The sequence below is a fragment of the Chelon labrosus genome (assembly GCF_963514085.1).
Source record: "Chelon labrosus genome assembly, chromosome: 7".
In the NCBI taxonomy this organism is placed as follows: Eukaryota; Metazoa; Chordata; class Actinopteri; order Mugiliformes; family Mugilidae; genus Chelon; species Chelon labrosus.
In genome coordinates, this window is record NC_140343.1 from 14,035,746 (window position 1) to 14,162,916 (window position 127,171).

Consider the following 127,171-nt stretch of genomic DNA (forward strand, 5'->3'; position numbering starts at 1 on the left):
AATTGGTTTCGGGCAGCACAACAAAAATTAAACAAGGAGCTGATCCTTGAATGTTTTCCTTTTGACAGCAATTACTGTGTGCACACTCAACACAGCATCTAGAATGTCGCGTGCCTGGTATAACCTTATTGTTCCGGCCGTTGTTGTTGCACTGACGCCGCTGATTACACTGTGAAATGTGGGTGCAACATGTTTAAGACCGTAAATCCATAGAGGGCAGAGCGGCAGTAGTTTTTTTGGCCTCGCAGTATGTGATTCATTGTTGATCCATGACCACACCTTGGACATATTGTTCAAAAGTAAATACCAAGTCACAAGTCTTATAGCTGGCTCCACGTGTGACGTTAACAATTATGATTGAATCACCTTGTAAATGTTGTCAAAATCTCTGCGTGCAGTAATCCATGCGCAAGGCTGAGGCCTGGTTAATGCTGTTTGTAGTTTTTAATGAAACGATGAAGACACACAAAAATAATACTACGGTTATTTTTAAATTATAACATTTAGTCAACACTTTGACACTATTTTTTTCCTTATGTGTTGTGCGAGGCTGGTCCAAAAACGTTGGCCCTCATCTGAAAACCATATTATTTTGAAAATAATAAACCGGAAATTGATATTATTTGGTCGTGTGTGGCTTGACGGTGGTGTGAATGAGTGCGCTGCGCCTGTGGATAAAGTTTCAGCTAATGCACAAGCTCTCTCCTGCATCATGTTTTAAGTGAGCTCGAGTGAAATCAGGCACTCACGTTTTATTGAATTATTATTTTATATATAAAGACAAGTTATCATGATTTTATTAATGTGATATTTATGTCCATGAAGACTGAAACGTGGTTTATTGTTATTTATATTAAAAAATCTATTCCAAAACATTCAACTTGAATCAGATCACTAAAAAAAAAAAAAAAAAAAAAATCAAGTTCAAGTAAGTATATAAGTAATAAAATAATAAATATACTGACAGTTTATTATACAAACACATTTAATATGATAAATATAGTAATGACAAATCACAAATCCCTGCAGCTTTCACTGATATCAGAGTAATTATTCACACTGCGGTCGGTTTACCAAGCAGGGACAAAGTATACGGCAATTTTGTCCCTCCTTCTCCTTGGCTGCTGTTTGGATGTCAATCTTTTGTCTCGCCCAGCAGGACCGGTTTGTCCAGGCTTTCCTAGTTTCAGATATTGAGATCACCTGAGACCTGCAGTGAAAGAGCAAGAGAGGTGTGGGATCTCCCATAAAGTGTTTCACTATATGAATAAAGGTTCAATGCACATTTCTTTCTTTTTTTTTCTTTTTTATAGAGCTATTATTCATCTAAACAATACCTCTTGAGACATATTTTGTGGTCTTTTATTCAAATTTTCATTCATCTAATTAAAGATGTATTCAATGACAATGCGTCCAAATGAAAGCGGAGCTGAGAAAAAAAAAAAGGACGGGTGGGTGCCAGAAAAATAATCCTGTGCAGCAAGTGGGCGTGAACTGACAGTAACAGGAAAGTAACTGCTTCTAGTTGCGGGAAACCAGACATCTGTGGCATTCACCTGCTGTCAGATGTGAATCCAAATCTCTAGGAATGACACACACACACACACACACTGGGTAGTTAGAGAGGTCTTGAAGGTGCTGATGCAGCAGCAGAGACTTTGTCACCCTGTCACTTGCTGCTATGGGAAACAGAAGATGATCAATGATTAATCTGACGACACTGTGACACATCCAGAGATGATGGAGCACCGCAGGCAGCTTCCTTTCATCTTAACATCGCTCCTAACAGTTTACTCATGTACGCAAACTGTTGTTCAAGCGAGAGGAATCGTTTCAATACTTCTGTTCAAGCACAGTTTTCAATTGTTTGTGGTTTTTTTTGTTAGGTAGAATATATTTAAAAATGGTGTTTGTTTAGTTCCACCTGAAGCAAATGAACTGTAAACTTCGCATTTACTTCCCATTTAAAGTCAGATTAAAACAACTATCTGTAACAGACCTTCATTATTCCTCATAAGAGAAGATATTCCTATGGTAAATCTTTCAGGAAAGACAAAAAGTTGGAAAAAAACTTTTTTTAAGCACTAAAAAAGTGTGTTTTCCACTAAAAACAAAATGAATGAAGTCACCTGTCACTTCAACAAACGGAGGTTGTTGGACATGTACTTGGCAGACAGGTTGTGTCTGCAGATTCTTCTGATCATACCGACCATGACTTCCCTTCTTTCCGGTGACCTTTGTGAGTGTCTTTGGAATTTGAGCTTCAGATCAGATCTCACACCTGCAAAAAAACCATCAGACACTTTCCATCATCTTTAACCTTTAACCTACTGCACGTAATCTAATCAAAATACATTTTATTGCCTGCATATTTTATTTTGCTAATGTGGATGAAGACTGTGATTGTGATTTATTTTTGATTTGATCCTTCCCTTATAACTTAGATTACAGACAGTACGTTTAGAAATTCCTCATAAAGATAAAAGCAGGCATGTCCAAAGTCCGGCTCACGGGCCAATCACGGCCTTAGGTAAGATTTTATCTAAAAATATATGTTATTTTTGATCCATTAGCATGCAGTTCCTTTTGTCAACTCGTGGGGGGCAGCGTCGAGAGATGTCTGTCAACTTCCATTAAAGTTAAAGAAGAAGAAGATGATGGACCAATTACAGCCCATGATGCGTGATGCCTGTTCTCTTGATTGGGAGGTGTTGATTGCAATTGTACGCAGATGACACTTAAATGTCCGAATAAAATTTGCGTTGACCCTTCATCTGTCATGGCTACATCAAGTAGAAAAAGAAAAGTTGACAACGAAGGTTGCCGCTTCCAGGAAAGGTGAAAATTACAATATTCTTTTACTGAAAGCTAAAATAAATATGTCTGCCTAATTTGCCATGAGAGTGTTGCCTTGTTTAACGAATATAATGTAGAGGTGGGTGATACTGAAAATGTTGGTATCGATGCAATACCAAGTAAATACAGGGCCAGTATTGCCGATACAGATACCGATACCTCACCTGCAGCTGGAGCTGGTTGAGCTTCAGTGTGCCTTTTAACCTGCAGCTTAATAAGTTTCCAGTTTGTTTGGTTCCACATGTTTGTGTGAGTAGACTTTCTCAGTTATGAACTTGAACAAGAACCGCTTGAGATCAAGACATACACTATATTACCAAAAGTATTCGCTCACCCATTCAAATGATCAGAATCAGGTGTTCTAATCACTTGGCCTGGCCCCAGGTGTATAAATTCAAGCACTCAGGCATGCAGACTGTGAAACAAGACATTTGTGAAAGAATGGGCCGCTCTCAGGAGCTCAGTGAATTCCAGCGTGGAACTGTCATAGGATGCCACTTGTGCAACAAATCCAGTCGTGAAATTTCCTCGCTCCTAAATATTCCACAGTCAACTGTCAGCTCTATTATAACAAAATGGAAGCGTTTGGGAAAAACAGCAACTCAGCCACGAAGTGGTAGGCCACGTAAAGTGACGGAGAGGGGTCAGCGGATGCTGAAGCGCATAGTGCAAAGAGGTCGCCGACTTTCTGCACAGTCAATTGCTACAGAGCTACAAACTTCATGTGACCTTCAGATTAGCCCAAGTACAGTACGCAGAGAGCTTCATGGAATGGGTTTCCATGGCCGAGCAGCTGCAGCCAAGCCACACATCACCAAGTGCAATGCAAGGCGTCGGATGCAATGGTGTAAAGCACGCCGCCACTGGCCTCTAGAGCAGTGGAGACGCGTTCTCTGGAGTGATGAATCACGCTTTACCATCTGGCAATCTGATGGACGAGTCTGGGTTTGGAGGTTGCCAGGAGAACGGTACATTTCAGATTGCATTGTGCCAACTGTGAAATTTGGTGGAGGAGGAATTATGGTATGGGGTTGTTTTTCAGGAGCTGGGCTTGGCCCCTTAGTTCCAGTGAAAGGAACATTGAATGCTTCAGGATACCAAAACATTTTGGACAATTCCATGCTCCCAACCTTGTGGGAACAGTTTGGAGCGGGCCCCTTCCTCTTCCAACATGACTGTGCACCAGTGCACAAAGCAAGGTCCATAAAGACGTGGATGACAGAGTCTGGTGTGGATGAACTTGACTGGCCTGCACAGAGTCCTGACCTGAACCCGATAGAACACCTTTGGGATGAATTAGAGCGGAGACTGAGAGCCAGGCCTTCTCGACCAACATCAGTGTGTGACCTCACCAATGCGCTTTTGGAAGAATGGTCAAAAATTCCTATAAACACTCTCCTCAACCTTGTGGACAGTCTTCCCAGAAGAGTTGAAGCTGTAATAGCTGCAAAAGGTGGACCGACATCATATTGAATTCTATGAGTTAGGAATGGGATGGCACTTCAGTTCATAGAATGAGTAAAGGCAGGTGAGCGAATACTTTTGGTAATATAGTGTATGTCAACCACTGCTCTGGAACCAGACCTGCCTTATGATCTAGAGCTCAGTTTCACTCTTCACATTAACATCAGTGGCTTACCTGCTGCTTTCTTATCACACAGAGTTGTATTTGACAGAGGTTCTGTTTGATAATTTGTGTGCCCTGATGTGTTTATCTGAATTCTTACATTTGGTAGCTTCATTGTCTGTTGCATGTAAAAGAAAATATTAAAAAACAGAACATTAATATGCGTTTTGTTTTGTTTTTTATTGTTGTCAGGGACTGTTAGCCCTTGACTCTTTTCACAGTCTCCTCTTTTCACATTATCAAATCTGGCCCCTCCTTACAAAAGGTTTAGACGGATCTGGATAAAAGGAAAAAATGAAAGAAAGAAAACCCACAGAGAGATTTGTTTTTGTTACCAAATATATCTTGCAACTAAACCACATGTCCACAAGATGTCTCTTTGCTCAACAACATAACCTGTCAGCTCATTCACAGTGAAGAATCCAGACACAGTTGTAATTTTATCCTTGCCACTAGGGCAGTAAGGACAGTGACAATCTTCACCATTCCTCTCCTCCTCCTCCTCCTCCTCATCCCTGGTCAGAGACAAATGTCAGCACAAGAACAACAAACCTTTTAAATGAAGCCTAAAAAAGATGCAGAAGTCTTTGCTCTGCACTCACTGCAAAGTTTCAACTTTAATAATAACTCAGCTCAAATGATTAATGAGCTTTACAATAGTTAGGCTTTATTTATTTATCTCCATTCCTCCACTCCTACATCGCCGTATTCCAGGGGAAAATATTATAACGTAACATCACCTGTTACACAGGTTCACCTGTGCAATATGAAGCAACCATAAAGCCACAGCAGTAGTTAAAATTAGATTCACCTTCACCAGCAGTGGAAGCGTATACGATTCTTAAAATGGGTTACACCGATCAGCCATAACATTACAACCACTGACAGGAGAAGTAGCTAATATTGACCATCTTGTGGGAAATGTTTGGACCTGGCATTCATGTGGATGTTACTTAGATATGTACCACCCACCTAGACCAGACCAGCACCCCCACCCCATAGCAATGACACTCCTTGATGGCAGCAGTCATCCCCAAGAGGATGCAGCCTGACACAGACACACACACAAAAATGGTTTAGGAACAACTAAAAAAAAATATATATATATATATGAAAAACAGCACAAAGTGTTGACCTGGCCTCCAAATTCACTAGATCAAGTATCTGCTGAGGCCCCTCCCCTCAACCCATAGGACCCCCACTAACATAATTTTTTTGTTGTTGCTGTTTTAGATGTTATGGAAAATTGAATTGTTTAGGGTTAGGCAGCCAGGCTTTAGTTGTTGTTTAGCTGCTGTTTTCTGTAATAGCTCTGAAATATCTACACAAAGACAAGTGTAAGAACAGCTTCCTTGATCCCTGCATCCAGACCATGCAGAGGTAGCATCTGGAAAAAAACAATTTCCGGATCAGACCACACTGCGCCAATATTATAATAATGATAATAAAAGTAACTTTATTTATGTAGACACTTTCAAAATGAAGTGCTTTGTATTACAATAAATTCATTTTTACAAGTGCGCCTAATGAACTGTCAAGTAAGCTCATAGTTTTACTGCACCACATTTCAGGAAAAATAGAGGAAACATTTGACTACTTTTAGTTGACTGTAGAACCTTTCAAATGAAGGTTTTTAACTTTAACTTTTAGCTTATTTTTACAGAGTTGAATGAGATATTTTGTGAAAGGATTTGTACTGCTACTAACACTTCTTCCACCTAACACTTTACATATAAAACTTAAAGTGGCAATCTCAAAGATTTTGCTTTCAATACATGTACGTATGTTGTGTCAATATTTACTGCCAAATGCGAACCACAGTAATAAAAAAAAATTGGTGTCTGTGGAGACATTCAAAATCACAAAAATGGTTAGTGATACCTGGCAGTTATATTCCTGCCCGATGCAGAGCTAACACAACACACAGACTCTGGACACTATATAGTATCTCAACAACCGCCCAATCAGAACATACATGTCTCATGTAGTCGTCTCATATGGGACAGTCTGGCCTAATAGAATGAATTTTCTATCAGATTTGTTTGGCCCACATAGGGTAAACATTAGGTGGGACAGGAAGGACAGAAACATGGCAGTAGCAAAACAACGATATTCATAATTTTCTGTAACTGCTTGTCCTCTGGAGGATCATTATTTCAAGCATCCATAAAATTTAATGAAAAAAAAAAAGAATCGGAATCTCCAATGAGAATTATTTCATTTCGGTTCTCTTATATCATATCATATCGTCCATGTAAAGGTAGCCTATGTCTGCCTATGAAGACCACAGCTGTAATTACCACTTATTACCATAGGGGCCGCCAAAGAGAACAAAACTATACGTTCCTGATGTAATTAAATTACTGCTTTAAAATGTTAATATTCTAGATAGCTGAGAAGCAATCAACGAGATGCACCCAGAAAAAGACAAGCAGACATGCATGTTCAAAATGATGAATGAATTCACTCAGCTGGCCTCTGATGAGTCACGGTCATCATGACCTACTGTGATGAAAGGAAAGGACGGAAAAGAAATTGTTCTTTTAATTTGTAATTGATATACGGTGTATTTGACTTGGGTCCTGCAAGATGTGTATCACGTTACAAAGTACATAACGAGACTTTCTGTTCCGTACCAGGCTTGCGGAAACACAAGACACTTTACTCATCCTTTCATGCATATCCAAAGGAAAGACGGGGACTTCAAATATTGACAGTATCCGCGATGCTTCTTGTTTTGTTTGGGGACTGCGTGTTCTTTTGGAAGAAGGTCTGGTCTGATAGTTAAAGACAATACTTATTTTCCTTTCTTTTTAATTTTGGTGCCTTTTGAGCATCAAATGTTGCATCACTGTATTTTAGACAATGACTGAAGAAAGAATGATTTTAGTGTCCTACTTCAGTTAAAGTAAAGACATATTAAGACGTGAATATGACTAAGGTGTGAAATGTTACACATATTTTATTTATTATTAGATTGATTGAGTAGCTTTAAAAAAAAGTAAAACACGAGCACAAGTAGTCTGTTTGAAAATGCACGCTATTCAAGTAGATTACGTGAGTAAATACACACAGCTTGCAGCCAGATGTTAAAATATTTCCATAAATGAACCAGTGAAACGCTTGTAGGCAACTGTGCAGATCAACAGGAGCTAACACAGCTCTGGTCTGTGGGTGTGCTGCTCTGTGACAGGAGATGGGCGTTGCCCGTCCAGTCAAATGTCAGTCGCCGTCGCCGACACGCCTCCAAAAAGGTTGACTCCCTCTCAAGCAAACTTGGGAAGCAAAAAACCATCCGGGAACGCCCCGCCCCTAAATGCTCACATACGCTGTTGTGATTGGCTTCCCCGGGCTGTCAATCACTCGTATCCCGGGTGACGTCGGCAGCAGCGCCACACCGGGGCTGAGGAGTGGGTGACGAGGAGCGATCACCACCACCAGGAAAAAAAAAAAAAAAAAAAAATACCAGGAGCGATAAAATGCACGGAAGACAAGGCTCCGCTTGACTTGTCGGTAGGACGTTTTTCGCGCTTTGAGGGTTTGGTGTCGGCGGCGGTTTTTTTTGGCGAACGTTAGGCGAAAGCAATGAAGTTGCTCTGTCAGTTGGAGCTGTCTGGTTTTTAGCCAGTTGGCTGCAATTCCAGGGATGGCTCTCTGAGCTAACCTAGCTAGCTAACAATTAGCCTGCCCATTTAGCTACACTGGTCACTGGGTGCCTCCGTCTGAAGAGATACCTGCCCGGAGCGCCTGCTTTCTTTACACACCGCGGGGTTCGTCGAGGACTTGAGACAGCGGGGACAGCCTCTCTGGATGGACAGTTTGACAGGGGTTCATTGTCACTGCGCGGGCGTAACTTCCAGTGTTGGTTTCGGGGCGGCTAGGTTTGTGCTCGGCCGGGCAACCAGCAGAGGGATTGTACAAATGTGGCCGTGGCAGCTAACTGTGTCCCACTCTCTCTGGGACCGAAGTTGGTAGTTGGATTTTTATGTATTTTTATTTTTTTCCTCGAGTCCAAGCGAGAAAGTGATTTAAAAAAAAAAAAACAAGTGTTTGGCACATTGGAAATTCATCAAGTTGTCACGTTAGCTTGGTTGTAACGTTAGCTGCACGTTAGCTCACAGGTTAGTTACTGAGTTACACAAACTAATACCAGCAATTCTGGAAAGTGCATTAAATAAAATGGTTATTTGCGCACAGGACAGTCGTCTTAAGACATGTTTGCTGACATGTTGCGTTGCAAATTGCCTGCGATGAGCTCACGGTCCCTGTAGCCTGAGGATTTGCTTTAAGATTTCTGACTAACGTTGATCTGTCAAATATTTAACAATTGACAGCAGCTCTAGCATCAGCAAAGGAGGCCGGGCTCTGCATGCGAGACTCTCAAGCTCCTGTTTTCAGTGTCTGGATATATAACTTGTTGAAAAGAGACTTGTTGTTGCGCAGGGGGGTTGGGGTGGGGGTTATTTATTTGATACTTTGTGTGAGGTACAGCCCGGGCGCCCCTTGTCAGACGGGCTTGTTCGGCTCATGCGGTGATGACTTTAGACTCCATGATGGCTTGTTGCCTGAGTGAGGAGGCGAAGGAGTCCAAACGGATCAACGCTGAGATCGAGAAGCAACTCCGGCGAGACAAGAGAGATGCAAGGAGGGAGCTGAAGCTGCTCCTGCTGGGTAAGTCCGAGCTGAGTTACATGGGCTGTCACTGGCTGGATGCTTGCACTGCATCTGCACCTCACACACACACACACACACACACACACACACACACACAGCCCAGATAATGCAAAAGCTACTGCTGTGATTATACTCCACGCGTTTTCTCATGCAAAACACTGAAGCCACAACTGCTCAAGCCTCATTGCCAGATCACCACAGCATTTGCCTGTGATACGATATGCAGATCTAAATTTACATGTGGTTCAGATGGTGTGTCCAGTCTAATTGGGGGATATCCAATAGTAGCCGCTGTCCCGGTAATTTGATATTTCATTCTGTCTCTTTCGACTTTCATTAGAAGGGTTGACAACAGGAAACAAATCTACAGAAAAAAAAACATGACCTGGATGGGTCTGTTGCTGATAACTGGATCACATCTTTGTGTCTTCTTCTTTGTCTAAAAAAAAAACCTTAAAATAAATGTCCTTTGGCATCGACTGTGGGATTGATGATAAGCTTGTTAGCAAGTTAGACGACCACTCGTGAGATAACGGAGGAATGAGTTTGGCTTCACTGCCTGCGTTCATTCATTTACCTGCAGCTCGGTGGCTTCGATGGTTTGATGGTGACAATTATTCAGACTTTGTTTTGACTATGATATACATTTGCTATACATGTAAGCCAGGCATTAGTAGCATCTTGTTCTTACTCTAAAATTTGAGTAAAGTTGTAGAAATCTATTAACATTCATTCTGAATTACACAGATATTAAGTGAGACTTTGGCTGTGCAAACCTTTTCACAGCCGGCCGTCAGCAGTTCTCTCTTATTAATATCCCTCCTTAAGTCACCTTCCACATTACCACAGTTTTATCTGCCTGTAAAACGTGGCTTAAATGATGAACAAGAGTTGGTTTTTAATTAAGTCGGCTACAAGTGAGACGGCGCTCTCTTGGCGAAAGGCTTTCACTGAGGTGGCCCTACTCTGGGAAATCACTTTCCTCCAGAGAGTTGGCAGTGCCATTCACAGGCTAATTTTCGCGTTTAAGGAAGACTAACAGAGCCACTGTGTCTGCTGATGTAATATTTCATTGACATAAAACACGGTTTGTTTGCTCCACAGTACACGAAGTAAGTCAGAGTTTAGGTTGAGAAAAACAGAAGATTCAGTGTCGTGATAGAGGATAGTTCACAGACTCGCTGGCCTGTTATCTCAGGTGACTGAGTGTACACTTCCTGGTTTTAAGGGTGCTCTCAGTCATAGCTGTGTCAACATCCAACACTCAAATGCACAGAACCTCACAAGACAAAACTGTTTTCTCGCCTCACTTCTCAAAAGAGTCCTATTGAAGAGTTGTTGTTGTTTCTCATCAGAACCTCAGGTTATTAATAATTTGCTGAAATTTGTGCACAATTACGGTTTCAGCTGTGACTCTCCTCTTTCTAAAGTGAAAGGAGGAAAGTGGCTGCAGCCGTTTCCGAACAGCATCGTCATACAATGAGCTGCTTTCATGTTTATCTGATCCTTAGTCAGATCATTGATCTTCATGAGTGAGGAAGTGGTGTCAGCGAGAGCCTGAGCAAAACTTGCGCCTTGTAAATAACTCAATAATGTGATTCTTTCACATGTGTTTTGTGTTAGTTTATGGATAGTTACTTGCTATCTTATTTGACCTGTCATTGGTGTGACCTGTCAAAGTGCACAAAGCGTTCACATGCTTATTATATTGTCTTGATTAATCATTTGGTTTATAAGACGTCAGAAAAGACTGAATAGTTGTTGTTTTTGTGTAATATGCCTCGATCTGGCTGAATGAGGCCTATTGATGCACTACTTGTCCACTTATAAAATAAAAGTTGGCCTTGGTGACGTGGTTATGGTTGGCAACGCGCAAAACGTGTCGCTGGTTTATTTGACCCACATGTTGCCAGATACTGATTAGTAATACAAAAATGTTGCTGGCAGAGAAACGTTGTTATGGTCAAGCTTTTCTTGCTCACGGATAAGATGGTGGGATGGTGACTCACTGGGAGATAATGATTCGGAAGACGACCTCTCTGTCTTTAGAACAGAAAATGTAAGAGAGAATTTGCTTCGGTTTCTGCTGGAAGTCTGCCGTCATTTCACTTAAGCCTGCGTGAAAAGGATCTAAGCACTATCTAGCTCACAGCTCAGTCAGTTTTAGTGTTGTCTCTGGTTGTCTCACTTCATTTGGAACCTATTATGAACCTCTTTCATCCGTTTTATAGACCTTTTTATTATGTTTTTGGCTGCATGAGTAGGGCTTGAATCTTTTATCTCCGGTTGTTTGTAACTTTTTGAATCTACTATTAAAGTTTGGATTTGTGTGACCGATTCGGGGGAAAAAAACCCATAAACAATGTTATAGTTATTGCTTACCAGTGTTGCTGGTGGAGAAGACACACGCATATGTCACTTTTGAGCTGGAAACATCAGGATAACACTCACATGTTCTGAGCACTCAAAGCCTTCTACTTAAACGCTGTACTAGTTTGGTTTGATGTGGCGTTAAATGCTTATCTGCTACCTTTAAGAAGCATTTTTCTGACATTTTAAGCGACGGGCGTCAAATTTTTCCAGCTGTTTATCAGCGGCAGGCCGGCCTTTCCTCTGTGGTGTGGTTAGCTAGTCCATGGTGGAAGAGCCTTTGTCAGAGGAGTGCTCTGCTGCCTGTTCTGTAGCTAATGAAAGTCACAAGTAATTAATTGTGTACAGGCTGAGCTCCAAGAACTGCTGCAATAACACCCATTTGTGCTTTCTTCATAAAATAGCCTTTTTTTTTTTTTCCAATGTGGGCTTGACTGTAATCGCAGCAGCGTTAAAAATGCTAACGATGGATCATTTTTCATACGGTTAAGTTGTCCGAAGTATAACTCTGAAGTATAAACTGACTCTGAGTGTGAGCAGTGGAGGTAGGTCTGACAGTTATCGGCGTTCGTTTCCTGTTCATCTCAAATTTGATCAAGATATGTTTTTTTTCTAGTTATCACAGTGTATTTTAATGTTCATGTGATGCACTTTTCTCAGAATTATGCCCAATTATTACTTTAAAACCAGGAACCTGACTGCAAGACTATGTTAGGTTTTTGAGCTGATATGTTGTGCTGACTAGACAAATAAGTCAGGACAGAGGTGTGGCACATTATAATAAGTTTAGGGGGAAAAGAAAGTGTTAGAAAAAGAGAACTCCATGCAGTGTTGCAGTGTGCAAACATTGACTGGAGACACTTGTGTGGATCCACTGTTGACTGAAAGTTAAGTCAGTCGTATGGTTTAAAAAAAAAAAAAAATACCCGTAAGATGTCATGCAGTGCATTTTTCTTTGTTCAAAATGTGTAATTCCTTTTCAAAGACGTTAATACGTACATGTCATTAGCCTCTTAAGCTGAGCTCTTGCATCAGTTTTTGTGTTAAATAACAGGAAATTGTTTTAGATAGTTCAAAGTCTTTAAACACCAGTGTCTGACATATTGGTTGTTACACCTGAATCTTTTAGGAAATACTTAAATTTAAAAATAAAAAATAAAAGCCACCACACACCAGATGTGGGTCATCAATCCTGAAGAAATGGAAGAAATACAACATAAAGAACAGAGGCACAGTATTACACAAGGAAAGCTGTATGTTTTATGAGTGAGATATTTGCGAAAGTCAGTCATTTTATGTGTGACAATGTAGTCTCCCCTCTGATAAAATCGGGACATGTCCTTCATCTCCATCATATACAGTATATTAATAATATTGGACTTTTAATGTCGTTCTTTGTCTTAATCCTATCCGAGGTCTAATCATGCCCAAGCTTTGTAACTACAGTTCCCCTGAAACATTGGGGGATGTAAACAGGACATGCTGGACCCAGGTGCCCTGTGGGGGACAATATTTGTTGATATTTTGGAAATTATAAAAAATTAAGTATAAAAAAAATGGTCTACTCATAATCAAGGTAAGCAAGTATAACTAAAAATGTTTTTTTTAATATATATATATAAATATATATATATATATATACACTATATTACCAAAAGTATTCGCTCACCCATTCAAATGATCAGAATCAGGTGTTCTAATCACTTGGCCTGGCCCCAGGTGTATAAATTCAAGCACTCAGGCATGCAGACTGTGAAACAAGACATTTGTGAAAGAATGGGCCGCTCTCAGGAGCTCAGTGAATTCCAGCGTGGAACTGTCATAGGATGCCACTTGTGCAACAAATCCAGTCGTGAAATTTCCTCGCTCCTAAATATTCCACAGTCAACTGTCAGCTCTATTATAACAAAATGGAAGCGTTTGGGAAAAACAGCAACTCAGCCACGAAGTGGTAGGCCACGTAAAGTGACGGAGAGGGGTCAGCGGATGCTGAAGCGCATAGTGCAAAGAGGTCGCCGACTTTCTGCACAGTCAATTGCTACAGAGCTACAAACTTCATGTGACCTTCAGATTAGCCCAAGTACAGTACGCAGAGAGCTTCATGGAATGGGTTTCCATGGCCGAGCAGCTGCAGCCAAGCCACACATCACCAAGTGCAATGCAAGGCGTCGGATGCAATGGTGTAAAGCACGCCGCCACTGGCCTCTAGAGCAGTGGAGACGCGTTCTCTGGAGTGATGAATCACGCTTTACCATCTGGCAATCTGATGGACGAGTCTGGGTTTGGAGGTTGCCAGGAGAACGGTACATTTCAGATTGCATTGTGCCAACTGTGAAATTTGGTGGAGGAGGAATTATGGTATGGGGTTGTTTTTCAGGAGCTGGGCTTGGCCCCTTAGTTCCAGTGAAAGGAACATTGAATGCTTCAGGATACCAAAACATTTTGGACAATTCCATGCTCCCAACCTTGTGGGAACAGTTTGGAGCAGGCCCCTTCCTCTTCCAACATGACTGTGCACCAGTGCACAAAGCAAGGTCCATAAAGACGTGGATGACAGAGTCTGGTGTGGATGAACTTGACTGGCCTGCACAGAGTCCTGACCTGAACCCGATAGAACACCTTTGGGATGAATTAGAGCGGAGACTGAGAGCCAGGCCTTCTCGACCAACATCAGTGTGTGACCTCACCAATGCGCTTTTGGAAGAATGGTCAAAAATTCCTATAAACACTCTCCTCAACCTTGTGGACAGTCTTCCCAGAAGAGTTGAAGCTGTAATAGCTGCAAAAGGTGGACCGACATCATATTGAATTCTATGAGTTAGGAATGGGATGGCACTTCAGTTCATAGAATGAGTAAAGGCAGGTGAGCGAATACTTTTGGTAATATAGTGTATATCTCCGTGTGTTCAGTATCCAAAGCACTTGGCTGAAGCAACACTTACGTTTCCACATCCAGCACATTTTGGCTGGCACCTTTTATGAAACAGACAAGTCTGAATTAATGAATAATAAGTATTTTATTTAATAAATATGAACGCCTCCCACGTTACATAATTCCTATCCACACTGTAGACTGGAGATATACTAATACCACTTCTTGTTAGTCCTACTGCGAGTACAAGCACTTGCATTTGGATACAGAGGTACCAGTAAGCTCTTTGGTAGTTTGAGAAAAAAATAATCACTTTATAACCAAACGTGTAAAACCTATATACTAAAACATACTACACTGTCTGGCCAAAAAAAAAAACACCTGGATTTAACTAAGCAAATAGGTACCAGCCTCCTGTTGGATAATTACTGCATGGGTGATTATCTTTCAGCTGGCAACAAGTTATTTAACCCCAACTGATGCAATGAGTAGTTTCTCATTTCCTAAACAACCACATTGAAAGACACATCCTGTGGTGGTGGAAAAGATGTTAGTCTGTGTGAGAAGGGTCAAATCATTAGCATGCATCAAGCAGAGAAAACATGTAAGGAGATTGAAGAAACTACTAAAATTTGGTTAAGAACTGTCCAACGCATTATTAAAAACTGGAAGGATAGTGGGGAACCATCGTCTTCGAGGAAGAGACGTGGTCGGCTGACCGGAAGAAAGGGTTCAGTTTGCTATGGAGCATAAAAATTGGACTCTGGAGCAAAGGAAGAAGGTCATGTGGTCTGATGAGTCCAGATTTACCCTGTTCCAGAGGGATGGGGGCATCAGGGTAAGAAGAGAGACAGATGAAGTGATGCACCCATCATGCCTAGTGTCTACTGTACAAGCCTGTGGGGGCAGTGCTATGATCTGGGGTTGCTGCAGTTGCTCAGGTCTAGGTTCAGCAACATTATGTGGCCCAAAGAATGAGGTCAGCTGACTACCTGAATATACTGAATGACCAGGTTATTACATCAATGGGTTTTTTATTTTTTTTTCTTCCCTGATGGCATGGGCATATTCCAAGATGACAATGCCAGGATTCATGGGCTCAAATTGTGAAAGAGTGGTTCAGGGAGCATGAGACATCATTTTCACACATGGATTGGCCACAACAGAGTCCAGACCTTAACCCCATTGAGAATCTTTGGGATGTGCTGGAGAAGGCTTTGCTCAGTGGTCAGATTCTCCGATCATCAATACAAGAGCTTGGTGAAAAATGAATGCAACACTGGATGGAAATAAATCTTGTGACATTGCAGAAGCTTATCAAAACAATGCCACTGTAATCAAAGTCAAAGGCGGTCCAAGGAAATATTAGTGTGTGGTTCTTGTCTGTTTCTTTGGGTAGATGAATCTGACCCCCAGAAACACTCAAATGTGATGCCAAAGCATGAGAGATGCTCTGGTTAACTCCTCATGAAGCGTCTTGTGCAGATGCGTCCACTGCTGAGCACTGAGGCATCGTCTCACAATCTGACCAAAGTATTCCCACAGTCCGCTTCTTATTTATGACAGATAGAAGCATCATGGTACATGGATGTAGTACGTGCTGTTCCAGCTGGTTCTCTTTTTATTGGCAAGTTGAGCTGCCACCTGAATGTCATCCAGGAAGTAGGCTGTGGCAGAATATTTTAAGTTGTCCAATTATTTTACATCCAACTCCTGTTGCATCAGAAACACCCGTGTCAACAGCCAGCTAACAGCTAAGTGCCTACCCCGCCTATCTGCACAGCTAATAAGAGGTTAATGTTGCGTTGCTGTTGAGTGGCATCCCTTGTGGTTGTATCCGAGCCGTTAGACATATGGAAATAAGTACCTGAGTCTGTAATGAAACTGTTGATTGGTTTGCTGAACTGTGTTTTATTTGTTAATGGCATATTTTATCCATAATATCCAGTATTGTGTTTTTGGTCTCCATCACCTCCTGATGTAAATATGTGGATGTTTAACTGTTAAATGTTCTGTTACGTCACCATCAGTTTCAGTCTGCCATTTGGTGCCGAGGAGTTTGTGTTCAGCAGAGCTCAGATTCAAATCCAGGAGCACATTCTGTACACCTGAACGAACTGAGGCCCCCAGGCAGCACAGGATATTTACCTGAACTCATAATTGAAATGGGAGTCAGGACGCTGTATATATATACACACACACACTGAGCACACACTTCATCTGTCAATGCGCACACCGCTCAAACAGGTTGGTAGTATCTGGGTTAATGAGTATTTGTTTTTTGGCAACACCCAAGGATGTCTCATGCATGGAGCCTACCTACGCCTATTATGGTTTCTCTTAGTAAGTCTTACAGTAAGCCAAGCAGATAAGCCTTGTGTTGGCCATATTTATTTGGATCCCTGTTAGCTGCTGCCAAGGTAACGACAGGCATGGCTGTGTTTAGTAGAAATAACAAAATTGCAGACAGTACAGATGAACAACCCACACACACACACACACACACAGAGGATGAAATAACCCAGAGACTTGTGAGAGTGTGTGTGCGAACAGGAACATTGTGGGCCATCACGGGGATGCCCTCTGGTATCCCAACTATCCTGATAGGCTTAATAGCACCGCTGAAGGCAGATTTGGCAGATACCTTCCTACATCCTCACTCCCACAGCTGTATGTCTAACGGTACTGACAGCCAAGGTTGATCGTTTCTAATAATCACACACGTGAGCTTATGTCCTGGAATATCAAATTGCTAGACTCTTACAACCTGACCTGGTATACCGGTGTGAATGTGCCAGCTAACTGTCAGTAGCTCTGTTCCTACTCGTTTATACTGAAGTGGTTTTCTGTCAAGCGTTGGAAGTATGTTGAGTTCCATTACAGTAAAAATGTAGCTAGTATTTAAACAGATCAAACCCTTTTGAAGCAGTTTTCCTGTCTGGACATCTCAACTATTGGTGAATAATCTTTGTCTTTACATTGCTCGGTACACTAGAAATCTATGTATGTCTCCAGCCAAGTTTTTTCATTCCACTCCTATTTTGAGTCATTGGAAATTTCCATATAGTTTGGCTGAATTTGTTGCTCAGTTAATCTATTACTTTATTACAGAAATAGTTTTGGTGTGCGATAAGTCACGTTCATGTGCTGGCTTTGAACAGTAGTCAGTATTTAGGCATGGCTGTCTTTCATTGCGTCATATTCAAAAAGTTTAAAGTAAATGCTTTGGCTGTGCAGAATCAACATGATGAATCACAGCTTATACATTAATTCAATGAATCAAGGCTGGAACAAATGATTATTTAATTTTTTTGATCAGTTAGTCAGTCCCAAGCAAATATATTATTACATGACCTGTCATTTACAGTACGACAAGAAAAGTCGGCAAATTCCCACATCTTATAAGCTAGAACTAGAGAGTACTTTTGCTGCGAAGAATATCAAGTTACTTACCATTTATAGAAAAGAGTGCATCTATTTTTAGATGCTAGGAATATTTGACACATACAATAGGCCACTGCTTCCATAGCTATAAGGCAGTAGTTTATCGTGACGGTGTAGCTGGCTTTCACAAAGAAACTCCAGTATATGATTTTGTCTGGTTTGTTCAAATGTGACATTACTTCTTTGTGCTACTTTAGATAAATTAATATCTCTGTCTATCTTTCTCTGCCTTGCGTGTTCAAACTTACATTCATAAGAATATTAAGCATGTGTTTTGTTTTTGTTTTTTGTTTTTTTTTATCCTAAAGACCTTTACAGTACATTCAGTTATCAGTTTATTAGGTACATCTAAGCTGATTAAGTACTAGTCTCACAAGAAAATGTTCATTCATGAAGCTTATGGCACCCAAGTTTTAAGTTTTAAGTCTTTGTTGTATTTTGTGTTGCTCTTGAACTGTATAGCATTTTAACAAGAAGTGCTCTGAAACGTTCTGATAAGTATGAGTGAAATTTGACATTTGACTGCAGACACTTTTATCTAAGGAAGACTTCACACAACCAGAATAGAGCTCATGATCCATTTGTTTTCTGGTGTAAAAGAAGGACATTTAAGTCCATGTTGTATAACTATGCCTGTAGTGCTGCAGCCATCCCAACCATTTTTTTCAGAGGTGTGTACACACACACACACAATCCTGAGCTTGTGTACCTGGCAAATGAAAAATTGAGTTTCGCAGTGAGGTACGAAGGCAGGACAGGTAGGTGTTTGTAGTTCTGCACTGTTTGTCTGACGGCTCTGTTGGTTGAGCAAACTGATGTTGACACACCCTGAGTTTCGGCAGTTATGTGGCAGTCAGTCCCGTGAAAGACTGCCCCAGTCCTTCTCATGTCACCGCCTGTCTGCCTTGTTTTATTACTAACACACATTGCTCCATTAAAAGCTTCTTGTGTTGATATATGTGATTTATCTCTGAGATATTTGACCCAGAAATTAGGAATTATTTTTCAAAAGAACACAGGAGACAGTTGTTACGGAAAGGGTTAAAAAAATTCCCACCTACATTAGGAGTTAGTTTCAGTCTATAAACTATCTATGAAACGTACTGTACTTGTGACCTGAAATTAATAGCATATGAAGCTAATAGCATTTGTTTTATTAATTGGGCACCCTTGCGTATTTTTGTGTGCGTGCAAAAATGCACTTGGCGATGAATCTATAATAGATAAAAAGACACAAAGCTTCAAAGTTCTTTTTCATGTTTGCACACATCAGCGGTGGGCAAGTTCCCAACAAAGTCTTGGACTAGGAAGAAGGAAGTGAAGTTGAAGACTGATCAGTTACTTGAGGGAGTGCAAACTTACAAAACCTCCGTCCAGTGGGAAATACGTCTGTTCCAGTACAACAAGCATTTTGATTAAATGGGAACCAAAATAGGCGGAATGATTAAATTGACATCTAAGTCCTTTAGAAGGAAAAGTATGCCTGGAATTTTCTCAAAACTGGAATCGAGATCCTGTGCCTGCTGCCCCCCTCCCTCGCTGTCTCTTTCTCATTCTTTTTCTCAGCAGAGACCTAGATGGGCTCTTGCAAGCAACTTGTTCCACGCAGACACATTTCAAACATCCAAATGCAGCACAGGAGACACTTGGGTTCTTAGCCTTCCCACCTATTCCTTTCCAGTCGCCCTCTTATTAAGCAGGCATGTTTAAAAATGACTGTTGTTGAGACCATCTTTGAAGTGAGAAGGTGAAGATGTAGCGGTGAATGCTGTAACGTGGACATTAGTCAGAGGAATGTGGCATAGTATGTGCCTGGCGACATCATTTTATAGAGGTAACCTAGAGATTGGTGTGTTTTTAAAGTTTAATGTACATTAAAGATGTAAAAAAAAAATTATAAGAGGCAAAATACGGTGCAGTTGTACAGTAGGTTTATCATTTTTGAGTGACTCACGCATTGGCTCAGCTGTGTTATTTTGTACTTATAGATTGAGAACGGCTAAAAATGAGGAGCTCGCACGACCACAGATGAGCAGCGCAATATATTGCTGCTTGGGAAGAGCTTTTGTACAATCAAGTTTTAATCTCTTCTTAATATTGAGTTTCATTAGGATATCACGAAACTTGCACAGCTGGGACAGAACTGCAGGTGCACCTTACGCTGCAATGCGAGACAACCGAACCACGAGCTACAGATTGTCATTGTGCTGAAAAAGAAATGCTCTTAAAATATCAGATATCAAATTGGACATATGTTTAATCTTAGAACTGAAATGGATCGGTTAATCTGTCAGTGACTGCGTTTACATGGTCTTTAGTTTCCCGATTTTGAGGCTTATCCCGGCTTTGAGCATATTCGGGATATGGTGTTTACATGGAACACAGAGAAACCCGGTTATTCATATCCCCGTATACATGATAAATAACAGTATCCCGTTTTCCGATCGCTGCATCCTATCTGCGCATGCGTGTTTTACGTCTTTTTCAATGTTTTCCAACGCGACCTAACTTGTTCAACGGAGCGAGGTGGAAAACCACGTAGCTTTTCCGCAACAGATTTGAATACATAAGCATGTCGGTGTTTTCTGCCATCTAAGCACGTCGTTATGTTTAGTTCTTTCATTACTTAAAATTCTGTCTCTTCGTCGCTCCAAAAGTGAGACGTTCTCGTTGCCGCCATGTTGTTTGTATATCTAGTGCGTCACTTGGCGTCACTCGCACCTGCGCAGACAGTGGGCAGCCGTCAGAAATCGGGATAAGGTGTATACATGCTTCAGTATCCCGGCTTCTATCGGAGTACTCCAGGTAGCAAAGCCGGGTTTCTTGAAATCGGGAAATGGGCATATCCCGATTTCTGAATTCGGGATATGGTGTTTACATGGACAAACACGAAAACAGGATACTTCAATATCCCGATCAAATTCGGGATACTAAAGACCATGTAAACGCAGTCAGTGAGAAAATGAATCATAGATATTGGTTTATGTCATGTCCTCAAGCAAAAATTCTCAATTTCCAAATTTCATTTTTTACACCAAATAATCAAGTAAATAACTGAATATTAACCAATAATAATGATTAGTTACAGATAGCTATACATGTATATAGTGGAAGGAGTTGAGTGGTTCCATCTTGTGAACAGTAACATGGGAAAACAATATGAAACCATTTCTTTCCCAGAATCAGCTTTATTGGCCAAGTATTTGTGCACATACAAGGAATTTGAGTCCGCTAACTTTTGCTCTCTTGTTCAAAAAACACAGAACTTAAACAAGTGTAAAAAAATCTAGATCTAGATCTGTACACGTAAAATAAATTTTTTAAAAATAAAGGATAAGAGCAGATGTATACAACGATCCAGGAGTTTGTAGAGTGAGTGTATGCAACACAGAACACACATGTTTTTAATCTCTTTCTCATACACCCGCTCCTAAACAGGCTTGAGTTACTGTATCCACAGCGGCTGAACATTGTAATCAGGCAATACGGCAATACAAGCGCTATAGTGACGCCTCCAGTCATCCACCTAGTCCATGCGCCGACTGTGAAGTTAGGCAAATATGTGTTTATTCTGCAAATACTTCAACAGTCAGCCAGTAAGAAAGTAGCCTCAGGAACAGGCAAATTAGGCACACAATGAATTAGCGGTGTCATACAGTACGTTATGTTGTGCTAGTGTAATGTGTGTGAATTATTCGATATTGTTGACATACCTTCTATATTTGCGAACCTAACTGCAGTTAGTTAAAACAAGTCTGTGAAGAAATAAAAAAAATTAAATCTAAATTCAAATCATTTAAAAGCTGGTGTGTGGCAGCATTTTGGATATAGAAAGTATGACGACAAAGAAGAGCTGGACAAAAGCAAAGCTACATTCACGATGTGCCAACTGGGAGTAAAAGATTGTGGAAATGCCATAAAATCTCAAAGTCCACCACTGTGCCAACACAAGGCCAAACAACCGAAAATGTCTTTGGACTGTGGGAGGAAGTCAGAGCACCTGAATAAAATCCATGCACAGTCCACACAGACGGGCCTTCAGCAGATTTAAACCCACTGCTGCACCCACTGCCTGTTAGATTTCCTGGAGAATGAAAAGAAATAGTTTGTTTTTGGCTTTAGGAGTCACCAGATCTCAGTCCATAATCAGTATGTTTGGTCCATTTTCTATTTTATCAGCCATATTAGAAAGACATTTCTTCACAGAAAGATGTTCAAATTAATGTATAGTAATGATTGTTAAAATACTACTCACTCACTATTAAGCAGAACGGAGCTTGATTATTATGACTTTATAAGTAGTTCATTCATGGTGTAGATAGTAATAGTAATCCCAATATGTATATTAACAGGTAACAGTGGCTATCATGTCATCATTTTTAAGTAAAGCATTGTTATTTTCCATCACTGTCCTTAATAAATCCAGTTAATGCTTATTTGGTGTCTGAATAAGCACTATAGTTTCATCTTATATCTCTCGTCAGCAGTTCCTTAAGAGACTGCAGAAAGTTCCTAAAAATGTTCCTGGAAAAATTCCTGCAGACAAAAAGGGCCACTAGACAGTCATTCAGTCATTCAGTTCCTGTGCAGTCAGACAGCTTTCTAGCTTTTCAGTCTTTCCCAACACTGAGCTGAAGTGGACAGAGCTTCCTGTTTGATGTGCTTGGAGAAGTTTTAAGGAATCATTTACTCAGAGCACTCTTCTCTCCTCCACTCTGTCACTTTGCACCTCCTTCCTTTCCCTCTTGCCGTTTCGACTCTTTGTTCTTTCCCTCACAGTGTGGACGCCAGACTCTGTGTTTCTTCACCTTTCCCTCATTGCCTTTGCTCTATCGGTGGTTTCAAAGACTATGGTCGCTGTAAAACCTTGATCTGGCCACCCTATTATTGTTGGAGTCTTAGATTAGATTAGATTCAGCTTTATTGTCATTACACATGTACAGGTACAGAGCAACGAAATGCAGTTTAGCATCTAACCAGAAATGGTGTGGTGTATAAACAGTATGGTACAGGTTGTTTTTACAGATCAAAACCTATGTACAGGTGAGACCATATATACAGGTGAGTGAGCGAGATATACGCAATGATTGAATGAAGTACTATACGCATATTATACAGATGGATTTGTGCGTTAAAGGTGAGTAGACTATAAACAGGAACTATAACAACATATTTTACAATAAAGGAGATGGGCAGTTGATAAATTAGGCAATACAAAGTACAGATAAAGTGAGCATAAGCAGTGCATAAACAATAAGTAGACACTACCTAATGTTACTAAACTAATGCAACATAGTACTGTGCAAACAGAATTGTTTAAAGTGTGCGTGTGAAGAACAGTCCAGTAGTGCAGTGGTGATGGTGTTAAAGTCTTCAGCCAGTCAAACTTTGCATTAGGCTGACAGAGCAGAAGGTCACAATTGGCCAGACAGCAGCCTCTTATAGAAACCCAGAGCCATTAACTCTGGAGGAGTCACATGAGCTTTTCTGCAAAAGTCTCCTCCTCATCTAACTTACAAAATGTGAGCCTGCCGTCTTCTCCTGCGCCTTACCTTGTTGAATGAGATCCCAGAAACTGTCATCTTGCATGTTTGTCATGTTTGTTAGCAGGTACACCAATCTGGGCCTCACTCTTCAACAAGTAGACTGCACGACATGTAGGATACAGCACAAGTTAATTTACAGTGTGGACTACCAGCTGTCGCCTGAGATGAGTGAGATAATAGGAGCATTTTGGACATCATATGTGATCTCCATTGGCATTAAATATTTAAAATGTGCCATGGGGGTTGCAACTTCCTTTTTTCATATTGGAAAAACAGAAATCGCCATACCATATTTTGTATTGGACTGATTAAAGTAGTAGATTGTTTTCCACTTGTTAAAACTTCAGTGTTAGAAGGAAGGTTTTTGGAGATGGTTGGCTTATGCTAGGGCTTAAAAAACAGGACACGATGTCCTTTTTTGCTTTGATTTTGACCACTAATCTAACAGTTCTCTAATGGAGTTAAATGAAATGGTGCAAAGCTAGTCGATTTTTTTTAACGTACTTCTCATGGTGGCGTAATGCGTTTTGAAAAACTAGTTTTATGTACATAATTGTTCAAATATTTTCCACTGTGACATTTCTGTTTGAAAATATATGTGTGTTACATTCAAAGAAGGTCAGGAACCAAAAACCAAACATTATAGCCTTCATGAATATTTACTCCGTGACTGTTTGAGTAGGCTCTGTACTGGTCCTTAGCAATGGGTGTATATGATATGTGTACAGTGGTAGTTAGTATAGTACATATGCAGTAGTTTCTACAAAGTTAATGTAACATTTTACAACTTAAAGGTTTCTTTCAAGCGATTTTCCTTAATGAAAAACTTGGTTTCTAGTGCTTTTATTGACAACAGATCATGGGCAACAAAAAAAATGTCATTGACAAGTTAGTAATAGGGTTTTTATTTTTCCTTTGTGACAAAACTGAAACCAAAAGCAATTTAAAAGTTGCCTTTGAGAATTTTGTTAAAATGTATTCCATGTTTTTTGCATAAAACAAAATTTAAACGATTGTGGAAAGTTTGCACCAGTGACCAGGAAATTTGACAAAATAGTTATATATCTTAAGCAGCTACGCAATGGCTTATGTCAGTTTCATGTTTTGTGCCTTCAGAAACTTATTTGCAGCATAACCACAAATTCACATAGAAAATTCCTAATTTTGGATTCAGAATAAGATGCTTGGTATAAGTGACAGATCTAAATAGCTTCCATAAATTTTGAATTCCCATAGGCTGAGTGGGGAGTCCTGGCTGAGGGTGTTGTAAAAAGTTGCGTATTTCGCCGTGCTCTGCGGTTAAACACTGAAGCCTATCAGCTGGTGTTTTCTGCCATGGTGTTAGAAATCCATTGCCGGAGTTGCCATGGGAACTAGCATTACCCCTCAGGAGTTGCTCCAGCGAGTGTACAGTTGCTTGTCCGTGAGAAATGCTTCTGCTGGGTTTTCCACTTAGCCAGAAGAACAGTGGGATCTGTTGAATTAAGCCGATCGTGGTTGCAAGACGTGCCCTTTTCCTCTGGTTGTCTGTATTCGGGGAAAATTCAAACGTACATGAATGCACGCACACAGTTACTTAGCCGGCACACACACAGCTCATATATCTATCCCATATCCGCACCCAATACTTCTCTGCTTATCAGTTTTAAACTTGCCTTTATCTTTCCAGCAAGACTGAGTAAGGAAAGGGAAAGCAGAGAAACTGAACACTCAGTATTTTTTGCTGTCCCTCACAACCCAGTAACAGCCCTCCCTTCTGTTCAGCTCTTTAGTCAATGAGAAAGTGAACTCTCCACTGCTGTGTCTTGACAATTGCTATTTATGTCCCTCTCTCAAAGACATACTCTGTCTGAAGGGGAAACTCCAATGTTGCCTGACCTGCTTTCCGCAGTGAAAGATCCTGTCTGGTTAGAGGGCAGTCAGCGCTCAGGGCACTCCTCCACTGTACACTCAACTGTGCTCTTCAGTCAGCGAGAGTCAAACTTGTCTCTCGTCATCCTTGGAAGACATTTCAGCTTCTTCACTTTGGGAACAGCGGTTGTATTTTATAACACGAAGTGCGTCCAATTATCTAATCAGCCACTGCAGCCGTGCTTCGACAGTGTAACTGTGAACGTTATCAGGGCCACAGTGGTTTTGTTGTCATGTTTTCTTTCTTTTTTTTTTGTCTTTATAATTTTGTAGTGCTATTTTAGTGTTAATTCATGTTAGTTGACACTAGAGGCTGAGGACTACCGTGTGGTTCTTCAGTACACACAGTGGTTTTCCTCATTCTTGCAACATGGTGCTGTGAATGGCAGTCCTCTATCCTTCCACCATTTTGGCACACAACGCTGACTTAGGTGAAAATATCTATGTTGAATGTATTGCAGTTTCGTTCGTCTATTCCTGGTCCCTAGAAAGATGAATCCATCTAGCGTTAGTGTCCAATTTAAACTGATCAAAGATATTTCCATGAAAGGGAAGTTTTACGCTCTCTTGCGGTGTCTTTCCCAGTAACCTCTGATGTAGCGTACATTAAACTTGTATGACTTACCAGCTGTTTTACTGTCTAGAGAAAGAGAAGTCTAAACTACATATTACTGTGCCTGTTGTCATTGTATGGTTCTTGCTGCACTGGACTCATTGCATTTTTTTGTCTTCGTCCTTGTGTCCTTGAGGCTCTTAAATTGACTTGTTTGAAGGAAATGTGTTAAAAGAAGATTCAAATCAATCCTTTGAAAGATCTGATAACGATTCAAAAAATCCTTCAGTGTTTTTTTTGTAATATATATATATATATAGCATTTCCTGCATCTTCTCATTAGAAATCTCTCTACAGTCTTGGAAGACTTGTTTTTATCATGACTAGTCTTGCGAGACTGTGCAGCAAGATTAGTGCACATGTTAGGGAGATTGAAAACATGACAGAGGCTACAACTCTGAGACAGCATCAGGCCTGAAAGATGATGTGTGACAGCGTTTTAGATTTGAAAAGTATGACGACAGAGAAGAGCAAAGCCTGATGCAAGATGTCTATACTTGAAGTCAAATATTGTGGAAATACCACAAATCTCTGAACTGAATCGAATCAGGAAATGGGTAGCAGTACCCCGCCCTACCATCTAAAATATCTTCAAACTGAAGACCTTTGACCTGTGGAAAAGACAGCGAGATTAAAGCAGCATTACCATCCTAAAAGGTCCTTTAGCCCTTTGCATATCAATCAGCAACTTAACATGAAATTGTACTGGAGTTATTTGATTAAAAGAAATTGTCACCTGTAGATTAATTCATAACGAAAGCGGTTGTCAGTTGCAGCCCTAGTTGAGATAAGTAGAGCAAAAACAAGCATGAAATGTAGAGACCAGAGAGAATATGTGTAGCTGAAACTGCAGTGACTCAGACCAGAGTGCTAGGAGAAGTGAGATGGAGAGATGAGTGGTGGAGCGCTTGAGCAGGGTTGTAGAGGAAGAAAATAGGTGGTGGAATGGGGGTGGAAGAGAGGAGAACTGCTCTGGAGAGACCTGCTTTGGAAACCAGAGGTTGAGTACGGGTTATGGGTTATTCAATGACCACAGTGTACAAAGCTCTGATACTTTCTTCCTGACTTCAGTGTCTCCCAAGCCTTTGAGTGGCAGTTTGTTCACAGAATATGTCCATATAAAGAAACAGAACCTGCTGTGGACGGTCTCGTGGAGAAGGTGAAGTGTGTGTGAGAGCGGGGATCTTTGGCGTTATGTGCAGTTCTTTCCCTGCATGTGCAAGCAAGTTTTCCTCTCTGTGACTCGGTCTTTCTCTGTGTTTATGCACGTGTGCATATGCATGATGACTGATACAAAATTGGAGAAGTGAACTCTGTGTACCCGACTCTTTGTTGAGCTGAGGTGAGCCATGCAGTCCTCATGTGGTCACTGGGGCCTCTGCGGTAACCACTGCCAAAACAATCATTACATTGCATTGTTGCGTTATACATCTGAGGACGCAAGAAACGAGAACTGTTAATGGCTAGACCATAATTAAGCCCAGAAACATCTGTCAATATATTTTAGGCTTATTGTTTAGATCCCTATCGAGGTCTTGATCGCCAGAATTGGAAACCGCCTGTATTGGTGAATCAAAAACTTGGGTCTGGATCATTGCCTGGGAGCACGATGGTACAGATTTTTTTCACAGCTCTGTGCATCAACACTACAGTGTAGGTGGACAGACGAGGTCAGCTTGGTGTAAAGACAGACCAATTTATTACCACATGCATAAGAGTTATATAAGAGAGGTCTGTTTTGTTGTAGTTGCTGGTATGCTTGGTTGACCAGTTGAGAGCAATGTGGCCTTCTTTCTGGCCTTTTTTTTTTTTTATAGTTTGTTCTCAGAGCAGCAGAAATATCTTTGCTTGTCATTGTGAAATGGGTACGTGCAGAATAGATGCATGATATATTGTTATTTTTAACTGATTTGTTAGACAGGGCTGGCTAGATGACCGCTTGTGTTGGGGCATTAATGCTTTGACCAGTTTTTCAAATAACTCTTTGCACCCATTACTCGTACTATTGCTCAGTTAATGTTTGCTTCATTTTGCAGCTTTCATATGAGACTATATTTTCACTCATAGTTATACATAATAACTTTCTAACTACATCTCATTTGAGTGATTTCCTTTTTATATAGTTGTAATACTATAACTTTCATTTGTGTTTGTGGGTCACAGCAAGCCAAAATAATGAACCAAAGGAACTTTAACGTCAACAGTTCCATATATCTGTAAGCTATTTGTGATTCTCATTTCAGGGGTCAGCTGAACGACAGTTTCTTGTCTTTTTTTCAGGTACTGGAGAGAGTGGCAAGAGCACTTTCATCAAGCAGATGAGAATAATCCACGGGTCGGGCTACACAGATGAGGATAAGAAGGGCTTCACCAAACTGGTCTACCAGAACATCTTCACCTCAATGCAGGCCATGATACGTGCAACTGAGACCCTCAAGATCCCCTTCAAGTATGAACAGAACAAGGTGTGTACTGTTGAGGATAGAAAATTACTAACTAGCCAAGTACTAGCTAGCCATTTAGGTACATACGCAACTGTGCCACTGGGTAAAGACCCTAAAATAGATGATGTCACATACTTCTGTTGACCAGTCGGTCTTTAGCAATGCTTAGTTTCAAATCTAATGAATCAGGTTGGAGTTATTGACCTACTCTGGGTATCATTTGGATTTTGGGCTAGGCTAACCTGCATTAATCGCACTGAAAGTATCTCAAGCCGCATTCGTCTATGAACCATAAACAAAATTGGATCTAGGATTTCTTTGGGACTGGTTTTCGGTTCCCAACCCTCCATTCATTTGTTCCTTATTAATCACAAAAAATATTAAATCACAAACAAGAAACAATACTCAAGTGCTGTGTCTTGAGTCAACATTGGCTGAGTGGTCACTCAGTCCCCTTTGAAAGACATTGCTAGTAATCTCATCAAGCCACATTCAAATAGATAGACAAAAGCCTGATAATAAAACAAGGTGTAAAGTAAACTGAGTAAAGCTCGTTACATACTCCACAAGAACTGATAAATGTGTTAATTTTCTTGAGGTAACAAGAACAAAGTTTGTTTTGGCCAGGTCAGTTATACTTCTCGAGAAACTCAAGTGTAGTACTCCTTGGAAGTCCTCATAGGCTCCTCCCACCGAAGCATACGTCACACGCACTAAGCATTGTGGGAATCGAGAGGCACTTCTCTTATTTTAGGATGTCGGCCAGTCGTTTTGATGACCTTGTCCGTTGGATCGCGACGTTCATTCAGCATGCACCCACGCACAGTACGCCGATCGACAACTGTGTCTTCAGTTGTCTCCGCCAGCTGATCCTCCAAATGATCCATTGCACAACCGCTTTTCAGCATCAATCATGCCCACTTCCAATGTCTGACCAGTTACAGAATAGTTCTCGGTTGTTCTGCCCATATGATGTGTCAAGAACAAGCTGCGAGAAGAGAGAACAAATTTCTCGGTTCTTGCAGAATATGTACCAAACATTGTTCTCTTCTTGTGAGCCGTGGTCTACGATATCACTATAAATGTTCATAGGCCACAGTTTGTCTCTGAAAAGGCAGTCAGTGGGTATGTACTACATGTAGTACAAACGCTATAAATGATAAATAAGTTGTAGTAGTGCTAAAGTACTACAGAGGTGGAAAATGCAATACTCCACCTGTTGTAATTCACTTTAAGATTTGGATTTACAGACCATTGTTTAATAAAACGTATCTATTTTTCTCAGAATAATGCCCTGGTGGTGCGCGAGGTGGACGTGGAGAAGGTTTCATCATTCGATCAGCCGTACATCGGCGCGATAAAGATGCTGTGGGCCGACCCTGGCATCCAGGAGGCATATGATCGCCGGAGAGAGTACCAGCTTTCTGACTCAACCAAATAGTATGTCTGCAATGTATTAATCGACTAGAAACACTCATTTTTTTTTGGTTTATTTGTAGAAGTAGTGGAACAATCTCAAACATTTTTCAGCAGTTTTCTGTCTGGGCTAAAATACACTCAACTGGAGGAAGGGAAGAAGGCTCAGACAGATGGAAAGAGACGGGGAAAACGGAAATGTTGGCAGGTTTATAAACGACTGCTAATTATATCACTGCTAATTCCAACATGCATTAATCCATTTCAGACTAATATGGCTCCTTAGGAAGTTGAGGATTGGAAAGAAATCTGAGCTAATAGATGTATATGACGTATGTAAGTGTTATTTATCAGTTACTGCAGGAAATATATTGATCATTTTTAAGCAGCTGGTTTTCTGTTATTCTTTCTTACTTTTGTGCGTAAGGTCTTGTACAGTTGGTTTGCCTACATGTGCGTCTCTGTCATATGTTCCTTCCCCCTTCGCAGTTACCTTAGCGATTTAGAGCGAATAGCATCACCAGGCTTCGTGCCCACTCAGCAGGATGTGCTGCGGGTCCGAGTGCCTACCACCGGCATCATTGAGTACCCGTTTGACCTAGAGAATATTATCTTCAGGTACTTGTGTCACGTGCTGCCCATGATGTCGCTGGTTGACTAGCTGTGCCACAGTTGGTCAGCCAGTCGGAAACCGTCGATGCCGCTATCTCCATCTACCCTGTGCTGTATTGCAGGGCTTGACACTTTAACATATCCCTGATGGTACGCTCTCAAAAACTGGCCTCGAGAACAGCCCCTAAACTGACTGTCAACACTAAATACAAAGGTAGTAAGTTTTATTATCGCTCAGGCAGTCTTCTCCTTGAGTGCTAAATCAACTTTTTGGTGTCAAGTCAAAAGTTAAACTTACAAACCGTCACATGGAGCATTTTGACAGGCGCAGAAGTTAAACCTGAGGACAGATTTATATTTGGGAGCTGCCATCAAGGATGAAGCTGAATTTCTAAGAGGACGCTGGGGAATAGTGGTATGAAATGTCACGTAATCCCCTCATAACTCTTGGAAATGGTCTTCTTGGGTTACATCTGGACTGGTGCACTTGCTTTTGGAGGGGGTGGGCTTTATCTGCTGTTATGCTTCACTTTCTCTTCCCTCCCTCTCTGTCTTTTGTTGTCCTACCTCTCTCTAGCTATCTAAGTGATCTGGATCGTATTGCTGAACCGTCCTATCTACCAACCCAACAGGATGTGCTTAGGGTTCGAATCCCAACCACTGGGATCATAGAATACCCTTTCGACTTGCAAAGCATCATTTTCAGGTAGAAGAAGACCTACACTACTTTGACTAACCCCAAGTTTGTTCCCCATTCCCTCTGAAACCTGTCAACAAACTTAACAACTTGTTTTATGTCACCATTTGTGAGTTTAAACTCCCAATCAATTATGTTATTTTACTGTATATTCAATGTGAAATACCACAGTAATTTCAATAAGTCCAATGAAATGATCATTCCACGAATCTATAAATCAATTAACAAAAAAATCTGCTTTTCTTTTTAAATTACTGATTATTGATTTAAAGCTTTAGTCCTCAAGATTTCAACACTGGTTCGTTTGGGTACACCTGTTCTTACTGTGACAAAATCACCACTCCCTGAGCTGTGACTGTCTCTTCCCAAACAAACTCATTGTTTTGGTGAAGAATTTGGTCTTACGGGGTCAAATAGTTTTCCACACAATTACAGGACACGGCCACAGGAAGTTTTGACCGTACTATCCCCACAGCTCTGAATCTCATCATAAAGCCAGTGATGAGTCAACCATGAAGGCGTTTTTCAAACAGATGGATATTCAGTATCAGAACATTTCTCGTGTTAGGTCATTACAGAATGGCAACGGAAATAACAACTTATACCACTTCAATATTTTTGGGGCTTTTGTCTTCATTTAAATAAAAAGCAACCGAGATAGAAAATGCAGCATGCAGCAAAGGTCCTGAAACCCCAAAGTCACACTGGGAACTTGGCTAATGACCATGTTAGCCAAGCAGCATCCTGTGTGGCTGGAAAAACTAAACCAAACGTGGAAGTGCCAAGTTCAAATGACCACTTGAGGCTTACTCATTTCCCATAGACACCCATGTTGAAATTCCCAAATAAACTGTTTCATAAAATGGACTCCTTTCAAAATATAACTCTAAAAAAGCTCACCATCCCATGTTGAAGCTAGAAATATTTCATAAAGATGTCAAAAACAAATGAGGAAAGGCTTAAGGCGCTTGAGTGACAGTCTGCTGCTGTCTCAGGTTGCTAGCTGTCTGCCTGGGCAGCCTCACCTCCACCGCTCATTGAATTAGCCAGGATTTAGATGGAGTCAGGCACTGCCAAGATGGCGACAGACAGACAGAGCCACCACATCTCTTTTGAGATATCTTCTTTTAGAAACGTGCGACGCGTTCATCCTTAATTTTAGCCATGCAGTATGCTTCCTTTCCACTTATTACTTTTGAATAACTGATGTCACTTAAATGCAGTCTAATTAAGTATAACAAAAGCAAGTCTACATGAATAATTCAATGTAAAATAAACTTATCCATATATAGATGCTCTGTTCTTAGAAAGGCTCATAACAGCAGTCGTTTTACGTCATAGTCCCTCTCAAAGATGCAGGACATGGCGCAGAGACTGTAGGGCCAGCCACCAATACATAGAGCAGCTTCCCTTCCTCCTAGAGATAGAGATGGACTTAGGGAACAAGAGCGATTACAGAAGAGTGCAAATCGATAGGAAGCCATCATGTCAGCCCCCTCCTACGCTTGGCAAGGCTAGAAATAACTCTGCTTGCAATGAGGCTGTGTTGAAGAGGTTCCCAGCAGCTCTGCTACAGCTAGCCGATAGGCTCTGCTCTGCTTGGCTGTGCTGCTGATGGTGAATTACTGCATGCTCTCACTGACATCAGTTTTGTGCTATGAAACTGAAAACATAAATATGAAGAGGCGATGAATGCGAGGTGCGGTTTTAATGGAAGAAGATTGTCATAATTGCGCTAATAATTGAGGAGAATTTGTTGCCACATTCATGTAATGAAAGACTGAGCACACTTGATGCAAAATGAGAAGTAATCCAGCCCAATATATGGATATTAACAATCATGTGTCACTATACAGCTGCTGTCTGCAGTTGACGGGGTCATAGCTGGAACAAGGAAGCCTTTCATAGACAAATATCTCCATTAGACTGGCTTCCTTCCCTTTTTAATTGGCTTTTTTGTCACAGAAAATGTCATTTCACTTGGTTTATTCAGCATAGAAGAGCTTATGGACCTAAGTAGGTCACTCATCCTTGCTAGAGGGGAAAAAAATGGAGGTTGTCTGATAAGAAGGAGTTTTATTTTAGGCTAGCTTCTGGAGGACTCCATTAATCAATGCTGTCCCTTCTTCTGGCAGACTCACGGAGTTCACCTTTGCCTGATCAAAGTTTCACTGTGTAGCTGTCAGATGGGACTGAGTATTATCTGAAATCTTCCATGCAATTCAGACTTAAACTTGCATAACTGCCAAGGACAGTCATAGTCAGAGAGGGTGTTTGGTCTTCTTTGGAAGTAAAATGGACAGATCAAACTACTAATTCTTTCAAATTAATTAATTTTAGGTAAAACCAGCATGTTAAATAAATAAATAAATAACACTTTAACCACGATCCAGGTCTCCTGCCCAGAATCAAAACCAACACACAGCAGCAAGTCCTTTGTTTTGATTTTCCTAAACATCTTCCCCGTTTCTTTTTTTTTTCCCCTTGTACGTTCTTCTTGCTGTCCTCGTGTTGATCTTCTTACACCCCTGACATTTCGCCTCTTTATAATTACTTCTAAACAACGACATACTCACTTAACAGTTCCTGCATGGGCTCTCCTGCATCTGTTCTGCAGAAATGGATGATATTGTTTGTATGTATGCACACATACACTTCCTTGTAGTTATTTTAGTTCACCTTAGGGAAGGTTTGCTCTGTCCTCTCTGTGATTCACGCTGCACATTCTCATTTCATGTTTCTTCTGTTTATATTCACGGTGCAAATGGGGTGTTTGTCTTGAAAAATGATCTTCTGTTGTAATCATCCTACAAGACTGTCCTTGAAATATATTAAGCGCCCTTCAATGGGACGCAGAGCGCAATGTAACTGGAAATGAAAAATTTAGGTGACATTTTCAAGCCGAATGCCTGTTTGCACTGATACTTTTCATTCTTGAAAGTCATATTCCTATCCTGAATTGACCCAGATCCTTGTCTTGATCTTGGCTCAGTCACTTCAGTGTTTCATCTCTGGTTGTTCCATTTTGATTCACTTTCTGTGGTTGAAATTCCCCTTGATTGACGTTTCCAGAGATTTAACGCAAGTTAAATCTTTGAGGTTGTGATTGGAAAAACATGCTTATCGTAGCCATTAATTAATTAGCAGTAAAAAAGATTGTTGAGTGGTCAGTTTAAAGCTAATTGTGATTCTCTCATCCCGCCATGCCCCTATCAGGATGGTGGATGTAGGGGGTCAGAGGTCAGAGAGGAGGAAGTGGATCCACTGCTTTGAGAACGTCACCTCCATCATGTTCTTGGTGGCGCTCAGTGAGTACGACCAGGTCCTGGTGGAGTCAGACAATGAGGTAAGACTGCGTACACATCATTTTGACTGCGTGTATCATAGTGAGCCTTCACGTTTCGTTGTATTTTGCAGGTTTGTACTTTAGTTCATGAGTTTTTTTCCCCCTCCATAATCTGAATTTAAATGAAGTGGCTTAAACATAGTGTTGTCTGTCCTACAGTCGGAAAGTAAAACTTAAACTCCATCTACAATTGTTAATAATTTAATTTGATTCAATTAAACTGTATGTAACGCCAAATCATGTGTCATGTTAAGACGCTGCACATAGAATGTATTTTAGAGATAAACGCAAAACCTTTTGAGAAAGCCACAAGTGTTCTGGTTTACCTCAAAACATACACCAAGAAAATGTTTATAATAGATCATATGATTATGTGTAATGTAAACGGTATGGCTCACATTACACGTAAATGACAGAGAGTTACCATGAAACTCTACATAACCCTTCACCTCTGCACAGCTTTGACTTCCTTATTTTGGTTTCATAGCCTGAAGCTTCTCTCTCACTGCTCTTATCAACACTGGTTTTAGCTGCAGATTAATAAAAAAAAGCTGTGTGTTACCTCTCCACGCCATATGTCAGGCAGACTAAACTGGCAAGTAGCTGCAAATAAGCAGTGAAAATGCCTCTTAGCAACAAAAACAGCTGTTTCAGAACGGCATACCGTGTTCTCTGGGCTACCCCGAATGTAGACGCACACTAATGGTTATAGTAATTATTTGAAAATCCCTCACAACTAACTGAACGCAGGTCTCCTATATGTTTACTTCACTGATATGTTGTCCATGTTGCCGGCTTTGCCTCCTCTGACTGCTCAGATAGAATTAAGTCTAATAAAGCTAATGTGATCAGCCCCTGCATGCCCTCTGCTCTGCTACCTGGTCATATGACGACCAGTCGTCAGAAGCCAGGCCAGCTGCCGTCCTGACTCACTGGATCTGCGGTACATCTGAGCAGTTTACCAGGGTCCGCTTTGTCTAGTTTAGCTGCACACACCTACTGTAAGCTGCGCCTGCCTGGGTGTGGCGCCCCATTAACCAGATGAGCATGGGAATATGTTTTTATTTTTGCAAATGTGTGTTTAGAGCTGATTACATCGACGACTTAAATACGTCGATTTGCATGAAATACGCATTGCAGTGTTTCTTTAAAAAAAGCGCTTATCCAAACTTCAAAAGTGAGGAAATTCATAAAACAGAAAGTCAGGCACTCGAAAGACGTTTTTCATTGTTAATACTTTCATCCATTAGAAAGCTGTAACATGACCATTAGCTCAAAACTTACTTACTTACTTGCTAAAAGAGTCAAATGTAGGCTGATTGTTAGTTGGTGTTCAGAGAAAACTAAACGGGCTCAAGAGCGGATGCTAATCAATCATTTCAGCGCTGTTTTCCAGTGCATTCACAAGTTGTAAGCAGATTGTTTCCGTACATATAGACCTATAAAACTAAACAACATTAATTTTCATGAAGGTTCCGCTCCATGTGGGTGGAAGCAACCTTTAGCTGAGATTGTCATCACAGCATGAAGGTTTTTCTATGTGGAGTTTCCATGTTGTCCCTGTGTCTGCTATGTAGCATGTTGGGTTAATGTGAGTATATGGGGGTGGCCCTCTACAGGATAATATAGATGCATTTCCAGATACAATCAGCACAAGTCATTAAAGTTCAAACATACTCTGTGTATGCTAATTAATGACAGAATATAGGTAAAAGTGGGGTCTTCATTTATAGATATTGTGTTCAAACATTTATTAGGAATGGTTCGGTTATATTTTAGTTCCACAATCAACTAGTCAGAAAACAGTCAATACATTCATTTAATAATAATAATCAATAGATTAGTCGACTAATCGATCAGATCAATCAGCAGCCCTGTCTGTTTATTTGCTTTCCCTGCTTATAATGTGCACACAGTTAACAGGTGGAAGGTCACAGGACAAAGCGAGTCCGAATGCAGGCTTCACAGTGTGCACGGATTATCCTGTAGTGATGACAGGCTCAAGACCCAGACTTTGACCTTTCAGACCAGTCAGAGCCTCACAAGATTGTTTTCAAACGTCTTAGATTTCATCGGGTCCAGTCCAGCCAGGACCGGGTTGTGACCGGCTCAAAGTAACCCGGGGGAGTGATGCAGGCAGTGATTTCTGATTACCAAGAGGAAGAAGACATTTGATAGGATATTTCTAACTTAAGTTGTTTATACGAGTAATTTTCCAACTTAATTCGTCCCACATTTTAATGTTTGCCACACAGTTTCGTCTCGAGGGCTAAATCTAGTCTGTGTCTGTGTCAGTTAATGTTAACAGGGAGAGCTTAATGTAATTTTTGTGGTTATTTTGACAGTCGTGAGTGTTCCCTGCGTGTTTCTCCTCCATTACTTCAGTATCGGTGCCATTCATCTGCAGCCCGCCACTATTAGCAGGCTGATATCAACATCATAGCATCTGTGATAATAAGAATGTAGTAGAAGTAATACATTTATTAAAATCAACATAGTATTGGTGATTTAGCTCAACAAACGTTCTATAACCCTGTGTTTTTTTCTCTCTCTCTCTCTCTCTCTGTCCATCTGTCCTCCTCCTTGGTCCTTAGAATCGTATGGAGGAGAGTAAAGCTCTTTTCAGGACCATCATCACATATCCCTGGTTCCAAAACTCCTCCGTCATCCTGTTCCTGAACAAGAAGGACCTGCTGGAGGAGAAGATTATGTACTCTCACCTGGTTGACTACTTCCCAGAGTTTGACGGTAATCTGATTACTAGTTTCTAAGAATTATTGCACATTATAAGAATTTAGTCTGCTCATCCCTGAGTGGTTGACTGAATTTAATCAACCACTTGAGCCACTGTTTAACCTCCACCATTAATTATTTTAGGAACCTTGTAACTGCATATTTTTTATTGTAGAGTGACACCTTATGGTTAAAGCCCTGCACTACAGTGCAAACTGTAAAGCTAACCGATATCCATTCACCCCAAACATTCATTCATTGTCAGAGGAGTTTCAGAGAACTACTGCCATAAACTGACCCTGTGTACTTCAACCTGATGCTGCCACTAAATCATGATCAAATGAAATAAAGAGCATACTTTCAAATAAAAGGGTCCCTCTTTCTCCCAGGGCCCCAACGGGACGCCCAGGCAGGCCGGGAGTTCATCTTGAAGATGTTTGTGGACTTGAACCCAGACAGTGACAAGATAATCTACTCCCATTTCACGTGCGCCACCGACACGGAGAACATCCGGTTCGTCTTCGCGGCCGTCAAAGACACCATCCTGCAGCTCAACCTCAAAGAATACAACCTGGTGTGAAGGAAAGAGAGAAAGAGGGAGACGGAGCCAGCAAGACACCTGCAGCAACCACACCCACCCACACACCCACAACGCAATGAGTCCAGTTGTAGAAAATGCGCATCTGCATGAAATGCACTGCTCCTCGCGGAGATGAGCATTTAGTTCACCAGACAAACACTCGCAATGTTCTGCCCCTTCTGTCCCCTCAGATCCTCGGGTCACATCTACTCCCCTCCTTTCACAATCACACGCAAAACTCCTGAAATATATAACACTCCCTCTGTTTGTCCTCCCCTCTGGTGGTGTTTTGGTCTGCTCCTGGGCTCCTTTTTGCTCCTCTTCTGGCCCTCGATTGCGGCTCACAGTTTTCTTTCTTTACACTACATTATCACTCGTGCTTGTGTGTTTGAGGTGTGTAGAGGGCCTTCTCTGGGTAGCCTATGCTTTTAAGGACAAAGGGCTCTCTCCCGTTCTTATTTAACCCATGCATGCTAAACACTACAGCATGAGGACATGAGCCCAGGCTGCAGTATCTGGACTCATCTGCAAAGGGTAACTAACTATGATAGAAACATATAATCAGGCAGTGCTGGGGTGCAGCGAGGTACTTGGTTCCCCTGGGTCTTTAAGTTTCTTTGATTCTTTTTTTTTTTTCTTCTCCCCCAAAATCAGAGCACAGGAGCTCTGTTGAATGTAAATAAAGTTTTCACGCTGCTCACACAGAGTGAGGGCTACACAGAGAGACGTCTTCTCTGTTGACTTCTATTTCCAGTTACCGTCTTGGTTATATTATTACTGCTATTATCCACCAATTAAAATCGAAGATGACTACTCAGAGGAGCGCAGCCCTTAGGAAAAGAGTCGCATTATGTTTCCAACGCACGGTTTGAAGTGCATTAGGAAACAGAAACACACTGTACATCAACTCGCCTGTAATTTTGTATCACATTGCCAAATTAAAGCCACCTGTTTCTTTTTTTTTTCTTGTAAATATAATTACGTAGCCAGTATCATATTCAGAAGTAAAACATGTTTGGGAACTGATATTACCAAAATGAAGTGTTGGACGGTTTTCCTCTCCTCTCAGATCGTTCAGATGTCGACGGCTCTTTGCGGTGGCATCTTTCACGTCGACGGTCGTCTGAATCACACATGTAACAGTACCGTGGTTCATTTTGTTTCCGTTGGCGGTGAGAATGATTTTCCTGTGCACGACGTGTGAATGACACCAGATCAGTACGGTGCAATAGTCAGCTGTAGATCGAAAAATAAAGCTTCTTGCGTTGCCGCTTGGCTTCAGTCGGTTGGCTTTTGTTTTGCCATATTGTTCGGCCAACATTTGATAACCTGTCACATAAAGCGAGAGAGTAAATAGTTCTTTTTTTTTTTTTTGTGTATGTCTAATTTATCAATCAGATATGTGCGTTGTTGATACAGTAAATGAGACTTCCTCCCTAGTTTCAGCTCAAAGATTTTTCCAACCTTGTAGATTGGGGGGCGGGCGGGGGGGGGGGGGGATTTTATACTGCTGTAAAATATCAAGACTATTTTATGGACAAGTGTTCCATCTTTCTAATGATACTTCATATATTTAGCCGTCGCCGTTCTGTTTTGAAATGCTTGACAAAGGAGAACGCGGTTTCCCCCGTCAGGTTTGTGCTTTATGCAAAAAGTAAAACAAAAACAGACAAAAAAAAAATACTTGGTGGTTTAAATATTTACCGTTCGAGGATGCTTGCAAAGTTTTTTTTTTTTTGTAACTTTTGAAGATGTGCGTTGGCTCTCGGTACCAATCCCATATCGTGCGTCTTGCCTGATAAGTTGTTTAAATATTCCATTTAAGCTGAGAGTTGATAGAGAGTTGGCTATTTTTGTCTTCACAATGTAATTCAGGTAAGTTTTCATAACCTTTTCGTCACAAGGGCTACTCCTAGCAGCTTTGGTAGAAATGAGAGGACTCTATGGGCGGCATAGAGCAAAAGGTGCAATTAATTAAACGGGGAAGGGGCTGGGGGTGTCTGGATCACGAGTGTGTTGACATCCCGTTGAGGGTGATGGCTGCAGATTCAGTGAGGTATGGGGGGGGGGGGGGGGGGGGGGCTACATGACATTCCTGAGGGACGTCTGCTGGCTGTTTGGCTCTTTGTTCACTATCTTTTTGCCTTTAGAGGAGGAGAATGGCTAACGTCGAAGACAAGTGGAGTTTCCTGAGGTGCACATTTTTAGTGTCCTAGCTGTCGCACCTTACCGCTCCTCTTATCAATTATGTGCTGATCTTTTTTGACTCTTATTATCTTCTCCACTATGTGCTTATGCATATTTGCCTCTTCATCGGTAGTGTTTCTATGTTTGGCATTGGCTGTGTTGGGAGTCGGGGTGGGGTTAAAAAAAAAAAAAAAAAGGGGAGTGCCGGGACATTTTTGATTTTTACGTGCACATTGAAAACGCTGGCAGGGGTCAAACGAAACATCAAAGTGGTTACTACGCATCCTGCTGCGCTCTTTGTGTTTGAAATAGTTTGCCAAATGGTTTACAATTTTTTTTCTACAGAAATCTTGTACAATCTGCTCAGTTTTAGGGTAGTCTACTCACCCCGTGTGTTCCTTAGCCTTGACTTTTAGTCCCACGTAACCAGTGAGAGTGTGTTTAGAAAGCCATTATCTTTTTCTGAAACATTCAATGAAGGAGGGACGTATACTTATGCTAAGTGCCGACACATGTTTTATTAAATGACACTGAAGATGTTGCAGAGATGTTTGGTGGTGATCCTTTTTTTTTTTTAAAGCATGTATTGGTAAAGGGTTGATCTCTGGTGCTTCAGCCAACATTTAAAGGCCTTTTTTTTGTCCCATGTGATGTTTTCCACACTCACTTGCGAGTTAATTCTGCAGCTGCCAGTTTTGTATTTCAGTCTGTGGGTTAACAAACAAATTGACGGCTTAATTTGGCGAGGAACATTGTGTTCTTCTTTCAGTGTTAGGATAACATGGTGATGTCTGTGTTTGAAATTCTAAGCTTCCAGAAAGCGCACTGTTCCCCTGAACCGTGGCTGAACTTTTAAGCCTTAAGGGCGGGTGTTTGGTCTCTTGCACCTCATTTTCTTATGGACGGCTTGCTGTCCTGTGAGTTGACATGAGCGGGCTTCTACGTGGATGACAAGAAAATAAATAAATAAATAAAAAATGAAGGGCATCTTTACATCTCGTCTTGATACAGAGCCAGAAAGTCACATGGCTACACTACCAGTGATCAGAGCCATCAGAGGATCAGGGTCAGCCATTTAAAAAATCTTTTTTTTTTTTTATTATTTGTTTGTTTCTAAACAAGAGAAGCTTTGGACGACAATCCAGTACAGTGTGTGCCAAGCTAAACCAATCAACAGAAAAGCGCTGAAAAATCTGTTTTGACTTGACCCTGACCTCTGTGGTGGAGAAAAAAAATAAAAATATGTAATGAAGCTTGCGTGCTAAACCTCGGTGTTATCGTATTTATTGAAACACTTGCCAAGTGAAGGTACTGAAATTTAGGTGGTTATAACAGCGAGTGAGTGAACATGCTGCGGGTTTTTTCGTCCACCATTCTCCGCTCTGTGGGTTTTTTCTTTTTTTTTTAATTTCCTCTTTTATTGGATCGGACTGTGTATTCTTTCTCTGGGTCGAAGGCACTGAAACTGCACCAATGCAATGGGCCTGCATCCATGCAACTTAGACGTCCATTCAAGCGCGCTCGTTGGTACTCTGAGGTGTGTGTGTGTGTATTTGTGCGTACACTTTGATGGCTATTGCTTATGCTTGAGATCCATTCTGGTTCTTGGGATGGACATAGTGATATTAAAAGCTATCTTTGCATCTTGTTTTCTTTTGGATGGTTGACACACCTTGACACATGTATTTAGGACCACTTAAGACGACACTTTTTTTTTCTTTTCTTTTTTTAAAGAGTTAAAATAAACTTGTGTAGTGGTGTACAAATTGAACGTAATGTATTTTTGTTTGATTTTCTTTCTTTCTTTTTGTTTTTTTTAAAGTATACCAAATGTAAATTCTGTACAATGAGTGTGCCAATCCCCTTTCTTTGTAAAGCCAGACTCTTAACAAGTGCCAATGTTGTAAAAAAACAAAAAAGGAAAAAAAAAATAATAATAATCAGAGGGCCCGTGAATTTCATGGTCCAGTTTTTAAAACAAACACTAAAGTATGTGATTAATTAACAACAACAACAAAAAAAAAATGGACAATTTTATTCTATATTTAAGATTAATGATGAACTGCTGTTTTTAAGATAAGTGTCATTTTAATTGCATGTGTTTGTCAGGTTGGGGAGGGAGTGGGTGTGTGAGATACTCTATTCATGCAACGCCCTCAAGAAAAGGGTCCTAATGGTTATTGATTTACAGTATTTTAGCCATATTTCTCTTTTTGTATGTTTCATTTCAACCACTGTTGCCTGAACCTCATTCAAACATGAAAATGATTTTTACATAACCTTCTCCTTTAAATGTTTTAAATTGGAATAAAATATGTTCCTATACTCTCTCCTTGCATCCTTGTACATTTCCTCTTGAGGTGGGGAAGTCCTCTATCATGCTGTGTGGAAAACATAATAGTGATTTTAAAGTTCAGCATATTTCCATTACCACTATGTTGTTGGGTTTTTTTCATAATTTATGAACACATTTAAAAAGGTATTGCTATGAAGAATGGCTAGATGGCAGCTGTAACATACACTGAACAAACGTATAGGATGTGTTAAATTGACTAAAATCTGCATTGATCCTGGTATGGTGTTTCAGCATAGATTTAATGAGAGGTCACTGGTTCAATTCCCTGTAATGACAAATTTTGAGACTGTGCAGACAAAAATTACAGCAGCACTCGTACATTTTTATTTCATTAAGTGTATTATCAGCCACTATCGCAAAAGGGATTGGGTGACGTATATATAAATCCTTGTGTTTACAGTAGTCGGATCTGGGTGTCTGTGGAGACATTCCCGCTTGAAAATGAAAAGCTGTGCACAGTTAGTGATACCGAATCATTACCCGGCAGCTATTTTTCTTCCAAGGGGTGAAACTAACATTCACCCAATTGACTGGTGGTAAAACGCAAGGAACACTGTTTGGACCTCTTGACAAGTGAGGGCAAAAAAACACACCTGCAGTTACACCTTATTGCCATAGGGGCCGCCAAAGAGGAGGGAAAAGATATGTGTTTATTCACCTACACACCATACATGTCAAACATACGGCCCGGGGGCCAAAACCGGCCCGCCAGTGGGTCTAATCTGGCCCGCAGGATGAATTTGCGAAATGCGAAAATTACATAGAAGACATTAACTGCAATTTTTCCAATAAAAGTAACTGCTATTCCTGGGGTTCACACAGATTTAGTGGACATAACACAACACTGAAACCTAGAACTAAACTTTTTCGTAAGAAACGTCCAGTCAATAAATGTAAACATTTTCATAATGTTCTTCTTTGCACTAAAACAAAGGGAAACATTTGGAGTTTTCATTATTTATAGGTAAATATGCTATCGTGTTACTGGTCTGGCCCCCTTGACATCAAACTGGGCTGTATGTGGCCCCTGAACTAAAATGAGTTTGACACCCCTGACCTAAACAATATGTTAATAAAAACCATACGGAGCCATGAAATACTGTCAGTCATTGTCCCAATGTGCTACATACACACAGACATGACATGACCACACTGCTTCTATTACTATAACTACTACAATATACAAGTGGAATATATAAGTACAAAGCTTGAACTGTGTAATGATTTGTAAACTTTTATTGATACGTACGGCTTTAAAGTATAGCCACAAGTAGAAAATGTAGCTATATAATGAATGTCAAAAGCTGTGCAGAGGTGTACAGTGCGAATGTATTCATACAGCTGCACAGAATATTGTGCAACGAACGGTGACACAGTGGAATGGTCCATTGTAGATAAGTGGCTTATGTAATGCTTTATGGGTGTGTGTGTATAAATGAGCATAAAACAATACTCAAGAAATGAAAGGTTTGTATTAATAAGAATGAACTTCAGCTCTGAAGAGGTGTGTTATTACACAAATGTATATATTCAGTAAAGACGATCGCTATCATGGCCACATGGCAAACACGACAACGCTTACCTGTGTCCCACTGAGCACGCCACGGTTATTGTCTTGGCAATATTTGTAGGAGTTTAGGGTGTTTAATGATAGCGAGTTTACGTTATACAGTGCATTACATCAGCACAATCTTGATTGTCTTAAGATATGCCTGAAATAAATATATATATATAGACAGTAGAGGTTCATCCAGGTCATGGTATATCCAACAACAACAACAACAAGGTGAATGAAAAAAGGGCAACTTTTCATCCAAGCAGCTTCTTCAGTTCTCAGAGACGAGTAGGGAGGTGGGGTTTAAACTGGGACATCTGTGGGTGTCGACCATCAAAAGCTCACATTACTAGGCTCTGTAATGACCAGAGAAACCGTTTTTATCCTGTTTTCTTTCTCCGCTGAATGGCACTCTATCGACCCATAAATGGGCCGAGACTCCAGTCTCGAGGTGTGAAAGCGGGTGAAAGTTCTTGGGGGACAGATGATAAGATGTTGTAAATTGATGTCACGCTATATCTCAGCCCACCTCCCTTTGTTCAGAGAAATTTCAGACACTCCTTCTCCCAAAACACCTGTCTACTCTGGCTTACATGTGTACATTGTGTACGCTCAAAGGAGTGTCATGGACTGTTTTTGTTGATATGGTGCTCCAGAATAAAACCTGTTTTATTGGATATAAAATCATAATGACATGATAAAGAAAGATAAAGGCAGTCTTTTGCCTCAAAGGCATATTTGACTCTACTGTTTAAGTACTTTTGCTGGACATGTAGTCAAGTCAAGTCACGTTTATTTAAATGTAATTGACCCAAGGTGCTCACAGAAATAAAATATATACAGTAATAAAAACAAAAAATAAAATAAATAAAACATAACATAAATGAAAATATAAAATAATAATAATAATAATAATAATAATAAACAGATTATGATTGTAGATAAAAGAACATATGGTTACTGAAACTACTACTACTAGAGAAAGATGTACAGTAAAGTTAAAGATGCCAGTTAATATAATACTGAAAAGAAATAGAAATAAGATAAATAAACAAACAAGGGGAGAAATTAATGGACATTATAGGCCAAAGAAAATAGATGGGTCTTTAAATTTGATTTAAAACTAGTGATGGTGGGACAGGACTTAATTTCTATAGGGAGATTATTCCAGAGTCTAGGGGCTAGGGCTTTTTAAAAAGCCAGAAATTATTTTCACACTGCTCACACATTTCTGTATAATTTTATTACTTGGCGTGTCTTCAGATAAGGTCATGAGTGCCCCCTGACATCCACACCTCTCCCTCCCCTGCTGAGCCTGTGTGTAAGGGGCCGGCCCGTCCACTGGGGGCGCTGCTCGCTCAGACATGGGCTGAGGCTGAGGCTGTAGATCCGCGGCGTGTAGATGTGCTCTTCTAGCCGCTCTACTTCTATGTGGGGCGTTCCGCTCAGCAGCGTCGCGTCTAACCTACCGAGCTCCAGGAATGGACTGACTTTATGGCTTCACTACCGCTGCCAAATCCACTGTGATTCCCCCAGCAGTGCTCGGTTCAAAGGAGGAAAAAAAAAAAAAAAAAGCCTGAGAGTTTAATACTCGGAGAGCGTTTCAGTTTTAAATTGATTTAACCGTCTCAGGGGAAACAACGGCTTTTCTTTTTTTTTTAAATCCCGCTCGCGTGACTAATTTGTAGCCGTTGAACGTTCGAACGGGATTCAACTTAAACGAACCCGCAGACATTTTGTTATTTCCGAGAATTACATCGTTGTTGTTTTTTTTTTTTTTTTCTTTCTCTTTCTCTCTTCACTTTGTCATCCGTGTGCAAAGAAGAGAGCGAACTGAAAGCTTTAAAGGGGCCAACGCAAGCCGTGAGGAAGAAACCGTTGTTGTCCTCCCTCCGCTCGCTCGCTCGCTCGCTTTAGCCACATCCAAACGGCAACGGCGTGTGCGTAACGTTATTAATTTACACGCGCTGAGCTCGCACCGCTGCCGCTCGTGCGCTGAGGCGGAAAAGCTCGCAGCAGCAGCAGCAGCAGCAGCGATGAATCATTTTGACTGACAGCTTTTGAAGAATTAGCTAGCTTAGCCTGCGAGCGCTGATGCTGGCTTCCTGCTCTCAGACACAGTAAATACGGGCTCGGGACAGGTACAAGCCGAGTGGCATTGCATCACCCAGATAACAATCTTTTTTCGACCGCAAAGTCCGCCACTTATATCCGGCTGAATTTTTTATTTTTTTATTAATTTTTATTTTTATTTTGTGGAGGGGGGTCCGCTAGCTACTGTTAGCTAGTCATCCTGCTAACGCTGGACAGCTCCTGTGTGCGCCTGGGCTAGCTGTGGACAAAGGACCAACGCAAGGGGGAAAAAAAAACAAACACCGGCCACACAGTTAATCGTGTTTGGGAAGGAAAGCAACAACCAAGGAACTGACATGATGTTTCCACAATCAAGACACTCAGTAAGTGGTTTTTAATGTTGACATTTGTCCAGTATTTCACACATAGCAAGTGGTAAATGAATTATACATGCAACTTGTGCTGTAATTAATATTTTTTAAGTAATAGAACATTTTTTATGATAGTTATAGTATATAATGTTGGTTGGTATGTGCATTGTTGAGTTCTGGTAAATTCTGGAGAATATGTATGGGTGAAAATAACAGGGACTTCAGAAAAAAACTTTTACATTTGTGCTGATAACAGTTTCCTGCACACGATGGCATTTTAAGTCATCCACCAAATCAAACAACTTTAATGAATGCTGACATATTTCACAACCACCACACAGCCTTACACACAGCCGGGTGTCTTGGTGACTGTAATTTGGTTTTATCCTTCGAAAATTGCCAAAATAAAACCAGATATTTACCAGGCGCCTTCCTGTTACGGCACGTCTCAAGGGTGAAAGGCAAAATAACAAAAGGCGTCTGCTCTAAAAATGAACAGCACACTGTTACATTCAGGTGGGTGTTTTTTTTTTTTTTTTATGACTGGAAAATGCGCACATCTCCTCTGTTCCCCCCCCTTAAATCTCAAGTTTCCATGGTAACAGAAACTCAGTCCAGGCCATGCATTCATCAGTGATGAGGGCTGACAGCCCATTGGTCAAACATTTATGTTTAGCGACTGACAGATTGGTGTCAGTTATCGCTGTTGAATTATCTATCTGCCCTAGTCCTGTTTCAGAGCAGCCGGACACTTTAAATTAAACAATCGTAGCCTATTTGACTCGCCATAGACTCTATCACATATATTAAGAAATCTGCCCACATCTCAAAATTTGATTCCATATCTGTGTTTCGCCTCCGATCTTATCCCAAGCATTTAATATTGACTATTTGCCCATCCCGATCATTTTTTTTGCATGCGAGCTTTTCTTATCTTGCATATATATTCTTCTGTGCAGCTGTATTACCCACAATAAACTTCAAAATCAATCCAGTTTAAGCCTAACAGCTAAATATTTCTGCAATGTGTTGGGAAACAAAAGCTGTTTTATTTCACAACATAACAGCAAAGCCTTGTTTTCTTGTGCAAAAATACCACTAAAGAAACAAAGTAAATTGGCACGCTCTTCATAATTAGCTTCGTGGTATATAGCTTCACTTGAAAATTCACATTGTCGCAACAAATAGTAAATCACAAATCTGTGTAGACCAGCATTATAAAACCGTACAAAAGAAATCTCTTTGCAGTTCTGTAAATCACTCCCAGGCAAGCGTGCATGTTTAGTCAGGATCTTTAACATTTGGTTCTGGTTTACCCTCCAACATAAGACAAAAAATGTAGCTTGGCTACATGCTTAGCTTTACTTGGAAAGCTAATTTTATTCTATATTTATACTTTTGGGGGTTTTTTTGTTTGTTTTTTTTACTTATGGCTTGAATCTGGACCAGAGTAACCAATTTCGTTCCTTCCCATGTACCAACATGTGTCGTAATGACAGTAAAGAATCCTTGAATCCTTGAATCCTCAACCCAGTCTGACCTGATCATTTTAAAAATGCCTCGAATGACCCCGATACCGCTCGAGATAACGCTATTTCTCACCGCCTAGTTTTGTGGGATAACAAAATCAAAGAAAACCAACATTGTATTTGAGTAAGCGCGTTGCAGGTTAAAAAACAAAGCAAAGAAGGCTATTATGTTGTTAGGAATTTGTGCCCTCTGCTCCTCTCTGGCAGCATTTTGTTGCCACCACTGGTTCTTTTTTTTACTGTGGAAAGGGTAAGTGTTGTTTGCCGAAGCTAGAACCTGAATGTCTTGTGACATGAAGGCTGTGCCCTTTGGCAGTCGGTCTGTGTGGCAGCCTGATTGTGCCGCGCTGTGGTTGCTGCTGCCGATGTGAGTTCTTCAGTCTAGGGAGCAGGATGCGAGAGAATTTGGGAACCTCTGGTCGCACCCTGGTTTTGTCAGATGGGTGAAATCCTGTGTAAGTGGTTCGTCCTAACAAGATCCGACCTGCAGTGCTCTGAAAACGGTCCTGCTCAATTTCGCCTGCAAATCTATAACGCAATCATTTCTCATACAAGGTCAACCAAGGTCTAAATAATCAGAGATGTGCATTTCTTAAAAGAAAAAGAGTAGTAGGAGTATCATGGAAAGTATTGCATCCAGATAAAAATGTATTATTAACAACATAGCTGTTTTTTTAAGAGAGGTAAAAAGACGGCATCTGCCTTGAGTTTGTATCCGCAAACAATCCACTTTATTTGTATTGGTCTGGGATGTGAAAAATGGCGTTGGATCCCTGCTAATTATGGTGTTTGAAAGTATTTCACATTTGCGCACCACATTAGAGGATTGGAGAGAATATAGAGAATTACTGGGACAAGATGTCGTCTTAAGCCAGATTTATGGTCATGGTCACTTCTGCTCTGTAAGTATGGGGTTGGTTTTCGGTCTAGCTCTGTAGCTTTACACAGTAGCCTGACATGTACATTCCCAGAAATGTGACTATGCGTTGGGGCGACGCAGGCTGCAACGGCTGCGATTGGTCCAGAATTCATTTGTGTCTTAGTTAGGGATGCACCGATCCGACTTTTTCAGTCCCGATACCGATACCGATGCCTGGGCTTTGTATATCTGTCAATACCCGATACCGATCCGATACCATTGTTGAATTAATAATAAACTGCATACCTTCCACCTTATGCAGGAATTCGGCGTGCTCCTTAGCATGGTGCTTTTGGATGTGCTTGATTTAAATTGGTAGTCTTGTACGTTGCAGTACTACCACCACCCCTCGAAACATTTACTTTGCAGACATCGCAAACAGCCGTCGAACTAGTTGGCGTGGCAAGCGTGAAATATCTCCACACAGCCGACTCTTTAGCTCGCTCCACGTTGCTTAAATGCTCCAACTCGTTCTTCTTCTTCTTCTTCTTCTTCTGTTTAATGGTGGATCATATCTTCACGACATATACCGCCACCTACTGGACTACTACACAGGATCTCCAAGTCGTTCCAGCATGCGACGCACGTGCTGCTAACGAATGACGTAGGATCTGCTGCGACGGAGGGAAACAAAAAACAAAAACCTTTTTTTTCCGATCCCCGATCCAGCTATTTTGTCAATATCGGGGCCGATATCCGATCCCAATATCGGATCGGTGCACCCCTAGTCTTAGTGGCTGGACTAGCTTTCAGTAAAAGATCTTCACATCATGCCATACTCGGCATCGACTAGCATAATAGCGGCGTTATTTCAGAACGATGCCAACACATCAGTGCGTGCGCAGGTATAAACGCTACAACTGGTGTAGCCTGCTATGGCATAAGCTCCGCATAGATCCATCGAGGGAGTATAAACAAAGATTTACTGGGACAAAATCCCATCTTAGACCTCTGCTTTGAACCAATTCCCCTTCCTTTGGTCGAAGTGGTGAAGCAGTCACCCCCTGATGGTCTAAGAACTTATTCACCTTTTTTCAAGGTGATAGCAGCTAGACCACTCCAGTCCTGCCTGCCTGCCTGCCTGTCTGTCTGTCTAGGGGGTTATTTTTCTAATCCAATTGAGTGCCCTTATGCTGCTTGATTGGAGTATTAAGACCCAGCGCACAGGATTAAAAATGGGGTTTGGGAATTTAACGTGTCTCTTTTCTCCAAAGCTGCAGCTGGTTCAGTCTTAACTGGGTACAACTCCCAACCCCTCTGACAAATGTGCGCCTGTGTGCTAACCCGCCTCCTTCCACCGAGGCTTTGCACACACGCGTGTCTTCCTCCTGCGATTCTTGAGTTGCCGCTGTTTCTCACCGTGGTCCCAACGACGGAGAGAACGTGTGACACACCCGTATAGACGAGAGTGACAAAGATAAGGAACTGGAGGACGAGAGAGTCACAGAACTGCCTCATAATGACAGACGATGGATCGCTACGACATACTCCACTGAATGTGTGCTCCTATTTGTTGGCCTTTGCTCACTGAGTGGTATCAAATACCATTCTGGCGTAAGATGCGAACAAAAGCTTTGCATTTCTACGATATATATATATATATATATATATACACAATCAAGGATTCGTGTTTGACTCACAGAAATATGCTGTGTTGGTGGTGGTGGTAGCGATGTGTGGTCACACTGCATTAAAATAATGTTAATGCGTTTCCTGTATTAATCTAAAAGCTGTTGCCTTTACAGAGACATTTGAAGCTATTTATTTTGTTAATGTAAAATGTAAAAAAAAAAAAAATGGCAGAGGATAATCAGCTTTTAGCAGTTTCATATTTATACACAAGGGTAAGATTTAACTCTGTGTTACACTGGGCTAGGCCATATTCCCTATTCGGATGGTTGCTGCTTTCTTTTAAAATAAAGATTTACCAGTTAGTTCTTTTACCTCTGGCTCATCTAGACGCAAAGAAGGACGGAGGTTTCCCAAGTTTTAAAATGGATTCATGTGTACGGTTTTAATCCCCCCCCCCCATGCCAGGTTATGGGCTCAGTTCATTGGTTTAAGAGGGAAAAGGGCCTCATTTGATTGTGGCACAGCGCCTGACCCAGTTGACAGCATTTGCCATATTGTTTGGTTGTTGATTAATCCTAATGCAGCCTCAACAAAGCTGGCTGTGGCGGCGTGAAAGTGGAGCAGCAGAAAGGCCCGGTGCCAAAGTCGAAGGGAAGCGCAAGTAATATGGAGGCGAAATCTCTCAAGTCCCCTGAGCCAGTGCTCGACTGTGGAGATGGCCACAGGTTGCACGCACACACACGCATGCCCGCAGACACACACACACACACAAAACCTCCCCCTCCTTGTCTCCCTTTATCATGTGTTTCCTCCCAGATCTGATGTAGTGGTGGGAGGGTCAGGGGCAGAGGGTGCACAGGCATTATTAAGCCCACTTGAATTAACAGAACAGCCTCCAGCCTTTCCTCTAAAGCCTCCAGCTGGGGGGAGCTTAATCCCCATGGTCCCTTGTCTCGCCCATTAAACAAACTCCCCCCCGCCCCTGCTCCATCGCTCTGCTGCGCACACACACACACACACACACACACACACGTTCCTATGTGTGTGCGTTTGAGAAACGTGTGTGTGTGTCTGATGTGAGGTACTGGACATTAGTGCATGTGCGCACGTACACACAGACGAAACCATGAGAACGCGCAAACGCACACTTTGGCGCTCTTCTGTGCTGATAATTATTGCTCTAGTACATGCATAGAAATAAAAGGATTTTTACTCAACGCATCACCAACGAGAACACACACACACACACACACACACACACACACACTAACAGGCATTCTTACCAGCCTCAAGGGTCTTATCTGCTTTTTGTATGTGGGGAACAAATTGAATGCGGGGCTTGACACACGCAGACCAGCAGATGTCTGGGTCATTAAGGTTAGGCCAGCTGATTAGCATGACAAACAGAGCCCACCATGTGCCCCCCTCCGCCCCAAAACACCACCACCACCACCACCCCGCAGGAGGACCCTGCTTTTGAGTGGCCGAGTTGAGGCCACGGGTCACAGGTGATGTTGATTTTTGTGAAGGGCCACAGTAGATGATTGTCAAAATGCTTTGGGGTTGGTTGAAAGGGAGGGGTGTAGACTAGTTGCAGCCCTTCTCTTGTTGAACACGCACACTCAACTAGGCAGAGACGACACACGTGAATACACATTGAAACACTGACTTATACCCCCTTTAGGCCAGCTACATGCTTTGGGGGGTGGGCTTCACAAACGCATGTGTGCCCTCAAAACTCTGCAAAGTCACAAGGGTGGTCACCTTGCTGGGGCTGCTCCTTTTCTGCCTCTTTTCTTCAACACAGAAAATTCTAAAGCAGCTAGAAAACACTACAATGCCAACGTACTTCAACAACAACAACAGTTTTAACACAACAAAGAACATTCAACTTTGGCTTTTCGTGCCTTCCTCTTCTGCCGCAGAGGCTTTTGTGTGTGTAGCTGGCGCCAGGGAACTCTCTATTAAATGAGTTTGAGTCAGTTTTCACCCAAATATAGTGCTAATGTAGTTTAAGTTGCAAAAGAAAATGATGATTGGTTAATATGTGTATCCATTCACATATTGGAGCATTGAGCTAAACTGTTGAGTGTGATGCAAACCTTGAACGAATGAAAAAGATAAGAAGACACTCTGTAAATACAACATGTCTTCCGTTAATGAGCGTCCTCATGGACATGTCCACATGTACAGTTGGCCCAAATAAGTAGGCTGAGTAGACATATAAATATATACGCACACACACAACATATCTGCAGCCTGTTTCGAGACATCGTTCAGAAGTGTGATGGCAAAGAGGAAAAATTTTGCTTTAGATAACAACTTAAGCGTTACACCATCCCCTTGGATTTCATAGGACTCACCAGAGAAGCATTTGACTTGAAGGAAACGCTGAATCAAGGTGACAGAAAGCATGCCAACGCTTTTTTGAATGATGTAGTTCCCCGCTGGGCCAATCACTTATAAAACTCTCACCTTGTCTTTTGTTTTAGAATTAAAATTTACATGAATTGTTTAGAGAGGCGCAGAATATAAGAAAATGTAAATAGAGGCAATCAAAGCCAAACGTATTCAAGTAAGACATCTGTCGTGAAATACTACAAAGATTAACAACGCTGACCGCTATAATAATGAAATGTGAAATTTACGTCCTGGTGCAAATTGAATTTACTTTGCGTGTGAACTTGATATGAATTATAAATTAATTAGAAACATAAAATTGTATCTTACTACAGCTTCGTTTTTGGAAATAAGACTTTTTCATCGCACTAGGCCACTTTGCTTTACTCTGGAATACCGCAGCAAATTTACCAGAAAGAACGTGAATGCAAATAAAAACGGATGTCGTCTGTGTTGTACCGTGGTTTTTAGCTTTTCTACACAAGCTACCGATGTGTGTACGTATGTGCGCGTGTTTTTCTGGTGCATTCATGGACAATGCCTGCAGGTCGATGTGGAGGTGGAATGTAGTACAGACTGTCATTTTACAGTAATTGACAGCTTTGTTTGTGTGGGATGGCCTTTTTTTTGTCTATACATTATTCTCTTTAAGTACATGCGCAGATTTTGTCTGTGGCTGAAAGATGGTCTGTGTCAAAAGAGAAAAATGTAAAATGGTAATGACTTTTCGCTGATGTGTGCTTGCATGTTCGCATCCAATAAAGAGCTCATCGGGGAGTCTGTGTGTGTGTGTCTGTGTGTATTTTGGGTTAGCAGTGAGCATGGGGGGGATGTGTGTGTGAGTGTGTGTGTGGAGTGGGAATTGCATCAGTATTCAGGAGGGGCTTCCTATGAGGCGAATGTGGGAGGTGGGAAGAAAGGAGGGTGGTGGTGGGTTGGGTAACCCTTCCCCAGAGCGGAACGGTGCGATGGGCTGGAACAAAGCGGCTCGGCGGGAGGTGACTTGATTGGCCCGTCCCAGGCCTGGCCATGGCCCACAGACCTGCCAAGCCCAGGACACTGCAACAGTTCAGACAAGAGAATTAGCCGCTCTGTACATGTGCCTGAGAGCAGCAACGCCGCAATTGAAACAATATGTTGGCTCATCCACACCAAAATCCAATTTATACACTATAAAAATACAACATGGCAATAACCCCCCCCTACCCCCTTTAGTCCTGGAGGGGGGGGAGCTGGTGAAGCCAGACATCCACAATGAAAAGGGACTGCTTTCTGTCATGTTGTATTCAGAATACATGTTGGCAGGTATTGTCGCCACCCTGCTGTGATAGAGCTGGCACCCTGCAGTTCCTGAGTGCACATCAGGGCTTGCCAGTCCCGTAATTATTAAACATGCTTGATATTTGCAACAGGACATCCTATCAGTCGTAGTAATTACGTTTTTTGTGAATGTTTGTGGATATTCTGACGAGAAATAGTGTTTTAAACGATGCTGTGGGCACGTTGCTAAAGGTATCGGTGAGGAGACTTGAGTGAGAGTGAATATTTATAAAGCTACCTTCGTACCGCAGGAACGTTTTTCCATGGACTATGCACTCGGAGCGTTTCCGATGCAGGAACCGGAGCCTAGAGTTATGGAAAAAAAACGTATTACAGATATGCAGAAACTTTTGGGTGTAGCTTACAGCGCAGAATTTTTCTGCTGTTTTTCTGGCTGAAGCCGTCAGCCTTGGGGCGGCACTGGCACAAGAGGCAGAAGCGAAAGTCATCTGCATTCTTGAGAGAAATTAGTCTGACAGCAAAAGTCTTAAGTAGTTGTTCCAAAAAATAAAAACGCTCGACAGTCTGGGTGAAAAATAACTCACAATGACCAATGGGCCATTTTCTGTTTGTTTGTCTCAGCATGTAAAGATTACTCATTAGCATAGACTCAGGGAATAACAATTTAGATATTGTAAGGTTTTGTGCACACACTTTAGTGCTGGAACTTCAATATAACCTCAACGTGTAAAGCACAAGCTCCCTGGTGCACTCCAGCTTTCTGCTTTCATCGTCCACTTACTTGTTGCGAACTTTGGGACTAATCTTCCTCTCCACCCTCCCCGTCTTTCCTCCTCCTCCTCCTCCTCCTTGCTCGCTGTGGTAAGTAATAACCTTGGTTTTTACAAGCAGGCATCAATCATCCGCACAACCGTACTGGGTGTAATCTTAAAACCCCCCCCTTTTGCGAGCCTGGCTTTAATCTCAGCCATGGTCTCCAAACCCACAGTACTGTCGGCCTCACCACTTTCCCCACTCTTGACAAATTGCCCACTTCCCTTGGCTTTGCAATCTCTGCACTCTTTTACTGTGGCATGTGTGTGTGTGATATAGTATGGCTTCCCCAACCTGTGTTTGCTCTATTGGTGTACATGCCTCTGTGAATGTGTACGTGTAGTCTACAATATCTACACACACACACACACACAAAAGCATGGACATTTTTTTGTCCATTTGTGTTCGCAGGGCTCTGTGCCTAGTGTCATGTTTGTGTGTGTGTTGTACTGTCCGCTTAGCTTGTCTTGCGCACAGGGTCAAGATAGTTCTGCGGAGTGGGGAGGGAAGGCAAGCCATGCCAAGCCTATGTTTGTAAGGGCACTTCACTCGAAGTGATAAAAGTAGAATAATCCCCTTTAAATCGTCTTAACGAGGTCAAATCTGTTGGGCTGAAAGAGGGATGTGTGTGTGCATGTGTGTGTGTGTGTGTTGTGGGGATAACGCTGCAGAAATGGGGGTAAGCCTGTGCTTGGTTTGCGAGAGATAATAATCAAAATCAAATTCCTGGCCGAAACAGGATTAGGCTCTCCCCGCGCTCTAAAGCCCCTGTCCAGAGCGGCTGAAGACACAATCCTATTCCTCAGCCTCTCCTCTCACACACACACACACAAACAGCAACACACACTTACATTGCAAGGCTTCCCTTTGGTCCAGACAGAGTTGGCTGGGGGTGAACTTGGATGTTGGCCAGTTAGCCCTGTCCCTCTCTCAGATCACTGGGCTCATATGTTTCAGTCCAAACACTAATCCGGGATATTTAGATGGAATTGTTTGGTTGGAGCTATTCTTAGACGGAGGATGTGATCTTGTTTGGTGCTGGTATATTAGCAAGAGGCTTAAGCCACAACGTCTGGCTCTGTGAATCATGTCATGATGGATTTTCGCTGAAAGGTTTGCCTACATGTTAAACACGTACTCCATGTGTTCTGTTCACCAATACACGACAGGCAGGAAATAGCTGTAGCAGTGTCAGGAGTTATTTTGAAGAACAAAAAGCTAATTTACAGGACGTGATAGCGGCATTGATGTGAACGTACCCCACTCAGGGGCCGTCCACACGGAAACGCAGAAGTTTTTCATCGTTTTGGCCGATCGTCCACACGTATCCTGTAAACGCATAGCCCTAAAACGCACTTTTCTGAAAACGGGTCCCAGGGTGGAGAAATTCGCAAACGCAGCTCTTGCGTTTCTTTGTGGACGGACACAAACGGAGAAAACGATGACGTCATCGCCACACTCCCGAGCAGCCTTCCACCTCCCGAGAGACGTCTCGTAACAACATCAACAACAATGGCGGACTACATGCTAGTTTTCCTGCTGGAGAAGATGTTGAGCCTATTAGGGTTACCAGGGCAACATATCACGCTCCTGTGCCACCACGCCGAGCAAAAAAGGCGATTTGTAAACAGCGCTCAAGATTTGTGCGCATGCTCCGCCTCTTCCTCTCCGTTTTTGGTGAATTTCTGAAACTGAGGGGCACTTTACACGGAAACGATTGGAGGTGAAAAGCGCAAAACATTTTATCGGATGTCCTATATCGTTTAGATGGTGACGGCGTTTTTGGGGGTTGAAAACGCAAAAAAGTGAAACCACCCTCCAGAGTGGAAATCTTAAAAACGCTCCACCCTCGCGTCACCGTGCAAAGGGTGAATAACGCAAAACTGCGTTTCTCGTCGAATAGAAATGACGTGACAAGCATGCGACAGGACCGGAAAAACAAGTAAATAATATGTCGAGCTCCGCGATGGAGGTTCAACAGGCCCTAGCCGCAATAATTTGTATCCAAGTGGTTGTTTTGGTTAATGTATTTCGCGCGCTAAGCGTGGAAAAGTAGAAGAAAAGTAAATACCTCTACGCAGGCACTCTTGGGAGTGTTGCCACCTAGCCATCTGGCGGTATACTGCATCTATGTGTATGAAATTTCACACACTTTTGCGTTTCCGTTTGAACACAGATTTGTTTCAGAAACGCTGGTCTAAATGCGGAGTTAAAAGTGAAAACGAAACGCCACTTTTGCGCTTTTGCTTCAGATAGTTTCCGTGTAAAGGTAGCCTGAAACAGCGCCACCTATAGGCCTGGAATATGAAGTAGCGTTTTCGGTCGTGCTGAAACGGACCTGTGTGGACGCGGATATTTCTTGAAACGATGATCGAAAACGGAGAGGGAAAAGATCGTTTTCGTACGTGTGGACGTGGCCTCAGACACAACTAAAAAAAAACACCAACTGCTTTGTGGGAGCAACAAGACAAAAGATAACATCGCCAGACGTTGCTCATGTTTTTTTTTTTTTTTAAATGTGTAAATTTCTTTGGTTTGTTATGAGACTATGGTGTGGGCACCCTGTGGCCAGCTGCTGTAGTTTTGGCATTTGATGGGGAAACAGTGGAACGATAAAAATAAGACACAGCAGTAGTCAACCTTTCAGCAAGCTCTGGGGAAGTGACAAAAAATGTGCAGATATACAAAAATGCCAGACACGCTCTTAACCAGCCATTTATTTGGGATTTCGTCATCTTCTGCAGAGGAACCTCAATTGTGAGTCCCAACCTTCACAGCATTGCAGTAGCTTTCTTAATTGAGTTTCTGCTGGATGTCTCTGAATAGTTTAACGAAGCAGTGGATTGAAACCAGCATAGCAGTCGTGCTTTAGCAGGCATTGTCTTTGGTGTCGGTGGATATTTATGGTGGAAAAGCTGGATTATTATTAAAAACTCAGTATCGGCGAGCGCCCAAATGTGAGTGACTGTATTTGTTCTGAAAATAAGTGGTTTGGTCAATCCCTCGTCGTGTTTATCTAAACCACACATACTGTCACTCGCATCTAGGATTAAATTTACCCCTACAATTTGTAATCTCGCCACCGGACCCAACTGAAAAAGACAAATGAATAGTTTGCTTTTAACAGAAATCCGTTTCTTTTCAGTCGTTTTTTTTTTTTTTTTTGGAAAAGTGTTATCCTTGAATAATAATGTGTTCGCGTCCATCCTCTGCACTCAGAACTGAGCAGCGGGAATCCGTGATGGACGAGGCGGGTGGCTCAAATGGCATCCTTGAGACTGTTGCTATGGAGCAAGCAGGCAACCTGGCATTGAGAAATAGGCCAACGGTTCGTCAGTGTGGATCCTCTGCTTTCATTTAAAAGTGGGAGTGAGATAACATCCAGTCATTAGTGAGTGATTACAATGCCAAGGCTCCATCCCTGCCCCCAACACGCAAACACACACTTGTATGCCACACACAAACACACCCCAACTGAGATGTAAACAGTCAGGCAGTGCTCCAGGAAATACAATCCCCCCACTGCCACTACCCTCAGGCAGGATTTATACTGAGGAGGATGTTTTCCAATGTATCCTGCTGTTATTGTGTGTGTGCGCGAGTGTATGCGCTCCTCTCTCTGTCTGTGTGTGTGTTTGTGATGTACTCTGCTTGCGTGTGTAAATGCTCCACTGTATTCATGTATTGTCGGTGTGTCTAATCGCTGTAGTGTGATCTGTGTGTGCACTCGCAAAGCCGGGCTCCTTCCCTGTAATCTCCATCCCTTCCCATCGTTTTTTGTCGACTGATCTATGGAGCAGAAACGGCCTTAGTCTGATTCTTATTTAAAATAGACATTGTGGTTCACAGTAGATTTCACATGGATTGGACCAGATGATGAGGCCGGGAAGGGGTGGGCGTGCGGGGGGAGCGACGATGAGTAGGCTTTGGGTGGGTAGGGGGGTGGGGCAGCAATTTCCTGAAACGATGAATCCCATTTATTCGCTGAAGACTGTCTCAATTGCCACACCAGCGCACAAAGCTTTTTAATGCTTTAATTACGTCTCAAAGGAGCAGGGCAGAATCAAATTAGAGATTGTCCTACATTTTAGGTGCCGTGCATGAGCGTTTGTGTGTGTGTGTGTGCTATGCAAATTTTTTTCCACGCAAGGAAGAGCGTGTGTGGGCCGCTGTGTCCTTGTGTATGATTCATGGCAGGGAATATTTGTTCCTCTGGCAGCCGAGCATCGTGCGTAGAGGCTTATCACACCCAGCACACAGATGTGCGCACACAAAAATCTGTCCCTCATACTCACTGTTAAGGCTTTCTCTTACGCTCTATCACACACACACACACACACGCTCATCTTCCTCTGGCCCACTCACACCGTCCAGCATATTCCTCCGTAACACAAGCAAAAGCACACACACATATATTAGCCTAGCATCTCCCTTTGCGCAAAACACGTATTCATTCCCGCAGCGTGGAGGCACCTTTTTTTTGTCGCGGCAGATGGCATGTGTCACAATATTACGACAGTATTTCATTAACATTATGGGCATCCATCTGTTGTGGGCTCTCAGGTCCCCGTACAGCACCTTGTTTTGGTCACTGACACACAGAGAGAGATAATAAACATTGTTAGCAGTTTATATTGCATGGGGCTTGAATAGGCTCACATACTCTGGTTGTATAGTAGCCAAAGTATCAGAGAATTGTCCTTCAGACTCTTGCCTGTTTATGTACTTACGTTGCATACAAATGCGTGCTCTACTTTAGCATTTGACTAATATGCTACTCTTGCCACTTTTATATATTACAGATTAGCAAAAGTGTTGTGGTGAAGTGGGGTTCTGTTGTAGGCTTTCTGTGCTTGATTTAGTTTTGAATAACAAATCTTTGACTGTTGAATGAATCACCTCCAGCCAAACTTGTAAATGAATCCCAGCCATCAGCCAAATATGGCCACGTTTGAGCTGAGCTCAGGCAAAAACGCATCCTTTGTGCTGCAGAGCTCTCTGATCCGTTAGAAATCTGTGAAACTTTTTTAAAGTAGAAGGGGAAGTGTGTGTGACATTTAATCTTGTATCCACAGGCAACCACATGTTGACCACTTCCAAGTACTTTCCTTTGCGCTGGCTGCCCGTGTTATAAAATCCACTGTATCCCTTGTCTTTGGGGTAGAATCCTCTGCCGTCTTAAGGATTTATTCCATCATGAAACACCGTACTGAAGGATCGGAATAAAGATGAGGCCTAATTAAAAACGGATAAGCCGCAGTTGATCAGCTCAAAAACAAGTTCATTGAAACACCATGGTTTGGTCTGATAACAGGGCCGAAGAGCGCTGGGTGTAATGTTTTTAGAAAATGCAAAGATTCAGTTTAGGTTCCTGATTTATTTCACTAAATAATAATTTAGCCTCCTAAAACATTACTTTTTAAATTGTTAATCTTCTCAATGAGACCTGTACGGTGTTGGGGAAGTAAATTCTACGTCATTAAAGTCCTAATCTGCTGCCTTGCGTGGCTGTGTGATGTTCTTTAAGACATATTTGCGTGCTTTTCTTGTTTTCGTCAGCGTGCTTTGCTTTTCTTTCTCTTGTGTCTTTGTCTTTTGTTTCCGTTTGCTTCCACCCCTGTTCCCTGCTCTTAACTACCTGGGGCAGTTGACTCAGAGAGACGTTGGTATTTTAAACGTTTGCATACTTCGCTTCACAGGGAGGAAATCGGATCTCGAGCAACAGCTCTACCCTCTGGCGCAAGTGGCTACCTGTACGTAGACACGTACAAAACATGCGCAACACAGTGCAGTGTGAGTTGCACAGCTGCCTGTAGCCAAGTGCCTTGTGTTGACACAGTCTCTGTGTGGCGCAGACCCATATAACTGCTCTGTTGTTTGCAGAGTTTGGTCCATGCCATACTGGCTACAGAGATAATGGATTTTTTTTAAGGTTTTTCTGCTTTACAGTCGGGGCCTGCGTCTCCAAGCAGCAGCTCGGTTTGTGTGGATCGGAGGTTCATGTGTGTGGTGGCAGCGTGATAATGTCAGCACTTCTCGTGACATTTGAAAGTGTAATGGCTGCGGTCACTGTATTTGCCTCTGTTTTACTGGACGGTGTGTGTGTGTTTTTTAAATGACCAGACAACTTTCTGTGCTTCATCCAGTCGTAATGCTTCTGAATTTTCCAGTTGTGGCCTTTAATGATTAGAGTGCCTAATGTAAAACGTGTTTGATACAACCCCAATTTGATATTTTTATTGCTATGTATGTTTTTACCCTGGGAGACTTAAGTAAGATTTCATCCGCAATCCTTAACCATGTTAGAGCCAAGTGCTGCCTACTGAGCCACAAAGTGAAAAATAATTCAGCCTTTGAAGCAAGCAGGTCTGTTCCTACAACCTGAAGCAATCCTGTGGCTTAGCATATTCTCTGGCAATGGTTCTGTGAATGCAAAGCAGCCTATTTGTAGTTAAAAATGAGAACTGAGCGACACGTCGTGGGGAGCAGGGTACAAAGCGACAGGTCATTCCTAACAGCGGCTGGGCTAGCTTCCCATAAGTGCTGCAATCAGATTTCTGATGGTTTTTTATGTCTGCTCAGTCGTAGTGGGGGGAAAATGTCGATTTCTCTCCCCTCCCCCACCTGACCTATTATGCAGCCTGCTGAAATAATGAGATTTTGTCCCTATTTGGGTTTGATACTTGCTGCGCTCTAACACACAACCCGTCCATTCACTGCTGCCTGGGGAATGTAGTATGGACAGAATTACAATAAGGGCTAATAGTAACAGCCGGGCTAGGTGAAAGCACAATGATGTAGCCTGCTGTATTAGGCCCGGACAAACTCTTTCTGGTAAAACATGGGTGGCATTTGGTGCACCGCTTCATCCAAAATGCCTTATATATTTATTTACAATATGGCAGGCTCTGCTATGAAATTAATAAATAACTGTGGCCAGGCTGTAGCGCAAATGCACAGGACAATATATTGCGTATGAAGGCAGAAAATCAGAGCAGTCTTCTTAAATAACACATCAGTTTTCACCCTAGATATGTAGCCTTGTTTTTTTTTGCCATCAGAGCAAGTTAACAACTCACGGTACTGGGCCTCTTGTTTCATGAACATCTTTGTGAATCTTTGTGTTTCCACTTTGAATAATCGTGGCGTTTGGGATATTTGCCATTTAGCAAAGTAAAAGCGGCAGAGTAAACGCAGGTTAAATCAACTTTGTGAAGTTAGAAACAATTACTACTTTATTTAAAGATTTATTTTTGCGTTGCCGCGAGGAGAGAACATCTAACGGGAGCTCCGTCTTTTCAAAGTCAAAGGACGCCATCAACCACGTTCCCTACAACAATATTTATAAAAGTGTGTTACCATCATCATTTATACTACATAGATTTATTCTAGCGGTCCAGTAGGTTTACACATCATCACCCAAGCTGAATGTTGGAATAACAATAAGGAATGTTGAAATAATAACACACAGTGGATTATTGAAGTGTGACTCACTCGTGTGTCATCAATCAATGGGCTGTTATGGCTCACAGCATGTGCTGTTGTTCATAATGACCCTGGGTAATAACACTTAAGGCTGCTCCGGCGCTGTGGAGATGCTGCCTGTGCTCGACTGAGGACAGTTTGATCCTCGGTTGTGTCTATAGAAGGTTAAGAAGGTGTGTGTCGAAATCCATTTATGGCTAATTATGACTGTGTGTGGGGTTAGGCCTGTGTGGTTGTGTTTAATTTCACAATGATTAAGATAAACAGTATGACAGTACGGTGCATATGCATGGTTTAAAAAACCTGGCAGGAGCGGTAGGTATGCGTGTTTCGGCTTTTGAGTATGCAAACAGTTTTAGTCTAATCTACACAAGGTTTTAATCATTTGACCCCTTGTGTGTGGAAACATACTTGGCAACCAAGTTCTTAGTAATGTGGTACATGTTGGACCGTGGTGAACTGAAAACCCACTCGTTCATGTTTCTAATTATTGCTCTCACTCAGCTTTTTTCCCCCCCGTCTTTTCACTCCACCTCATTGTGCCTACTCTTCTCACAGTTTTTTTTCTCATATTTTTCTCTTCGCTAGGCCTCATCGCAGCAGCTGAAATTCACAACCTCTGACTCCTGTGACCGGATCAAGGATGAGTTCCAGTTTCTCCAAGCACAATACCACAGGTGCAAACAGAAACACTGACACACACACACACACTGAATGGAGTACCTCTGATAAGTGTAGCTCTTTCTACTAAGAAGTATTGCCCCAGGCTATGGTGTATTACTTTGTTTTGTTTGTTGAACATACTTTTGTAACTGTAGTCGCTACGGTATGTTAAACAAATGAACTGAGCTGCACTGTGGCTTCAGTAATCTACCGTGTCTTGGACAGAAGTGGCTTTTAATGTGGATGCATGAATCTTTATAGCACTTTGTCACAGCTAACCAATAAGCAGCAACACTGGAGTGGACACTGGATTTTATATTTATTTCTATATTTATTATTCCGATCACATCTCTGGTCTTATTCTAAAATAGATTCAAACAGGACAATCATTGATAATAATTTAGCAAACAGACTAAACAGTATGATTCAGTCTGTGTTTTACTCTAATTAGCACCAAACCAATTTGCAGGAAACCTTCAAGAAATTATTTCGAAGCTGGAAACGGCAAATGTAGCATGAGCTTGAGGGTCCCTCTGTTGTGTGATTAAAATGTGAAGATGTCTGACTTCGTTACACCTGTATCTCGTCTCTATCGCCACACGGCATTATTTATTGACTCGTACCTCTATCAGTCTCGTTTGCCCTCGGCTATTGATCATCCTTTACTGCTTAAATACTGCTACAGTTCCAGAAGTCTGAGGTTTTTCCGAAGTCCGACCTTCACTGATGTGTTTGATAGCTGTTATGAAGGAGGGATGCCACAGGGTCTGCATCTCAGCGAGAAATCCTCTCTTTGTGCTTGTGGAGTCTTTGAAGCCGGCCTTCCTTCCTGAGGAGGTTGGTTTGTTCCTCTGTACCTGTACTCACAGAATCTTCCAGAGGCTTGCATCTGCCGTTTACAGACACAGGCAACGGCAGATGAAAGTCTTAACATACAGTGTGAAAAATCCCTGCTCTGGTCTGATGCAGAGGATTCTGAAGCTGCAGTAACGCCCTGCGCGTCTTTTTTTCCTCGCCTTTGGTTTATCTAATTCCCACAACAGCGAGCAGCACCGTTTAACCCCCTTCAGAGAGTCAGGGCGCTGTTGAAAGAATACCATTTTTGTCTGAGCACACAGAACATGCATACAGTGCCTATTGACTCAGAAGGGGGCCTGGGATCGGGTGTGGGGTCTCGGGAGCCACAGACAAGGCTTTGTAGCACTCTGCTGCTGCACTGCGCTTGTCTGTTGCTGAAGACTTTAAAAGACAAACGTACCGCAGGCGTTCCCCCGGGTATAGTAGCAAGCATTGTAGCTGTCGCTGTCTTCCTCTTCCCACCGCACACACCACCCTCTTTCCCCCCACCTCGTCTCCCGTTCCCTCGTTCACATGCATAAATAGATCAGGGAATACATAAATCAAAATAAAGATGACAGCAGGAGCGATTTAGAGACGGAAGAATCGGCAATAAAACTCCATCAAAGTGTCGTTTGAGAACAGCGGTGCAGGCCCGGGGGCTGTTGAGCACCAATCAGAGGAGGCACACAGCCAATCCTAGGTAGGCTGGCAGCAGGGACGCCAGTCGTCATGACAACCCACCATACAGCCTACGCATGTACAGAGGGATAGCAGGAAGGGTTTTATGTAGGTGGGAGGGGAGCATTTTGGATAAGTAGAAGCTGCTCGTACACAAACAGGAATAGGAAATAGAATTAAAAAAATACAACCTGTCCTGTATGACCGGGCAACAAGTTGGGTATCTGTTGTGTGATGTGGCGGGAGCAGTCTCCGTCCTCTAAGTGGACCGAAATTGTGTTTGTGTATCGCAATATTCAACCTAATACACGTGCACATCTTCATTTAACTACGAGTATTGGTTGCAGCTGTTCTTCCTTCCTTCACATTTAGAAAATAGTTAGGTTCCAGATGCTTTCATATTTTTATCACATGTGAATGTTTCTCATGAAATACTCACATGTACGGAAACAATATCCTTCTTACGAGTGAAAAATAGGAACTGATGACTGAGTTGTGAAAGCATAGGGAATTAACGATAACATCCATGTACCAAAATAGTGGTCGCGTTATTGTATTGCCAAGTGAAAATATCACAAAATCACAAAAAACATCGTTTTTGTACATTTTTTGCAGTGTACGTTTTAGATTTTTGCAGGTTTTTAATGTTTTTCTACAAGAATGGACCCCTGAATGGCTGTTGTTTGGCTAGCAACATGATATAATATAGGAAATTGGGATTTAAAAGGGTAGGAGTCCTCTGGTTGGTGGTCAGCAGACCTTTCAGAAGGCCAGATTCTTATGTTTTTTTTAGATAGATAGATAGATAGACAACTTTATTGTCTTCATTGTCTTTTAATCTAGTTTTCAGACAATGTTGCCTAAAGCAATTAGGTCCTAACATTTAATCCACACCTTTGTTTGTATGTTCCTGCGTCCATGGGTTCTTTGTTGTCCCTTGGTGCGAGTATGTGTTGTGCTATCTCTTTGATGGACTGATAACCTCAAGCCTAAGCAGGAACTCAAGCTAGAATTGAGTTCCTGATCAAATAAGACACATAATCGTACTGTATACTCTTCAGTGTTATCATGTCAGTACAACAAAAATTTAAGTCAGAAGAAGGATGAACACCCAAAACTGAAACTCCAGCCAACGCTACAGCTGCTCGATAATTATAGAAGAAACACAATGCCGCGCGTAAGAGTGAGCTCACATCATTGGCGGCGTCTAACACTGTGTTCAGTCTGCCAGTTAAAACCTACAGCAACGGAGACGCCGCCATCGCTCGCTATAATCGAGCTGTCATTCCTGCAGACGGCTGAGAAGAACATCCCAGCATAAATATGCACACACACCATCAAACAGGTTTCAGACTTATCTTAAATCTGAACCTACCAACCGTGTGCCTGTGCATGCTTTGATGAGTCTTACCCTGTGCTCACATCAGATTATGTCTTCTAAGACTGGCACGTTCTAACTGGCTGCTTCAATCAAAATCATCGAGAGGTCCTTTTTTTTTTTTTTTTTTTTACCGCTGTCATTTTTATTTGACAATGAAGCTGACTTGTTGACGAGTCCTCCTTTGTCCTGTCTCCTCGCGTGACATCAGTGCTGACATGATTACAGCTAATGGCTGTCTCAGGGGCCGGGTCGCAGTGAACGCTATGACACTATATTTAGAGTTTTTACTTCACTGCCTCACAGATATTTTGGCTCGGCTTGTGTGTGTGTGTGTGTGTGTGTGTGTGTGTGTGTGTGTGTGTGTGGAGATCACAATGAGTATCGCCGCCTCCTGTCGATCGACGCCTGAAAGCGCGGCCAGTCACGAGCAAAGGTGAGGATGGTGACGGCGGTAATGACAATGATGGAGACGGCAATGATACAGATGGTAATGGCGGCTGAGATGATGAGAACGGAGGTGGTGGTGGTGCTGATGATGATGAAGGTGAGGGTTGAAGTGGTGATGAAAGTGATGACAGTGCCGCTTGTGAAAGTGGAGGTAATGATGATGAAGGGGGTAGAAGTCACCGGGTGTCAGCGCTTTAGAAGGAAGATGTTGAGCTGAATAACAAGGTCTGACTCTGCTCCTCTCCTCTCCTCTCTCCATCTCTCACCAGTTTGAAGCTTGAGTGTGACAAGTTGGCCAGCGAGAAGTCGGAGATGCAGCGCCATTATATCATGGTGAGTCAAGCTCAACCCCAGAGATAATGGTTTGTGTATACCCAAATGTAATTCGATCACAGCATGTCTAACCAATTTATTGTTTCGATTGTTGTGTGAGTGTTTTTTTCAGATGTTTATATGCAAAGAGACTATTTCCTGTACGTTTTATGTTTTCACTTTTTCCATGTACCCCGTCCTCCTTCACCATCTTGCCTCTGTACTGCAAATAATCACGTTTTAGGGCTCGTCTTAAAGGATTACGGTTCTGTGCATGGGGAAAAAGGAGTCAAAAACTGCTTCCAAATGGTCTGATCCATCAGAATTTTACGGTTCCCAACGTATCAGCTCCTTTTATTGATGCTTGCGGTTGCAGTAGTCCACGCTTGCTCTATGCAGCTGGAAACTTGCAACAAAAGGAGTCATGGTCAAGAGGAAGTAACTGTGCAAAGCGTGGCTTCCTTTGATGCAGAAAGACAACAACAGTTCTAGCTGTTAATGTCTGTAAAACACTAGAAACACTATCAATATCTTGAAACATCTGTCTTTCCTCGATACTTTAAATATCCAGCATCATCCACACTGACAAGACTGCTGCCGGTTATTTTCTTCCTGATCAGAACTGACTGGATGCTTTGTATAGTGGGGGAAATGTGCTGTTTCAAATGATGCTCCACTTACCAAACATTAGCTCACATTTGTTTTCATCCAGATTGCAGCTACACAGTTCTTTAATGGAGAGAGAGTTCATCCTAAATTAAGGATGAACTCTCTCTCTCTCTGTGACCTAATGTGTATCTGTGAGCTAATTCTTCTTATGCAAACACAATTACACTGAGATGTAGGCACTGGTTGTATCAGCAAATGCTGAACGTTTGTTTATGTTCAGGTGTCGGTTTTCTCCTCGGGCGTAGAAACAATTCCAATGCCGTCGGGAACAAAGGAAGATGAGAAATGTTATAATTAGGGCCACATAGTCCACGGTTGGAGGAGGTTGGCATAGCTGGGCAAAACAAAACTGACTTTTGTAGTGCTGACAGATCGTAAGACACTTATTTTCCTAACAGTGATTTGTAATGGTTTCAGTACAATCAATGTCACCCTCCTAATGGGACATGAAAATTCTCGGTATTGTTCTGTTGTCAATTACAGAAAATATATGTTGTAGCTTATTTGAAGGACATGTTGGTTTACCCTTAAACTGCGGTGCAACCAACCCGATTAACTTGATTTGGACAGTGGTATGATGTCTCAAAAATTAGACCATAGTAGAAATAAATCAGAATTGGTTCTTCGTTCTTCGTTTTTCGCTTTATTCCCCGTTTTCCCCATCTCTCTCTCTCTCTCTTTCTCTCTCTCTCTCTCTCCCTCTCTCTCTCTCTCTCTCTCTCTCTCTCTCTCGTTCTCTCTCTCTCTCCAGACATACGTATACTTTCACACACAAATGTGCTCGCCTGCTCTCTGCTCCACCTCGGGGCTAATCTCATTGTTGCTGGCCATAGCAGTGTAGCTGTCTGATGTTTTGCCTCTAATTGATCCTCTGACTGGCTTTAATCTCATCTAATCTGCGCCGCCGCACCGCTCTCTCCACCATCAGCCCGGCAGCACACATGCACACTGCTTCTGTGTGTCGGAAGATACAGTTTCACATACTCTGGCGTTTTCAACCTTTGTAGCAGCCATGCACATAAACACTCAGACTCACTGATGATGAAGAGATGAATGGTAATACGTGTTTTAGTATATAACCTTTTCACCGTATTTGTTTTCCTTTGCTTTTTAGTTAATTCATGTGAATTATCCAGAGTATACTTAATAGTTGACTTAATAGTTGGCCGTTTGTTAGTTTGGGAAACCATGCAAAGTTTCATGTTTCCTTTGATGGTCAGGAAAAAAATATTTAGCAGGATGTTTCTATTGCCTACAGGCTGATATTATCAACACAAAGTAATGAAAGGAAAGTGGAAGGGTTTCATTAGTGTTTGATATGTGCACTGATTAGTTTGTAGTTTACTGAGAAGTGAAATACCTTACAGCTGTTTAGGTTTTCAAGCACTGTTAGACAGTGTCGGATTTATCCACTTAAATGTTGACCTCGTCATGCATGCAGCACAAGACCCTCAAATTCCTTTAAATGGCCAAAGGCCATGTTTTGTCTCTCAGAACTACTTCTTAAGTCATGCTGTCCAACTACGCAACGTGATACTGTTAAAAAAAGAGACATAAAATCACAAAGTTGATATTATTGATATTGTTGCATTTGGTTTTACATATGAAAAGTAACACAAATAGTTGAGTAACTCCTGAAAAACAGAAGGCAATCCCTGGCTCCTCACATCTCCACTCAAGTGTATGTCAGGACGTTGGTTTAGGAATGTTCTAGGACAGTGATTCACAACTGGTGGGTCGCGACCCAAAAGTGGGTCGCAGGCCTGTTTTCAATGGGTTGCGGGCCTTTACCTGGGCAAAAAAAACAAAAAACAGTGTCACACTCCTAAACGGTAGGTGGCAGTAGGTGGCAGTAGGTGGCGGGTTACACCTGCCGTTTCACACCATAGAAGAAGATCCACAAGCTTTGTTTACATATGCTACTTTAGCATGGCGAAACGTCTTTTTGAACGTCTTTTTGAAACTACTTCTCAGTAGTTGGACTTTTTTATTTCTTGTTTGTGCATGAAAGCACTGTTGAGTCTGTTAAAAAAGGCTGAAGAGTTTTGGTTTTAATTAAAATGCAGCTAATTGAGCATAAAAGGGAATAGTTCCCTCTCTAGGTCGTTTTGGTTTATCATCACATTTGTTTTTTTGTGTGTGTTTTCATACTGTGATATTTTATTCTACTATCTCAGGTTCAAACTGCATAATCTTTTCATTCAATAAATTTGAGAAGCGGAAAATTTTCTTTGATTTGGGACGCGGCTTGTCATTAAGGGGTGACGGTGTGTCCCGAAGCCAGACCAGTTGAGAACCACTGTTCTAGAAGACGTACAAGGGATGGGGTTTCTGTTGCTATGACACCATATGACATGCTTAGCTACTTGAAAAGGAGAATGTCTATTTTTTTTTTCTTCCCCTAGCTGCCGTCAGGAAACGTTTGTCATGAAAGGAGACCTGATAAAATACAGCCCAGTCAACCACACTCAATGATGTGTTTACAAAATTTCTTGAGTACCTGCTATTCTTTATGTAGATTCAAATTAAACACACAGAGTTATGGCTGCTTTTGAAATATAGGGATTATATTAACTCTTTGATCTAATACACAATCATTACGTTAGACTATGAACAAGAACCAGCAATTTGAATTATAGCCTATAGTTTTCAAAATGTTCAGATTCATTGATCTTTTGGTAAATTTAACAGATTACGTGTTGTTTTTAATTTTTTAAAAATGTGACAGCCCCAATTTAGTCCATGATAAGCTGCCAGATCAGTACAAACCAGACTTTATTCTGGTTGTAATCAAACTGTGCATGAACACACAAGTGGACTGATGTTCTGCAGTTTCAACCACCCTCTACTTCAGCTCCAAACGTTGCCATAAAATTGAACTATGAATGCAATATTGTTGAACCCTCCTCCACTCACTTTAATTTAGACACACACAATCCACCATGCACACACAGACACACCATGTGCGTGCACACGCGCACTTTCAATCGCACTTCCACTCCATCAGTGGCAGGCCCAGTCTTGTATCCCCACAACAACCCCCCTCCCTCCCCCCCTTCCCCCCCCACTCCTCCTCTCCTCTAATAGCATATCAGGTTGCTCCACCCCCCAGCTAGTGGCAGCACCTCCATTTCCCCAGCGCTGTAATTACTTTAGGGAGCTTCCGCGTGGGCACGAGCAACTACGGAGAAAAATATAGTGTGTGTGAGATCAGTGTATGTGCGTGCATTCACTACAAGGTGGTGTCAGTGTGTGCTTGAAGAGAAAACAACAATGGTGTGTGTGTGTGTGTGTGTGAGAGCGAGAGAAAGCCAGTGACATAAATGTGTGTGTGCGCGTGTGTGTGAGTGAGAGAGAGATCCGTGTGTTGTTTGTTTTCCAGTGACAGAGCCAGTCCCCCTGCAGACAGAGTGGGTGATTAACAGGGTTGACGCCTAGAAGGTGGCCCTCTCATTAACACTCAGTACACACACGCACACACACCCCCACGCACACACACCCCCCCACACACACACAACAGAGGCTCTTTCTGTACTGTGTCTCGTTTTCTCTCTTCCTGTTTGTGGAAATGTGTCTTGTCTTTACTTTGTAGGTGGCTATACACGTTGGCGCATTTTTGAGTGGGAACATTCTGGCATTTGCCGAATCAGAATCTGGGATCATATGACGTCTGATATGTGTCGTTATGAATTCCTTAACATTTGTGAATTGTTGGGAGGCATTCGCTGACCTTCTAGTATTTCTAAGAACTCCTTCAGCTGCAATGCTGTTACACCTCTTAAGCTAAGGGGATTGTATGATCATCTTAGCTTAAGATGCTTTTGGAAAACGGGGTCCAGACTTTAGACTCTTGAAGCATCTCAGCCGAAAAATTTAATTTTAGTCCTTTTTCCCATTCCAGTGTAATCTAAGTCAAGTTGGGTATGATAAATGTTCGCATGGAGTTTCTGAAACCGGTGTTGCCTGTTGTGTTGTTAACTTTTTTCCCCTCTCTCTCTCTCTCTTTCTAGTACTATGAGATGTCCTACGGGCTCAATATTGAGATGCACAAACAGGTAAGACTATATTTAGTCTTCTGAGAGATCTTTTTTTTTTTTTATTCCCATCACATAATATGTAAAACTGTTCTAGGACTATAGCAGATTGCTTATGCAAAAAAAAAAGATTGGAACACAGGAGGATGCCTTTTCCTGGCTGTATTCAAACTGAGGGGCACGCGTGGCTACAACACAAAAAAATAAACATTGCAATCTTGTATTGTGTGTGTGATAAGATGTCTGTGCTGCTGTTGTTAGTGAAGGTTTTTGGTCTGTCGTCCTCGTCCTATAGGCGCTCCTGTAGGCCATGAAAGGTTCTGTAAAATGAAATAGTGAAAGGTACATTTTCCATAGGCCTACATGTTCTGTTGACATTTTGTATACAGCAAAAGAAGTATTCAATCCAGTATTTTCTGCAAACACAGCCGTCTCCGGTATCCTTCCCCTTTTGTTATATGTGGTCTTTTTCAAGTCATATATAACTGTTTATTTCCAAAGACCATCCAGTAATGAGGAGAGGGGAATCAGACTTACGTTTCCTTTCACACATAAAGCAATAGTTTTTTCTGTCTGTACCCGGCTGGCCTTAGGCAGATGGGTCCCTCCATATGAGCTGGGTTCTGCTCAAGGTTTCTTCCTGTTAAAAGGGAGTTTTTCCTTGCCACCGTCGCCATGAGGCTTGCTCTGGGGGTTTCAGGCCGGGTTTTTGTAAAGCGTCTTGTGACAATTTGTATTGTTATTGTCGCTATATAAATAAAATTGAATTGAATTGAATAGCTACGAATATGATATGGAGTTTAGTCAAAGGTCCAGTGATTTTCTGAAGGTTACCTCGTCGACACAATTCTCAATAATCAAGTGGTGATCTTGAACATTTCAGTACTGGTTGATGTGGTGGTGGCAAAAGAAATGAGTCTGCAAAATGAATGAAGTTGGTTACGTTGCTGAAAAGTTAGAGGTGTCACTATGGCTTCTCCCTTCTTCTTCAGTTACTCTGTGCAACATTTTAAATGGACTGATTGTCAGAAAATACCAAAAAATGACTTGTTTTGTAGAAACATTTTAATGAATGTTTAACGCCAGCTTGTGTTTTGGCCGTTAAATGCTTTAATGGGAAGCTGCTGCAGTAGAAAGTGGTCAGAACATCACTATCATTTGTAGTATATGGAGGAACTTTATTAGGTTTCAGCCTGCGGTCTTCATCAGGGTCATCATGGTTGTTTTGACTAGGGATGCACCGATCCGATATTGGTATCGGGTATCGGCCCCGATATTGAAAAAAATAGCTGGATCGGGTATCGGTAAAATTAACCGATCCACGGGCCGATCCAGTTTCCTTTTCTTTTCTTTTCTTTTTTTCCTCCGTCGCAGCAAATCCTTCGTCATTCGTTAGCAGCATGGTGGAACGAGTTGGAGATCCTGTAGTAGTCCAGTAGGTGGCGGTATGTCGTAAAGATATGATCCGCCATTAAACAGAAGAAGAAGAAGAAGAACGAGCTGGAGCGTTTAACATGGAGCGAGCGAAAGAGTCGGGTGTGTGGAGGCATTTCACGGGTTATATTCTCAGGTTCAGCTGCTTTTGTATTTTGAATTCCTGCAGTACTTTGCACTTAATATACCGTATTTTCCGCACTATAAGGCGCACTTAAAAGCCTTTAATTTTCTCAAAAAACGACAGTGCGCCTTATAATCCGGAGCGCTTTATATATGAATTCATTCTGGTTGTGCTTACTGACCTCGAAGCGATTTTGTGTCGTACACGGCGCTCAAAGCCGCACCGCTTGCAGCAGTACGGGTACCGTAGTCAGGAGAATCACGGAGCAATGCTCAGCAATGCAGGACGAAGGCAGAAGCATTAAACGAGGTGAAAATCATTATAAATCGGGTCATGTCGAGAGCTGTAGTTACACGAAGGGAGTTTTGGTCGGTTCTGTACGCGCCAGCATGCGGGACTTGTAGTTCGTTTAATTACGTATTTTCCATAGCGTTTTACTTAACTATCTGGCGACAAACTGTGACATTCTTGACATGTAAAATCATTTTTTATTCTGAAAAACAACATATGTATAATCCAAGGCACAAGTCGATCGGGACCAGAAAATAATTTATCTTTCGCCATAGACTGCCGTTCATATTTTTTCAAAAGATAGGTCCCATAACCCGGAAGTAGAGGGGGCGGGACTTCGGCTCTCTTAATGCGCCTTATGGGAATGGCTAGTGTGACGTCATCATGTCCAAAAAAGCCACTTCCGTGTCCATTCGCTAATATTCTAACGCTTACGGTGCTCTGTCAAACTCATTGACTGTATATACGTCAAACTGAACTATAATAATATATAATATAATAACAATAATAATAATACATTTTATTTATAGGCGCCTTTCACGACACTCAAGGTCACCGTACAAATTGTTTAAAATAAAACGCAATTCAATACACGAAATAGTTAAAATAAACGGCATTAAAATGGTGCAGTGCTGTGTCCCGTGTTGCAATAACAGAAAGGACGTGAACAAAACGATCTCTTATTACCGATTTCCCCTCGACGAAAAAGAGAAGAAGTTGATACGGTAAGTTGGATCTCAAATAATGAACATTAATAACAAAAATAAGAATAATAACCGGCTAGCGATTACTAGCGAGCTAACGTTACTAGCTAGGTACTACTAGTAACTAACGTTAGCTCGCTAGTAACTTTCCCAACATACATTAGATAAGAATAAAACAGGATAGTTTTGTGCATGTAAATTCTGCTGAAGATGAGATGGCTGGTGGTATTTAAATGTATTATTATTTATTTAGATATTGTGTTTAAATGTGAAATAATTGGGTATAGTCTAATCAAAATAACAGTAAGCTAGTAACGTTAGCTCGCTAGTAATCGCTAGCCGGTTGTTATTATTATTTTTGTTAATGTTCATCATTTGAGATCCAACTTACCGTAACCTCAGCCATCTCTTCTTCTCTTTTTCGTCGAGGGGAAATCGGTCATAAGAGATCTGCACCATTTTAATGCCGTTGTAGTCCAGTTTGACAGAGCACCGTAACCGTTAGAATATTAGCGAATGGACACGGAAGTGGCTTTTTTGGGCATGATGACGTAGCGCCTAGCCATTCCCATAGTCCGGTGCGCCTTATATATGAAAAAAGATCGAAAATAGACCATTCATTGACAGAGCGCCTTATAATCCAGTGCGCCCTATAGTGCGGAAAATACGGTATGTTTTACATGTTTACAGTGTTTGGTAACTTGTTTTGATTACTGTTTTGTTTCTACTACTACATTTTATTTATTTAAATTTATTTTAAGAAGTTTGATTACATTTTATTTTCAATTTGGATGCACAATTGTTCAAATAACAAATAAATAAGTATTCAATACATTACATCTATGTTATTTTGTCTTAGTTAGGAAAGTCTGGTGCCTTTAGATTCTTCTACATGGTGGAAGGAAGGTATAAGGTGGAAGGTATGCAGTTTATTATATTAATTCAACGGTATCGGATCGGTATCGGGTATCGACAGATATACAAAGCCCAGGCATCGGTATCGGTATCGGGACTGAAAAAGTCGGATCGGTGCATCCCTAGTTTTGACCACTTCGTACCATTTTCCTTTCTCTGTGCACCTCGGAAGAAGGTGATGAGATGATCCAACTCCACATCTACAACAAGCTGTGGCACTTAAAAATTTTCAGTTGGCATTAGCTGCAATCTGATTAGTACTAATTCAATCGTAATCATAAAATTATGATAATGAGTTAGCATTCTGCATTTATGTCCAGATATGTGCTTAAAACTAACTTAATTCAGCATTTTCTGGGAATGTCGCCACAAATGTCTTTTATAAAAATGCAAAAATATAAATATTGCAACACTTCCATCAAGGCTATAGGCTCTGTCACCACTGTGTTACCTTATGCAGCGATAGCTAGTGATTTAACTTACATTTATTGAAATGGAAATACTCAAGATAGTCACTTTTAGCTTTATGTTACTGTTGAAATATTTAACAGTTTTGTCAGTTTGCTATGGCAAACGGCAGTAAATACCACAATGAATGTGACATCGCTAGGACAAAGACAAAGACAAATCTGAGTGAAACATCGTTTCATTGTCTAGCAGGCGATAAGTCTGTTCAACGTGCTATGAAGAGATCAGCAGGAGCCAAAAATAAGTTATTTCATAATAATTTGTTTTCACAGTCACAAACAAAGCCTCCATCTAACATTAATGTACAAAAGCAAAGCAACTTCTTGTTTTTTTGTCTTCTAAATTTTGCTCTCCATTAGTGGTGTGGAGAGCAATTTCAAAATCACCGACTAAAAAAGTCTCAAGGACTACCAGTCTGTCATTGTTGTTGCTTCAGAATCGTATTTATTGCCACGCATGCTAACACATACAAGGGATTTGCCTTGGAGGTATGCGCAATAAACATAAATATAAGTCTAAAGGAAAAAAAAGAACAATAAGAAATACCAAAATGTGTGGATTTGAATAAAGAAGGGACTGTTTTCAAATTGAAACGGGACCGTACCGCCTCTGTTCAGGCATAGGAGGAGTGAGAAGCTGGCGTCCATACATCAGTTTGTGTGGCTGAAGCTGGGGGAGTAATTTATGCTCAGCCTGTAGGAGGGAGAGAGCGATGGGTCTCCAAAGGGCCAGACCTTATCGGTGACCTTGTCTGGCGCTGCCCGTCCACACACACAAACACACACACACTGTCTTATGATTGACGGCGCATGCTGACAGCCATATTGGAAGAAGGGAATATGCTTTGAGAAATGGACGCACACACACACACATATACACAGACAGAAGTAGCAGCCTCCATGATTTAAAGACCTTCGCATATACGCTACGCACCCACACAAACTCTTCCGTGTGCGCAGTTTATCGCACCTTTTTCCTTTATCTCACAGGGATGAAATTCACAGGCACAAGTGGGGTTGTGTATGCGTTCTATATATGCGTGTGTGTGTGTGTGTCTTTGTGTGCCTGTGATATTGTGCATTTGCTCATGTACTTTTGTACTGGCTGTCTGCATTTTTTATTTTTTTTTTATTTTTTTTAAATGTCAGTGTGTGGGTTGAGCCCTGCACGATTTTTTTGGTGTCTGTCTGTGTGTGTGTGTGTGTGCGCACGTGCCCCCCCTCTGTCAGTGCATATGCTTGTGTTTTTGTGCGCGCGTGCGTTACTGGCACATGTTCGTAAGCGGTTGTGAGTTATTGTTCATGTGTGCTCCTGCTATCCCTGTGTCTTTCTTTGTGCACAGTGTGAGTGGGTGCGCAGAGTCGCTAGTTCCATTAGAGAGTTGAAATTGAAGGGGATGTGTGGAAACGAGTGTCGAGGAGCATTCATGTCTAGGCCTATTGTGCAGAGCCAGTCTCCCCTCTCTCCTCCTCCTCCTCCTCCTCCTCCTCTTTCCACCTCTGTCTCTATTTCCCTCTCTTTCTTTCTCTCTCACACTCTCACCCCATTCAATTGCTCCCTCTTGGTCACTCTGTCCTACTCAATTCAAAAAATGCCTCTCCACTCTGTCTGTTCATGCTCTCTCTCTTCTCTTGTGCGTCTCTCTCTGCATCTCTCTGTTTTGTCTTGGTGAGGAGAAGCACGGTTGAGTTGTGGATTGAACTGGGAATATGTTGAATGGAGCTGTATTGTTGCTGGATGCTTTTTGTTTTTTGTTTTTTTCCTGTTCTGCTGTGTTTTTTTTCACAGTGTCTTTCTTCCTTTAAGTTTAGTCGTGCAATCCTGACACCATGCAGTATGTACAGTATGTGTGGGTTGAGCTGGAGCCAGCCGACGTTGGTCAAGAGGTTGGAAACACTCTGGACTAGTCACCAGTCCATCACAGGACTAACACAGAGAAAAATATTCATTCTCATTCACATCGTATACCTACAACTAATTCAGAATCGCCAATTGCTTGTGTTAGGAAGCGGGAGCACCCAGAGAAAATCTGAGCAGTGGAAGGGAGTCTTATCGGTTAATACACTTCAGTACCAAAAGAAATGTTCTTAAGAACAATATTTGACTAAATGTTCTCAATTAAATCCCATTTCTGCCCAATCTACATGTGATTCTGATTCAGTTGTGGCTTTTAAACGTGCAGAAAATGTGCGCCTTTTTGATCTGAAATGTATTTGATATGTTTACAAGATGATTGAAATCTTAACTTTCTATTCTCGGCAGGGAACTATTTCCACACCACGTCTCAGATAGTGAAGCTCCTGCAGCTGCAAAACCAGGTCACTCTGAGGAAGTCTGTGTAGTGTTAGGATTGTTTATGCTGTCCCCCATACTTCCTCGAAACGCATTTTAAATCAGCTCAAGCACATTTTTGTCTCTGGGTTTGCTTTATCTTTTGCCTTATAAAATTACAAAATATTATTCAAATAGAAAAGCGAAAAAGTCACAGAGACACCTCAAACAATGCAGTCTACAGCCGTTTGATGTATTGGCCACGTCTTAAAGCTCAGGTTTATATTATATAGGTTTTGCTTTGCACACGTACAATGCTTATGTCAGTGAATAAGTGCTTCAGCGCTACTTCAGGAAAGCTAGATACAGGCAGAGTAAAATGTAAAAATGGACTCGAGAGCGAGCGGCATTCACATAGAAAAATGTGCGAGTGAAGAAAAGATGATAGAGAACACAGATAAAAGAAGAGACAGCAGCTGGGTTGGGGGGAGGAAAAAAAAAAAACAAGAGATGGAGTAAAGGGTGCTGAAAAAGAGGAAGAGACATAGTTAGCGTGGAGCGAGTCCCACAGAGACGTTTTAGAGAGACATTTTAGAGATGTCAGGGAGATTGTATGTGTAATGATGAGCGGATAGGAGTGAAGCGCTTGATGGGGAACTGTGCTCTGCATGCCTAATGACTGTTAGGAGGGCCCTCTCTCCTCATCTCGCCACGAATTAGGCTCTAACACAATTACTGCTGCTTTGCATATCTCAGACGGATTGGATGATTACCAACCAAATGTGATAATAGACCTGCATGTGAGAAAGATAGGGAATGTGCATGGCATGAAAGAGAGCAGTGTGTATGTGTGTGATTGTGTGTGTGTGCCTGTGCAATTGTGTCCCTGAGTTTTTTTGAAAGATTATTAAGTACAAGCAACTTAATTAATGAGGTGAATAAAGGGATTCTGCTATGTCTGATATATACGTATGTGAGTGCGCTGTAAGATATCTTTGCCCCAGTTTGGGAAGGTCATAGCAGATGTTTCCCATACTGATGAGTGTGGCTGGAATCACTGAAAGACAATTCACATTTAATCAGGGTTTAAAAGATAAGTCTGGATATTTTCTCTTGTCAAGAATAACCCTGAAAAAAAATCATTAAAACAACGAGTTGATCCTACTAGCAGATTTTGATTTTGTAGCCAAAGCCTGGTGTATTCCTCTCTGCTGTAGACGTCCATTGTTGTAGCTATTTATGTAGCTACATACCAGCAAAGATGAACAACAGACTTCAAGGCAAGGTGAAATAGGTGGAGCTATTCTGAAAAGTCATAGGAGATGGTGAACTTAATATATGTGGCATATAATCCACTTTTCAAAGGAAAGGGACCGATTGTGTCATCAAACTAAAGGCGCTGTATTTACGTGTCTTATTTTGAAAGTATAGTCGTAGGCCACAGACCACGGCTCTACCCGCCACTCGGCTGCTTCTCCAACAAGTCTTTCATCCTGGAGATGGATTCCAACTCCAGTGTCTTTGGTCTGCAGCTGGCAGCGCTAGTCGGCTGTCGTCACAGACGCACTTAATCGGATCCTCTGTAAGCTTGTCGTAGCGGCGCAGGAACCAGTTCCCCACCTGCTGCAGGTTCTGGTTGAGCCTCCAACTCTCAGCAGATCATCCAGACTTTAAAACAAGTGTCACCATGGCTGCAACAATGGAGTTGCAGTCCATCCAGAGGATAAGACAGGTCTGCAGTTTACACCAAACAAGGCTTTATAATAAATTCAGAGAAAATTGTTGTCAAGATTTGTGAGTCTTTATCTTTACCTTTGAGTTGAAGTGACAGGCTTTATACTGGCAGCCATATGTACAACTAATCATATGATCACATGAGTTTAAACAAATACAGTATGTGAGGAGGAGACTTCGTGTTGCGTCTTATTAGCAAACCATAATTAATATGTGAGGTGAACGTGTTTCAGAGCTTTCCTACAAGGCTGACTGCCCCTAGTTGTTTCAGGTTTTCTTTGGTCCACACAATACTCTCACCATTTTTACCTTTTTATTGCCAGACCTGCCAGATGTGGTACCGATCACATTAACGACACCTTTGTTCCAATCATGTGTTTCCAATTGTGACCGAGTAAACTGGTATGAACAATAGCAGGACCCTGAAACTGAAGCAGATGGATCAGGCATCATGCGCGCTTCCTGCTGCGATATGTCAAAGTGGCATCTGTGAGAAACGCATTGTGGGGATTGCGCTCTGAAACCCCAACTAGCATCCTGTCACAGCTTGTCCACACGTCCACACAGCTTTGAGAAGAGGTCTATGAGAAAACACCTGTGGACAGATGATGCAATCAGCTTCTCATTCATTTTAATGGGAAACATTCAACTCGGGTGAAATAACAAGATTGTACGGTTTGATGAAACGTAGATGGCTTGTGTTGCTATTTTCACGCCGCAACAATGAGAATATTGACACAGGAAGTTACTGATGGTGAAATGTTTGACAGAACACTGTATAATCAACACATTCGTGCTCCGCTGCTGTTGAAACGTTGATCATTCTCACTCCCACACTTTTTTATCCGGCCCCTCCACCCCCCCTGCCCCCCGGCCATATTGTGCGAGTCATTTTTGCCCAAGCGGTTTCACTGTGGGCTTTTAAAAACACACCAGTGAGCAACGCTGCTACAACGCATGACATATTACTTCACTTCAGTATGAGGAACATGTGCACCATATTTTATTTTGAGTCACTCATACACGAACCACCCTGTTTCAAGCAAAGACCACCAACTGAGCGATCGTCTGCAAGTCGTCCCCAACAGATGCTAATTATTTTTTGTTGAAGTGCCATTAACTAAGAAGGCAGTACCCAGATTTAGACTGTTTTTAGGAATAAAACAGTTCATGTCTGACCAGTTTAACAGGGTACAAACCAGACAGGGTAGACTAAAGATGCTGAGTGACTTGTTTATTTGTTGTTTCTCTGGAAAAACGTTGAATAGTAACAAAACGTCTCCTTCCACAGGCTGAGATAGTGAAGAGATTGAACGGGATCTGTGCACAAGTCCTCCCCTACCTGTCTCAGGAGGTAATCTCTCACACACACACACACACACACTCTTTCCGACAGACACACACACCGCCACAAAGACGTCACTAACCCTCTGACCCTCGGCACTATTCCTTACATCCTGGAATGAGATCACCCTCATTCCCGCCTCATTACCTCTCCCCCTCTGTGACCCCTGTCCCAGCATCCCTCCTCTCTCCTCCCGTCATTCATCATCACTTGCTTCCTGTCTTCCTTTCCACTTTCACCCTGCCCCCCCCCCCCCCCCTTTATTCCCCTCTGCCATATTCAATCCGTCCCTTCCTCGCTGTTCTCCCTTCCCCCTCCCCTCTTCACAGCCTCCACCCCTCCCCTCCCCTCCCTCTCTTCCATCCCACTCTCCTTTCCCTTTATACATGTGTGTGTTTGTGTGCCACTGTAATAAATGGTTGTGTGATTCAGATAAGCCCCGCTCTTATCTGCCCACCAGGGGGTTGACCTCCACCCATTACAGCACACCAGCCGACCATCCATCCGCCAGTGTCACACGAGGCTTTTGTGTATGTGTGTGAGTGTGTGTGTGTGTATATATGGCTGGATGAATAGCTAAATGACCAGAGGGGGATGTGCATCACCATAGAGCGTTGTCGGGTCTCTGTTGGGACTGTTGATATTGATCTAACCTCTCCACCTCTCTCCCCCCAAAACTCTCCTCCCCTTGTTTCTGTCTCGCCTTTATTGTCTCCCTCACTTTGCTCCTCTTGTCTTCATCCCTCTCTCCCTCCCTCCCTCCCTCTTTCCCTCCCCTGTCTGCAGCACCAGCAGCAGGTCCTGGCAGCCATAGAGAGGGCCAAGCAGGTCACCCCCCCAGAGATGAACTCCATCATAAGGGTACGGTGTTCCAGCCTACCCAGGCATGCCCAGGGGTCTGATGATGGCTAGTAACGTCCAAATATTGATCGGTGTGATCAATTCTATTGTTTTCTTTAATGACCTGTATTTATTGGCTTATTGTTTGCGAGAAAGGCTTAGTGCGTTATCGCAGGTGCAGGTCTGTGCAGGTTTTCGGTCCAGATGATATCATTACGGTATAATTTCCTCTTCCACATCGTGTTTTTGCAGACTTGGCAAGAATCAGTGATTAAGGAACTGGTTTTCATCTGTAAAATCAGTTAAATGTACGTTTTAAATTGCTGTCCTATAATCCTATTTATGTGCTAAATCTCTCTGCCGCCCACTACTTTGGAGCAGTTATAGATCATTAACTTTAGCTTGCTAGCTAAATTACTGAATAACTACAGTTTGGGCCCTAGCCAGCTAGCTGCAATCCTTTATATCTGCGGCTTTAACGTTAACCAGCTACAATTTATCATTAGCCGCCTTGTGTTCGCTAGCTTAGCTACTCCATCATTTTGGTGGAGGTTTAGTATTAGCTAGCCTAGCCACTACATCATTTTACTACGTGTCTAGCGTTGGCTAGCCTAGCCACTCGATCACTGTGATTCATGTTGCGAGGAGGCGCCTTGCTTTTGTCTTTGTGTCTACTGCTTTAGATTCTGAGGATGCTGGTGTGTCTAGATGTTTTTCTCAGTACGGGGCACCGCTCTGTTTTCTCCACTTTCTCACTTATATCATGTATACTTGGAGAACCCATGAAGTCCGGCTCTGAACATAAAGTGCCTTGTAGGTGTAGCAGGAGCGAGGTGTTTATGAGAAGTCAGTCAGGACTGTCATAAAAATCAGCCCACTGACGTGTCATCTTGTTGAGGGAGTGATAAAAAAGCAAAGGGCTGGCAGTAACAGTGTGTCTTTCTGTATATTAAAATGAAAATCATGTGTGTCCCATGGTAGTTTTATGAATATTTTATATAATATTTTGGACCTTGTCTGTCCTCTGTCCACTCTCTCTCCTCCTGCACTTGTTTTCTTATAGTTATATATATTGAAAACTGCATCTATTATAAATAAGTCATGTGTGCTGCAGACTTTCCATCTCCTACTGAGCATGTATTTCAGCTATGATATGTGCACACCATCTATCCTATTGTTCCTGAACTATTAACGCTGAGCCTCAGGGGTTATATATTAATCATGGCTGGCAATTTATAATAGCTCTGTGTTTTGCAGGATTTGAATTTCCTATATTGTCTGCAGTGATTTGTGTGCTGGGTCTATGCGGTGTCTAAGTTGTGTCTGATTGTCTTCCATGCAGCAGCAGCTCCAGGCTCACCAGCTGTCTCAGCTCCAGGGTCTAGCCCTGCCCATGACCCCCCTGCCGCTGGGCCTGAGCCAGCCAACACTCCCCGCTGTCACCACCTCTTCCGGTCTCTTCTCCCTCTCCTCTCTGCTGGCCTCCCAAGCCCAGCTGGCCAAGGAGGAGAAAGCGTCACGTGACGGCGTCGACAGCCACCGCGAGGAGGACGGCGACAAGTCTGATTAGATGGTGTCCCCATTCAGCTCTGTTTTTATCCATAGACCTGAATGCCCAGATCCGCGCCCCCTAGGCCTACAGCCTCTCCCCTGGTCTCCCTCTCTTTGACCTTACCTAACATGGCCTTCAGTCCCATCTCCACAGCTCCAGCTTCAGACCCCTAACAATCCCACTATTGGGAGAGCTTTGACACCTGCCACTTAATATCTTCATATCTACCATACTTGGGTTGTTTCTGTATCCACATTTCTTTTTCACCTTGAGACTGCCTCCCCCTTATGAATCTGGTGTCTTTTCCTGAAATGTTTTTTTTTTTTTTTTTGGTATGCGATTAAGCTACATTTTCCAGTTTATTTTTTATTTTTTAATCAAGACTACTTTCTGTTCCTTCCTGCCTTCCTGTTGCCCCGCCTCTCACTCCTTGCTCCTGTTTAGTTTGTTTTGTTTTTTTTCTCCCTGGCTCCTTGTTTCCCTCCCACTCTCTCCCAGCCTTTTGCCTCTGTTCTACGCAGGTCCTTGTTAGGCAGGACTGATCTGTGAGACTGAATGGTAGGTGTTAAAACAGGCTAACTGTTAAACACAGGGATTTGTTGGCAGGCTGTAAAACTTGTCAGACATAACACAGGATTCCTGCAGACTTCATGTTCCTGAGATAAAGATCTTGGAGATCAGCAGTGTTGATATTTCATGGCGTTTCAGATTGCATGCATCCACGTCAAGCTGAAAGTGGGCTCTGAGTGGATTGTTACACATCACAGACTTATTTCTATAGTGCCCTAATGCCCTGGCTAAAGACACAAACTAACAAGTAAAGCTCCGCTCACATCCAAACCAAAAACTTGGACTATAGAACAAAAGACATCCCCAGTCGACAAACTAAAGATTTTGTGTACAAACGTAAGTTTATATAGTGAAAAGCACCCTCTTAGAGCAAACTTCAAGCTGTCAGACTAGATAGAAAACCCTCCTTAGTAAGTAATCCACCTTATCTACAATCCTTGCCTTGACCCTGTGAGGTACGGTGGTTAAATCCACACAAACCTTAACTGAAAGGCGTCATTAAACAGAAATGAGGTAGAAAAAGAAGTGATGTCGCTTCACTTTTTCTCCTTTATACCCTCCAACCACCTTTTTCATCTTTTAATGTGCACTAATATTAGAGCAGGCACTGAGGGGCGGGAGTGTGCATGGTTAGCGTTTGACAGCAGAGGGCAGCGTCTGTCTTTGAAGAATCCTCCTCGCTCAGTTTCAGACCCGAGGACGGTGACACAGTGCAGGCTGTGTCGCAAGGGGAACGGCTTATTTATCCACTCTGAGTGTACAAACCTAATATACAGACGCTAGGCTGGGACATTAATCTGCATGCGGTCAGTCCCAGGAACGGTTGTGATCAGTCCTTGAGCAATGGTCTACTTTTGCTCTCTTAAGTGGTAGATTATGCAAGAACAACTCTGTTCCCGCATAAAGCAAAAATATGGTACATAATCGTTCATTGTGCACGTACACGTCTGTCACATATCAGATTAATGCTACATTAAACAGGTAATTTAACACCTACGCACATCGCTGAGTTGGAAAACTCAGTGACTGAGCATGAGCGGGAAGAAGAACTCCCCCTCAGCCTGGAATTCACCCCCACACAAGTCACACAGGTTAGTCAGTTCGGCGTCCAGAGGAGAATTAATCCTTTGTTCAAAATGGAAGAACACTGTCCTATGAAGAGGCCAAATGAGGCTACATAAGTGAAACCTGTGTGTGTGTTTGGACCATGGGTGTGGAAGGGACTTTAACGCGTCAGCTGCCGTTAAACGTCTGCTTTCTAAAAAGTTGAGACAAAACTTTTCCAGCTTATACTTTTCCAGTGAGGGTCACCTTGTCGGTAATTAAACCTCTGGCCACATTGGTGCCGTTCACACCTGGCATTAACATGTGTCCTGAGGGGTCCCATCTCACGTGGCTAGTTTATTGAGCAAGAGTGAACTCACTCCCATATGCTTTAAGGATGCATTTGAGATCTGATCGCCACGTTTGGAGGTGGTCCGGGTCACTTGTGATTGCGACAGCGGTGTAAAAAAACACAATGCGTCCCGGCCACATTGATGGACCACCTACTCAGATGACGTCCTCTTGCATAAGCAGAGTTTTGCTTCATAGATTTAGAAACAAAAAACACAAAACCACTTCTTCGGCAAAAGCACCTAAAGTGTTGTTAGTATGGAGAGCCTTTTAAAATATTTTGTCCTTGTGGTTACAAACATTGAAAAAAGGAGTAGACTAACTGTAATCCCATCGTAAAAAAACGTACCGACATAACCACAAACAGCGCAGCAGTGACATTACTCTGTGGATGGACGCTTCAAGGTTGCGAGTTAGAATCTGAGATTTGTGCAGGTCTCTAAATAACAAACATAATGGCAGAGATAACTTGACGTGCACTTTCACTGAGTGAGCGAGGCTTTAACAAGTCATTCAGTCCCACAATTTGTATCATGTCCTCAAATGCACATATAGTTCTTTACAGCGCTAGGTTTAAACATTGTTCTTCTGCTCTTCAGATGATGTTTGTGCTTATTTACGTACAGAGATCCAGTCCTAACTGGTGGCTCGAGACACATTTCAATTCCAGTTGTGAACTTAACTTTGCCTTCTCTGATTTCACCACCTAGAATACACGCTCCTTTCACTTGGGGATAAAAAAAAAAAGAAAAAATCTAAATGATGATCAAGCACATTTTTTTGCTGAAGTCACCTTAAGACATTTGCTCACAAAACGGCGGATTCACGTGCACGCTTACGCTAACGGTTAGCATATGAGGGGATTTCAAAAATAACTACGTTCTAAACGTCCAAAAACGATAAACTGGGGACAGCATGGGCTCCTTCAGCGACGCCCTTTGTTGTATGTGAATACATAAAGAAGGTGTGTATAAACAGTTGTACAGGTGGTCGACGACAGAGCAGATGAAACGCGTCGCTGTTCGCGCTGCAACTAAAGCTAACCTGCTATCCTGCTTGTGAATTAAAGCTCGCGGCACGTCGTCCTCCCATCTAGCCACATACCGTATGTATCTAGCTACACACTGTACTCGTCGTAGTGATACGCAGAACGTGTAGACAAAGCAAAACACACACACTCAGACACACATCAATGCATGACTGCGGGGGGAACTGAGATTGATTTCTTTCTAGTGGAGACTTGTTTTTTTTTTTTTTTTTTAAAGAATGTTTGATCTGAAATTTTTGTGATCAATGCACTTGTTTTTTTTCCTCCCCTTCGTTTTTAAATATTAATCAATATGAACTAGAAGGAGACTTACAAAGCTGACGTTATAAACATACAAATGAAATTCTATGTATTTGTTCAAGTAGTTGGAGGTGCTCGCCTCTGTATACAGTTATACATAGAAAGCTTTATGTGTATATGGCTGCATCTTGTCTGTCCTGGATGATTCTTGTGCTGTTGCGTTACAAAGCCGATGTGACACCAGGGGGGAAACTGCAGTATGTTGACCTTTGACCCCTTTTTCCTCTTCTCTGACCCCCCCCCCCCCATCCTCCCTCCCCCATCCCCCTTTTTTCTCCCGTGCCACATCCCACCTCCCCAACTTTTTGCCCTCATGGCGTGAAGCATTGTAAGCGTTTTGAGCTTTGTAAAGGTCTTTTTTTAAATACTTATTTTGTGTATAATGTAAAACCTAAAAGTGTGTACTTTGGCAAAAACAAAAAAAAAAAAAAAGTTTTGTGTCTGAAATCATAGCTTCATTTAAACAAACAAAAAAACTATTAAAAAAAAAAAAGTACAACAAACATTTACTATAAATAATATGAAATGTTCTGCAGTAAGGAAGGACTTCTGGTGCCTTACAAATAAAGTCAATCAAATCATGAAAGACTTCTCTGCGCCTCTGACTTGTTTTTAATTTGAATCCTCACAGGGATGGGTGGTTGACAAAGCTGTGACTGAGTTACTAACTAGCAACACGTTTAATTCCAGGAACAGAGTTTTATTATTTTCAGTTCTTGGCAAGAGGCACACATGTCCTCATGTTTTTAGTCCCTCTGGTTACTTTTACTGGGTTCATTTGCCAAGCAGGAGGTCCAGATTAAAGGGTGAGCAACGCTGCTTTTACATGTTTAAACTCATTATTTAGCACAGCAAGTAAATTTAGTTTAATTCCCTTTTAGGCTCTTTGTTCCTGTTTGTCTCCAGGTATAAACTTACAGATGGGAAACTTGGCCATTGATCTGTCACAGTCAACACTTTTCAGCCTTGAAGGGGAATTACCGTTTTTTTACGACCTGGACCTTATTTCTGGCATAAAATACGATCGTTTACTCACCCATATAACTTTGGTATCATTTTGAGTCATTTGGACAATATTTACATCCGCGTATATCCATATAGTGGGAGTGACTGGGGCACCGAAACACAGCCTCTAAATAACACATTATCTGCCACGAAACTCATTCATTTCACCAATATTTTGTTATGATACGCTAGTGATATTCCCAGTCATCTCTGAGCGCCGCGACAGTCGACTTGTTTACCTGTAATTTGCCAGCCTTTTTTTTTTTTTTTTTGCAACATGGCTGAATATTTTTCCAATTCTGAGGTTGTGGACGACGACTTTGTTTATGATGGACGTCCTTACTGTTTTGAGACAGAGTATACGGATGAGGAGCTCGTTGAGCTGCACGTCCGCGAATAGATAACAAAATATTGGTGAAATGAACAAGTTTCACGGCAGATAATGTGTTATTTAGAGGCTGCGTTTCGGTGCCCCAGTCACTCCCACTATATGGATATATGCTGATCTAAATATCGTCCGAACGACTCCAAATGACAAGTTATATGGGTGAGTAAATGATCGTATTTTATGCCAGAAATAAGGTCCAGGTTGTAAAAAAAAAACGGTAATTCATCTTTAAGTCATGAATTAACATTTTATTTTTCTTGTTATATAGATCAACCTAGATCAGGTTGCTGTTTTATCATTTTCATGCTCAAAAAACAGTTAAGTAATTGCCTTGAGGGCATTTTGTGTGTTTACTTTTTTTTTAATATTCACCTCAAAGAACATCCTTGATAAAAAAAAAAAAAAAAAATCATCTTTGATTGTGATGTTCGTTCTGGTTTTTAGTGTCCAACTAAATCTGTCTTTTAGTCAAATATCAATTAGCAACATGTAGAGTTTGCAGTAAGTTCTCCACCCTTAAATTGCATCTCCAGGACATAACGGACACAGTTAAGACAGCTTTGACTGTGAGAAGAGACGCAACTAGTGAATATGTTTGAAGCCACAGGAAGTGACTGGAACCCAAAGACAACCAGGAAAAAAAAAAATCTAAAACAGTCTCATCACGTTCTGTCCTAAAGGTGTTGATTGTGAGACACTTTCCAGCAGACGATGTTCCCATTGAATAGCCGTTTTTTTTTTTTTCCTGTGCCCTCACATGACGTCTTCTCCATGCTAATTTGAAAGTTTAAGAATTTATGTGCATAAAGAATACTTTTAACAAGAAACATATTCTTTGGAAAATGTTCAGTTCTTTTTAGTTAATCAGACCAGACGTGAAAAACAACTGATTCGGATATTAATTCATTATGAAGCGCTGATTAAAAGAAGGAGCCGTTACAGATGTAAACGGGACCAGAGGCTGACACCAGTAGTGAGCCCAGCATGGCTGACTGGTGTCATATACATCTGGTCTGGATTTATCAAGTTCCAGTAATTTTCCATGCAGGGTGTTGTCTGTCTCGTGGAAGCTGTTATTCATCATAACAAACGCAGGTCTTCTCTCCACACACACGCCGGCCGAATGACTCATCTTGCATCTGTTAGTCCACTTTCAGTGCTTTTCCTGGTGTTTTTCTTTTTAGGTAAATACAGAAGCGAAGGATGAATTCAAACAGGATCCGGTGTCTTCGGACCGCCTGAGGGTGCCTGTAGTTCGCGTCGGATCCACAAGGAGGAAGTGTTGATTTACGCTCCCCAGCACCTGTCATCCGAGGTGAAAGGGCAGGTAATTGCTCTGAGGTATTCTCAAACGTGCTTCAGTGTTTGTGTGTCGCGCTGGAGGGGGGGGGGCTTCCTGTTCTTTGGGCTGCGCTGATGAGGCCTTATCTATTCTGCACTGCGTGTACCCAGAACCGATGCGACATATCTGGGACTGGATCGCGACCTCCTCAACACCTGCACATAATCCTCATTTAGACGCCGTGTCTGTTGGCTACGAGACACAACTTGGCTTGCTGCATTTGCACACCTCTTCCACACACACACACACACACACATCACTGTGTGGATGATCTTTTTTTTTTTTTGTCAGCGTGAATGACAGCGCATTCTTGGCTCATTTCCTCCTCTCTCTCCTCTCACTTTCTTTTTCTTACCTTCTCTGTCACTCTCACCCTCTGTTTGCCTTTCCCCTGTGTGTCCGTGCAGCCAGATGAGTGCATTGAGTGTGTGTGTGTTCAGAGAAACAGGAGAGAGAGGGAGAGAGAGGGCTTGTGAACCCTCCGAGTTCCTGTGGTTGCAGCCCTTCTTCCTCCCTTCCTCTCTCTCCCTACAGACAGTTCTGGATCTGACACTTAAATAAATATGAAAGTGCCCTATTTCTTCCCCCCTCTTTCTGTCTGAGGATTCACATGCTCCTCACAAGCAGCTATGCAGCAGCAGAGGAGGAGAGGGTTGTTCTATGGAGCGCATAAGAGAGGCACACAACATAAAGCTGATGCTTCAGTTGAATTTGACCAGAATGAACTGACGCCGACAATGATTATTTCCTTTTGAGCGATCTTTGATGCGCAAAATTGCAAAAATTAAGGCACAGTATGGGGCGGTTAGCACTGATGCCTCACAGCAAGAAGGCTCTGGGTTCAATTGTGTGGAGTTTGCGTTGTTCTCCCTGTGTCTGCGTGGGTTCTCTCCAGGTACTCTGGCTTCCTCCCACTGTCCAGAGACATGCTTGTTAGGTTAATTGGTGAAATTGGTCGTAGGTGTGCACGTGAGTAGACTGGCAACCTGTCCAGGGTCTACCCCGCCTCTCGTCCGATGACGGCTGGGATAGGCTCTAGCCCCTCCACGACCCTGCAGAGGACAAGCGGCTGCAGAAGACGAACGAATGAACGAAAGCGCAGTATTTGTCGACCTTTTCGTGCCCTTAAAAATATGTCGGATGAAGCAATTCATGGCAGAGGAAGAAAGTTTCAGGTTTCTGTGTTTCCACGCTCAGCTCAAGTTAAAAGCAGTGACAGCACTGGGCCCCTATTGTCAATTAGATTCGGAGTTGCAGGCCAGTGCCGCCCGCTGAGCCTCGGAGAATTGAAAAGGAGCCCAGCGACACTCCAGCCGGGGAGAAAGTTTGGAAAAGGCTCAAAAAATTCGTGCAAATGTCCTCGGACACAATGCGAGCCGCAGCCAGGCGAGAGCCCGGTCGCGCCTCGTTTTCGATTCCCACAGAGGACGGAAGCGGCGCCGCAAACAGGGCCGTTCTGTGCGCGGGAATCAAACCGTGCGACGGGAAATGAACGACTGGCTCGTGCGTAGTAGGATGGCTGCGTCAGGAAACAGCCATTCAAGCCTGTGCTTGGTGAACATCAACACAAATCGGACACAAAGGGCCAGCTTCCTGAAAACCACAGACCGCCGCCTACTTCTTCTTCTTCTTCTTCTTCTTGTTTAATATCACCGCTACACAAATGCACGTTTTTCCTTATGGCTGTGTATTTACTCTTTTCCTGTCTGAGAGTGATGCTGTCACTTGCTGCCTACGCTGCTCTTCACGAGGCATTTGAAAAGGAGGTATTGTCGCTCCCTGCTGTGCTTCAGATTGGTGCTTCATTGTTGTGGGGGGGTTGCAAAGTCAAAGCAGAAACATTAAGGCTTTACATTTACATCATAATGCATCATACGTGAGTGGGTTAATCGAGTCCCGGCTGAATGGCTCGCGAGCCAACAAGTTTGGGAGCCACTTCTTTGAATTCATCTCCTCTCTGTGTGTACTCAGCGCTGATGGGAATGCACGGAGCCTGCACTGGAAAACAAACGTCTGCGTGTATGATGATGAGTATGAGCGAAAGGAGAGATGGAAAGAGAGAGAGAGAGAGAGATGGAGAGAAGCATCTTGATTAATCATGATTGACTCATTCAGAACCCACTCGTCTTTCCTCCTCGCTCCCTCGTTCCAGCTCTCCTGTACGGCTTGATTACGGAGACGTACCCTATCTCTCATTACCTCCCCTCCTCCATCTCTCTCTCCTTTTCTCCATCTTTTCTCTCTCTCTGTCTCTCTCTCTCTCTCTCTCTCCCCCAACTCCCACCCCGCTGTGCCAGTTTATTCATCCGTCCCCAGAAAAGGAGGCTGTCAATCTCCGTCTGCCGCATCTCCATCCTCTAACCCGCCGCACGTCCCTTCATCCATCCATCCATCTGTCCCTCTCCTCCGTCGCCGGCGTTCTCCCCCCCCCCCCTCTTTCCTCATTCCTGCCACTTTGTGAGTCTTTTATATATAAAAATGTTCTCTCTTTTCCCCTTCAAAGGCTTCCTCTATTTATCTTAGCCTTTTTTCCCCTCTGCTGCATTCAGAGTGATCTGTTGTTCTCTGTGTGTCTGTCAGGCACACTCAGAGATGGAAAGAAGCAAACACACAAAGAGAAATAAAGTTCTTTCCCTCTCTCTCTCTCCTTCCCTCTCTCTCAGCCTCAGCTGGAGGAACAGTCACTGTTGACACAGCTCGGTCTAATACAGATGCTTCCAGAGATGCACCCTGGGAAACCATCTCTTGGCCTGCTTTTCTAATCTTGTCTTCTCTCAGTACAGTTCCCCATTTCAAACTCTCACACACACACGCACCGTTCTCAGTGGGTTTGTGGGTTTGTTTACGGCAGTGAAGCACATACATGCATGTGTGCGAGAGTTTTGAGAGCGTTTGCACGTGCGCACGCGTGATTCTTTGTGTGTGCTGTGTCTGAGGCCTGCTGATACGTCTGTGTGTGTGCAGCACGAAGAGAGATGAGAGACTATTCGAAGTTTAATGGAGTCATACGAGATATAAACAAGCTTTCTCTTCCTCTCCGTCCTCTTCTCTCCTTCGTTGACCTTACTAACCTGTAGCTTCCTCTCACAGTTTTGTCTTCTTATAAATTTGCCTCTTCTCTCCTTTTCTGTTCCTCTCACCCCTCTTTTTTTTTAGTTTCTTCCTTCATGTCCCGCCCTGTCTTACTGTTTGACTCATCGCCCTATCCATTACTCAGTATGCTCCGTATGAAGACGGACCACAGCTAACATTTGGTTTGTTCAAAACATACAAAACAGAACTACACTGCCCGACCCAAAGAAAAGTCGCCACCTGGATTTAACTAAGCAAATAGGATAATTACTGTATGGGAGATTATCTTTCAGCTGGCAACAAGTTATTTAACCCCAACTGATTCAATGAGTAGCTTTTCATTTCTTAAACAACCATGTTGAAAGACACATCCTGTGGTCATGGGAAAGATGTTAGTCTGTTTGAGAAGGGTCAAATCATTTACATGGCAGAGTAAACATCTAAGGAGATTGTAGAAACGTGGTCGGATCGGCGATGACTTAAACATTTGGTGAAATCAGATCAAAGAAAAACAACAGTAGAACTCAGGGCTATGTTTAATTTTGAAAGTAAGAACATTTCCACACGCACAATGTGAAGGGCTCCTCCTTGAACCGTCACCTTATCGTGGTGGAGGAGTTTGAGTGTCCTAATGACCCTAGGAGCTATGCTGTCCGGGGCAATTTGCCCCTGGTAGGGTCTCCCAAGGCAGACTGGTCTTAGGCGAAGGGCCAGACAAAGAACGGTTCAGATGACCTTTCATGAAGAAGACCAAGAGGAGAACGTGTACCCGGCCCGGAGGGTTACCGGGGCCCCACCCTGGAGCCAGGCCTGGGGCTGGGGCTCGTGGGCGAGCGCCTGGTGTCCGGGCTTTCGCCCATGGGGTCCGGCCGGGCCCAGCCCGAACGGGAGACATGGGCTCACCTCCCTGTAGGCCCACCACCCGCAGGAGGAATATGAAAGGTCCGGTGCAATGGGGATTGGGCAGCAGACCAAGGCGGGGGCCTTGGCGGTCTGATCCTCGGTTATGGAAGCTGGCTTTCGGAACATGGAACGTCACCTCTCTGGCGGGGAAGGAACCGGAGCTTGTGGAAGAGGTTGAGCGCTATCGACTAGATATAGTCGGCCTCACCTCGACACATAGCGTCGGCTCTGGAACCCAAGTCCTCGAGAGGGGTTGGACCCTCTTCTTTGCTGGAGTTGCTCCGGGTGAGAGGCGGAAGGCCGGGGTGGGCTTTTTGCTTGCCCCTGGACTATCGGCCTGTACGTTGGGGTTCTCCCGGGTGGACGAAAGGGTTGCTTCCCTGCGCCTTCGGGTCGGGGAACGGGTCCTGACTGTTTTCTGCGCATATGCGCCAAACAGCAGTTCAGAGTACCCGCCCTTTTTGGAGTCCCTAGGACGGACGCTGGATGGCGCCCCGACTGGGGACTCCATTGTCGTGCTGGGAGACTTCAACGCTCATGTGGGCAATGACAGCGTGACCTGGAGGGGCGTGATTGGGAGGAACGGCCTGCCTGATCTGAACCCGAGTGGTGTTCAGTTATTGGACTTCTGTGCGAGTCGCAGTTTGTCCATAACTAACACCATGTTCGAACATAAGGTTGTTCATCGGTGCTCTTGGCACCATGACGGCCTAGGTCGTAGGTCGATGATTGACTTTGTAGTCGTATCATCTGACCTGCGACCGTATGTTCTGGACACTCGGGTAAAGAGAGGAGCAGAGCTGTCAACTGATCACCACCTGGTGGTGAGTTGGATCAGATGGCAGGGGAAGACGCCTCGCAGACCTGGTAGGCCCAAACGAGTAGTGAGGGTCTGCTGGGAACGCCTGGTGGAGGAACCTGTCAACATGGTCTTCAACTCCCACCTCCGGCAGAGCTTCAACCGCGTCCCGGGGGTGGTGGGGGACATTGAGTCCGAATGGGCCATGTTCCGCTCCGCCATTGTGGAGGCGGCTGTTGCAAGTTGCGGCTGCAAGGTCGCTGGTGCTGGTCGCGGCGGTAACCCCCGAACCTGCTGGTGGACACCGGAGGTGAGGGGAGCCGTCAGGCTGAAGAAGGAGGCCTACAGGGCATGGCTTGTCTGTGGGTCTCCTGAAGCAGCTGACCGGTACCGGATGGCCAGGCGGTCTGCGGCGAGGGCAGTCGCTGAGGCAAAAACTCGGGCGTGGGAGGAGTTCGGTGAGGCTATGGAAGAAGACTATCGATCGGCTCCGAAGAGATTCTGGCAAACCGTCCGGCGCCTCAGGGGTGGTAGGCGGCAACACGCTCACACTGTTCTCAGTGGGGGTGGTGAGCTGCTGACATCAACTGAGGATATAGTCGGGCGGTGGAAGGAATACTTTGAGGAGCTCCTCAATCCCACCAACACGTATTCCATAGAGGAAACGGAGCCGGAGGGCCTGGGGTTGGACCATCCAATCTCTGGGGCAGAAGTCGCCGAGGTAGTAAAACAACTCCGCGGCGGTGGAGCTCCGGGAGCGGATGAGATCCGCCCTGGGTATCTCAAGGCTCTGGATGTTGTAGGGCTGTCTTGGTTGACACGCCTCTGCAACATTGCGTGGACATCGGGGGCAGTACCTCTGGAGTGGCAGACCGGGGTGGTGGTCCCCATTTTTAAAAAGGGGGACCAGAGGGTGTGTTCCAACTATAGGGGGATCACACTCCTCAGCCTCCCTGGCAAGGTCTATGCCAGGGTGCTGGAAAAGAGGGTCCGGTCGATGGTTGAACCTCAGATCGAGGAGGAACAATGCGGTTTTCGTCCCGGACGTGGAACCATGGACCAGCTCTTTACCCTCACTAGGGTGCTGGAGGGGAAATGGGAGTTTGCCCAACCAGTCCACATGTGTTTTGTGGATCTGGAGAAGGCTTACGACCGTGTCCCCAGGAGCATCCTGTGGGGGGTGCTCCGGGAGTATGGGGTGGATGGCTCCTTACTAAGGGCCATTCAGTCCCTGTACCAAAGGAGTGCGAGTTTGGTCCGTGTAGCCGGTAGTAAGTCGGACCTGTTCCCAGTGAGGGTTGGACTCCGCCAGGGCTGCCCTTTGTCACCGGTTCTGTTCATAACTTTTATGGACAGAATTTCTAGGCGCAGCCGGGTGGGGGAGGGTGTTGTGTTCGGTGATCGGAGGATCCCGTCCCTGCTTTTTGCGGATGACGTGGTCCTCTTAGCTTCATCGAACAGCGACCTTCAGCTCCTGCTGGGGCGGTTCGCAGCCGAGTGTGAAGCGGCTGGGATGAAGATCAGCACCTCCAAGTCTGAGGCCATGGTCCTCAGTCGGAAAAGGGTGGATTGCCCACTCCGGGTCGGGGAGGAGGTCCTGCTTCAAGTGGAGGAGTTCAAGTATCTCGGGGTCTTGTTCACGAGTGAGGGTAAAAGGGAGCGAGAGATCGACAGGCGGATCGGAGCGGCATCTGCAGTGATGCGGATGCTTAACCGGTCGGTCGTGGTGAAGAGAGAGCTAAGCCGAAAGGCGAAGCTCTCAATTTACCGGTCGATCTACGTTCCAATCCTCACCTATGGTCATGAACTTTGGGTAATGACCGAAAGAACAAGATCACGAATACAAGCGGCCGAAATGAGTTTCCTTCGTAGGGTGGCCGGGCTCAGCCTTAGAGATAGGGTTAGGAGCTCGGACATACGGGAGGAGCTCAGAGTAGAACCGCTGCTCCTCCACGTCGAGAGGAGTCAGTTGAGGTGGCTAGGGCATCTGGTAAGGATGCCTCCCGGACGCCTCCCGGGAGAGGTGTTTCGGGCATGTCCCACCGGTAGGAGACCTCGAGGCCGACCCAGGACACGATGGAGGGATTATATCTCTCGTCTGGCCTGGGAACGCCTGGGGGTTCCTCCGGAGGAGCTGGCGGAAGTGGCTGGGGAGAGGGCTGTCTGGGCTTCCCTGCTGAAGCTGTTGCCCCCGCGACCCGGACCCGGATAAGCGGAAGACGACGACGACAATGTGAAGGGAACTCAAAGGATTGGGACTGAACAGCTGTGTAGCCTTAAGAAAACCACTCATCCGTGAGGCTAACTGGAAAAAAATGCTTCAATTTATTAGGGAGCATAAAGATTGGACTCTGGAGCAATGGAGGAAGGTCATGTGGTCTGATGAGTCCAGATTTACCCTGTTCCAGAGTGATGGGGGCATCAGGGCAAGAAGAGAGGCAGATGAAGTGATGCACCCATCATGCCTAGTGCCTACTGTACAAGCCTGTGGGGGCAGTGCTGTGATCTAACTTTATTGCCAAAAGTTTGATGAAAAAATCCAAAATACAATCAGCAGCAGGTTAACTTGTTAGATAAAGGCTGGAAATGTTATCCTTCGCTTCCTTTGCTCTTCTTCTTAAAGGTAAGGACACACCAGACTGTCGCAACACAGTGACTGGTCCAACACGTCTCACAAGATTACAGCTAATGGCCAAATAGCACATACCGGGAAACTATGAGGGCTACTATTATCTGGGAATCTAGGTAGAGCTGCAAACCATCACACAGAGCTGCCCTCTCCTGTGACCTGATCAGTTGCTCTGTGGTTTATTCTTGCTAGATGATCATGTCTTCTCATCATGGAGCATACTTGGCGCCGATGTGTGGATGTGTGTGTGTGCTCGTGTGAGCGAATGGTAAGATGTGTCACTGTGACTGTAAAGCGCTTTGAATACCAATAGGAAGAAAAGTGGTGTACAAAAACAAGACCATTTATCATTCTTGAAAATAATGTATTTATTAATGCTCAGGTTAGATCAAGATGAACGGTCTCTCACTGACTCTTTCCCAGTGCAACATGCTGAACTAAGTCAAAAGCCAGCAACATGGGATAAATTGGAAAAAGGGGTCCGCCAATAACGGAAGATGGCTGAACCCCAGCTTGGTTTGTCATGGCTCTCGGTTTTTTCTACAGTAGACGATACGTGGCATGTTCATTTGTGAGCTCTCTGGCGCCTAGGATGTGGATTTTGTTCCCACAGGACACAGCCAGGCTAGTCGAAGACAAAGATGAGGTGAAACTGGTACAACAGGGCCAGTTGCAGCCTGTGCCTTTTTACGTCAACACGTAATCTAGGTTCTTGGAGTCTACTGGTATCTGGAGCATCTTCAGAGTCCGAAAGAATCACAGGAGAAATCAAAGTAAGATGCAAACTCGAGTCTGATTCTGTGTGCCATGCGAGTTCAGACTGATTTTGTGGTGTTGTGCAGAACCCTACATCCATGCGTGATCAGACTGGACGCCTTTCTGTCCCAAATCTGCTCAGTTGGCATTACTCATACTTCCATATATGGCCTGATAAGAGTCAGTCCTGTCCTCAGTATGTTGCCTGTTTTCTTGTACCTGTCTTCTTGGGTTTCATGCAGGTCATCTATCGGTCACTGTGTCCTTTTTTCCCCTCTAACTACAGTTTGGTTCCACGATTACAGACATAGTGTTATAGATATGGTAAATTCCAACATTTGCACACATTTATACTTGTGTATATATCACAGAAAGCCCAGTCTGTGTATGCACTCCTGTCCCTCTCAAATATTTCCATTGTTATATCCAGTATTTGAACCCTCGCGTACATGTTGCCATCAAGTTTGTGCTTTGATGAGTTTCTTGGTTGCATCACTGCCATCCATTGACATCATATATCACGACACCTGCACCACAGTTGTCCTACAGACTCCACAGTGTATCTCTAACCAGACACATCATGCTGTATCAATGTCAAACCAAATAATCTCCTAAAATATTAAACCGTTCCTTTAATACCCACCCGTTCTGTTTAAAGAACATGTGAGGATGCTGTGAAGTTATTTTTACATGCTTTTTTTTAAAAAAAATTATTATTCCTCTGTCCTCTTTCTGTTCGATTCCCCCCTCTCCCTGCGTCTGAAGTCTCTCTGCCCCCACTGGTGATGTTGTTCAGTGTGGAGGCCTCCCCTGTGTGGTTAGTGGGCTGTTACCCAGCTGCCTCTGATACTTCCTGCCTGTCACTTCCAATCCTGGTGACGGTGCGCCTAAAACACACACACACACACACACACACACACACACACACACATACATGCACACACATGCCTTGTCTTCTTCTGGCACACCAGCGTTTAGGAGCATTATTTAGCCGCCCGTCCAAAGATATGCATAAACACGCACGGTAATGTTTCCCACACACGAGCCTGTGAAACCATTAGAAGGCACACACACACAGCCCTACAGGAGCACACACACACACACGACGCACAAAGACAGTTCAACACATGCTGGCAGTCATACATGTGTATATATGAGGATATGAATGTAGAAACACATGTGCCTGCACACACACACACACACACACACACACACACACACGCTGGCAGAGCAGTGGAGTAGACTCCCCATCGCTGAAAGCCAAATTCATTTAGCGAGTGTCCTCTTTCTCTCCTCTCCCTCTCTCCAGCTCTATTTGCAGCCTGCCACACTGCTCCTCCTTCTCCTCCTCGTACTCCTCTTCCCTTTCCTGCTATTTGCTGACAAATCGAGGCTTCTTTTTCTTTTCTCGTGTTTTTCTTCCTTCACCTCTATGCATTAGCCTCAGTTTCAACACTCGCAGTACGTACACGGGCTGCATTCATGCTATAAATTAGGCGATCAAGGACGCTTTGTTATTAACTGTGGGCTCACCCCTCGCTGACTGTATGTGCAGCTTCCATCCGCGTCTGTCGTGCTGCATTTCAGCCAAAACAGGTCTGCTACCAGAGCCGGTTCTAGTGCCTTTAATTAATGTGTCACCATAACAACAGACTTCTCATTGTTTACATGGAAGATTTTAGTGACTGGTGTTAAATATTTACTCCGATCTAGTTAGGTGAGCTAATTGTGCAGATGTACACGAGTACATGCGACACAAATGTGTTTATACACTAGAGTTTTTCCCTTTTAAGTCAAATAGCAAACCTCTGGGGCTGAAAAAAAAATTAAGCGTACGCAGTTCCCTGAATGACCACTGGAGGGTGGCTCCAAAAGCTAATAGAACTTCACAGAGCTCCGTTTTAACATGTCCGACTTTATAGCAGAAATAAACACGGCCTTTTTACTTAATTTGTTCATGACTGTAGAGTTGTAGAGGTGTAAATTTTTATATAACACGTGTTTAAAATTACATGTAAGGATGTGGTCGCTGCAGGTCGCCAGCTGTATGTCTAGATGTCATGTTCCTGCATGCACCACCTCTTCGGCCAATCAGTCGAGTGTTTTGAGTCACCCGCATCAACCTTCAAAACTGTTTTTTAAGAATGCTATGGGTGACGTACATCATTCATTCATTCATCTTCTGTAACCGCTTGTTCCTGTGAAGGGTCGCGGGGTCTGCTGGAGCCTATCCCAGCTGTCATTGGGCGAGAGGCGGGGTACACCCTGGACAGGTTGCCAGTCTATCGTAGGGCTAACACAGAGAGACAGACAACCATTCACACTCGCACTCACACCTACGGCCAATTTAGAATCACCAATTAACCTAATGAGCATGTCTTTGGACGGTGGGAGCTGAAGTACCTGGAGAGAACCCATGCAGACACAGGGAGAACATGCAAACTCCACGCAGAAAGTAACCATGGATTCGAACCCGGGACCTTCTCGCTGTGAGGCATCAGTGCTAACCACCTCGCCACTGTGCCGGGGTGACGTACATCTTTATATCAAATAGGGAACTCTCACTGTTCCTCTGTTCCTCCTTTGATAGCATGTTTTCCGTGGAAATGCCTGGAACGGATCTAGATCCGATTCAGGAACGGAAACTCATCTGTGGATACTCGGTTGTCATGGAGATTTAAGCACTTGTGGATTACATGATGATGATATCCTTGTTCTTGTTCATTTGCAGGTTCTGGGTTCTGTAATGCATCTTGAGACTATCTGAATTGTTACTGACATTATACTATTAATAACATTGGTTTTTTACACATAGTTTTTTTATAGTTTTATATATATAAGTATAAACCTGATACTGCCAACAGCCTCATCTTTTGGTTAAGCCTTTACATTTCCTACATTAAGTTACCTTGTCATTCGCTTTCAAACTGTTAACCTTGGTGGCTGCTGGGGGACAACAGTCACCTAACAGCGGTCCTCTCACGACTGAAGGTCAGTGTTATCATTTGAACATCAAGCGTTTTGTGTACACCACTTCCCGTGTTGTAACCACGAGTTCCATCTGAAGGCAGTATTAGTAAGTGAATTCTGAGCTGAGACTTTTTAAGGGATAGGCTAACATCCAAAAAGCTGTGTGATTGTGACGGAGGACACTGCGGCTTAGGAGCACGGCGCTGGTTGGCTGCCTGCTCACTTAAAGTTTATCCACAACATTCAAACAATCATAATCATAGTTGCCGCAGTATTGCCTATCTTTGTCAAAATGCACATGTCTCACTGTACATTTCCTCCAGGTCTCTGAGGTCTTCTGACTTAAAGCTGTTTGGCTGTCTAGACTAAAACACTCAGGGGCCTTGAATACAGTAATGCACTTTCATCATGTTTGTTGTTTTTAAAGTGCCTAATCCACAAAGAGGCTCGACTTAACCTGTGTCTCCCTCAGTACGTTCTGCCACTACACATACATCAACATACTGTATATGTAAATGCACGCCATAAAGGGTGGTGTTCTTTCACCGCGTGTCTTTATTATTTGTTTACGCAGTCTTTTTTGTTTCACACATTAGTTTTGTTATTACCCTTGCTCTCTTTTTAAATATGCTTTTTTATTCTTTGAAGTAAGCTACTGCCTACTGCAGTGCTGCAGTGGCTAAATGTTGCCATGGGGATCAGTAAAAAACAACAAAAAAAAGAATAAAATCTGTAAAACACACATGTGACTATTATTATGCACAAACATTTTCTGGCTCATTTTGTTCCTGCTGTAATGGTAATTTGTGTGTGTGTGTGTGTGCTGTCTGAGTGTGGACACCATAATATCACACACTCAAATATTTCAAGAGCAGCTAGTTTGACAGTTACAGAAAATGCCAACCTGTGTTGATCATAATTAAAGGGGAATTACTGTTTTTTTTACAACCTGGACCTTATTTCTGGCATAAAATGCGATCGTTTACTCACCCATATAACTTTGGTGTCATTTGGAGTCATTCGGAAGATATTTAGATGCAGCGGAGCGCCGCGTATATCCATATAGTGGGAGTGACTGGGGCACCGAAACGCAGCCTCTAAATAACACATTATCTGCCACAAAACTCGTCCATTTCACCAATATTTTGTTATGATACGCTAGTGCTATTCCCCGTTGAGTCCGGAGTTACCTGTTATCATCATCCGGGCTCTGTAGATTGACCTACTAACCTCTGACCTGGATGATGTCATCTCTGAGCGCTGCAGGCACTGAATATTTCTCTGATTCTTACTGTTTTGAGCCAGAGTATACGGATGAGGAGCTCGTTGATAGGAGGATGCGGCGGCAGAGAGAGGAACAGCTGGCCAAAAAACAACAAACCGCTGCACGTCCGCGAATAGACAACAGGTGACTCTGGACTCAACGGGGAATAGCACTAGCGTATCAAAACAAAATATTGGTGAAATGAACAAGTTTTGCAGCAGATAATGTGTTATTTAGAGGCTGCGTTTCGGTGCCCCAGTCACTCCAGCTATATTGATATACACGGAGCTCCATTGGAGCTAAATATCTTCCGAAGGACTCCAAATGACACCAAAGTTATGGGTGAGTAAACGATTGTATTTTATGCCAGAAATAAGGTCCAGGTTGTAAAAAACGGTAGTTCCCCATTCAACATCATTGGCTGTGGCCTTTGTCGTGTGTTCAACTTGTTCTTCCAGACGCAGGCATTGTGAGTCCTTCATTGCTGGTAGCTTGTTAATGGTGTTGTTGTGATGACAGATCCCAATCATTCTACATGTGCTTTATAAGAGATTTCTGGTGAGATTACCACCAAATTAAAGTAAAAATCTGACACTGTTAGAGCTCTTTAGACTTTGGAACAATCTGTTTCAGGAGTTTAAATTGGCGTTAAGTTTTAAGTCACCCCGAGACTGTAATCACATCTAGGGATTACATTTTTTCTTTCTCTGACTGACCTTTGTCTTCTGATTTGCTTCTATATTCCTTATTCTTTATACCAGTGTTGTTTTTAACATCTGCCACACCTTCACCTAATTCATCAGAGCTTGGTTAATTTGTTTTTTTATTTTTTATTACTGCTAATGGCAGCCAACAGCCGATACTGAGCTGTGATCATCGGATGAAAAATTGCGATGGAAGGACATAAACAGACGAGAAAAGAAAAAAAAAACAAACAACTATGCAAGCACCCAGTGCACTGAGCAGGTCTGAGGCGTTGTTGGCATGTTTGATGTGTGTTGACAGTTTGCGGGTTCATGGCCGGCCTTTCCTGTTTTCTAGTCCCATCTCACATCCCGGACTCACCTGTCCCGTGTGCCCTGACTCTGTCTGGTCGGGCCTGTTGTTTCTAGAAAACACTTTCATCTTGATCCTCATCACTAATTCATTCGCTTATGACCTCCATCCATCAGCGCGAGCTCAAGTATGAAAACACCTCAGGCTAACAATAGTGGCCTGGCTTCCTCCTCGCACTATGAAACCTGCTCTTGACGTCTGCTCTGATGTCCCTGGATATAAAATTCTTCTCCTTATCTCGCTTTTTACTTCGATTTCCTTTGAGCCACATCCTTGCCTCTCTGTATCAGACCTTTTCTTTCACGTTTTCAGACTCTTACCATTCAGTTTGTGCTCTTCTTGCCTCTCCTTTTCGCCCTGTTTTTCATTTCTAACTGCATTTACCCAAGCTCCCCTCTAAAAGCAAGCATAACAGCCAGTGCCAATGCCAGCGTCTAGTGTTAGATCCTCTCAGCCCCTTTGTGTGCTTCACAAATATATTCCTGCCGACACGTACTTCAGAATCCTAATTTTGTTGGTTTTCTATTTTTCCCTTTGTTGTTCATATTAAATAATTTCTGACTCTTCTGTGGCACGGTTGTTTCGCAGATCAAGGATACAAACAGTCTGAGCTGCTGCTCTTGCTGTGAAAAATATCTGGTCACATTTGGATTTTTTTGACTTTTTCTCAGTTTTGGTTTCGATGTTCTTTTGAAAGAGTGTGCTTTGTTTTTTCTGTGGGAACCGTTCAGAGCCCTTTGTATGACTTCATAAATACTTGGTTGTCGGCCTGTAAAATATTAGCTTTGCTCATTTGTTGGAATGCACATTCCTCAATGATACACGTGTTTTCATCTGTCATCTGTTATGAGCTATCCCATGTAAGCTTTGCCAGCCCACATCCTAACAGTTAGAAATCCATTCAAGTCTGTGCTCATGGGTTTTTATTCACACGAACAGCGCGGCTATGGCGATATCACTGTCTCTCTGTTGGCCGGTTGGTCCCACAGTTCAGTTCAGACTGAAATATTTAGCAACTGTCCAGTGGATTGCCATGAAATTTTGACTTTGGCGTTCCTCCAACTTTGTTTCTAGCAACACCAGCGGGTGGACATTTCTGGTTTTTAGTCTTGACAGCTAACTCATGGAATGCTTTACCAACAAGTTGTACAGAAAAGTATTTGTGTCCTTCTGAATTTTCTAAATTTCTGCATAAAAATGACTCGAAATGTCAGCGAATTTTCACACAAGTCCTGAAAGTAGACAAAGAGAACACAATCAGACACACGAAACAGAAATATTATACTTGTGTATTTGTTTATTCGGGAAAATGAGCCAATATTACATATCTCATGGCTCATTTTACATAAAATAAACAAAAGTATAATATTTATGTTTCATTTGTTTGATAGGGTTCTATTCTTCTACTTTTTCTACTGTCAGGATGATGTTTTGTCATTTCTGTGCAGAAATGTAGAAAATTCTGAGGGAGATAAAAACGTTTTTAGCGGCATTTTATATCCAAAAACATAATATTGGAAAGTTTGCAGAAATTACATTAAAAGGAAGACAGTGACTGGGGTCATTACTTTTCCATGTAAGTTTAGAAAAAAGGTCATGGTTTGTGTTAACAGAGACCCTTTCAAAACATTTAGCATACGTTACAAGGTCGACTTCTCGGGCCATTTTCTTGGCTACCATGGTGACGAGCCCTGAGAGTGTATAGCTCCGTAAACACCATCTGTTTCAAGGCTTGGAAGTACTGTATTAATTTTGATAACTCTCCGACTATTCATTGAGCATTTCTTCACTCAATAAGTGAATACTTTGTGTTTAAACTGATACAGCTGTAGTACACTGCGCTGTTTAGCGTGTTTGAGCCACCAGCGTGGATGTAGACTGTTAGATCTGTCTTTCTGAAAATGTCATATCGGCTAGTCTTCGCTGGCCTGCATTGTTACAGCCATGTCTGAAAAAATATACAAAAAAACAACAGTGAATTGATTTTTAAAAATGCAGTATCCTTTATTTAGAATGTCAGTGTGATTTAGGTTTTGTTTTGTGTATCACTGTTTTTTATAGATACAGATGCACAAGGGAGAGAGAGACGCTAAAAGGGTACAAACATATCGCAGCACTACCTATTTTTAAATCCCTAAAAAAAAACACATAAACCCATAAACCGTGCATTTAGTATTTTTCTGTCTTTAATGTCAGATACAATCTGTAAGGTAACATCTGGTTGCATGCCCGTGTGTATCTCTGCTTACCTGTGCAACACAACCTTAAAGGCTGCATGTAGGTGGCTGTATTAAAATAAATACTTTCTCCACAGTGAATCCTCTGCCAGTTGAATTACTCAGTTGTCAGTCGTAAATATAGCAGGCTTTACACAGACTGAAGGAAGATGGAAAGCTACATTTTTTAAATTGCTCAAATTGGGCTTTTGGTCTGTGTAAACGTCTACCTCCTTCATTTCTGCGTTTCTGCTTGTCTTTCCTCTTTTGTTTCCTCCCTCAACAGCCTGTTCCTACCTTCCTAACAGCACTTCATCCCCTCTTGCCAACTGCCGTCCTTGCCTCCTTGACTTTGGTTCCTTTACTTTTGTCCTTTCGCTTCCATTTTTCTTCTTTCAACCTCTGACCCCTCCATCTCCACCTGCCCTCGGCTCCAGTTTTGCAATCTTTCTTTCCAATCCGACTTTCTTTGCTTTTTCTGCTTTTCCTTCCCCCTCCCATTCCTCCTCTCCCTCCCGTGCGGACAGCCATATGCAGCTCTGTAAATGGCAGGGTGCTGTGTGGTTGTGATGTGGCCTGACTGCGGTCTGTTTGCACTGCCGCTGCGGTTCATTCTGCTTACCAGCCTGTTGCTTCACCCTGTCTGGACCCGGCTGGCTGCCTGGCTGGTCGGCCTGATGGTTGACTGACTGCTGCATAATTGAGGCGGTATAGAGCAAATACATGCACACCCATACACACTGCCGCTACCACAAGCCTGTCATAAACTATCCCCCTGTGTCGCTGCAGACGCGGGCCAGCCTTCTCAATCCCACTGCTGCTCACTTTCCTGCTTAATGCTCGCTGTCGTCTAAATGCTCTGACAATACCGCCGTATGCCATTTATCATCCAGTAACTGCACTGGCAGTCCGTGTCTGTATGTGGGTAAAAGTGTAGATATTAGAAAGGTGTGGCAGGAGATTGAAGATATAAAACAATTATACGCATCAGAAATACAATGGGGAAAAAAAAGGGTGAGAGTTTTTTGTGAGTGATACGAGAGGAGAGGTGCAGTAATAAGATAATGCGCTAAAATGTGTATTTCAGTGCATGCGGGAAGGCAAGAGAGAGAGAGAGAGAGAGCGCGAGAAACTAAGTCAGACAGAGAGCAGACAGAGAGGGAGCGAGAGGAAGAGGAAGCAGGAGGAGGGCTGCTGCCAGAGGGTGAATGTTGGAACATAGAGCGTGCTGTGTTGATTTGATTAAATTCAGTTCTGTTCTATTTGCAGTAGGCCTAGTTACTCAGCTATATTTGTACAGTGCTGTCTGCCGAGTTTTAACAACACCGACACAGATCTGCGGCAGAGCGGGAGGCCTGGGATTAGACAGTAAAACACACTTTTAGAAAGGACGCACCAAGTTCTCGGGGCTAATCTGCCTCGTCGTCGGTGCAGTCAAAACTTTGATTTATCTATTGCAACTGATACTAAATTAATCCATGTGCCTCGTTTGGTCCGGCGCTCTCTCTGTGTTTACGCTTAAACACGGAGTTGGCAGCACAAATAGTCGACTAGTGTTTAAAAGATGAAACTTTCTAGCAGTGTTTAAATAAATGCGCAGGAGTGTTGAGTACAGCAAGACCACACCAAGAACGACTCGTGCATCTGTGAGGCTAAACACTGCAGAGCAGGGAAGTAATGTGATACGTTGCTGTTCAGATACATTTTGAGGAAAGTACTAAAAGCTAAGCATTTTCTTCCAGTAACTCTGTGTATGTTCAAGTGTTAGCATGTAGCCCCGGAGGAACTTTTTCTCAAGGGAAACATTTGATTTGAACGTTGACACACTTTTGTAAATTCTTATAGTTTCAAGATCTTTATGAGGATTTATCATGAAGATTAAACCATCTAAACTAAACTGATATACTATAAATACAATATTTATATGAAGTAGAATTACTGGGAATTGGGCAGCGCCATCTTGCAGAGTGGAGCCACGTTATCAATGACTCGTTATAGACTCACTCCAGTTTAGTTAATAGTTTACCCACAGAGTTTAAGTTGGAGTTGCTTTAGTTAGCTAGTCAGTCACTTAAAATCTCAGTTTACAGCACAGTTTACAGTACAGCAGCTCGTTATTTTGATTGGGGTTGCCAACTCCCTGAAAAATAAATAAGGGACACCTCACTGGCAGGGCCGGCAGACCTGATTGCTTTCACCCTTCCCGGTGTGGTGATTTTTTTTTTAGCCCTTTTGGAAATTAAATTGTTATTCAACTATTTATTTTTAATAAAAAATAACAAAATTAAAAGAATAAAATAAATATCTTTCTTAAACAGAAACCCTTCCTGCTGAAGTTAAAACTGTAGAAATTATTATAAAACAATAGAAAGCAGAACATTCCTTGTAATAGTGCAATAAGAAAAGTGCAAACATAAAGTGTGAGGAGAAGTTGTTGCTTTGTTGTCTTCCGGTATCTTCTTCGCAAGCGACATACCTCGACCAATGAGATGAGCAGGATTCCCGCTGTCAACTCATTGGGCACAGTTTACCGTAAATTTTCATATAAAGCGCCCTGTTATTCATTAATTCCATTGACATTTTACACACTATTTTTGATTCTAACGGAAATACGGGACAAAGTGCGTCCCGTTTCAGCTCAATACGGGACGCGTACTTTTGTTTCTAAATACAGGACGATTCAGTTTTTCAAGGGACGGTTGGCAACCTGTTCCGACTCTCGGTACTAATCCCAAAAAAAGGAGTGCGCAGCTACATTCGGGACAGTTTCCCGAGGTGGTTGTCAACGGTTGTCAACTGTCAACCACAGCCGTCGCCATCAATTGATGTCACATCCTGTTTTTATATGAAACTCTGACTCTTGAACATATATCAGCATCATATTTACTACCTAAAATGACCGAAGTTATCTTTGGGAAAATTTATTTGGGGTGTACTTTAGTGTTTCAGTTTGGCCCAAGTCCCATCCACTAACATGGAAGGGGGTGGCGCTTATGACCTATACCGCAGCCAGCCACCAGGTGGAGCTCCACACGTTAGCTTGCTTTCCATCTCCTTTAGCTAATTATGACAGTTATTCACAGTTTCCTGTCAGTTCTCTTCTTGATAATACCTCACCTGCCCACTGGGTGCCGCCACCACACATGTTCGTTATCTTGTAAAGGTAAAGATAAAATTAAAGGTTACATTCTTAAACAGTCTTCTCTTAAGCCTCCTGTAGCTATATGCCGTTAAATGACCTGACAACCATCTTTTTGGAGAATCTTGCCGACCGAGCTCACACCCTCTCCACCCACAGCCAAATCTGAACCGTGGGCTGCTTCTAGCAATAGCTCAATCTTTCTCAAACGCTCCATTTTTGAACAGAGATGCCTTCGAGAAAGGCTGTCTCAGTTTTTCCAGATCCCTGAAGGCAGTTTGATGCAGCCAGGATGAGGCTCTGCTGGCATGTTGGAGTGAGGCCTTTCAGAGGTCAGGTATGGACTCTTTTTCCTTTTAGACATGGTTGGACGAAAATTGACAAAATTCTGTTGTTTCAAGTACTTCACAGTCACTCACAGAATTGGTGTCAAAAATAGGAGGTTGAAAATGACTCTAACTAAATCTAGCTGAGAAGCAAGGACACATCAGCTGTTAATGATGAGTTGTGTCGGTAGTATAGTTTCCAGACAGTCAATAATATCTCTTCTGCTCTCAAACTCTGTGACAAAGTACAGCGAGCGATCGTTTAGCAGATGCAGGCAGAGACGGCAGTATTGCAGCAGTGTGCAGTTGTTTGTGTTGTGAATGCACAGTGGCAAAATCGTTGAAGCCTTAATAGGACCCGATACGTGCTGACAGAGAGTTCAATAAGCAAATATTTCCTGAAAACAAATCCAATTCCAGGTGTAACAAGCAAGAGATTCAAAAAGCTCTGCTTTTTAACGTCATTCATTTTGAGGGGGAGCTGCAGCCAATTTCATTAAGTTCAGGGTGGGATTCAAACTTTCTCTGAATGTGTTTTTGAATGTGATGGATGGATAGAGTCAGTGTGTCGATGGCGAGTGTATAGTGAGTCAATGTCTGGTGACAGCTTGGGAACAGTCAGCCAGCCAGCGTCAGTCCTAGGGGACGCTCAGACTAGGTCGCACACACACACACACAGACACAGACACACACTCTCACCCAGACTGGTTTGATGCTCGCCCAATGTCACTTTGACATTTACTCTCCGAGGGAACACTGCTGTCACTGAGGACGACGTGTCATAAAACAGAGGCAAATTTTTCTACAGGGTTCCTCTGTTCTGCACACATGCAGTAATGTGAATCAAGTAGGAGACTTTTGATTCATGGCCTGAATGTAATAATTTCAAGTTAGACGTTTTGGCAGTAGAATCCAGATCTCCATTACGATCTGTTAATAGTTTCCCTTTTGAGAGTGATGGATGTGGAACATATTGTACAATTGTTTTTAGTTGAATGTCCCACTTGTGCCGCCAAAACCTCATCCGGCCAGATACGGAGGTTCGTTTCTGCCAAAGTCACAGACCAAAACAAAAAAAACAACAGCATGTGTATGTCTGTCAGTAGTTTATGTGTAAGTTACGTCAACTATCCCCCCTCTCTTTTCTTGTTTTCTGCAGGTGCGTGCACACACACAATTTATATAATAGAAACACAAACACATGAGCGTGCATATATATACACCAAGTCCCTGGCTGACCACGTTGTCCCAGCTTCCTGCCAGATGGTGTCATTTGGCCTGACAAGGTTACTCTGTCCCCGTTTGCCAGCAAAAAATGTCTACCCTAATAATGTTGTTTAAAGGGTCACATCATCCAAATTATGTATGTAAAAAAAAAAAAAAAAAAGATTTCCCTCTTTTCCCGTAGCCGTGCACAAATGTTTGGTTTTATTTCATTTTATTCTCTGTCCTTAAGCAGTGGACGTGAACGGAAGATTGTTTCTGGCTCTCACAGCTCTGGAAACATCACATTTGAAAACTAAACATGCACACATCTTTCCACAAACAATGTCATGCTTACTGTGGATAATCCGCAGACCCCACAGCTGAAAAGTGCAGAAAATTTTCAGCTGGCCAGGCCTGATGACTAAATGCAAAACTCAGTATTTCCTTTCGGTTCTCTGACATCCTTTGACTCCGGTACCTCCCTGCACCCTCCCTCCTGCGTCCTCCCATCTATGTTCATGTTCTTTTCAGTTCTGACGATGCCGTTTCCTGCTTTCATTTCACATTGTCGCAGATACTGTTTCCATGGTGAACAAGGATGTTGGGTTGGGACTGAGGTGTGTGTAAGACGGTTTGGGGCAGGAGGGGAGTAAGTGACATCTGGTAGGAAACTAGGTTAATGTTTGCCATGGTTAGCTGTGAGTTTGAAAGCCGGTTTCGCATGTTGTGGCTCTGTCTCAGCTGCTTGCTGAGGGGCCTCTGATGACAGGCAGAACTGCGGCTGAGGGTATGAAAGTGGTCTCAGTTCAGAATAGGGTTAATATTGTGGATTAGGGTGGAAATCCCCGGTGGAACTCGGTTAGAGTCTCAACTTAATTGGCATGACAGGGTCCAGGCAGCGTGCCAAGTTCTGTTTGTGTGTGTGTGTGTTCATACATGTTTTGATATGTGTGGACATTTGTCTGCAGTGACTTAAACATACAGTATGGCTGCAGGTCTGCATGTGCAGCCACTTTTAAATATAGTGCAGTATGTGCATAGGCGGAAAAGCTTTTGTGCATGTGGAGATCCTTTATGTGCGTCTCTGTGTGCAGACATGAATGACGTAAGGTGGTCTTGTCTGAAGAAATGGAGATCAATGCAAAATATTTAAACATTTAAAACTGTCAAGCCTAATTCTCTACCAGGATTTGTTTTGTGAATGTCGGCATAACATTTCACTCCTAAATCCACATCTGGACCAAAATTGAGACGTGACTGATCAGACGCGTCATGTGGTAACCATCCTGGCATTGAAGTCAAACAGACAAAGACCATTTTTCCCAGCTAGACTGGCACAGAGAGCCTATAGCCAGAATGGAGGGCTTTTCGTGTCCATTGCATGCAACGACCTGACTAGTTTGTCAAAATGGATTTCATAAAGGTGGAGGATCATTTCCATTCACCTCCACGAGCCAAAGAAATTGTCCCTCAGAATTTCTGTTCCAAGAACACGGAACAAGGTGAGGCGTCTGAGTTTAGATTGGAAGATTGAGGGTTAGATTCAACTTCTCATTTCTTGGGTCCTTAGCTCTTAAAGGGGAACTATTGTTTTTTACAACCTGGACCTTATTTCTTGCATAAGATACGATCGTTTACTCACCCATATAACTTTTGTGTAATTTGTATTCCTTCGGGAGATATTTAGATCTGCGTATATCCATATAGTGGGAGTGACTGGGGCACCGAAACACAGCCTCTAAATAACACATTATCTGCCGTGAAACTCGTTCATTTCACCAATATTTTGTTATTGTATGCTAGTGCTATTCCCCGTTGAGTCCGGAGTTACCTGTTATCTTCTGGCCTGGATGATGTCATCTTTGATCGCCGCGCGCACCCACGACCGTCGGCTTGTTTACCTGTAATTTGCTACTGCTAGTTTTTTGCAGTATGGCTGAATATCTTTCTGATTGCATTGCAGTGCCCCAGTCACTCCCACTATACGGATATACGCAGATCTAAATATCTCCTGAAGGACTACAAATTACACAAAAGTTATATGGGTGAGTAAACAGAAATAAGGTCCAGGTTGTAAAAAATAGTAGCTCCCCTTTAAGTTTCTTCTCATACCACTCAACCAAAATCATCACAGTGACTGTGAGAACTGCTGCCAGTAAAAATTCCTTGCATATTAGTTAATAAGCTAAATGCTACCGAGTTACATATTATATCAAACCTAATTAGGACAAAACCAGCTCACATGTGACCAAAAATTAGGATGTGACTTTTCAGTAGGGGGTGTATTCTAGCCGTTAGCGAAGTCATCAAGATGGATTATATAACAGCAAACATAGCCGTTGGAAAATTCTATTCAGGCTTTGTGCTGGTGGAAGGAGTATGCTAAAAGTTTCCTTAGAAGATAGTGTTTACACCGTATGTACTAGACATCCCAACATTGAGCTCAACCAACCAAAGATGTTTTTCCTTGCTGGATTCCAGCTGTGGACTGCCAAGCTGAAATACGGTGCTTGGAGAAGTAGACAGCGTGGCCTACTGAATAAGCCCTCAGACTTCGGATGAGAAGATCGAGGGTTTCAGTCTCTTCATGGTTGGACCTGGCATCTCATTCATCAGATTCAAATTCTGAAGTGTACTACCACTCCTCCATTATGTCACTGCTTTGGTTGTCTTCGTCTTCACCATCTGCACTGCGGGCTTCACACACCACTCAGCCAACGGCCAATGTCGCCCTCATCACAGACATACAGCACAGTGAGGTGACCCATGTGATCACCACCTCCATGCTGTTTGATGTTTCCAAGAATCATAATGGCAGTTCAGACCAACTGGGTCTTTCTGTGTGGAGTTTGCATGTTCTCCCTGTTTCTGCGTGGGTTCTCTTCTGGTACTCCAGCTTCTTTCCACCATCCAAAGACATGCTGTTTAGGTTAACTGGTGATTCTAAATTGGCCGTAGGTGTGAGTGTGAATGGTTGTCTGTCTCTCTGTGTTAGCCCTGTGATAGACTAGTGACCTGTCCAGGGTGTACCCCGCCTCTCGCACAATGACAGCTGGGGTAGGCTCCAGCCCTCATGGGACCCTCCGAGCGGTTACAGAGAATAAATGAATGAATGTTGGCAGTTCTACCACTCCACCAAAATTTCATCGAGAGCGACAGAGGAACCCTGAGTCACGTGACTTAACTTGATTTGACAATTAAGAGTAACATGACAATTCCAGTACTGGCCTTTGCAAAACTTTAACCTGTGCTAGACTGAACTTTATAGTCATGTGATGTGCCTTTTAGCAGGACACTGAGACTTGTGCTCACTGTACTGTGCTCTTAAAAGAAAGTGACTGTCTTTCTACCTTGGGACCAAACAGTGCCTTGCTTTTGGGGCTTGTACTAAGACGTGGATCTGCAGTATTGCATTTTGTATGTGTGGCCACGTGGCCTAATGGATAAGGCGTCTGACTTCGGATCAGAAGATTGAGGGTTCGAGTCCCTTCGTGGTTGAGCTGTGTCAATTGTTTGGCTGTAAGTCCTGTTTGGAGCCTGTGTGGACTTCTATTGCTGTTACATGTAGCCTAGTGTTCTCTAATTATTGAGCAGGAAAAAGTGAATTGGACCTTTAAATCTGCAATGTAGAACACTATCTTGAAAGGTCATGTGGTTCTTTCTTGTTGACTGTCTTTTACTGACAACAAGGACTCAGGGAATGACTTTATTGTCAACGAGAACCGGATGATAACTGAGCATGGTTTCTGACGTCTATTTTCCAAGACAAATATTATCATATAGATGCATTTTATAGATTCATTACAGAAATAAATCATCCTGCTGAATCTCTGGTGTTTACTTTTTGAAAAGCAGCGACAGTACAAACAAACTGTCAAGCAAGTAAAACAACAGTAAAATCATTTCACGTCCATTATGATCTGTAGACTGAGAACCAGACCGGTCCAAAGCAAATAACATTATGTTAAATTGTACAAGGTATTATTGAGCTATTTTGTTTTAAACATCTCTTTATAAACACAGTAGTCACTGGCTTAAAAAAAAAAGTGAAATAGAGTAGAAAATGGAGCTGTAATGAGAACTCTGGCTCATGTTCAGCTCTGTGTGAGGCTCTGGGTTTGTCACGTCGGTCGCTGCCAGTTTCCATTACCCAGTGCAGAGTCCGAACCTGCTCCACTTGGGCCCGGAGTGCTCTGTTTGCTCAAATGGTCTTGGCACGCTAATGTCTAGAACACCTCACTCAACAAACACTGTGTCAAGGGAGCGGCCACAGAATAACTTGTGTATTGGGGAATTCAGATGGCTGTGTTCACGAGCAAAAAGTATCACGTCAAGTTTCCTCGCACCTCCCCCGACTCATTCTCAAAGGCTCCCTGTCTTGAGCTAAAATGCAATGCAAAACCAAACTTCACACACGTTTTTACCTTCGTCTTTCTTCATTATATTTCAGTCTTTTCTTATGTATCACCCTTTTTTGTTTGCTGCTTTTGATCTCTATATGCAGCAGCATGACTCCATGAAAGGCAGTGACTGTTGGTCCATCCATCCGGAAACATCTCAACAACTAGTCTTATCTGAATTAGTCTATTGCAGACATTTTTGACTGGTCACTGCAGGGAAAGCACAGATGCTTTTTAGATGTCTCAATACCTTTAAGTGTTCCAGTAAGCCATGACAGCATGCATAAGAAAAAGGCCTCCCCAGAGTGGAGTGCAGCCATCATTAAGACACATGGCCTTTGGACACTGTTGCTGCCATTCGATGGGAACTCGGGAGCTTGTGGGATCTACATGGGAAGTCGTGTTCACAAAATGTTTGACGTTCAAGTAATAACGTCAGCTGTCAGTGTGAGAAGACTGTTGCTAGGCGACAGTTGGCGTCTAGAAGCCATCAAGGCTAACAGTTTATGAAGCCTACGAACTAGTAACATAGGCCCAGTTCAGACAATCCAATCGCAAGCGACCAACTGCAAGTACAGGTTTGAACACTCGCACTGAGGACGCATTTCAGACCACGTTTGGAAATTGTCTGCGATGTATTTGATCACATAATTTGGTAGCGTGAACATACAATGTGTCCTGGGTCACATCATGTTTTACCTCATTCATTCAAGAAAAAAATGCCTCGTAAGTCATATCTGTTCATTAGTAACAAGAACATTTTAAAATGTTTCCTCCTTGTAGCTGTTGATTAACAAAACTTGAATCAAAGGGGAACTACCGTTTTTTACAACCTGGACCTTATTTCTGGCATAAAATACGATCGTTTACTCACCCATATAACTTTGGTGTCATTTTTAGTCCTTCAACAGATATTTGTGTGAGTGGGAGTGATCAACTCAACGAGGAACAGCACTAGCGTATCATAACAAAATATTGATGAAATGAACGAGTTTCGCGGCAGATAATTCGTTATTTAGAGGCTGCGTCTCGGTGCCCCCATCACTCCCATTATACGGATATATGTGGTGCTCCGCTGGAGCTAAGTATCTTCCGTAGGACTCCAAATGACACCAAAGTTATATTGGTGGGTAAACGTCGTATTTTATGCCAGAAATAAGGTCCAGGTTGTAAAAAATGGTAGTTCCCCTTTAACAAATCTCAAGTGATGGCTGGGGACACATGTGGTGCGTGTAACTCCAGGTGTGACAACAGGTACTCAGGCTGGCCGCTTGCAATCGGATTGCGAAGGATTTATATATATATATTTTCCAATTTATTAGCTTCCTATTCATCTCCATTATTTCTACCTAAGAGGGGGTTGTTCGGACGTAAACCTATTTGAAGGCAGCGTCAGACAAGTCTTAAGATCTGTGATAGTAACTGTGGCCATCACTCTGGTTTCCACATGATGCTATCATCAAATTATTTATTTGTCGAACATTTTGACCACACTCAAGCAAAATGAATGACACTTTATTTGTTCAAAGATGAACATGTACAATATTACATGTCACCACAGAGTATGATAATACACTTTGTGGTGACATGAGAAGTATTTTTTATAATAATAATAGAATTATTAGGTTGCATACACTCACATGTTCATCGTTAATTAAAAATAAAGATCAGATATTTGGGATGAGATATTTCATGCCTTATGTCAAACTACAACAGTACCCATCCTCTCTTACAGTGAACTTGATATTTTTTTTTACCTGCTGTGAACAGATGTAGTCTGAAATTTAAATACATTTGTCAGAAATGTACATAACTCACATTTTATCCTTGAGGAATTTTTGAGAGACATCCTCTTGACAGTTAGACAGATCTGGCAACTTTTTAAGACAAAGAAAACCCCGAGTGGGATGGAGACGAAACATCTTTTAAAAAGAAGAAACTGAGAAAAGAAATCAAAATCACCAGGCTTATCCTTTCTCTGTTTCTGTATCGGTGTCTCTCCACATGTTTCTAACTTCTAACTCCTTTGATTCCAGGTATTTTAACAGATGCACACACACACACACACACACACACACACACGCACACACGGTCTAGTGTGTATTGTGTGTTTGTGCAGTGCATGCCTGCTCTGTAAGGCCAGTTGAACAACAAGATATCCCCCAGGAATCTCCAAACATGGCATCATGAATTTTTCAACACTGACATCCGCCATCTGCACCTCGGCCAGGGTACACACACACACACACACATGCGCGGGCGCACCCACACACACGCACAAACCAAACCAATCCAGCATTCTCCACACGCATACATGCATCTGCTCTCTTTCAGCCCATCTCACCTCTCTCTTCCTCTCTGTGTGTTTTTGAACACTCTGCATCTGGTCGCAGGAACCCCTGCCAGCACATTTTACACTCACATAATGCATTCTACTGTCAAAATGTTTAAGAAGAGCGAAAGAAAGGAGGATGAGGAAAGAGAAAGTGGGGTAGAAAAGGTATTGACATTGCTGTTTGATTAGTATTATTGATAAAGAAACAAACCATTTTTCCAGTCCAGTGAAGCACACTGAATTCAGGAAAGAGAGTTTGATAAAGAGAGTGTGTGATGGAGGATTAAGGGAAGACTTTGGTATGCAGGATGTATTGAGCAACACGCAGAGATGAAAAACAAAACATAGTAACTGCATTGTACAGCTGCTGCTAGATAAATGACCAGCAATCATAAAGTAAAGAGCCGCACGCCTTCATTTTCCAGGTGTCGGCAGAAGGTGGAAACAAGCAAGACAAAAAAAATAATGCAGAGACGCAAATGAAATTAGGTCTCGCGCACACTCACATACTGTACATGAGCACACACCAAATGTGCTCGTTCTGCTGTAAGTAAGTGTTAGCTCAGCGGGGAACTATTTATGCCGACTCTGAACACTGAGGAGTATAGTTGCCTTTGTTAATCAACGAAAAATGTGTTAATCCGTCATGTGTGTGATTTCATGAGTATGCATGTTTGTTTTAGACTGTGCATGTGTATAGAGGCTTGCAGGCAGTCCCGTGTAGTATGCCTGGGCGCAATGACGTTAGGATGCTAACGTTGCTAATATCTGTAACAATAAACACAGCTGCATGATGGGAATGCTGTTAGTATTGGATGAATTATAATTGTCACAGGAACATTTGCGGCGGATTTCACAGCAATTCATCATATAATCTAAATATTGAGCCACAAATGCCAAGATCTTTATTGGTGGTGCTTGTAGAGAAGTAAGGGGATCACCAAAGATCCACATATCTTCCTCTTGTGGGGATCACGAACGATGCTGCCCTCAAATGGAACATGCAAGCTTATGGTTACTATATATGAAGTCTTTTACACTAAGTACTTGGCTTTCAAGAGGTTTTAGAGAGAACACCGCTGCTAGGAAACTGTTGACATCCAGACGCCGCAGAGGATAACAGTCTACTGCAGCAAACCAGCGAGGAGGTAACTTAATGTGTGCACAATGAAAGGACGAGGCCAACATCAACATTTTCCTCAGACGTATTATAGAATTACGTATTAGTTTACACAACTGAATTACAATTTCTTAACTTTCCATCTACCTCTGCCACTTCTGAAAACATCAGCAAACATCTCAAATCGTAAACTCTAGCCTTACCAAAAATTTCCACTAACGAGGTTGTGAATACCACAAGAGGGCGCTGTTCGGGCGCTCTCTCAGTAAACGTGTCATCCATTTAAAAGGCAGCATGACCTACCCACAGTAGATATTTCAGTCTGAACCAAATGTCTAACAGTAAACATTGAATTCAGGATGGATACTGGCACAGAGAGAGGGAGGTGATGACAATAATGATGGAACAGAAGGAGGTATTTTGTTTGCTGTACTCCGCCTCAGTCCCAGTTACTCACAGAATTGGATGGCTGATGCCAAGTCGGCTTATCCCAGCACAGTCTACTGCAGCCTAGAGGAACTGAAGTCACACAGACACATGCGTACACATAAATTATGCACATTAAAATGCACACATATACAGTGCTGCACATATACGCTCGCTTACATACGTGACTGGTCTCAAAATAGCTCACACACAAACCTATGTTGTATGTAGACAAGAGAATACATTCAGACACGCCCTCCTCATATGTACAGGGTATGTACATACAATCATGCTTCACAGAGAAGTTTACATACTTGTACACGACATCGCCCAGCAGATCAGATGCAGACAGACATCCCAGATTTGTGCACCCATGGAGATTTTAAAACGTTCTCACGTCCACCTTTATCTGTTTAGACGAGTGAAACTGCAAGATTGTGGCATCACAAATAGAAAAATCCCACACATGTATAAATGATACAAACATAGAAATGCTATCAGGTTTGATTTATAGACCGAGCCTGCAGAGAGACACGTGGTCAAAGCATGTGGTCTCACCAGCTCTTACACGTTTCATATGTGACAGAACAAGTGAAAGGATGACAGCGCCGGTCCGGCCTCATGTCCTGTTCATCTGATATTCAGGCATTAAAGGGGAATTACCGTTTTTTACAACCTGGACCTTATTTCTGGCATAAAATACAATCGTTTACTCACCCATATAACTTTGGTGTCATTTCGAGTCGTTTGGACGATATTTAGATCCAGTGGAGTGCCATGTATATCCATATAGTGGGAGTGACTGGGGCACCGAAACGCAGCCTCTAAATAACACATTATCTGCTGCGAAACACGTTAATTTCACCAATATTTTGTTATGATACACTAGTGCTATTCCCTGTTGAGTCCGGAGTTATCTGTTATCATCGTCCAGGGTCTGTAGATTGACCTACTAACTTCTGACCTGGATGATGTCATCTCTGAGCACAGTCGGCTTGTTGACCTGTAATTTGCTACTGCTAGTTTTTTACAACATGGATGAATATTTTTCCAGTTCTGAGGTTGTGTACGACGACTTTGTTTATGATAGACGTCCTTACCGTTTTGAGCCAGAGTATACTCTTGGAGCTTGGTGAAAGGAGGATGCGGAGGCAGAGCAGAACAGCTGGCCAAAGAACAACAAACCGCTGCACGTCCGCGAATAAATGACAGGTAAGTCCGGACTCAACTGGGAATAGCACTAACGTATCATAACAAAATATTGGTGAAATGAACGAGTTTTGCGTTATTTAGAGGCTGCGTTTCGGTGCCCCAGTCACTCCCACTATATGGATATACGCAGATCTAAATATCGTCCGAATGACTCCAAATGACACCAAAGTTATATGGGTGAGTAAACGATCGTATTTTATGCCAGAAATAAGGTCCAGGTTGTAAAAAACGGTAATTCTCCTTTAAAGTCCACTGAAGGAAGCGTACTTGCTGTTTGTTAATTTGAGGGTCTTTAGAGGACAAGGATGACCATTTTAAAAACAGCCCTTTGATTTAATGATGCTGAAATTAACCAGAACACTTGATCTTGCGCGGAGGAAACTCACTGCGTCACTGACATCCATGGTCTTTTGAATTTATGACTACACTTAGCATCACGGCCGGAGTGGTGGTGATCTATTGTAGGCACCACATTATTTGCCTGGGTGCAGCTAGTCTTCATTTTAAGTAATCACATATAGTGTTTTAATAACTCCCGATGAAACAGCTCACGGAGTAGTTCATATTTCAATATTTTCTGTGTAAAAGGAACTAGGGAGGCCAGCTGCCTCCCAAAAAGCCCAGATTGGTCAGCGCCAATGACCCAAGCAGGCACCGTCCATACTTGTCTGAGTTAAGAGATGAAGGCGGATGTGCTACTGGTGAAGGAGAGACACACTTGTTCACACGGTGAAGGCACATGTGAGCAGCACAACATGACAACACAAAAATGGAACAATACACAATATATACAAAAACTATGCCATAAATTTATTTGCATTTTGCATTTTAGACCATGCATAAAAGATGTAAACACAGCTGTATAAATAAATCAAATAAGTGAATAAAGTGGATAAGTCGGTAAAGTGCAGACAGGGAAAGTGTAAACAGTGATTATATATTTCCATGTTATTGCAGAGGTAGTAGTGGATAATAAATAATAATAAGAGCACAAAAATTGTACAGGGAGAGAGTCTTCAATTAAGATTAAGCTAATCTGTGCCAGTACCTAACCATAACCCTAACCTCTTTGTATTTTGTAGCGTACCAGAGTTTTAAATTCATTGTCTGCGGCAAATTCTGTCACTGGAGCTCTGGTAGCAAAGCATTTTTCACCAACTAACAATGCTGGTTTGCAAGAGCTGAAGAGGGGAGCAACTGTTGAGACTATGGCAGCTGTGAATGTGGTGTGGCATGTGACATAAAAACTTAGGAATCACCCAGACACCGTTGCTGGTGCTCCAGATCAGAAAGAAACTTTGCATTTGGAGGAAGTTTTGTAGCCTAAAACAGAAACTTTCAGTCTCAAGGACAACATGGATTACAACAGATGCGGCTTTTCCACATTGGAGAACGCTGAAAAAAGAGACGTGTGCGATGGACCGTAGAGTGTAGATATATATCAGCACTTGCATCCAGTGTGTTTGTGTGATTACTCTCATTATCAGGAAAGTCCTGCACTGCAGCTTTTAGAAGACATTTTGCTTATGTGCTCTGACTGGTCTGTACTACAGGCTAGCATCATTTCCTCTTTGGGTTCAACATCTTTGACTTCTGTCTGGTCTTCAGCAAGAGCTGTCAGCCCAGATTTGTGAATTTGCATGCATGTAAATGTGATTTGTTCTTAGGATTCTCCCTCAAAAGAGATTTTGATCACAATGGGATTTCCAAAAGCTCAGCTAGAATCCCCGATAATCGTGTCTGAGCTTTATATTTTTCAACATCAAGGCTGTCATCCAGTGTCGAGGTGCAGCGCTAGTGCAGGAAGCAGTGCGTCTGGTTTTCATATTCACCAAAGTTTGCCTAAAAGTTCTGACTGTGAACCCCATTAAACTGCCCCACGACATCAATATGCATGGTTTCATTTAGGACCCCATGTGCCTCAATACAGAGCCAACACAAAACTATGCCACTGTCCACACACTCGCACAGGCACACACATAAATGAGTGACACAGTTCTTTCCCGCAGCCAGGAGCAGGAAATAAGTTGGAAGAAGCTAATTATGGCTCAGAGTGTTACTGCACATGTCCCACACCGCCAGCCAGGAAGTCACACTGATCTTGCAGAAACATACACAATCGGAGCCAGACACGTCAATGCACGCAAAACACACAACACATACACACGCACACGGGTATCCTTACTCAGTGTAGTGAAATGTTTGCACTACAAGGTCAGGGGATCACATGTGTTTGCAGGCACTCAGGGACCTGTAACACACTGCAGGTACATACACATGGCAGTTTTATTTCACCCTGTGTGCGTGTGCGTGTGTGTGTGCCTGTACGCATGTGCACGTGGCTGCGTTCCTCTGTTTGTGTGTGCCAGTGTGTGAATAGGCGTCTATTTATCCAGCGTCAACCAGACCGGAGTTTATCCAGACTCCCAGATCACAGGGTTAGGGTTTCTCCCCGTGCCGTTTCCTATTACTGCATGGATTAGTCACTGTGGATCTGCAGATCACTTCACTGACTGACAACTGTGTGTGGGTGCGTGTTGGATTTCTGTCGCTGCATATCTTATTTTAAAACAGAGTAGAAAACAAATTAAATAGGTTAGGATATATTCAGGGGGGAAAAAAACATCCCACATGAACTCAGTTCATTTAGTAGCTGTTTTCAAGCACCTCACAGTCTTCTTCAGCAGGTGGAGTCCACCTATCCCTCGTCGGCTGAACGAGCTCCTCGTCTCTTCAGTAGATTCAGTTTGCCGTTGAAGAATTTGAGACACGACTGAAAGCTCCAGAAATGAAATCAATAAGCAGCATTTTCTCATTTTTTATTTCAAAATAATTTAACAACAAGCTCTGATACTTGTGTGAACTGAATAAAATGGAAACTTTGTTAAGAGAACAGCTTTTTAATACAAGAAGTAGAAAATGTTTGTCAGCCTTTTTAAATAAGCAAGGAGGACTACAGCATTTCTGTCACGTTACACGTATGCAAGACTTCAGTTGGTCAGCCTTTTAAATTAGCAAGGTCGCGTTGTACTGAAGAGCTCTGAGCTTTGAAATGAAACGTTTAGAAGAAAACAACAGCGGCAAAGCTGAATTAATTTATGCGGGAAAGAGCTGAGATTCCAGTTTCTCCATTTAGAGACGACCGCGCAGGTGCAGCCGCAAGACAAAGGCTCACAATCACAGGTCACCACGGGCCATCACCGAGGGCCACGGGAAATATCTTGAAGCAGACGAGGAGAGGTTATACAGAATCTGCCTACCCCTGAACTGAACATCCCAGTCTGTGTCTGTGTCTGTGTGTGTTCTCTCTGGTATGTATGTTTCCATTAATAAGAAGCTACGCTCAGGCCCTTTTCTTTCTTTTTTCCCCCCTCCAGGCAGCATGCATACTGCATTCCTTAGCCGCACATTTATAATTATGACATATGTGTCCTCTTTGGGGGGGGGGGGGATACATGTAAGCTGTCCATAAAGCTTTATGTCAGCCCTCCGCACAAGTAAAGGCGAGTCAAGGGAGTAAAACGGGAGTCAGCTGCTTTTTTTCTTTTAGCAGCAGTTATGAAATGTGGACCGCGAAGGAAGTCATCATAGTAAAGCGCGTTGCACTGAAACGGTGATATCACCCTGAAATGAGTTGCATGCAGCAAACAAAGAACGAAGAGAGTGGGTGTATATATAGAAAAATGCAAAGAGTAACACAGGCAAAGAAAATTGTGTGTTTCATTATGTAAAGATAGACATGCTTTTACTGTTTTTAGACAAAATAAACATGTAAATAAATTCATCTGACTGCAGTATTTCCAAAGTTGAAACCCTGACGGTGCAGGTTGTCTCACTGCCGAGATTCTCCCTGCAGATAATGATCTATGTAGTTCCACAGACCTTTATTTTAATACGGCACGTGAAGTCCACTCATTTACTTTTTTTTTATTTCACAGTTTGAAGTAGAATAAAATAAATTGGAAAGAAAAAAAAAACACAGTCCTCAATTTGGCAGTGGACTTAACTCATATTTGAGGTGTGTACGTGTGCGCGCACTAGGAGAAATGGCGGGAAATTAACGGCAGAATTTACCGAGCGTTTATGTAGCGTGACTGACAGCGTGCGCGTGTGCGTGCGCGCGCAGAATAATTGGAACTTCAATGCCCACAATCCCCACAGACTCCTCAGCTCCCCTCAGACCCCCCGCTCCCCCGCCCCCTCCTTTCCTCTGCTGCCCACACCCATTCAGCTGCCGCGATTGGCCCGCTCAGCCCGTGACATCAGGACCCAACGTGGGGTTCTTCAAAGGGGATTGGTTAGAGCGAGGCGACCCGCGAACCAATCAGAGCGCGGAGAGAGCCCACTGCCAAGCGGGAGCTTTTAAGGTGGAACCGGAGAGTTGCTGGTATCATTCAATACAGTCTAAATTGAGACGTGTAAGCGTGAAGTTTGAGTTCCCCCTCACCTTTAGGGTGCGTCGTTGATGTGACAATGTGTGCAGGGCACGTGCTGCTGCCAAACTGACAGGTGACCAGTTCGATAGAAGTCATGAAGTCCTCACTGACTACTGACTACTGTCTGGTGGTTGTAAGGTTCATGTAAACATGCTGCTGCTGCCGCTTTGGTCTCCTTTTATTTTGCTTTATTACTAGTATATACAGTCAGTGGTTTGTTATCATTATTCAGTCTATTAACTACACCAGCTGCTGCTTTTATCATTAATTTAGCTAGGCTAAGGCTTAGGAAGCTAGCTATATATGCTAATAGCTACTTCAGTGTTGTTGTTTAGCGAAATTTATATTTGCAAAATAGTGGTTGCCAACGTCTTTAGAGCTTGTTTATTGTCACATAAGAGGTCATCTTGAGGCACAGTTGTATAGTTACATACAGTCTATAGGTTTGTTATATTTTAAAATTATATTGGTTTCATCCTGTGTACCTCTTAAACCTTCAGTTATACCCCTTTCCTTCAGTTTCGCTAGAAAATGTGAGCGTAATTGTTCTCAAATGTAATTCTGTCTCAACATAAAGCGGACCGTTTTGGGGTGATTATATCCTATAAACAACCAGATGTTATCCTGCTAGTACTGTTTACTACTGTTATGTGTCCGTTTCCATTTTCAACAGCTAACATTAAGGGCTGTTTGGGCCTTCGAGAGCTGAGATCACAGTGTGTAATGTCAGTATGTTTGAGCTGATTTCACTCCTCTGTGTTTTAGATATTGTCCATCACCCCGTCTCTCCTCGGTGGATCCTTCCAGCCTGCGTCCTGTCTTTTCCTCATGTATTACCAGGCCAGAGGTGCGTCAAACACCTGCTCCTTCTTTGCTTGTTGTCAGGTAGTCTTCCACCAACTCAGAAACTGAAACTGGTGAATAAAATGTGATTGTTTAAAGCAGCCATTAGGATAAAAAGAGCTGTGGACAAATTTAGTTGACTGCGTGATACTGTGTTTTTCTTATACAGCCTAAAACTTGTGGGCCATAAATGCTAAGGTACGAACACATCAAACCGACGACTAAGGCGAACTGCGCACTCCTCCACACTATAAAGACTCCAGTCAATGCCCAGTTGGCACATACGTTCTTTGCTTGTGTGAAAACAAACAACAGCAGGTGGCAGTAGCCTATATTTGTGAGCTACTATTAGCTAGGAGGCTAGGAAGCTATGAAGAGCTGCAAACTGGCATACTACGCTGGCTTCTCCTGAACCATGCTGATTAGTTGGTCCGCAGTTCATTCATTCCAGATGATCGTGTTGTTGTGAAAATATTTGTGAGTGTACAGATAAGATAAATATGTAAATGTGAATCAAGCATATTGATTCAGCATCTACAGGGCTCTGACTTGTGGGGAACCCTACAAAAACTAGGACCACAGACGCTCACTGATGGCCCAACACCGGAAAATGGCCAACTCTTGGTGCGCCACGACTATTACAACTGAAATCTGAAAACTGATGCACCTTCAAACTATAGTGACTCTGATTCCAGTGTTGCGCATGGAGTAGCTTTAACCTTCTGGTAGGATGAAAATAAAATGTATATAAAAACATGATTGATGGATTTGGTGATGTGATACGAAGTTCACATAGTCAACAAACCTGTGGGAACATGACCAGTACCATAAGTCCTTCTAGCAGAAACTACTACAAGCTTTGAACTTACGTTACTTCTGGACCGCGTTGGTGTCTGACTCTTTGCGTCTCTGTGTGCTTGTATGCTTGCCCATCTGTCTCTCTGAAACACAAGAGTGAGGAGCCTGGGGAATAATTACCTGCATAATACATTCTAGACAATTAGATAATGCTGATTAGTGTGATGGGCTACATGGGGAATGAGGGTGTTGTTGGTAATGGGGGTATCACCGAAGGACGGTGTGTGTCTGTGTTGATGGAAAAGAGAGATTTAAAATAAAGGTACAAGGGGAGAGGGACGAAGATAAAAGTATTTACAGAGAATTCGTGTCAGAAATGGAAAGCATTTACCCCGAGGTAAGGTTACATTTCTTCATTATGTTTCATGGCAATCTACCAAATGGATTGTATTGTGTCTTTTGAGCAAGAGACTGTTAGCCCTTGTTGCCTCACAGTGAGAAGACTATGCAAGGTTCACACTGGTGACCTGTTGAGGGTCTAACCTCTAACTGATTTGGATGTGAATCATTTCAGTGGATGGATGCCAAGTAAAGCGGTGCTGTTCTGGGGTGATGGTGAGGCTGCTGATGCCTTCTGGTTTCACATATGATTTCTACAATGTAAGTCAGTCAACGCCACAATAGTAACATTATGGAGGATACACTGAGAAAACCTACTGATTCTTACACTTTTAAGTGTGGGGCAAAGTTTCCAAAACTATCATTAAAGGTACATTGACTTTTGTTCACCAGTGTCCCCGGGGGCTATGATTTGTAGTGATGCATTGAATTTTCCATTGTATGCACACACACACACACTGTATGAGGAATATGTTCTCTCCATTTAACACATACATTTGTACACACAAAGAGTGGTGACACACTCAGAGTAATGTGCAGTCATGCAAGAGGCGCCCGGGGGAGCAGTTTAGTGATTGGGTGCCTTGCTCAAGGGTATTTCAAGCACGGTTATTGAGTCAGTGACCTTACATTCCCAAGACCGCTTCTAGTTGAATGATAGGAATTGGAATAGGTTCAGGGGATCACAGGGAATGGCACACATGTCTAAATGGTGAAGTGCATTTGGTGAAATGTCTTCGCTCCTCATTTAACTCCACTAAGTCTTTATTTGTGACATTTTAAAATACAGCGCGACAGTAGCACAAGCGGAGAGTTATGCTATTAGCAAGCATTTGTCACTGTAAGCTAAAGGTCATAGCAGAGCAAGTAAGACTGTGAAGTGAAAATATCAGAGAGGATTTACTTGAATTCGGTGTAAGTGATTGAGGAAATGTTGTTATTTCTTTAAGTTATGTGGTCATGTCAAGGAAGTGGTTGTTTGATTTAAAATGGCAAAGTGGTCTTAAATTGTATTAATCAAATGAAAACTTTTCAGCCCAAATGTATACTTACTACATATACTAGTGTCTGCTAATAGACTGCAGTGGATAATAGGATGCCAGTATGTAATCTTAATTGATGCATTGGAGCTGCCCTGGCCTGTGGCTAACCCTCTAGTTATCAAACGTAGTTTCTGTCTTAGTGGAAACCCTCCACGGATGCCAAGGCTGACTGTGTCCGATTCTGCAGTGTCGGATTAATAGCCGTTTGATCAATTTCAAAGGGAGAGCTGCCCCGGATAAACTCATCATAAACAGCACCCAATCGCACCCGAGCCAGACTGTTGTACCGCACATAGAACGGCTTTAAATACCAGGTCTTAGTCGGTCCTGAGCCATTCTGGGCACTCCTGTAAATAACGTGTGTACCGGGGCCAGCAGCCAAAAGTAGGTAGACAGACGTTTTTATCTTACTGTTGCAGGGATATTTCTGGGCTGTAACAGTGCTAATCCTCCAGGTACTCGACTTATTGATTTTGATGACATCTTTAGTGCTAAGTGGATGTTGCTGTGGTGTTTCTGCACCACAGTTTTGACAAATAATTCTTCGCATTGTGTAACAGTAACGGTATTTTTATTTAGAAATTTCTGTGAGTAGGGTAGGAGTTTCTCTGTCTGGCACAGATTCTTTTGGATAAATGATCAGTTCTTTATTCGGCTTCCTCCCACTGTCCAAAGACATGCTCGTTAGGTGATTCTAAATTGGCCGTAGGTGTGCATGTGAGTGTGAATGGTTGTCTGTCTCTCTGTGTTAGCCCTGCGATAGACTGGCGACCTGTCCAGGGTGTACCCCG

General features: G+C 42.7%; 2 protein-coding genes across 5 annotated transcripts; both read left to right on the plus strand.

The window, feature by feature from the left end:
• Window positions 1-7,553: 7,553 nt before the first annotated feature.
• Window positions 7,554-39,214, plus strand: LOC311491055 (guanine nucleotide-binding protein subunit alpha-11). 2 transcript variants are annotated; one of them, XM_084548903.1, is made up of 7 exons: window positions 7,554-9,154; window positions 28,194-28,378; window positions 29,643-29,797; window positions 30,263-30,391; window positions 34,299-34,428; window positions 37,023-37,176; window positions 37,551-39,214. In XM_084548903.1, exons 1-7 carry the CDS (start codon window positions 9,019-9,021, stop codon window positions 37,739-37,741), a joined length of 1,080 nt encoding a protein of 359 aa, XP_084405029.1. In that variant the 5' UTR covers window positions 7,554-9,018; the 3' UTR covers window positions 37,742-39,214. The 2 variants fall into 2 exon arrangements, with proteins under 2 accessions (XP_084405029.1, XP_084405028.1); XM_084548902.1 differs by lacking the exon at window positions 30,263-30,391 and adding an exon at window positions 30,963-31,091.
• A 6,482-nt stretch (window positions 39,215-45,696) lies between these two features.
• Window positions 45,697-86,885, plus strand: tle5 (TLE family member 5, transcriptional modulator). Of its 3 annotated transcripts, none has more exons than XM_084547709.1 (7): window positions 45,697-46,295; window positions 62,871-62,959; window positions 66,561-66,624; window positions 71,283-71,327; window positions 80,539-80,601; window positions 81,379-81,453; window positions 82,775-86,885. In XM_084547709.1, exons 1-7 carry the CDS (start codon window positions 46,269-46,271, stop codon window positions 83,000-83,002), a joined length of 591 nt encoding a protein of 196 aa, XP_084403835.1. In that variant the 5' UTR covers window positions 45,697-46,268; the 3' UTR covers window positions 83,003-86,885. The 3 variants fall into 3 exon arrangements, with proteins under 3 accessions (XP_084403835.1, XP_084403836.1, XP_084403837.1); XM_084547710.1 differs by having other exon boundaries at window positions 82,778-86,885; XM_084547711.1 differs by having other exon boundaries at window positions 82,781-86,885.
• The last annotated feature ends 40,286 nt before the right edge of the window (window positions 86,886-127,171 follow it).

Excerpts from the sequence above, each read along its gene's own strand:
- LOC311491055 (XM_084548903.1), top strand. The coding sequence starts at position 9,019 with ATGACTTTAGACTCCATGATGGCTTGTTGCCTGAGTGAGGAGGCGAAG. Across the intron at positions 9,155-28,193 it reads GCTGAAGCTGCTCCTGCTGG|GTACTGGAGAGAGTGGCAAG; the intron begins GTAAGTCCGAGC and ends TCTTTTTTTCAG. Across the intron at positions 37,177-37,550 it reads CTACTTCCCAGAGTTTGACG|GGCCCCAACGGGACGCCCAG; the intron begins GTAATCTGATTA and ends TCTTTCTCCCAG.
- tle5 (XM_084547709.1), top strand. The coding sequence starts at position 46,269 with ATGATGTTTCCACAATCAAGACACTCA. Across the intron at positions 66,625-71,282 it reads TGCAGCGCCATTATATCATG|TACTATGAGATGTCCTACGG; the intron begins GTGAGTCAAGCT and ends CTCTCTTTCTAG. Across the intron at positions 81,454-82,774 it reads AGATGAACTCCATCATAAGG|CAGCAGCTCCAGGCTCACCA; the intron begins GTACGGTGTTCC and ends TCTTCCATGCAG.